This window comes from Manis javanica, chromosome 1, assembly GCF_040802235.1.
Source record: "Manis javanica isolate MJ-LG chromosome 1, MJ_LKY, whole genome shotgun sequence".
Classification (NCBI taxonomy): Eukaryota; Metazoa; Chordata; class Mammalia; order Pholidota; family Manidae; genus Manis; species Manis javanica.
The window spans coordinates 165,090,652-165,233,708 of NC_133156.1; the positions used below are offsets into that span (position 1 = coordinate 165,090,652).

Sequence of the window (143,057 nt, forward strand, 5' to 3'; positions counted from 1 at the left end):
TCACAGTCATGCTCTTTAGTAGCCTGCCTAAGTCTACTTTCTTTGTCTCTAGGAAGTTCGCAGAACATAATCTCACTCCATCCAGTGCTCTGCAGCTCCCCCAAATCCTGGGGTGGTAGGAACTCAGTTCCTGTGCCATGTAGATCTAAGTGGACACTGGACACCAGGTGACAATGGCTTAAGGTGTTAGCAGGGGATGTGCCCCATGCCAAATAGCAGTTCAATGAACTTCCTTTATACTGTCATTTCTTAACACTCTTGTTTTAATAAATTCCTTCCTCACCTTGTATTCTGACTTCCCTGAATCTCTAAACAGACTTCCACATTTTTATGGTGTGAGTCCCACCTCAGAAATGTAGACCACTTAGGAATTTGACATTCATTGTGCTCTTTCTCTTGGACTTCTGAGCATCATGGTTCTGGCATTTCAACATGTTATCTAGTTACTGACATGTGGGAGCCTTGTTCCGCAGCTCCTCCTTCACTTGTGTCTTATGTAAAACTTGGAGGTTAAGTTTTTCTCAGAAGCAGAGGTGGAAGAGTGAGGGTGGTGGTGCAGCAGAGCTCAGCAGCTGTCCAACCTTTCTGCTGGCTAAGTGGGAATGGCAGCCCCACCAACTTTCTGTCCCAGGCTCTACTGCATATTTTTTCCCCATCTACTACATTTTCATCTCAGAGCTCCCTAGCATTGCTCATTCTTATCTGTGAAGAGTTGATTCATGAGGTTATCTGTTAATTTGTGTGGTATTTAATTCTCTCCTAAAACTGAGATAAAGCTTTAAGCACCAGCAAGATTATTTAAGACTACTTTTAAAGTCTTAGTCTAAAGTCCTACAAACACTAACAGGTCGTTAGCCTTATGTCTTAAGAATGCTGGCTACTTCCAATTCGACCAATTTGTGATTCCAAGATTTGATCCTATTAAAGATGAAGCTAAAAGCTCAACATTTAAGGATTCCACTACTACATGTCCTACTGGGAGATGTTGAAAAGTAAAATGGTGCTTTCCTCAGAATTTCTAGCAGGAGATCGAACAGTACTTCACATTAAAAAAAAAATGCTCTGCAGACACCAAATTTAGAAGGGGAACAAAGGGAGAACTATCCAGTTTATGTCCCCACTCTGTTTCAATTATCAGTGTACTAAAAAATCCATTAGAATTCTGAATTCATTCTAGTTTCAGCATGCTTACAATGGCAGAGTATCTTAAAGAAATACTTGGCCCTCAAGTTACTTTTAACAAAGCAGTAAATTAAAGACTCAGAACTCTCAGAGACAATCATCAGCCAAAAGTTTGTCAATGGTCCCTTTTATTTTCTACTTGACATTATTAAACAGTATGATAGGTTTTACATGCCATGAAGTTGCTTCAAAGTTCCACATGTGAAAAGTCTTCCCTGTTGCTTGTCTGCTCTAAGAAAGGTGGATCAACAGAGTTAGTAGGGTGGAAGGAATCTGTTTGAAATTCCAACTTCTTGAATCTGACTGTAACTCCCAGGAGAAATGCATCTTGGTCCTCTGGGATTCATGCATGGTGAGCTAAGTTACAGACAGCCTTTCAGAATCAAGTCCTCTTCTGGGCTTCACCTTAAGCAAATAGAAAGGGGATGCAGATTCCTAGAGTCAGTTGTCTAGAACCTGACCTTTAATGAAATAAAAATATGGCCTGGGTTCAGGGAGTAGAAAACTTTTGGGAGTTGAAACTTAAAGTTCAGCAATGTAGAATTACATTAGGACCGACCTTAAATATTTAGAGAAGATTTCATTAAATAGAGAGCTATTTTAGGTCTTGAGTAAAGCAACTATGGGTAGGAAGGGGTCATTTGCAAAGACTGGCCTAACAGTAATATGCAAAATGTAACTGGTGACTGAGGCTGTTGATGTTAACCAAATATTGGGGTGCTTATTTCCTTTCCTAGCCTTCTGTTGCTGAGTTCTGATTTAAGAGATAAGGGCAGAAGTGATGGCCTTTAAAAATATCCCAAAGTACTTCCCAGCTTTCCTTTCCATGATGACCTTGGAAACAACATGTTCTAAGTAATGAGGATGAAGACAGACTGACTCACATCAGATTTTATAAGAGAAATTAATCTTTATTTAGGAGTTTATTATAGCACCATGGCTTAGCATCCCCCTCCCCCTTCAAAAATGAGGAGGGAAGAATTCAAATTAAGAAGTGACTACTGCAGTACCCTGAGATGATAAGGGTATGGACTAGACTGTGCAAATTCAGAGAAAGGATGTGAATCCAGGAGGTGTTCTTAAATAGAACTTGGTAAGCAGGACAGCTGTTAATTCAGATAAATATTTATTGAGCATCTATTATTTATTTGCAAGGCACTGTGTAAAATACAAAGATATGTCACTCCTCCATGTGCTTACAATCTAGTTGAGATAATACAGGCACATAAATTATAAAACAAACCTTGTAACATAATGGTAAAGGGAATGGACTTTGAAGGTAGACCTGTATTCAGGACTTGGCTTCACCTTTTACTAGTGTGTCACCTTGAGCAAATTATTTAACACCTCTAAAATTCAGTTTACTCCTCTGTAAAATGAGGACAGCAACAGTACTTACTTCACAGGGTTGGTGAAAGAACAAAATAATATCCTTGCAAAACTCTCAAGTGCTTACCCCATAATAAGCACTCATTAAGTGCTGGCTAGTAGTGGGAGTGGTAAGAGACCTAACAGCTGGGACACAAAGTCAGTGCCAAATGAGCTCCAAGAGAGGACTAACAGCTATAAAAAGAACTATTCTGGAAAAAAAGGTGCTCCTCTCATATAATTTTGCTTTCTCCTCCTATTGTAGCCTCCAGTTATTTAAAGTGCAGTGTTACCTGGGGCCTCAGACAAGGGGTGTGTCTGAGGATAACCTCCTAACATTTATCCTATTGTCTGACAAGCTTCAGCAAAATGTTGACTCTTTAAGAGTCAAATCCTAATTTCCAGCATCCTATATATTCAAAAACTGGGTGGCAGAGATGGGAAAGGTCACTAGCCAGAATAGGTAGCATGACCAAATGATGGATTTAAGATTGGGAAGACCTACCTTGAGTTTCTATGGAGGTCCTTTGACTAAAGCTTTCACCCAGCTCAGTCTATTCCCTGTTTGGCATAACGCCGTTGATGTTGAATAACTGATGACTTAGAACTGAACACTTTCCCACACACACTGCATTCAAAGGGTTTCTCTCCTGTATGAACTCTCTGATGTCGTGTAAGCCGGCACCTCTGGCTAAAGGCTTTCCCACATTCACTGCATTCATATGGCTTGTCTCCAGTATGAATCTTCTGATGTTGTGTAAGGGAAGAGCGGTCAAAGAAAGCTTTCCCACACTCATTGCACTGGTAACGAGGGTCTCCAGTGTGGGCTTTCTGATGTCTATTCAGTGAGGAGACACCATAGAATGCCTTCCCACACTCACTACATTCATAAGGCTTCCTACCAGTATGGATTAGCTGATGTCGAGTTAGAATACTTTTCTGGCTAAAGGCTTTCCCACATTGATTACATTCATAAGGACTTTCTCCAGTATGAATTCTCTGGTGTCGAGTAAGGGATGAACGGTCAAAGAAAGCTTTTCCACACTCACTGCATTTAAAGGGCTTCTCTCCAGTATGAATCCGCTGATGTACAGTTAAGGAGGACCGGTCAAAAAAGGCTTTCCCACATGCACTGCATTCGTAGGGGCTATCGCCAGTGTGAGACATCAGATGTCTACTGAGACTGCTTCTGTGACTGAAGGCTTTCCCACACTCGTGACAGTCATAAGGCTTCTCTCCAGTGTGAGTCCTCTGATGGCGAGTAAGGGATGAATGGTCAAAAAAAGTCTTTCCACAGTCACTACATTCCTGGTCTCTCTCTTTAACGAGAACTTTCTTGGGAGGGGTTGACCCTTGCTGTAAGCTCTCCTGCTGGGATTTCTTGCAGGTCTCCACTGCAGGGCTTTCCTTCTCTGTTTCTAATTCATCCTCCAATGCATGAACTCCCAATTTAGGATGCAGAGCAGCTTTTCCTCCAAGCCTTTCCCTCAATGTTCTTTCTGATTTTTCTTTTTCTGAAGCAATTTGAATCTCAGATTTAGTCTCCCAGTCTGCAAATGGACAGAAAACATAGATGTAGTCTCCTCCCTGGGCTAGGAGATATTACAGCAGAAGAAAGAGATATGATGATAAATTAGAAAAGTGAGGTACAGTCACTGCATGGCTTGCTCCCACAAATAGTCCTACGTTCTAGGGAAAGACTGAGACTTAAGAATGAAGAAAAAGGCAGGGAACAGAACTGATGGTGGACATCTCACAAAGAGAGTTCCCACTGAGAGCATGGCCACGATAGTTAGAAGAACATGTTATGTGGAGGTTGTGGTGAGGAACAGTGATATCAAAGTGTGAATGGGTAATGTGACAGATCTAAGGGGATAATTCTAGGTGAATAAAGATGGATTCATACTTTAAGGTATAGGAAAAAAAGGCAAACTGATGGGTGATAGAGAATTAACATTAATGCAAAATATTTGAATTTGAGAAAAAGGTGAGACCCAATACTCCTTCCCCCCCACACCCAAATGACCATAAAACAAAGCTCTGCTGTGCCCTGTTCAGACTCAATTACCTAGAGAGACACTCCTTGCACATTCTTTCTCCTCACTTCCATGAAAATCAGCTATCCAAGGCTCATCCCCTTTCTTCAAATGAAAAATCACATCAGGTCGAGGAACTGGAAGTCCTGCTCATGGAAAAGAAATAAGCCAGGTAGGTGATGAAAATATACAACTATTCCAAATCTTAATTCTGGCCTCTATGCCTTTCATATAGAAAAAGCAAAACACACAAAGTGCATGCCAGTAATGTACAGTAATGGAGTAATGCAGAAGCAGGAACCTCTGAATGGAGGTCAAGGCTGAGGTTCTAAAAAGGAACAAGCAGAACTTAGTCACAAAGTTGATAAAATGCATTTGAATGAATGTGTTTCTTCCTGCCCCTGAAGTGACTGGGACACTCCTATTGTTAGCACTGGTAGGATGGGGGATAGTCCTTGGATCAAGGAAGAGAATGAAAAAAGACCATCTTGAGAAAACGTGTAATAAAGGTAACCATTTTTGTTTGTTTACCCTTCAGTATTAAGCTGTTACTTCATTATGTTCACTGTAGGAAAATGAGAGGTATGTGTGAATCAAAGAAAAATCACCTTTTATACTTTGCATTAGTTTTTTCTGTCTTTATATCCATTCTGATACCAAAAGATACCTATACATTCTGTTTAAAACTGAATAATGAAATAATGCTGACTTGTAAACCTTATTTTTTCAAATAATAAATTTAAAGTACTATTTTATTTCAATTAGCACAGATCTACATCTCCATTTTAATGGCTACATGATATTACACTGTATGAAATAATCTCATTTATTTAATTTCCTGCTGGCAGACATTTCAGACTGTTTTTAATGTTTTTGTTACCAAACACTGGTATGATGAACATTTGTGTATACCTTGGGTTGCTAATCCTATTATTTCCTTGGGACAGTTTCTAGAAGTGAATCTATCCATTTTTGGTGATATAAAAAAATAGATTCCCTCCTAGAAATATTCTTGAGGAAACCTCCCTGACACTGGGACCCCTGACTTGGGAAGAGAGGCACTTTCCTACTGGGCCCAAGGATCATACAACTGTTGCATGCTGGTTCTCTACCATCCATCAAAATGCCACGTCGCCACCTCCTTTTGGAGGAGTGGAATTCTATTTTCCCCAATATTTCATCCCACCAAAGCCTGTGACAAGGGCTCAGAAGTCTCCCTTAATGCTTCTTGAACGTTCTATTCTTTTCACATATTTGGCCTGTTAAGCTAATCCAGGAGGTGTTCCAGTTGTGTTTTTGACCTGCTTCGTATGAAATCAGCAATGTGACTGTTTTTACTGCCATTTGCTGCCCGTTTCTGAATCTGCACACTTTCTCAGCCTCTTAATTATGGAAGCTCCTGAGATGCTTTCTTACGTGCAGAAGACCAACTTGACTTCACACGAATAACTGATATGAACAGTAATTCTTAATTTTCCCTTTGTCACACATGTCTCTACAATTGCAAAGTGCTGTCTGTGAGCATCTAAGACTGTATTTAAAACAAGTATTCAAATCAAACCCATTTCTAGTGACCTGCTCTGAGGCACAACCTTGTATTCCCACCCTCATACAGTCGTCTTTCTAAAGGGAAGCATTTCTTTCCCCTCCTCTGCTTCTCTGAAGAGAAATAGCCCCTCAACAGTATGGTCCCTGGTCCCACTGCTAGTCCTCTGAATGGAGATGAGTAAAGCACCTGATAAGGTAGGGAAAGAGCAGGACATATATAACAGCCTCTTTTGTCTGCCCCCTTCGCAAGTGTCAGCTCCCCACAGCAGGCACACATTCTGCTTTGCTCCTCCAGGGCCTTCAAGTTGCAGGGGAGCCCATGGTTGTTCAGCCTGCTATGGCTTAGGGAGCAAGCCAGTCTGTGCAATGCTGGGGTTCAGGGTTAAGAAGCTCGCTGTTGCAGTACACCTAAGCTACATCATTATCCTCTTCTACTTGTCTCTCAGTGGTTCCGAAGGTGGGAATATCAATTTATTAGTCCCTCAGCCCCACCACGTTTACACAGTACAGAGGCTAACTTATTATGGAAAACTCCCCTTACCCAATGTGACAATGCTTTTATAGTTCTCCAGCATCACCTCCTTATAGAGGTCCCTCTGAACAGGGACCAGATGCTTCCACTCTTCGTCTGTGAAAATCACGGCCACATCCTCGAAGGTCACTGATTCCTGGAAACACAATCACATTCTCCCTTACTCATAATTGTTCTCTTTATGTGGGCCAGACAAAACTGTCATAAAGATGACAGCCCCAAAGATGTGGAGGGAGAGGAAGGGAAATGGTTCCAACAAAGTAGGGCTTTAAGCACTTGGGCAAAGCGGCACAGTCCTCTAAGGCTCGAAGTTCTTGGTCAAAATCCCATACCTCTATATTCACAGCTGAGCCCCTGAATAAAAGGGGCTCTTTTTTCAGACTTACAGAAAACGTGTATGAACAGAACAAGGAATTCCCACGTACCCTTCATCCAGCTTCCCCAAATATTAACATTTTCCACATTTGCTTTACCTTTCTCTCTCTCAGTATATACACATTTTCCTACCTTCTTCCTGGACTTCTTGGGAGTAATTTGCAAACATGAAGTCCCTTTACTCATAAATATTTTAATGTGAATTTGGTAATCACAAGGATGCTCTCTTGTGTAATTGCAGTATAACTATAAAAATCAAAGAGAATAGCATAGACATTATACTATCATCTAATCTACAACCTTATTCAAATTTTACCAATTGCCTATCTTTTTACAAATCCTTGATGTTGACTAGACTGTCTCTAGGATCCCTCTGATTTTATCCTAATGCTTTGTGATTCTATAAAATTGCCTCTTTACCCCCAATGCTGAAACCCCCACATGAATCTCTGGTGTGTGCAAAAGTTCTAATCGAGAACATGGAATTCAAGTCTCTGCATTGGGCAAAAATGCATCAAGCCACATGTCTACCCACACCAAACCCTCCAAGGACTCCTACAACCTCGCTGAGGTGCTTTAAGCATATGCCACATTCCCTAATCTGACCTAACATTCCCTGGAATACTTGGGGCCTGCTCTCAGCACACACATGATACACTACAGAAAGTCAGGACTAGAACCAGTTTGCTCTTCCCCAAATGTTCTAATCAGACCCCTTTTAGGCAAAATTTCTCAGAGTGAAGGCCATAGTAGCTGTGTGCCTAGTGATGGGCTAACGGGTACCTGTTCAAGGCAAGAAAAGGTCACTGAAGGATATAAAAGTTAAATAGGAAGGAAGCACTCTGTAGGGAGTCCTTTATCCACCTGGTTAGGTTTGATCAAAGAAGCTCCAGGATAGAGAAAGAAAAGTGGTTACATTCTGGAGACTAAAAGTATTTCAGAGACATAAAATTCCACCTTACCTGATATCTGGCAGTTGGAGACACAGAAGCCATTCCCTCCTGCTCTCCTTTTAGAAAGGGGCAGAGTCCTAATGAGGCAGAGGTATGGGAGGAGAAATAAGGTATGAAAAAGACTAGTCTCGTTTTGTAGTTTTCTGACTCATGAAGCAATAGGTCTCTCCTTATATCAATGAGATATATACCCACTCACATTCTCAATACCTTACAAAAAGGGGAGGCAAAGTAAATCAAGGCCAGGAGCAGTCCCACCCCATCCTAGAATCACAGCAAACTTAGAATTAGCCATGGACACTGCTATTCAGAACAGTGTGGTGTTTGCTTTAGCAAAGTTCTGTTCCTGGGAGTCGAGAACATAGTAAGGCTTATACTGTATTTATAAATTCACATTCAACATTGACCTGAATTGTCAGTAGATAAGAAGCATAAGACATTTTATAAGTGACTTTGCGGATAAGACATGTCAAGTAAATACCCATAGCCTCTTCAAAGGAAAAATACCCCATTCCCAAACCTGTGCTAAAGGGGAAGCCCTTGGGCAGCCCCGTTTTGTTCCACGTGACCCTGAGTCTCCTTCTTGGAGTCACACTGATTAGGCTGCAGGTGGGCAATGCACAGGCTGACCAGTAGACTGAGATGTGATCTGGCTTGAAAAGATGACATCCTTCCTCAGGAATGTGAACTAAGAAAGGTCAGGACAACAAGTGGGTAAAGAGTTGGGAGGATGTCATGAGAGACGGGAGTAGCCACAAGAATCAAGGGAGCCAAAGTCACTGTGAAGCAGAGCCCCTGAGTATGCGGGAGGTCTCAGGTAGAGAACAGGGTGTACCAGACAGTGGGGCTGAATGCCAGCAGGGGAGCAACAGCCAGGACATCACTGGGAAAGCACTGAAGCAGAAACTCAATAATTTCTGGCTCTGAAGTCCCTCAATTCACCCGGTACCACTCCTGGACTGGCTACTCTCCTTCAATCAAGGGAATATGTTCACTGATCCTGGTTATTCATTCATCCATGTATCCAACCAACATTCATTCAGCTCCAACTATTTATACCAAGCACAAAAACTACATAACACTGTACTTGCCCTACAAAGGACAAACAAGTAACCAAAATAATACTTCACTACAGGATGGATGAGTGCTCCAAAGAGATACACCCAGCAAACTATGAGAGCACATCAGAGGCTTGCCTAACCCTGATGGGAGGGAGGCAGGGGCATTGCAGGTTTCATGGCAGCAGCGGGATCCAAGATAAGTTTTGATTTTAGGGAGGCAGAACATTGTAGGCAAGAAAAATACCATTTTTTTCAAAAACAAGGCGGCAGGTCTTTACATGGAGAGGATTAACAACTAAGTAGTTTAGAATGGCAGATGTCTAGGCTGTGAGCAGTGCTGTGCGAAAAGATGAGTTTGGAGAAGTAGGCAGAGGCCAGCTAGATCAAGGGGAGTTTTCTTGGCATGGGTATCACTGAAGGATTTAAGCGTTGGTAAGTGTCATCCTATTTGTGTTCCTGTTCTAGAATATCATTTCAATTTGTATCAACGGCCTTGAAATATACATACTTTGAAATATACATACTCTTTGACCCACTAATTCTCTCCTAAAGTTCATTCTAAAGAAATATGAAAGAATATGTGCAAAACTTGCACATAGTTTTATTTTATTTAGTGCTATGTGTGGCAACCTAAGCATTCTACATGCATTATCTAATTTAATCCTTATAATAATACAGGGACATTTTGAAATATCTCGAGTTTCTAAAATAGGAGATTTGATCAATTTATGGCCCAGGCAATCTATACAATGGAATATCGCTAAACATCATACTAATAACTGGCATTTATTGGGCATCTGCTATTCAACAAGCAGGCACTATGATAAGTATTCCTTAGAAGGATAAATTAATTCCAGCCTCATAAATCAATAAAGAAGGTACAGTTTTACAATTTGGGAAATTTAGTCTTCATAAGAGGCTGAGGGAGAATTTGAATCCAGGTCTGTCTAGTAGTTTTTAAGCTCTATGCTGTAATGATTTATTTTCATGAAAAAATAGTCACATAGTTGATAGACCAATAGACTAGAAAATCCCCAAACATATCCACACATGTAGGGAAGCTTGATATATGACTCAGGTGACACTAAAAGTTCCTGGGGAAAAGATCCCTTGTGATAAATTACAAATGACTTAAATATTGATAATTATGAATGTGTGTGTGTATAGAAAGATTACACATTGAGATGAATAAACTAGAGCCTGATGTTAATAATAAATAGCAAAAATATAATTACTGAGCAAAAAATAATGTTATAGAATCACCTGTGTAGTATTTAATATAAAATTTAAAACAGGTAATATTTACAAAAATCTGTATGGGACAATAAGCACCAAATTGTATCTCTGGCAAGGGTGGGAAATGGGATTGGGGAGAGATAACTAAGAGACTTCAATTTTGTTTGTAATTTTTTTTGTTAAATAAATTTTTAAAAAATTCACTAAATATTAAGTGGAGAATGCACTTTTTAAATTGCATATTTGTGCATGCACATATGTACAGAAAAGACTTAGTACACTAAAATGTAAATAGAATTTGAGTGGTGGCATTACAAGTGATTTTTTTACAATTCTTTATATATATTTTTTAATAAGAGTGTGTATCTACTTTGGTATAAGGAAAAAAACAGGAATGAAGGAAAGGTGGTGTGAAGAAAAGTTAGAGAAGACCTAAGAACTGCTATTCTTAGAAGGGTCTTCTTGCAAGGTTGGCCCCTAGCTGGGATCTCAGAACTTCGAGAAGAGGGCTCCCCATGAGATAAGGTCCCTTATACCTAAAGCATTTGTGCAAACAATGTCATTTATGCTGAACACTTGCTTTCTTGCTTGAGGGTCTGAAATTTTGGTAGGTGCTAGGCAGAGGATGCTTCTGTGACCAGCCCTCAATAAAAAGATGGGCTCTGAGTCTCCAGTGAGCTTCTTTGGGCTGAAACATCACACATGTTGCATTTTCATTGCTGGAAGAGATGTGCTCTGTGTAACCCCTCGTTGGAAGGGGTAGAGCATGAGGAAGCTTACACATGGATTCCTCCAGGCTCTGCCTGTCTCTTCCTCTTATGACCTAGCTATGCATCCTTGCAAGATCACTGTCAAAACCTAAGCCATGAGTGCAACTGTAGGCTGAATTGAGTCCTTCCAGCAAATCCATGTATGCGGGGTGACCTCAGGGCTGACACAAGCAGCCATGCCACTCTGGATAGCTGTGGCAGAATGGAATTGGAGGAAGGCAAGAATGGAGGTGAATAGATCAGTGAGGAATCTGTTACAATTAAGAAAGAAATGATGAACTGAAGGAAAATAGTAGCAGCAGAAATGGAGAGCAGAGGAACTACTACTATTAAGATATTAAAAATAGACAAGACTGACTGGAGGTGATAGGAGAGGCCAGGATGACCCCCAGGTCAATGATCTGAGCACTGGCGTGGATAATGGTACCATTCATGGAGATGAGCAACAGAGAGGTAGCAGGTTTTGGGCATTTAGAGTTTGAGAATCTCAGATAGGAAAAATCAGATGACTCTGGCTCCCACTGTCCAAGTTGTAAAAATTATTATTGCTAAATGAAGTAATTTGAATTTTGAAAGACCATGAATTTCATACTCAAAATAGGAAAGTTAATATATTTTCTAAATGGTTGTAATATAAAGAAGGCAAGGTTTAAGCCTTTAATCATATAGCTTTTTTTCTACTAACTGTGACTAAACTATTCATAAAGTGTAGATTTATCTTTATGATACATACTTGTATCTATTCATATAAGCATAAAAAAAGAAACCCAGGGAATGGGGACAAGCCAAGTAATCCAGAAAGAGGAACTAGGTACCCCAAACAGAAGACTAATCAGTATTGGGGTCAGGTAGACAGAGGAACATGCATTCCTAATAAGGAACCAACTGCAGATTCTAAAGAGGCGAGGTTAACCATGCAGACTTAATCCTTCCTCCCTTGGGAGACGAGCCCTCCAGCTGGCCTTATTAATCATGAGACACTAATAAGGTAAGTTTTCAAAAACACCAAAAGACCGTATCAATATACATTTACTAGACAATGGGTTAAGAGCAGCCAAACATATCTTTAAAAGATTATCACCGTGAGGGTAAACACCAGTTTGCAAAAACATTTGAAACTTTGTGAAAGGTAAAAACTTAAAAAAAAAAAACGCTTACTGGAAAAACAAGTTCAGTCTATCTATAAAAAGGAGCTTAACCTAAGGAAGAGACTAGAGTTTGAATCTTGCTAGAAGGAGGCAGAGTGATATATACACAAATAGAAACAAAAATATATCATCAGGACCCTGTAACTTGTATTAAGACCATATTCTTTTCTTGCTGGTCTGTTAAGATTCCTCCATCCCCAGGAGGGTCTCAAAATATTACACTTGGGCCCTAGGGAGTTATCAAAATTAGTATTTAGAGATATAGGTGAGTTCAATACTTCAGAGTACAGGTCTGGCAGACTGCCTGAAATAAAATTCCAGCACTGCCTCTTTCTACCTGTACCACCTTAGGCACATTAGTTAACTTGTGTCTCACTTTACCCATCTATAAAACTGGAATAATGAAAAGTACCTATCTTATACAGTTATTGTGATGCTTAAACAGGATAATATGTAGAAAGCGTTTAGAATAATGAGCTTAGTGTTAGCCTTAGCTAGGAGTCTTGTTATAATCCTAGGAAGGCAGAAACAGTGAAAATATTAAGTACATTGTGTTGCTGCTGTTTTACAGTAGCAAGTATAAGTGTAGCAATAACACTGGAATCAAATTATTTGTATATGTTATCTGGTGTTTAGGTTTTTCAAAGTAGTCGAACTGCATTTGAAATCGTAGTTGAAACTGCTCAATGTTTAAATGCTTAAAGACAATTTTCAAAGTTTCGTTTATTAGATTATGACTTTAATAAGCTGATTATTGAACAAATTACAGATGGTGGTGAGCATAAAAGCTCCCCAGCCATTAAACAACCAGTTGATCTTCCCAAGGTGCTCATCATCGGTGGGCTCCCTGCCAGGCAGACTTCAGTCCCCATTAGGTTTAGTCTCCCCAGACAGTCGCTTCAGTAAGCTCTCAATGACACTTGAGACTCCCCAAATCCACCAAATTTACTTGGAGTCACTGCCAGCAACAGGTCACCTTCACTTGTTTTCTCTTTCCTGTTCTTGGATCTCAGAATATTTCTGGTGAAAATGCTCTTCAAATTCTTATTATAGTTCTTCAAATGAGCCCTTGCCTAGGAAGCTTTTACTGTTCCCATCCTAGCTACATAGTTATTCCAAATATCTATGGCTATCATTCAATTTCAGCAGAACCTTTTCAGCCTTTTACTACAGCGAGCTCCACAAGAGTGAGTTCAAAGGCGACTGCATGGTAAAAAACATTCCAAAGGCCTGGAATTATTAACTGTGAAGGCTTGGGCAGATTACTTAAGCTAACAGTTGATCCCCAGTTGTTTAATAGCTACTTCACAGAGTAGTCATAAATGAGACAATTAATATTAAGCATTTCTCTTACAGCCTGTTCAACAAATGAACGTTCCTTTCTCTTCTACTGCCCTACACCAATCTGTTCATCTTACCATTCAATATTTCCAGGTACCTGTTATGTGCCAGGCAGCCTGGGGTGTAAGGTCAACAATACCACAATCTGTCAGTTTCCAGGACTTCACCTTAGCTTCCCCCATCTGTGTCCTACTTTCTTTCCCTCTCAGATCTGCTCCCTGCATTACCCAGTCTCTCTTTCTCCAGCAGCGCCCATCTCTCCAGTAGCTTCTTCTCATATCTTCAGATACAATCCTCCTCTACCTGAAACCATCTCACTGAATCCTATGGCCTCCTTCTAGCAAAAAGGTATCACTGATGTCTTCCTTTCATGATCAAACTCTTGGATGAGAGTTTGATCCATACCTCACTGACCCCATGTTATCAGCATCTACTCTTCCTGAATCTGCTATTCTGCTCTTGACACCTTTCACAACCTCAAACTGCACGCTCGAAAATCACCAATGTATTTCTGATCTACTTCCAATAGTCCTTTTCTCATCTTTATTTCTCTGCAGCTTTTGACTGTTTTGACAAGTTTCTCCTTCTTTCAGTAGTCACTGTAGCTGCTGACATTGCACTAGCCCGACTGTCCTCCTACTGCTAAAACTGCCATCTGTGACTTTTTTTCCCAATCTTGCCCTGGAAATATGGATGCTCTCCAAGGTCCAGTCTTTGTACAGTGTTCTTGTTATCCCTCAGAAAGTCCATGCACACCTGGCACTCCATTTTCTAACTCTACAGAGATGGTTCGCCAGTCTAGTCCCAGTCCTTCTTCCAAACTCATTTTGCATCTCCAAATGACTGCAAATTTTGAATTAGGCATTCTACCAGCACCTCAAGACCATTTTCATCTATGCACCTCCCCACCTCAACTGCTCTCTCTGGCTTTACATTTCTGTCAGGTGTTCTATTATTTTCCCAGGTGCTCCAAATTCAGTCTCTTACCTTGCTCTCTTTCCTCCCAAATCTAGTTGGTCATCAGGTCCTTGACTCTTTTTCATGTCATGCATACCCTTCCCTACCAATGACATCATCATAACTCAGGCCCACAACAGGACTACTACCACTACCACACAGCCCTAACTGGCTCCTTGCCACTAGTACCTTCTTCTCTCCAGTGCTGGATGGGGCCGTTTTATTCTCTTCAGTCCCTAGATCGACTCGTGCAATCCACCTACTGCGGATTCCAACCCTGCTGACTGTGTCACATCCTCATCTTCGATGCCCTGGCTCATTATACTTCTTTTCATCCTCGTCTCCCACTGCTCCTGGACACTTCACTCCAGTAAGAATCATCTCCCTCTTAAATCTGCCCAGCGCTTTGCTACATTTTTCGTGGTTTTTTTTTTTTTCCACATTAACTCCTACCTCCAACATGAAGGTCTTGTGATCACTCGTGCAGAAACCCAAGGCAGGGAGCTAAACGAGAAACTCTAAGGCGCTTTCTGGGAAAGAGGGAAGGACTGGAGTGGGCAGCACCCTAGATCTAGTATCAGTTCCACCCACGTTTATTAAAAGCTCTTTCTTAAGAGAAGAAGGGGTGGGACGGGCGGGAAAGGGCTCCAAACTTCCAACCTGAAAGTTGGGATCTGACACACAGTGGGTGCACTCTGAAAGACCACTCGTTAACAGTGCCTACACCCCACGGAACACGCGCACACACGAGTATAGGGGGAGGGGCAACTTTCCGTCCGTGCCTCTTCCAGCCGGGACGTCGCCACACAGACACACACTGCAGACTGGCTCCGCCCGCGTCACTACGTTCTACTGCCACAGCACCTCCCCCCCAGTTCTCAGTGTCCCCTTCTCTTGGCCGCTGCGCTCACTCTGCATCTCCAAGTCACACACCCACAGCCCTCACCTCCGGCGCACAGGGTTCTGGACCCGGGAAGACTGGGCCTCTTCAGATCGGGAAAGCAATACGCCTGCGCAAAGGGGTCTGACGTCCGCACTCCCAGTCAACTTTCGACCTTCGTACAGACTCCATTCCCCAGAAGGCTCAGCGGTCGGTGCTTTTTAATATGACGTCTGAAAAATCCGCTCTAGCGTACTCCTCTACATAATAGGCCGGTGGCGGTGAAGCGGACGGTCGCGGTAGCCGGAAAGGAACTGCTGTGGATGCATAGGAGGCTTATGGTCACTCTGGAAATTCTGCCTACGTGTGCTCTCACGCCCCTCCTGACTTACGATGGAAGGGCCGTCCGAAAGAAATGTGTCTCTTTGATCCTTGGGACCCGTCCCTACCCCTGGTTTACCCCGCAGGTGGATACCCGCAAGGTCGGGTCTTCTGGCTCTCGGAAGGGGCTTGTTCTGCTTCATCGTGTCCACTTTCAGGAATTTAATTCTGAATTTGGGCCACAGAGACGCAGAATTTGGTTCTGAGAACGGAACAGGGCCTGAGGCAAGATACGTGCACATTTTTGCGCCGAAAGAAAAGAGCCCAGGATATTTGTGTATGTAACTTGGCAGCCGGCCCTACGCTCCCGAGTTTGAGCGCACACCAGCCTGTCTTCCTTGACTCGCTTCCTGCTGCCCTCGGTTGGAGACTCCTCAGGGATAATCAACCTTGACTGTACGCTGGAGTCACCTGAAACTCCTTTGGACATGTAGATGCTTGGGCCCTATGACGAGCGAGAGTTCGCAAAGATATGTAGGTGATTTTAATGTGCAGCTAAAGCTAAGAATTACCACCGAGTACCACTGAACCAGTGAGCTTCAGGGAAGACAGGATTACACAAAGAATATAAAATCCTAAAACAGTTACTGCCCCAAACTCACGGTGCAATGCAAAACAAAAACCAGAACCTGAAATTATTAAAACAATGTAGAATACTCTATAATTATCTCACATCCAAGACACTGGGAGTACAACGGAAGAAGCAGTGAACTATGGGAAACAGGCTTCCTATAACTGGTGCACTTGAAGAAGAGTAATTACTTTCTTAACTATTACAGAAAATACTGGAAAACCTGGACTGGATCACTGACGGAAGAACCAAGCGGCACTGGGAGGTTTTGGAGTGTTGAGGTTTTATTTTACACCGGCAGGCTCAGAGGGGAATAATCTCCCAAGGTCTGAACCCTGAGCACAAGCAAGGGGAGCAGTTTATATTATTTTGATATGTGACATTTCGGCATGCGCAGGGCAAAAGAGGAGCCTGGAGAAGGGGAGGAGGGAGCTGGGAGTGCTTTGCCAACTGGAGGAAAAAAGCGGTTTGCTGACCTTGACGGCTGTGTTGAATATTTTCCTTATCGTAAGAAGAAAAAAGTGTAGTCTAAGCAGAGAGGACAGCACTTGCAAAGGTATAGACTAGAGGATAAACGGGCAAACAACTGGTAGCAAGGTGAGTGGCTCGTGGGTATGATTTAGGGGCTGTAACTTGAGGTTGAACTCATGGTGACTTAAGGCAAGATTGAGGGTGAATTTGTGCTGTGGTAAGTAAGGGGTTTGGATATTTCTATAAAATCAGGACTTGATCAGAGGCATATATGTTTTGCTGTTCCCTTCTGTGTGGTGGCTTTTATTATTCAGCATTTTTCTGAGTGGAAATTTTGGGGTCCTAGATGAGTTTCCTTCTAGCATTCTCCAGGCTCTGGCAGGCCCTAGGATTTATCTATCTTTACTGCTTCAGGTAGCTGTCAAAGCTCAAGTTTTCCAGGGATTAATAGTATAAAAGTCAGGTTTGCTGCTCATTGACCTGTCAGGGTTCTAGCTCTCTCTTTTTCTCTCTCTTTTTTTTTAATTCTTTGCAAATTTATCACCTGGTCACCAGTGTGTTTTCAAAGATGTTTTACAACTTTTTAGCATTTCTAGTGTTTTCAATTAGGACGATTGTTCAAGGTATCCAATCTGCCAAGTTGCTGGAAAGATTAAGAGATTTTTAACTGATTTTATCAAAAGAGTTAGGAATGCCATATGGACACTGAGTAGCCAAGAAACAATAGAAATCCATCTTATTTAAAATAAAACAGATGCCTCCTAGGCCTGCCAGCTGTGGCCTCTGACAAATTACAGGATGTTTTGTCTATCTGCTGCAATGTAACAAACCACTCCAAATTTAGCGGCAAAACGACAAGTCAATTAGGCTAATAGATTCCATGGGTCAGATTCTGTGGGTCAGGAATTTGGACCAGCAATGTGGAGATGGCTTGTTTCTGCTTCATTGCTTCACAATTTCTGGACCCTCAGTTGGGGAGACTCAGATGGTTTCTCCATTCTTGTGTCTGGTACCTGGACTGGCACCTATGGCTGGGCTCACCTGGCACTGAGGGCCAGAATCCCCACATGTAATTTCTTTGTTCTTGGACTCCCTCACAACATGGTGTTCTCACGGCAATCCGGCTTCTTCTTTTTTTTTTATTAAGGTATTATTGATATACACTCTTACGAAAGTTTCACATGAAAAACAATGTGTTCCTCCATGCCCCAGTGCAGTCACTGCCCATCAGTGTAGTAAGATGCCAGAGTCACTATTTGCCTTCTCTGTGCTACACTGTCTTCCCCATGATCTCCCCACACTATGTGTGCCAATCATGATACCCCTGAATCCCCTTCTCCCTCCCTCCCCACTCATCCTCCCATAACCCTCTCCTTTTGTAACCACTAGTCCCCTCTTGGGTTCTGTGAGTCTGCTGCTGTTTTGTTCCTTCAGTTTTGCTTCATTGTTATATTCCACAAATGAGGAAAATCATTTTGTACTTGTCTTTCTCTGCCTGGCTTATTTCACTGAGCATAATATCCTCCAACACCATGTTGTTGCAAATGGTAGGATTTGTTTCATTCTTATGGCTGAATAGTATTCCCCTGTGTATATGTACCACATCTTCTTTACCATTCATCTACTGATGGACACTTAGGTTGCTTCCATATCTTGGCTATTGTAAATAGTGCTGCAATAAACATAGGGGTGCATACGTCTTTTTGAATCTGAGAAGTTGTTTTCTTTGGGTAAATACCTAGGAGTGGAACTCTGGGTCAAATGGTGTTTTTATTTTTAGTTTTTTGAGGAACCTCCATATTGCTTTCCACAATGGTTGAACTAGCTACATTCCCACTAGCAATGTAGGAGGGCTCCCCTTTCTCCACATCCTCAACAGCATTTCTTGTTCTTAATATTTTCAATGCTGGCAATCTTAACTGGTGTGAGGTGATATTTCATTGTGATTTTTATTTGCATTTCCCTAATAATTAGTGATGTGGAGCATATTTTCATGTGCCTGTTGCCCATCCGAACTTCTTCTTTGGAGAATTGTATGTACATATCCTCTGCCCATTTTATAATCGGGTTATTTGCTTTTTGGGTTGTTGAGGCGTCTGAGTTCTTTATATATTTTGGATGTTAACCTCTTGTCAGATATGTCATTTACAAATATATTCTCCCATACTGTAGGATGCCTTTTTGTTCTGTTGATGGTGTCCTTTGCTGTACAGAAGGTTTTAGTTTGATGTAGTCCCATGTGTATATTTTTGCTATTGTTTCCCATGCTCGAGGAGATGCATTCAGAAAAAACTTGCTCATGTTTATATTCAGGAGATTTATGCCTATGTTATCTTCTAAGAATTTTATGGTTTCATAACTTACAGTCAGGTCTTTGATCCATTTTGAAGTTACTTTTGTGTATGGGGACAGACAATAATCCACTTTCATTCTCTTGCATATAGCTGTCCAGTTTTGCCAACACCAGTTGTTGAAGAGGCTGTCATTTCCCCATTGTATGTCCATAGCTCCTTTATTGTATGTTAATTGACCATATATGCTTGGGTTTTTATCAGGGCTCTCTAGTCTGTTCCATTGGTCTGTGGGTCTGTTCTTGTGCCAGTACCAAATTGTCTTGATTACTTTGGCTTTGTAGTAGAGCTTGAAACTGGGGAGCATAATCCCCCCTGCTTTATTCTTTCTTCTCAGAATTGCTTTGGCTATTTGGGGTCTTTTGTGGTTCCATACGAATTTTAGAACTATTTGCTCTAGTTCGTTGAAGAATGCTATTGGTATTTTGATAGGAATTGCACTGAATCTGTAGATTGCTTTAGGCAGGATGGCCATTTTGACAATATTAATTCTTCCTATCCATGAGCATGGGATGTGTTTCCATTTATTGGTATCTTCTTTAATTTCTCTCATGAGTGTCTCGTAGTTTTCAGAGTATAGGTCTTTCATCTCCTTGGTTAGGTTTATTCCTAGGTATTTTATTATTTTTGATGCAACTGTGAATGGAATTGTTTTCCTGATTTCTCTTTTTGCTAGTTCATTGTTAGTGTGTAGGAATGCCACAGATTACTGCATATTAATTTTGTTCTCCTGCAACTTTGCTGAATTCAGATATTACATCTAGTAGTTTTGGAGTGGATTCTTTAGGGTTTTTTATGTACAGAATCATGTCATCTGCAAACAGGGACAGTTTAACTTCTTCATTGCCAATCTGGATGCCTTTTATTTCTTTGTGTTGTCTGATTGCCATGGCTAGGACCTCCAGTGCTATGTTGAATAGAAATGGGGAGAGTGGGTATCCTTGTCTTGTTCCCGATCTTAAAGGAAAAGCTTTCAGCTTCTCATTGTTAAATATGATGATGGCTGTGGGTTTGTCATATATGGCCTTTATTATGTTGAGGTACTTGCCCTCTACTCCCATTTTGTTGAGAGTTTTTATCATGAATGGATGTTGAATTTCATCAAATGCTTTTTGAGCATCTATGGAGATGATTATGTGGTTTTTGTTCTTCTTTTTGTTGATGTGGTGGATGATGTTGATGGATTTTCGAATGTTGTACCATCCTTGCATCCCTGGAATAAATCCTACTTGATCATGATAGATGATCTTTTTGATGTATTTTTGAATTTGGTTTGCTAATATTTTGTTGAATATTTTTGCATCTATGTTCATAGGGATATTGGTCTATTTTTGTGGTGTCTTTCCCTGGTTTTGATATTAGAGTGATGCTGGCCTCATAGAATGAGTTTGGAAGTATTCCCTCTTCTTCTATATTTTGGAAGACTTTAAGGAGAATGGGTATTAGGTCTTCACTAAATGTTTGATAAAAGTCAGCAGTGAAGCCATTTGGTCCAGCGGTTTTGTTCTTAGGTAGATTTTTGATTACCAGTTCAATTTTGTTGCTGGTAATTGGTCTGTTCAGATTTTCTGTTTCTTCCTTGGTCAGCCTTGGAAGGTTGTATTTTTCTAAAAAGTTTTCCATTTCTTCTAGGTTATCCCATTTGTTAGCATATAATTTTTGATAGTATTCTCTAATAATTCTTTGTATTTCTGTGGTGTCCTTAGTGATTTTTCCTTTCTCATTTCTGATTTTGTTTATGTGAGTAGACTCTCTTTTTTTCTTGATAAGTCTGGCTAGGGGTTTATCTGTTTTGTTTATTTTCTTGAAGAACCAGCTCTTGCTTTCATTGATTCTTTCTATCGTTCTATTCTTCTTAATTTTATTTATTTCTGCTCTAATCTTTATTATGTCCCTCCTCCTACTGACTCTGGGCCTCATTTGTTGTTCTTTTTCTAGTTTCATTAATTGTGAGTTTACACTGCTTATATGGGATTGTTCTTCTTTCCTAAGGTAGGCCTGTATTGCAATATACTTTCTTCTTAGCACAGCCTTGGCTGTGTCCCACAGATTTTGTGGTGTGAATTATTGTTTTCATTTGTCTCCATATATTGCTTGATCTCTGTTTTTATTTGATCATTGATCCATTGGTTATTTAGGAGCATGTTGTGAAGCCTCCATGTGTTTGTGGTATTTTTCATTTTCTTTGTGTAATTTATTTCTAGTTTCATAACTTTGTGGTCTGAGAAACTGGTTGGTACAATTTCAATCTTTTTGAATTTACTGAGGCTCTTTTTGTGGCCTAGTATGTGATCTATTCTTAAAAATGTTCCATGTGCACTTGAGAAGAATGTGTATTCTGCTGCTTTTGGGTATAGAGTTCTGTAGATGTCTGTTAGGTCCATCTGTTCTAATGTGTTGTTCAATGCCCTGTCTCCTTACTTATTTTCTGTCTGGTCAATCTGTCCTTTGGAATGAGTAGAGTGTTGAAGTCTCCTAGAATGAATGCATTGCATTTTGTTTCCCCTTTTAATTCTGTTAGTATTTGTTTCACATATGTAGGTATTCCTGTGTTTGGTGCAGAGATATTTATAATGGTTATATCATCTTGTTGGATTGACCCCTTTATCATTATGTAATGTCCTTCTTTGTCTCTCGTGACTTCCTTTGTTTTGAAGTCTATTTTGTCTTATACAAGTACTGCAACTCCTGCTTTTTTCTCCCTATTTCATGAAAAATCTTTTCCCATCCCTTCAATTTCAGTCTGTGTGTGACTTTGGATTTTAAGTGAGTGTCTTGTGGGCAGCATATAGTTGGGTCTTGCTTTTTTATCCATTCAGTGACTCTATGTCTTTTGATTGGTACATTCAGACCATTTACATTTAGAATGATTATCAATAGGTATGTACTTACTGCCATTGCAGGCTTTAGATTTGTGGTTACCAAAGGTTCAAGGGTAACTTCCTTAATATCTAAGAGTCTAACTTAAGTCACTTAATATTCTGTTACAAATACAATCTAAAGGTTCTTTTTTTTCTCCTCCTTTTTCTTCCTCCTCCATTCTTTATATATTAAGTATCATATTCTGTACTCTTTGTCTATGCCTTTTTATTACCCCTGGTGATAGCTATTTAATCTTAGGAACACTTCCATCTATAGCAGTCCCTCCAAAATACACTGTAGAGATGGTTTCTGGGAGGTAAATTCTCTCAGCTTTTGCTTATCTGGAAATTGTTTAATCCCCCCTTCAAATTTAAATGTTAATCTTGCCAGATAGAGTATTCTTGGTTCGAGGCCCTTCTGCTTCATTGTATTAAATATATCATGCCACTCCCTTCTGGCCTGTAAGGTTTCTACTGAGAAGTCTGATGATAGCCTGATGGGTTTTCCTTTGTATGTGATCTTATTTCTCTCTCTGGCTTATCCTTGACGTTTGCCATTTTAATTATTATATGTCTTGGTGTTGTCTCCCTTGGGTCCCTTGTGTTGGGAGATCTGTGCACCTCCATGGCCTGAAAGACTATCCCCTTCCCCAGATTGGGGAAGTGTTCAGCAATTACCTCTTCAAAGACGCTTTCTATCCCTGTTTCTTTCTTCTTCTTCTGGTACCCCTATAATGCAAATATTTTTCCATGGATTGGTCACACAGTTCTCTCAATATTCTTTCATTCCCAGAGATCCTTTTTTCTCTCTGTGCCTCAGCTTCTTTGTATTCCTCTTCTCTAATTTCTATATCATTTATCATCTCCTCCACTGTATCTAATCTGCTTTTAAATCCCTCCATTGTAGTCCATAATGATTGGGTCTCCATCCTGAATTCATTTTTTAGTTTTTTGAGTTTTTGAATATTTTTCTGTGCCTCCATGACCATGTTTATTATTTTCATTTTGAAATCTCTTTCAGGTAGATTGATGAGTTCAGTTTTACTTGACCCTTTTCCTGGTATTTGTGGGATTTTGGTTTGAACTAGGTTCCTTTGATGTTTGATATTTGTATGTTGCACCATCTAGTGTCCAGAAGCTCTACTGCCTGGAGCTGCTAAGCTCCTGGAGCGATGTTGTGGGTGGCATGGGAGTGGTGCTGGTGCCTGGGGGTAGAAAAGAGCAGTTTTCTACTTCCCAGCTGCTATGTCTGTCTCCACTTCCAGAACCAGTGGGCTGAACACACAGGTGTAAGCCTCTATGCTTTGTATATGTAGCTGCCATTGGTGGGGCTTCCCTCTTGCTGGCCTGACACCAGGGCAGGTGCTGCCTATTTGCTAGTCCAGTGTGGGCTAGCCAGGAGGAAAGTGCAGGAGGCTGCATATCACTGTTGGGGGCCTTGGAGCTGTGTAGCCAGCCAGGGGGATGGAGCGCCTTAAAATTGTTTAAGTTCCCAACCTGCTGGGCAGAGTGCACCTGGACAATTTTGTCTACCTGTCCTTTCTCCTGAGCAGTAAGCTCTGTACAATTGCTGCTTTAGCAGCCCTGTTGTTTTTAGAAAGTCTCTCAGACTGCCCACCCAGATCAGCCAGATATAATTCTTTGTTTTCCACAAGCCACTGAATTCTCATTCTCTCCAGGTATTCCACCTGTCTTAGCTTTTCCAAACCCACTAATCATCAGAGCAGCATGCAATGTAGGTTTGTGCTCCCAGAGCAGATCTCCAGAGCTAGGTTTTCAGCAGTCCCATGCCTCCACTCCCTCCCTGCTCTGGTTCTCTTCCTCCTGCCTGTGAGCTGGAGTGGGGAAGGGCTTGGATACCGCTGGGTCCCCGCTTTGGTACTTACCCTGTTCTGTGAGGTCTGTTCTTTCCTCCAGGTGTATGCAGTTTGGCGCAGCCTTCTTTCCTGGTGCTCTTTCAGGATTAGTTGTATTCATTATATTTTCATATTGTATGTGGTTTTAGGAGGAGGTCTCTGTCTCACCTCTCACTGCCGGAGTCCAGCTCCAGCCTAGGGGTGGGATGCCTGAAGGTGCAGGATGGAGTCAGCCTATGGAGAGACAGGACACAGAGTCAGATGGAGGTGGTCTCTCGACAAAGTGTTGATGACAGCTTTATTTATACCATTTTGCACAAAGATATGATTATTTTTTATTGTTCTGATGATTCATTAGTATAGGCAGTTGGTTAATAAGTATAGGCAAGCTTTTTTCTTTCTTTTCCTTTCTAATCTATTCATGGTTGGTCAAGCATTAGACAGGTGATTGTTTTTCTGTTCTTTGACTGAAACTTTTCTTATTAACATGTACTCTATTGTGTTTTACGTTTCTATGCAATGCAGTTTCTAAGTAGTGCATGTGACTGTAGGAGCGTGCAGTATGTAACAGCGACTATGGAGTCTATCAGCTCAGGGTGAAATACAGGTCACCTAGTGCCACAGTTAGCTAGGATTCTTTCCCACAAAAATATTCTTAGAGGCTTTAATAAATTTATAATCAATTTAAAATCATAAACTTATATTTTTACTTTATACCCCTTTATAGGGCACAGTAGGCAGCAAACTAAATTTCCCCTTCTTATCTACATTTCTTTTTCTTCTGTGTGGATACCAAAATCTTTCTTACATATGCTACACAGGTTTCTATGACTCCACTACTGCAGGGACTAAAGTTCTTACGTGGTGAACAATGCAAGGGCATTCATATCATAGAAACTGTTTCTGTTTTAACTACAAACCTTAAACTATAAACAATTAAGTCAAATATAATGTATGATTATTCATTTGGTTTTTATACTTTATATGTGAATCTAATAAAATGTTAATGTAGTAGGTAAATGCAAGTATAAATAGAAAGCATGATTTAGAACTGTAAGAAGGCAGGTGTAGATGATCAGGTTTGTGCCTACAGACCAGGTCTTAATCCAAGCAAAACAAGGGCAACAAAACATCTACAGCTGTAGATTTCTCTCAAAACTGGGGGGGGTGAGGTTCTAAGCCTCACCTCTGTTGGCCCCCTTTTTCTCACCTGACAGCCCCCCTGCGACTGTGCCTGTCTTAGGTTGTTCCTCCCTTGAGGAATCTTACCCGTCCCTGGCTACCCAGCCATCTTACGGGGACATACAGGGAGATGTAAAGCTGGTAAGTGAGAGAGAGGTAATATTCTTTGAAAAGGTTAGTTTTTCACTTCTTTGCAGATTTATGCTCTGTGGCTTCTATGCCCAGCACTTGTTTTGAGGTATCTTTACTTCCTGGAAAATTATGGTACTTGGTAATTTCACGTATGAGGCACAAATTCTAGTAAAGGGCTGTGATTAGGAAAGAAGAAAAACAAACTATAGAAGTAGTAGAGGGAAGAAAACATGAAATGATTAAGTGTCAATAGGGTTATTCTATTCAATATTTTCTCATGACTCTATTTCTATAAAACTTTCCATCACTAGTTTCACTAGCAAAACCAGGGGGGCATTCTCAGTGGAAATGGGGTAGTCAATGTTTGACTAACAGCAGGTTTCGGTACTTTATGCTAAGATCGCCATTTGGCCCCTGTGTGTTCTATTCTTCAGGAGCACTGTCCTGAAAAGCTTTTGGGAAGTTTATGTTCTCATCTTTTCCATGCTGCTTAGCAAAGGTTAGTTTAGTCTTTGGCAACAATGCAAGTAAAAACAAAGCCAATAGTATAATGGAAAATAACAAAATCAAGGTGGGTAATAGAGAGAGTCAGCTGTGAAGGCCCCTGCCTTTTGGGGTTCTTCTTCCAGCCTGAGCTTTGCTACACAGCTTGAGTAGCATGGCTCCCAGCATCTCACACTGCCATCTTTAATCCCTTTTCTCCCTCAGTAAAGTATTATTATTATTTTTTTTTTCACCATAATGAAATGGGATTTATTCTGAGGATGCAAGTATAGTTCAATATCTGCAAATCAATGTGACTCAGCAAATTAACAAAAGGATAAAAAGCATCTCAATAGATGCAGAAAAAGCATTTGATAAAAACTCTCAACAAAGTGGATACAGAGGGAAAATACTGTCACATGATAGAGGCTATATAATAGAAGCTCACAGCTATCATTACATGCGATGGTGAAAAGCTTAAAGTTTGTCCTATAAGAACAGGAAAAAGACAAGGATGCCCACTCTCCCCACTTTTTTTTTTTTGAGAGGGCATCTCTCATATTTATTGATCAAATGGTTGTTAACAACAATAAAATTCTGTATAGGGGAGTCAATGCTCAATGCACAATCATTAATCCATCTCAAGCCTAATTCTCGTCAGTCTCCAATCTTCTGAAGCATAACGAACAAGTTCTTACATGGTGAACAAATTCTTACATAGTGAATAAGTTCTTACATGGTGAACAGTACAAGGGCAGTTATCACAGAAACTTTCGGTTTTGATCATGCATTATGAACTATAAACAATCAGGTCAAATATGAATATTCGTTTGATTTTTATACTTGATTTATATGTGGACCCCACATTTCTCCCTTTATTATTATTATTTTTATTTTTAATAAAATGCTGAAGTGGTAGGTAGACGCAAGATAAAGGTAGAATACATAGTTTAGTGTTGTAAGAGAGCAATTGTAGATGATCGGGTGTGTGCCTGTAGACTATGTGTTAATCCAAGCTAGACAAGGGCATTAAAACATCCACGGACGCAGAAGATTTCTCTCAAAACACGGGGGGTGAGCTTCTAAGCTTCACCACTGTTCATCCCCAATTTCTCACCTGATGGCCCCCCTGCGACTGTGCCTGTCTTAGATTGTTCCTCCCTTGAGGAATCTTACCCGTCTCTGGCTAACCAGTCATCTTCCGGGGCCATACAGGGAAATGTAAAGTTGGTAAGTGAGAGAGAAGCCATATTGTTTGAAAAGCTTAGCTTTTTACTTCTTTGCAGATTTATGCCCTGTGGCTTCTATGCCCAGCATTTGTCTTGAGGTATCTTTACCACTTGGAGGAATTATGATACTCGGTAGGGTATTATTATTTATTATTTATTATTTATCAGCTTGCACACTGTATTCTGCTTTGTATAAGATATTAAAGAAGACACAATCTCGGCAGTGCATTTACAGCCAAGGAGAGCAGAGTCCTGGATTCAGATATCACAGGAGTGAGCTGAGGAAGGGATCGACTGTCCCAGTTCAACGGCAGTCTCTGCAGACAGGTGGGGTCAATCAGGCTTCTTATGTGGTAGCTCACTCCAGGAGTGTACCAGTGAAAAAGAAGTTGCGTGGCCTCATGACCTAGGCTTAGAAATCAGTGGTGTCACTTCTGCTGTACACTATCGGTTGAACTGGCCACAAGCCTGCCCAGATTTAAGGAGAGGAACCATACAGCCACCTTCTTAAAAAGAGGCATGCCAGTGAACCTGTGGCCTTTAAAAAAAAAGAAGCCTCCCATGTAGGATTTTAACCTTCCCCTTCTATGGCTGTTTTTCTATAAGAAGTGGGCTTGGGGGTCGAGGGTTACAAGAAGACAAGAGTGACTTGTATTCAGGGACTCTGGCTGGTAGCTTTGCAATGTGCCTGTTGAGCTGACACTTTTGCTGTGCCTTGCTGTGACTCTGCTTACCTGTGTTGTTGCCTCCTGAACTGCTACAGACAGCAAACTGCACCATCTAGGCCACCTCTTGCTGTTCCAGGACCCCTCTTCTTGGACACTCTTTGACCTTGAATCTCTGAGCATTTCTTCTCTTTGCTGCAGTCACCTTGTACATTTCTCTCTGAAGAAAGTATTATCCGTGTATATCATGGCCTTTTTAGAGCTGTTACATGAGCAGAATTGTATGGGCTCTTCATGATAAGTGTTTTCAGTTTTACCAGTCCATGGGAAATGGATTTTGTTACTTAGAAGTAATATTCATCATTTTCCACTACCAACTCTTTTTCCTGGGGTGCACATGTACCATCAGAAACTGAGTGGATGGGGTGGAAGAGACCTATTCAGGCTGAATTTCATAGTATATCTGAAAGCCATTGTTGCTTCTGATACCTAGGTCTGATTCCAGGTCAGATTGGCTTTTTAATTCTGTCTTTTGTTTGCTTAATACCTTTTATTCGAAAATGCTACCATTGAGGCATCTTTAACCCCCTAAATGACTATAGATGTGTGGATAAAATGAAGGTTCCTATGGCCAGGATTCTCACCTGGCCCTGGTTGGCTACCTCACTACACATGTGTGGGCAATATGTTACTATTGACTCTATATAAAGAGCTCTGCCCAATTCTCTGGGCAACATGGTGGCATGACTACAAGGCTGCAGGAGAGCAGAGACTGGAGTGGTGGCAGTGCCAAGGACAGAGACTGAGATGGCTGCGGGGGCAGAGAGGCCCAGAGGCAGAGACTGGCTTGCCGCATGCAGACTTGCTCTGAGTGGACGGGATTCTAGTGATTGACCTGCCACCGTGGAAATAAAGTTGGGTATAACCCTTTCACCCCAAGAACGTTCCATTGTCATTCTCCGGTCTCACTGAATCCATAGCAAACTTGCCTGGGGCTGAAACCCATTCTCAAGACAGATGCCTGAGCCTTAATGGTGAACAGGATTCTGGTTTTGCCACGTGTAAGTCAGAGGATGTGGGTCATGGTGGTGCTCTAACATCCCCTAACACACAGAGCTCCTTTTGAAAACTCTGTGTTTCAGTCCTGCTTTGCAAAAGCACCATTCATTTTTGTTTCTTATAATTAGTTCTTAAAATTCCTTTAGCTCTTTAGAGAGCCGTCTTCTTCAGGCTAATTTGATATACAGAGATGCTTGTTATCTACTCTTCCTCAGGATAAATTAGTTTATCAATATTATTCCTAAAATCGGAGATCTCCCATTGTTCTTTCTTTCCATCTTCCATGGTAATAGAATTTTTGCTGGCACAAGGATAAAAACTACATTTCCCTGCAGCTAGGTGTAGTCATGTGTTCCAGTAAATAGGATATAAAAGAATGTGTTGAATGGCATTTTTGGACAACCTTCCTTAAAGGACAGCTGGACTCGGAATAAAAAGGAATGGACGATTGATACACATGATGGCATGGATGGCTCTCAAGGGCAATATGCTGAGTGAAAGCAGCTACTCTCAAAAGGTTGCCCACTATATGTAACCTGATTATGTGACATTCTGAAAAAGACAAAATTACAGGACAGAACAGATCAGTGATCACAAGAGGGTGGGGTAGGAGAAATGTTTGACTACAAAGGAGCAGCAAAAGGGAATGTTGGGTGTAATAGGGAAACTTACCAGACTAATGGGGACCAGAGCTCTCCTAACAGTACTTGACATCAAATTGCACACCAGAGCACTGAGTGGGGGAGGGGACATCCCTGTTAAGCTACTGATTGACTCTTGTGGGTAACAAATATGCATCGTGACATGTGGGAGTGGGAAATTTCAGACACTGGAGCAGGCTAATGCTAAAACTAAAGATAATGGGGACAGGCAGTGCTCCCTGTTTATCTGAAGCAATTTCATTTCTATCTAGTTATGTTGAGCCACCAATGAGATAAAAATCTTTCCGCACTTGTCCATTCCCTCCTTTTTCATTCCAAAGCACTGAAGAGAACAGAAACTCTTGTGCCACCCCTGGTTCCCAGGCAGTCCCCTGGCCCCTACCTTGGGAGGTAGAGGGCTTGCTTTCTGGGCACTTGCTGTGCCGTCCTGGTCATCTGTGCCACCGTGAGTGCTGGCAAAAAGTGAAGCTAGACTGCAAAAGCAAGACAGCAGAGTGGCCTTTTGGTCCAGATTTAATGGGATTATATGTCTCTCAACCTCTAAATAGGGTCTATACTACAAATCTCTCAGTCCTCCTAAGTCCCCTCTCTGGCTGAGGACTGCCTCCAGAAAGTTAAGGTTTTAATATTAAAATTGATATTCCATTTCTTTTAAGGTCCTAAATGATACTTGTTTCTGGAGCAGGAGGGAGTCCAAAGTCCTGCTTTCTTAGTTCACCTTTCGGGGGGACTCAAAACCAGGGGCAGTGGGAGAAAGGCAGAGAGGCACTGGACAGCCCGTAGAATAGCACTTAGTAAATAGCAATGAGCCATCAATATCTCCTGGGCATCGTATAAGAAATACACACGCCTGGGGGTCCTCCTGGCAATCCTTGACTGATTCAGTGTGGGGCCCAGCCTTCTGTTTTTAACAAATTTCCAGTGGCTTGTGTTGGACAGCCCCAAACCGGGCTACTGGGCCCAAGGTGGGAGCTGCTCCCAGTTCTCAGCCCCTTTGGGGGAGCCGGGTAACTGACCGCAGGACCCCTCCCCGTGGACGCCCGGGCGCAGGCGCCGCTGCCCCCCCACCGCAGACCCTCCGGAGACCCTCACCGGCGGATTCCGCGCGCGGCCAGTCTGCGCAGGTCAGGACCGGTCTCCTGAGGTGGGGCTGGGTAGGGGCGGGGTTTGCTCTTTGTGGGCTCGGAGACCTGGGGCGCGGTTTTACCTTGTTCTCCGCCCTGTGAGCCTGTGGCAGCGTCAGGAGTGTCCGTCTGCTTGTCTGCGAGGGGCTGCGGAGGCCTGGTGCAGGGGGACGCAGTTACACGGCCGGACCGTGTCCCTGTGAGGCTGCGAAGGAGCGCTGGGTACCAGGGTCGCAGGTGTGGCTACGGCTGTACCTCCTGGTGGTGCGGTGGCCCCGCGGGTGTTGGTCTCCGTGGGAACTGGGTCCCAGAGCCTGGTGCCCTGGAGGAGGGCGGTGGAGCGGAGCTCGCGGGCTAAGGCCCGGCCCTGAGGGGTCTGAGAGTGCCCCTGGGCAGCCGCGCTGCGCCTTTGGGCAGGGGTCGGGTTTGACAGATCCGATCTGGGCCGTGCAGGTTGGCTGGGCGGCACCGCACGGAGTGGGACTGCCTGGTGTCACCTAGCTTGACCCCTGCTCCATGAATCCTCGGGAGGTCCGCAGAGCTGCAGCCAAAGGACAGAGATTTGGACCTAGTGAAAAGACGTGGCCCCTTGGTGCCAGCAGTGGACTCTACAACATCATGTTTGGTTCTCTAGGGTCTATAAGCCCTCCTGGGGAGTTAGAACCAGGCCTAGTAGAAGGAGAACCCTAGGATAGGGCCGGGGAACCCCACTGAATGGGCAGAGCCTGCCCCCACCTTCCCTGTGGCGGTTCCTAACATTCCAGGCCCTGCATGAAGTTGCAGCATCTAGAGAGCATAGAGGTGGAGAGTATGGCCATGGAAGATTTGTCCCAAAGGCCAGAGAGAGGGGAGGGCAGGGAAGGATCTTTTCCTGCTGTGGAAGGGAGAGGGTAAACAAACCTGTGAGGAGTGGCCCTTGGCGGGAGATCAGAGGGCAGGGGAGCCATGTGGAGGCTTGCCACCCACTTTATCACTCCATTAAGTAATAATGATTCTTCCAGTTCTAGCTCAGCTGTGTACAAGGTAAGCAGTGTACACGGTGGGCACCTCCTGTGACCCACCAGGATCCCCCCAGTAGTGTTAGGGACTAGGCCATCCAGGTGACCCAGAGGCTTTATGCCATTACTTTTTAAATTTTGTTTTATCAAATGTACATCACAGTGGTTCAACAGTCGCCCTCCCCGCCCTTTCCCTGCCGCCTTGGAACCACTAGTCACTTCTCAGTGTCTATGTGCCTAATGCTGTTCTGTTCCATCTGTTTTGCTTTGTTTTTATACTCCACAAATGAGGGAAATCATTTGGTACTTGTCTTTCTCTGCCTGGCTTATTTCACTGAGCATAATACCCTCTAGATCCAACTGTCCTGTTGCAAATGTATGCCATTACTTTTAAAGTTTAGAATTTCCTGTCCTTCACCAAGTAGTCATTTTAATTTACTTTTTATTCTTCAGCACACATGATCAAGGTCACAAAACTGTCCAATGGCAGAACAAGGCCAAGTCTTTGGACTCCCATGCCGTATAGACCAGCAGCACAGGCATCACCTGGAAGCTTCTGAGAAGTGCAGACTGTCAGGCCCTAACCTATAACCACTGAACCAGATTCTATCTAACAAGATCCTCAGGAGCTCAAATGTATGTTAAGGTTTGAGAAGCACTGATCTTTACTGTACTATGACCTGCACCATACTGTGACCTGTACTATGAACTGCATTGTACTATAACTTGTACTTTACTATGACCTGCACTGTACTATGATCTGTACTGTAGTATGACCTTCACAGTACTATGACCTGCACTGTACTATGCTGCAGGCCCACTTCCATGCTTCTGGTGGTGGTGGTGTTACCCATAACCACTTCTTTGGGGTAGGGTTAGATTTTTGTTTGCTTTAAGGCTCTAAAAACAGTATGATATAAAGCCTTATAACAGAGGGAATCAGAATATGCTGCAGAGATCCAATGCTGCTTGGAACTTCTCAGGAAGAGCTATTTCTAAGCTGGTTTCCAAAGGATGACAGAAAGAATTCTAAGCTTTCTTCCCCTTCAGGGCCCTCCATGGCCTTGCCCTGAGCCTTGTTTTGTACTGTTAACCTGTCTCATACCAACAGGCTAGACTTAAGTTCCTTGAAGGTCTTCTCCATGTTGATGTTTTCAAAAGGCCTAGTAGAGGACTTACATATTGGAGGTCCTGTAAATAACTCAGCAATGGCCAGACTGGTCACATTCAACTACCTGCAGCCTGCTGTGGGCTCTAGACAGGTGGGGGCCTTACACAGCAGTACAAGAGCACCTCTCATGGGGCATAGCTGTCCCTCCACTTCCTCTGACTGATCTCTTTCCCCAGAACCATAGAGTTGACACGATGACCATGTAAAGCTCTCCCATTGGGGAGTCTAGGAGCTGTAAAGGCCCCAAGGGTTAACCTTCCTTCGGGCTCCTTTGACCTTCCTGGCTCTCTGGGTCCAGGACCGTGCTATTCCTCCGAAAACATACCCAGAGAAAAAGGGAACAACCTGTTTATTCCTGAGAACCAGGCCCTAGGTAAGTTGGGGTTCTCCTAGTTTTTCTTCAAATGTCTGAACTATGAATATCTTGGCCTCCTTTTCTGTGGAGCCTCTTTGTTCACCAAGGCACATTCACCCGAATTCCTGCTCTGTGGAGGCCAAGCCCACGAGGGAGATACTGGCATCCCTGTCCCTTGCCTAGGGCCCTCCCCTCTCACTTGGTGTGCACTCACTCAGATCATCTGGTTCATTTCTGTGATGGGCACTGTGGCAAGTGGCAAGTAATGTGAGAGCCCTGGGCTTGAAGGAGCCTCACAACCACAGAGGGGAGAGGGGAGAAGAATCTGGAACCCAGTCACAGTAAGGATGTGTATGGTTTGATGGCAGATGGAGGGGCATAGACAGGCCTCTACATTGAGGTTTGGGAAAAGGAGAACCAGTCTGTGCTGGAGAGGTTGGGGAAGGCTCCGTGGAGAAAAAGAGACAAAGAGGCTCTGAGGGCCTGGACAGGTGAGGAGGTCATTTGAGGCTGGGTCCCTATTCAAGTGTTATCTTCCTGGGCTAGCGAGGAGGCTAACTCAACTTCACTGCTTTGTGGCTGGGTCACCTGACTTTGGAAGGGTCATGTGATCTCTTTAGGCATTGGTTTGACAAGTGTAAAATGGGGATGATAATCATGTTAATGATGGAAAGAGTAATAGCTATTGTTTACTGAGAAGCAAATATGTATTAGGAACTGAATCAGTTTACTTATATTAACTCATTTCATTTTTAAAATGTTCCCATTTTGAAGAGTGGCAACTGAAGCACAGAGAGGTAAACTGATGAAACCAAGGGACAGAGAATGGTACTTGTTTGTGGTTATCTAGCTAGTAAGAAAGGGAGCCTTGTTTCAAATCCAGGTTGTCTGGCCCCAAGATCTTTACCACTCAATGCAACAACCTTATATGATTGTTGGAGTCTTCTGGCAAGTGGTAATTGCTTAGTCCTTGTCAGTTTCAGCTGTGAAGGGGATGCTGGGGAAAATGGTAACTGAATCCAGAGGTGGATTCAGGTTGGTTTGCTGTAGTGGGCTGGATGTGGAGGGAGAACCAAATGGAGGCTGTGAAAGCCAGCTGGCATTGTTTCCTAGCATCCAGGTGGTAGTGTAGTGGTATTCTAGCTTGGTAATAGACATTTATATTTCATTTTTTCGCTGATGGGAAACCCCCACCAATAAGAAATTTCCCCACGTAGTCACCAGAATAATACATAGAGCTTAAACCTCTTTGGCCTTGATATACACCATTCAGTGGTATATCAGAGGGCTTAGTCTAGTTAGGCTGTAGTAACAATAGTGCCAGATCTCAATGGCTCATAGTAACAAAGATGTGTTTCTTCTTTACATTACATATCGCTGGTGGGCTGGCTGGGACTCTGCTCCACACCCTCTTTGCTCTGGCATCGAGGCAGAAGGACCAACCCTGCCCTGGGACAGGCTGTTTTTGTGGCAGGGGGAAAGTGCAACGTCAGACAGAACATGGCTCTTCAGGCTTCTGCTCGGAAGTGGCACATGTTACTTCTGCTCATAGCCCGCTTATTAAAGCAGGTCATGTGGTCAAGTCTAATGGCAATGAGGTAGGAAGTGTAAGCCTCCTATAGTAAGGGGCCCAAAGGTGGGGGCAGTGAATATTTTGAACAAATAATTAGTCTACCACTCTCTGTTCTCTGACTCACAGATACTCACTTCTCTCCCTTCCACACACAAAATCTCTCCCCAGGACAGAGAAACCAGAAGCCATCCAGTTAGAGCATCAGGATTAAAGTCCTAGGTGGCGTAATGGTCTGGATGTCAGGTCTGGACGTTTCTCTGCCAGATCTGGAGACCTACGAGCTGACATGACAAATTGTCTGACTCTGTATATCCGGCATGCAGTGGGGCAATAGGGACAGGATGACCACAATAAACAGCCCTATTTAGAAGGGGGAGGGAGAGGAGCCAGCAGTCCCAGGTTCTTAATGGTTATGAAATTTCACTGGGCAGACTTGGGGAGAGCCTGGTAAGAACCCCTGACGTTGGGAGAGGGGGGGTCTTGGTTACACCTTGGTTCTGCTCCCTGGGTGGGTGGAGCTCTCGAGTCCATTGCTAACCTTGATCTTGCCTCTGCCCTGTGGAAGTTCATGATTACATTGTTCATCTTAACAGTTATTGCAGGCAACCGTTTTACCACACAGTTCACCACCAAATTATATGGGTTGCCATCTTGCTAATAAGCTTCCTCACTGCCTGGCCTGGAAGCCAAAGGCACATCTTTTAGGCTTTCTGTTATGGCAGAACCCTACTTTGAATGCCAGTTTTTTAATGAGTCAGCTTAGGCTGGTTCTGCTGCAATAACAATAGCAAACCCTCAGACTTAGACCAACAAAGGTTTATTTCTTGCCCATGTTTTATGGAAGCTGTGGGCAAGAAGATGTGGGGCTAACTTCCTCACTCTGGGATCATTTGCCATTTTCAGAGAGAGAGGAGCAATTGGGGAACCCTCACAGGCTCTGAAAGCTTTTGATAGTATGCAGTTCCCATCACTTCCTTCATATTCTATTTGTGAAAGATCATTTGACTACACCTGAATCAGCGGGGTGGGAAGCTCGATCCTGTAGGGAGGGCCCAGGATTATTTTGAACAAATGTAATCTCTCACAAGAGGATAGTATAGTAGTGAGTTTTTCACATTTGATTATTTTGGACTTTTATGTTAATGTAAAATTGTTACTTTGACCTACTCTATGGAATGATTAGTGTGTAAATGGGATTTGATTTTTAAACATTTCTTTTGGGAAAGTAGCAGAAGTTTATATTACTTTCACTTACCTGCTTCTTAGTTCATAGTATATGTATTATTGTATAATACAAACCAAATGGGTGGTGTTCTAATTGCTTTTATGAAGGGTGACAGGGTAGTTCTGGCTGGAACTCACAGAGTGGTTGTAGCTTGGGGGGACTTAGGATTCAGGACCTCACTCTCAACTTTGCACATTCAGCAATTGGAGAATGATTAGGTTTTGGGGGAGAGAATTCATGCTAATGAAACTCACAAATGACTATTGATTTATTATAAGGCCACTTGATGTATTTTCACTGAGCTCTGTGCTGGCAGGCAGGTATGGGGATAAATTGCTTGCTGTAAACTTCAAATTATTTGACATGGTCTTAAATATTGTCATTACAATCATAGGTCACAAGTTTCAAAAAATACTTAGATAATTGACACTGGTGCATTTGGAAATGCAAACCACATTATTGTTTTACTTCTAACTGATTCTCATTAAATGCAACTAATTGAGAGTAAAATCTCTTGAAAACTGAGGGAAGGGACTGTACTTATCTCTCCTGCCTAAGCAGATGTCTCTGTAGGCCTCATTTTCCTGACCCCCTGGTTAGAGTGCTAAGCAGCTGATGTTGACATAAGTGGGCACTGGGTGGGATACCAAGTAGTAAGAACAATACATTCCCTGGAGCAGCTTAAAATATTTTTGAGTGACAAAACCTGAAACTGGGTATTGGGATAGCTAGAAACTCTTGGAATCTTTAATTGCCTATACTAAGATTCTTCTCAGAAAACCATCCACTCTTCTCCCCAGGGCCATGAGCATGTTCCCCAAGGATGCCAGTGTGTCTCCTGTGTTTCAGGACCTGATGACATTTGAAGATGTGTGTGTGGAATTCACCCCATGGGAGTGGGGGCAGCTGGACCCTTCTCCGAAGGACCTGTAGAGGGAGGTGATGCTGGAGAACTTCAAGAACCTGGCCTTTCTGGGTGAGCTCAGCTCCCCCAAAGGCCAAAGTCTGCCCTTCAAGCCATCTTTGTTTCCTTGGTGTTTAAAAGCTTGGGCTGTCTGGAGCTGTGCGCTGAGTTTTTCCCTGGAGTTCTGGAATCAGACATTAACACTCTCTTTGGGGTCCAGAGATGCAGTACTTCTGCTCCTTCTTCCTCAGATAAGTCCTGTTCCATAAGAAAATGTAGTAAGTTTTATGATTCTGCTCCTGATGTTTCACAATACTTATTTGGAGGCTATCCACATCTACAGTATGTCTTCCCCTTTTAAGACCAAAGGTCAAAGCCTTTGGCATCTGACACACATGTAGTCACAATCCTTTTCTTTCTCTATCTTTAGAGCTTCCAGTGTCCAAGCCATATGTAATTTGCCAGTTGGAGGAAGGGAATGAGCCCTGTGTACTGGAGAGAGAAATCTCAACAGATGCCCACTCAGGTGAGGGAGACCCAATCAGCATCACACATAAGGACCATTGGTGGGTAGGCAGTTTAAGGTGAGGCCACTTGTCAGGAGCCCTCAACTCTAGTATTTTGAACATTCATAGGCTTTTGTAGTTATCTCTGGTGTCAAAAGAAGAGATGTTCATTTTCTTCTCTAGTATTTATCTTTTCTTTCCTTTGGTATCCATCCCTATCAACTCCTTTTGGGTGCTTGGTACCATGCAGCATCATTAGATGCCACAGGGTCAGTGTAGATGTAATCTAAGGATCAACAATTGTAAATGGCCAGACACCCTATATTAGCAGGGCTATGGGAGTTAGCAAGAGATCAAACAGAACAGTTTAGTAGCTTAGAAATTTAAGGGTTACAGGCAAGGAAAGACATGATGTCAGAAGACTAAAATGAGAACACTTTTAGCTTAAGTTAAACTGCAACAGAAGGTTTTCTAGGTGCATCTGACCAAGTTCACACTTTTGTACTAGATGAAAAGCTTTCCTCCTAGAAAAGCTTACCAATATTTAATTACCAGTTGTTACTGATTATAATTAACAATTAAATATTTTCTTAGAAAAATGTAATGTTGCTTCCTGTAATTATTTTTCAAATTCAAATACAGATTAGCATTTTTCCATCTTTTTCAGGTGGTTTGGTTTGGTGTACATAAAAATTTATTGCTATTTTATTCTATAGCACTACAATGACTTCTCATGCCAATTACACAGAATTAGGACAAACTTCACACTGTTGAGGATACAGTACCCCACAAGACTTCTGACTTCAGACACCAGCTACAAATTGGGGGTTCCTAGGATACCTTTCTTACCAGCTGGGTACAAATTTAGGAGTTCTACTACTATCTCAGGTTTGAAAATTCTCTAGAACAACTCTCAGAACTCAAGAAAGTGAAATATTTATGACAGTGATTTTATTACAGCAAAAGAATGAAAATCAAAGCCAGAATAAGGAAGAGACAAAGGGTAAGGTACGGGAGCATCCCAAATGAGGCTTCCATCTTCTCCAAGAACACACATTTCCTTACTGGCACATTAATGTGTAACAACAATGTAGAGTACTGCCAACCAGGTAAGCTAACCCACACTTTGACATCCAGAGTTTTTATTGGTGTTTCATTATGCTGGTATGATAGATTGATCACAGTTAAGCTCAATCTCCAGTGCCCTTCTCCCTGGAGGTTGGGCTGGTAACATATGGCTCAAAGCCTCAACCCTTTAATCACAAGGCTTATCTTTTCTGGTATCACCTGCATCATCTCATTAGCATAAACTACTTAGACTAGGGACCAACCATGAGTCACCTAATTAGCATAAACTCATGTGGTTCTAGACAACCACTATGCATAGCAACTACACTCCAATCAGGAAATTCCAAGTATTTAGAAGTTACCCCTTAGGAACCAGGGACAAAAGCCAGCCAAGTTCTTTATTATAAACACACACACTCAAATCAATGTGAAAATGCTTCATTATTATTCAAATATACAAGTTGTAAACATTAAGACTGTATTTTAGACATTTCAGCAAATAATTGCAACATACAGTTTACAGACCATTGATAAGTTAAACATAGGCCCACAGCTGATGGAAAGGGAGGCTGGAAATTGTTCATCTTTGTCCTGGGCAGCAGTAGGCCCAGCTAAAATTTGGGGGCTCTATTACTAAGGAAGAAAAGGAGGGTGGATGTTGACAGATGACAAGGAATCTGTGCCTCAAGACCCAAACACTCCAAAATTATTTGGGAGCAAAGTCACATCCATGATATTCTGGATCTCAAGTCTTCTCTTCTGCAAGGTGAAGGGCTTTGCACCTGTGGAAATAAATGAGGACCACACAAGTGAGATTAAACAGACTATTTATTCACAGCTTGCTATAGCAAAGGATCAGCCACTATCACCTGCATTTGGCAGAGACCTAAGGGCAGCAGGGAGGAAGAAAACTTTAAAATTAGAAGAAAAAGAAGGCATCAGGCCTGTCCCAGTTGGAAGTTGCTGGCATGGGAAAGCTGGAGATAGGTCAATTTGGAGCAGGACATGCTATGTGACTGGTTTGGGGAATGTATTTGGCTTTCTATGGTTGGTCCTAAGTTGGAAGTGGGGGCAAAAAATAGGGGAACTAGCAGTCATTGACCAAGTCTGGCTGTTCTAAGTTGACTGCCACAGAGGCTGTGGTTTGGCTTCCAGGCTGGTTGCTGCAGAGGTATAGGTCAGAGTTCTACTGTCATACACAGTGTGTCCATTTTCCATTGGTATATTAATCCCTCAGTTATCCTTTTTGGTCATTCTTTTGCTTGAGAGAGGTTGACCATTTCAGAGTTGCTAGAGATATGGATCTTGGGGGATTGTTTGGTTGTCTCCATTGTAAACTGTATCATGAGATCTTTTGGATTTTGTTATTGTTTTATGATGGCAATCATCTGATGAGAGAACAGGTGTGCAGAAGCATTGAGCCAAAAAGTATTTTCTTTAAGGCAATATATTGCCTGCTCTATACTGCCTGTTTCATTGATCCAAGCACATCAGGAAGTAATAGCAATTGCCCATAACTACTTGTGGTCCTGGGTTAAGGTGATCTACAGATCTTCCACCTAGGGGAGAGGTGTTGTCATTAATAACTTTTGCCAGTTAGTGATAGTCTTTTCCACCTCCCCCTTTTGGAACTACTGCTCTGATTGTTCACATAAACAATGAGACAGCAGTTCCCCAAGTTAGATGCCTGAAAAATCAAGGGTGGTCTCATTTTGGAGCTCCTGCCTGAGTCGGAATTTCTAGCATTGGTGATTTGTAGAGCTAGGACTTCTGTATGCAGACAAGTCTTGGAATACTATTCATAATTGGCATGACATTTTAGTCTGAGGAAAACAAGACAGTTGTCCTGGCTACAAAGGAAGTAGAATCTGGTGGGTGCACAGAGACCAAGGAAAAAAGGTGTTCATAACATGAGACTGGAACAAAGACTGAACTTAAGTTAGCTGTGTTGCATGTTTGGATACCCTTAGTTTCTGCCAGGTGATAAATGACCCACTACCCTCAGAAGGTTGTTGGGTTGAAGTTAGTATTACCTGGGGTCTGATCAATTAACAATTGGGTCTTCTGGGAAATAGGGACACTAGCAAAATCACATGTTGATTTAAAGTCATTCCTGTACATGCAAGAGAAAAAACCACTGGCTATACTTCCACAATCATCTCTTTGATGAGACCAGAATTGTTCACATATATTTATTGTGGTGGTCTGGTGATGAATGGCATATACACCAGCTGGTAAGACAGAATAGTGGCTACTGTTTGGGATAATCTAAGATTGGCATTGGAATATGTAAGTTCTGACCTAACAGTTATAATAAAGAGGAAAGAAAAGAGAAAAGGGGCCATTATGGGTAGATGACAATCAGGGATATATGGAAAAGAGAATAACTATAAGCAAACATGAAAAACAAAACAGGACTTTGATACGGGTGTTGATCTGACATCTTGGGCAGAAGCCATGCATTATCTGAGGTCACCTATTTATTCCAGAGGTCTTTGTTCAGCTATATACTTCTGAAGAGCAGCTGCTTCTACACCATCTTGAAGAATCCCCAGTTTGAGGTCCTCTGCTGGAGTAGGCTTCCAGTTTATCAATTAGGAATTTTTTCTTTCACTGTGAAATATGTACTGAAGAATTGATTCCCTGGAGTCTCACTGTTGTATTTGTTAACAGTACCTTATAAAAGTCCCACACAATGAGGTTTAATTAAGAGCAGTTTTTCTCTGATATATCTTCCAATAGATAAAATCTCGTGGTTGAAGATCATAAAGAACTAGGAAGATGCTGTGAGAAGGTGGCTTTAACCTATTGGTGACAGGACTGGGTTTAGTACCTGAATCCCTTGTAATATTTTGTCATGTCTGTGTACAGCAGGACAGAATCTAGTACTGGAAATGAAATCTCTAGAAATGGGCCTTCTGGTTATCAGTTCTTAGAGGGATAACTGAAATATCCTCAAGAGAGTGAGTGAACCATACAGCTATAAGGGCTTCTGGGAGTGACTGTGGCCAGGGAACTAAAGGGTTTCTGAAAGTCTTGCTAATTTTAAGTTAAGGATACCATTGATCTTTCAGTCTTCCTGGAATATTGTGGATGGTAAGGGCAATAGAGTTTTTGAGTAAGAGGTAATGCCTTATGGAGTTCTGTTACAATGATCCCTGTAAATGTGTACCTTGATCGACTTAATATAAAAAACGCAGTGCCCCAGGTTAGAAACAAAAACAGCTTTTAGTGATTTTAAGGGCTATAGTGACTTTTAGTGACTGTCAGGGCTATAGATTCTCAGCAAAGAAATGCTTCAACCCACCTGGAAAATAGATACACAGTAATTCATGCATAGGGTGGAAACTGGATAAAATCCATCTGAAGGTGTCCAAGGACCCTTGAGGCTTTGGTCATGTCCCATCTTTACAGTTTCCCAGGATTATGTGGATAGGTCACATATGACTTGAAAATAACCTGTTAAAAAACTGTCTTTTTAAGGCTTGTGTACCACTGTTAATTTAAGGTAACCAACTTGTATCATGATGGGTAGTTACATGGAAAATTTAGCTAATATCCACTGGACATCACTTGGCGCCGCCAAATGGCCATCTTGGGAGCACCAGAAATTATCTGGGTGAAGGGTGTTTAATTTTTAATATTCTTTTTCAGAAGCAGGGGCTAAACTTTGACATTTTATAATGGCCTCTTTCTTTGAATTCGTCTAGAGATGTATCCTTTGAGGATTTAGTTAGGAGCCTCACCTTGGCTAAGGCTACTCGTGTGGCATAATGATCAGCTAGAGAACTGCCTTTCACTTCCATATTACCTCTTTTGCATGAGCCTCAGCCCTTTATAGCAGCCACCTCTCTGTGAAGCAGGAGTGGGCCCGTATGTTCCTTAGCCTGTAGTCCATGTTTGATGGGGATTCTGCCAGAGGTTAGGAAACCTGTTTTCAAAGCATCTCAAAGTCATGTACTGCTCTCAAGCATATCTGTTATTTTTGTGTGTGTTTATTCTCTGGTCTTTGGCTAGTTGACAAACTATATAGTAAGTGCAGTAAGTTCTGCCATCTGGGCTGACTTTACCTCTGACAGAGGACTGTATTCTAAGAGAGCTTAAATTAGTGACAGCATATCCTATTTGATAGCCTCCAGTTTTTGAGAGAAATGATTCATCAACAAAAAAATATTAGCCCAGAGTTTTTAATTGGACTCCGAAATAAATCTGAGCAAGGTAGATTTAATTTGCCTAATTAAGGTAAGACAGTTATGATGTTCTCCTGTCAGGAACAGAAGTGGCAGGATTCAGGATGCTGCAATAGTGAGCAGAAATGTGAGGAGAGAATAAGACTATCTTAAGATTTAATTAGTTGGCTGCAAGTGTAGGACTACCTCTATTCACAGATGACATGATCCTTTAGACAAAGAATCCTAAGAAATACACTAGAAACCTATTATAATGTGTGAGTTCAGCAACGTTTCTAGATACAGTCAGATCAATATATAAAAATAAGTGATATTTGATCATTAATGGATCTGTAAAGGAAAAAAACTGATAAATGGGGCTTCATCAAAACTTAAAACTTCTGCTTGGCAAAAGATACTATTAAAAGAATGAGAAGACAAACTGTAGGCTGGAGGTAGATATTTTCAAACAACCTCTTTGAAAATGTACCTAGAATACATAAAGAACTCTTACAACTCCACAAACAATCCAACTAGAGAGTGAGTAAACACTCCAGCAAAGAGTACATGCAGATGGCAAACAGGCACATGAAAGGAAGCAACATCATTAGCTGCTAGGAAAGTGTAAGTTAAAACCATGATGAGGTTTTACTACACAACTATTAGAACAGCTAAAAAAAAATTTTTTTAAGTGACACTACTAAATGCTAGTGAGGCTGCAGAGGAACCAAATCTCTTACAGTCTCCGGTGGGACTATAAAATGGCATGGCCACTTTGAAAAGGAGTTTGGGAGTTTCTTAAAAGACTAAACATACACTTATCACCCACTTTAGCAATCTCACTGCTTGGCATTCATCTCAGAGAAATGAAAGCTTGTGTCCACACAGAAATGTGTACATGATGAGTGTATACCCCAAAGTATTTAAAGCAGGGACTCAAAAGATACGTGTAGCCCCATGTCCATAGTAGCATTATTACAACAGCCAAAAGGTGGAAGGAATCCAGCCGTGCGTTGGCAGATGAACACATGAACAAAATGTGGTCTTCATAAACAATGGAATATTAGCCTTAAAAAAGGAAATTCTGACACATATTGCACAGATGAACCTCCAGGATATCATGCTAAGTGAAATAAACCAGTCACAGAAGGACAAATACCATGTTATCGCTCTTAAATGAGATACCCAGAGTAATTGAAATCATAAGAGATATATTTATACTTGTTCATGGGCTGTGGCTAATGGCTTGGCAAGTCAGTTTCCTTGAAAGGAACATAATTAGAAAACCCAAGGTCTGGGGCAGAGGTGTGTGGACAGACTTCTCTAATCTGGCACAGAAATGTGAAGATAATTGTGTCTTGTATGCATGTTTACCAAAGGGTGACCTCCACTGAGGATTTTAATGAGGTGGACAGAAGAGCCATTCTATGGACGGTAGCCAGCCTTCTTTCCCAGCCCAATGTATACATGAACAAAGCATCGGGGATGGAGGTTATGTATGGGCTCCACAGTATGGACTTCCATTCACCAGGGCCAATCTGGTTATAGCCCCTGCAGAGCGCTCAATATTCCAATAGCAGAGACTAATATTGAGCCCCAGTATGCCACCATTTCCTGGGAGATCAGTCAGCTGATTCCAGATTGATTATATTGGGCCAGTTCTATCAGAAGGGGACAGAACTTGTCTTATTGGAATAGACACTTACTCGGGGGCAGGGGATTTGCCTTGTTCACAATGCTTCTGCCAAAACAACTATCCATGCACTTAGAGAATGCCTTATTCACCATCATGGTATTCCACACAGCACTGCTTCCATGGGGGAACTCACTTCAAAGCAAATAAATCACAGCAGCAGCTCCTGCTCATGGAGGTACCCAGTATTACCAGGATCTCAAATTATCCTGAAACACATGGCTTGACTGATTGGTGGAATGGCTTTTTGAAGACTTGGTTATATTGCTAGATAGATGTATATTTATGTTACTATGTAAATGACAAAATCTTGTGTGCTGGGCAATGTCCTCTAGGATATGGTGTTTATGCTACCTTAGCATCCACTATATGGTGCTGTTTCTTCCATAGCTAGGATTTATTAGGTCCAGTTACCAAGGGCTGGAAATGGGAGCAGCTCCTCTATCATCCCTGGTAATCTACTCAGTTTTTGCTTCCCATCCCTATGGCGTTAGGTTCTGCTTGTCTACAGATCTTAGTTCCAAAGGAAGGAATGCTTTTACCAGATGACACACAATGATTCCATTCAACTGGAAGTTGATACTGCCACTTGGCCACTTTTGACTCCTCATGCACCTGAAACAATACTGGCTGGGCTGACTGGTTCTGACTATCAAGGGGAAGTTGAGCTGGCTGCTACACAATGAGAATAAGGATGATTATGTATGAAATGCAAGAGATTATGCCAATTAGCACTCCCAAATCCTGTAATTAAAGTGGATAGAAAACTACAAAAACTAATCCAGGCAGGATTTAAATGATCCAGACCCTTCAGGATGAAGGTTTGGGTCAACCCAATAGCAAGGAACCATGATCAGTTGAGGTGCTTGCTCAAGGAAAAGGGAATGTACAATGGGTAGTAAAAGAAGGTAGTCATAAACACTAGCTTTGACCATGTGACCAGTTGCAGAAATGAGTTATAAGTATTTCTTCCTTATTGATGTTTGCATAAATATTAACAAAATGTTTGCTATTTCTTCCTTATTGGTTTGCATAAATATTAACAAAGTGTTTACTTTTCCTCTTATCCCCTTAAATAACATAAGATATATTTATGATAGTTAATTTAGTATTTCAGTATTTAAATTACAGAATATAAAAGGGGAGTATGAATCAGCTAGAGGAAGATCTAAACATCACCCATGGACAAAAAAAGTCTTTGTGTCCTCTTTTGGGAAAAGGTTACTGTGTTGTTTTCCACAGACAGTTGTACCACATTAGGCAGAGCATGACTTTTTTCTTCATTTTGAGATTAAGTATGGTTTAAGGAGGTGTATGTGGGTGCCAGGTTGACATGGGGTGGACTGTGATGTCTTTAAAGTATGTGAAATTGGCCAGAGTGAATGACATTTCTTTACATGGTAGCTGGATACCAAGGGGATGAAAGTAGAAGCTGCCAGTCCTCTTTAGGCCTTGTTAGAAGTCCCAGAACACCATTTCTTTCCAATGAAGCCTTCGAATATTTTTCTGCTCCTTTTTCTCTCTCTCCACCTTCTGAGACTCCCATTACGTGTATGTTGACACTGTCCTACAGGATTATGAGGCTTTGTTAATTTTCCTTCAGTCTTTTTTTGTGTTTGGACTGGATAATTCCTATTGATCTATCTTCCAGTTCACTGGTTCTCACTTGCTACTCAAATCTGATGAGGCCTTCTGCCACTTTCTGTTGATCAAAGCGAGTGATAAGGCTGGCCCAGATTCAAGAGAGGGGAAATAAACTTCACTTCTTGAGGGGAGTGATAAGTAGAGAAAGAGAAGGAATTGTTGGGGGCCACCTTTGCAGGCATTCCACCATATATGAATTATTTAATTAGGCATCAATTATCCCTCTTCAACCCACCAATGAGTGCTTCTCACCCAAACCCCTGCCACTACTGAGTGTGATGAATCTCTTTTCTTTTAACTTAGCCAATTTGATATCTTAGAAGTCTACCAAAAACGGGATGCATCATACATTAGGTAGGAGTGAAATAGTTTATCTATTTCAACAAAGAAAAAGGAAAAATAGGAACAGGAGAAGCAACTGTGTCCTTCTTAATCTTTGACTCTAGCTTGCCACTATTTTTGTTTCATATAAGTTTTAAAGCTTTTATACTAATTTGAAAATCGGAGGTCCGGCTGAGCAGGGTCCTAGAAATGCGTGTCTTTCCTTCCCCCGTCCCCGCGCACTCGTGTCACGTGGCCAGGCCCTGCAGGTGAGGCCTACGCTTCAGGGGGGTGGCCACGCCCGCGGTGTTGGAGTAAAATCACGTAGGTCAGGAGTGTGACCGCACGCTATAATCAGAGCGTACACATAAATGCGTGTTAGGTCCAAGGTAACTGACGTGCTCAATACATCTGATAACTTCAGAGCTTTAGCTGGGCTGGTATGAACTTACCTATCGTGGTCTGTCCTCTTCACCTGTTAGTTGGCACCCTCCACGGATCACCACCCCTGACCGTCATTTAGACCCTTTCCGTGCTCGCCCGTCCCGCACACTTCCGGCGGACTGGCCCGCGTGGGTGTTGACACGGCGAGGACCTAGCAGCGTAGCGCCCGCAGCCCGGAGCTCTGGCGCTCCCTGCACCATCCCCAGTGGGAACTCTGGCCGCCAGCCCCGCCCACACCGGCAGCGCACCGCCCCCAAGTACCGCCCCCACGTCCTGCAGCGAGGACCCCCACGGGGCTGTCCGCGGCCGCGCCGGACTCCTTCTACCCTGTTTCGGGTCTCCACAATCCCCCAGCTCAGCCTCAAGTGCTGCTTGGTCCTCGGGCTTTGAGTTTGCTGTCGCGGGCCGAGGCCCGCCGGTCGGCAAGAAATAGCGCGCAGGCGGTGGAGAAGGCTGCCCGGACGAGGCGCTCGCGTGGCTCCACAATGGCGGCGGCAGTTCGTGCTGCAGGCAAACTATCTGGGCTTTGCGGCTTGCCGGCGGGTGAGAGCTAAAACGCTGCGAGCGGGATGGGAGCGGGGGCTCGCCCGGGCCTTGCAGACACCTGGGAGGAAAAGCGAGAAGTCGCGGCCTCTGGGCCCATCACTCCAGCCACCGTACTACCCGGACCCGCTGTGTGACCTTGGCGCGTCTGCACCCTCTCTGAGCCGCAGGGCCGGGTCTGTAAAGTGAGGGTGGACTGGACGCAGTCCAAGGGCCCGTCCAGGTGGCCAGACTGCTCGTGCGTGCTCGGCTGAGAGGGGCAGGGACCTGGGAAGGAAGCATCACCTTTCCCGCGGGCGCGACGCCAGTTATTTGGTGATGCCTGTGTGGGGTTGGGGACAGGTGTGGTCAGCGAAGCTCGGAAGGGAAGGAGGCCGTCTTCCAGCTGTAATCGGATAGATGTAGTGTCAGTCATTTTAGGTTCCACGTTGAGCAGTGTCCTTACTGAAAAGGATGTTCCGAATGTCAGTAATTTGGCAGTTATTTTCCTGCCTCGCCGCTGGTTGGTTTGCAGGCTGAGAAAGGGCAGTCTGATGTCCTCCAGAATAACGTTTACTCCTAGGTACTGCTTCATGATGACTCGTTCTTCTCTATTCACTCTATTTTACTGTAAATCTACAATCCACTATTCATACTTCCAAAATCCAAAGACCTCTAAAAACCGAAAAGTTATTTTTTGTAACTCATTTTGTTGGGAAGCTTGACCTGAAATCATTTGGCAAAAAAACCTGAACATTCGTCCCTTGTGTCCATGTTGTGACACCTTCCTTTTTGAATGCCTCATTCAAACTGCACCTAGCTTCTGTAGTTTAACTTCATGTGCCCTTAATGTCTGCAGGCAACTTTCTTAAGCTCTTTATGCTTTTTTCCTCACTTCCTTTTCACAATGTATTTATGAGATAGATAGCTTTATTACCATTGTACAAATGAGGGAATTAAGGCATACAGAGATTGAGAAACTGTTTCAAGGTTAGACTGGGAGGATGTCAGGTTTTTGCACCACCACCATCTGGCACCAGAACTTCCTACTTTCTTTTTCTGTTGTATAAACCTTTAGTAGCAGCTTTATTAAGATGTAATTAACGTACCACAAGTCACCCTCTTAAAGTGTACAATTCAGTGGTTTTTAGTATATTCACAGAACTGTGCAACCATCACCACTATCAATTTTAGGACATTTTCATCACTCCAGAAAGAAACCCTGAATCCTTTAGCTATAATCCCCTTGCTCCCCGTTGCCCCCAGCCCTGGGCAACCACTAATCTACTTTCTGTAGTTCGCAAGTTCTGGATAGTTCATATAAGTGGGATCATAATACGTGGCCTTTTGTTCTTGTGTTCTTTCACTTAGCATGTTTCCAAGATTCATTCATGTTTTAGCATTTATAAGTACCTTCATTCCTTTTTATAGCTGAGTAATACTCTATTGTATGTATTTACCATATTTTACTTATCCATTCATTACTGAAGGAACATTTGGGTAGTTTCCACCTTTTGGCTGTTAGATTTAATGTCGCTATAAATGTGTGTGCTTTGTTTTTGTGTGTACATCTATTTTTATTTCTGTATATACTTGGGAGTGGAATTAGTGTCTCAAATAATATCTCCACGTTTAACTTCTTGAGGAACTGCTAGACTATTTTCTAAAGTACCTGTGGTGGGTTTACCCAGCAGCAGTGCATGATGGTTTATTTCTCCACATCCTTGTCAACACTTGTTATTATGTGTCTTTTTTATTATAGCCGTCTTAGTGGATGTGAGTAGTATCAGGTTGTGGTTTTGATTTGCATTTCTCTGGTGGGTAATGGACATCTTTTGTGCATGCTTATTGGCCATTTGTAAATGTTATTTGCAGAAATGTCTGTTTAAATCTTTACCCATTTTTAAATTGGATTTTTTTTATTAGTAAATTTTAAGCATTTCTTATGTATTCTAGATACAAGTCCCTTGTTGATACATAGTTTGTAAAAAATTTTATCCCAATCTGTGTGTTACCGTTTCACTTTTTGATCATGTCCTTTGAAGCTTGGAAGTTTTACATTTGGATGAAGTCTTCTTTATCTACTTTTTTATTGTTGCTTATGTTTTTAGTAGCATATTTAAGAAGCCATTGTGAAATCCAAGATGGTGATAATTTACTCTTATGTTCTTTTTCTAAGAGTTTTATAGTTATTGCTCTTACTTTGGGTCTTTGATCCATTTTGAGTTAATTTTTATATATGGTATAAAGTAGGGCTCCAACATCATTCTTTTGCATGCTCATATTTAGTTGTCCCAGCACCTGTTGCAAAGATGATTCTTTCCCCATTGATTTGTGTTGGTACCCTTTTCAAAAATCAGTTGCCGGCAAGTGCTGTCAGAGCCTGTTCTGAAGCACTGTGCTGTATGAAGTGGTCCACAGTGTGGCTGCAGCCTGGTGCTGGCCAGGGCTCCAGAGGAGCAACAGGAGCAGAGTGCTGTGGGAGCACTGTGGGAATCAGGGAGCCTTCACCAAGAGTGGACCAGGACAACATGTCAGGGACATCTAGAAGGACTCTAGAGCAAAGTGTGTTCAAGACTGACTACAAGTCTGTTGTGGCCAGAAGGAGGGGGGTGAAGGGGAGGGTGATGGGAGATGAGACTGATGTGGGAGGCTGGGGCCTAGTTGCAGCCCTGAAGGCTGTGCCAAGCGGTTTTGACTTTGTAAGTATATAATATATATCAGGGCCATGAAATGACCAGACCTGTTATTTTAGAACAGGCTGTCTCTTCAGCAGATGGCTAATTACATGGGGAGAGACTGGAAGCAGTGAGACATATAGGAGACTGTTGTTACCATGTAGCTGAGAGATGAGGACATAGGATAAGGTGCAGCTGACAGGTGGGTTGACTTTGGAGAAGAATTTATAGATAGGGTCTGGTAGGTAACTAGTTAGATGTGAGAGTGGAAGAGTTGTGTGATGTCACCCGCTTGAGTAAACAGCCATGGACCCAGAGATTACTCATCTACTTGTCTTGCGTCTGTTATTCTATAGATATTAATATATTTTGGGTGTTAAAAATGTACCTTTTCATGTAGAAATGTCTATTTTTTTCTTTAATTTACAGGTCATTTATGGTCTAGGCAGCTTCACCTAAACACCTTTCCAACAGCTTCCTTTTTGGCATTCAAGACTGTTCCTAGCAAAGGTGAGGTTCATTTATCTAGCTGCCTTTCTTCTATGACCTAATATTAGAGTATTTCATGTAGATGTAAATGAAGGAAGCACATTCTTTGTAATGGAAATGTATGAAGTCTGTTTCAATTTCTTTATGATTGCAATTGTTATAGTTTAAGGCTTTAAAAATAATAGTTACAATTTGTTAAGTAATTACTGTGTGTCAGGCTTGTAACATGTTATCTTGGTTAATCCTCACACCAGATTTTATGAGGGAGTTGTTTCTATTTTACAGTTGATGAAGTGAATCTCTTAAGAGGCTAAGTGACTTGCTCAAGATCACGCAGCCAGTGTCAGGACTGTGGTGTCTCTTGGTAACACAGTCTTGTAGACGTCCTTTGCTCCTTCATCAGAGTGCAGGGCCCTCTCTTCAATCATTCTATAGAAAGGAAGAAAGCCAGCCCTTGCTGAGCCCATGTTGTGCTTGTGGTCAGTTAAGTCCTGTCTTTTCCACGTGGACTATGGTTAGGGCAGAATTGAAATTTCACTGTGCCCTTGAGTTTCTGGAATTCTGCGTGCTGGGCTGTACTTTAAGTCTTTCTCCCTTTCATCTTGTTAACTCCACCTGTCGAGATGCCTCCTACTTTGCTTGAATGGTCTAGGAGGCTGTGGTGGACCTGAGCGCTTCCCTCCTTTTGTTGGTTGGGTGATTAATGCATTCATAAACTGCTTACTGTGCCGTGTGCTGTGATTCAGGTGCGCCTACCTGAGCTGATGTGGGGCCTGGAGAAGGCTTCTGTGAGGAAGGCCAGAGGCTGCGAGTACCTAGCTGAGGGGATAGACCCCCGTGGGCCCTGGGGAAGAGCTGATGCTCCACCTCTTCCTACCTTTGCACATGAGCAGGTGATAGCCCTAGGGCCCTCAGTGTTCTCATCTATAAAATGGGGGTACTACTTTGAAGATTGTAGGGACAAACCCATAAAACCCCCTTGTGTGGACCTCTTCAGAGACACAGAGTCAGCCTTCAAGATTTCAGTGTTTAACAGTTTTAACCATGAAGAACTTCTTTCTTCAAATTTGTCTCTTATTAACTCAAATTGGTTAATTAGTGATGTATTTGCTATGTTTCTGACCAATCTGTTGCAGCACTTGGAAAAATATAGCAATAGGTACTCAGAAAACAAAACATTTTTTAAAAACAAGGCAATTATTAATTCTAATTAGTAAAACAGTATTATGTTTAAAATACCATACTCCCAAAGAGTACTAAAAGGTTTATATCTTAAAACCAGTTCTCTTTCCTATTACTTTCCATGTTCCAGTGACACCTTCAATTCTTTTACCTTCTGGTTATATTTCTTAATAGATTGTGTATGTTGTTTTTTCTCTGTTAATATTATTATGCTAATTGAAGAGCTAACTCTTACACCACTGTCCTTATTTTTTCCCAGTATAGTTGTAAGCACAATTGTGATCGAACCTATGGACAGTGTTTTCATTATTAAAGTTATGTATGTATTATTACAGCTGAGCAAGGCAGTATTCTGTCATTACATTTCCTTTCTTACACAAAATTTTCTTTTTCCTAGAATTAATAATTGCCTTGTTTTTAAAAAATGTTTTGTTTTCTGAGTACCTATTGCTATATTTTTCCAAGTGCTGCAACAGATTGGTCAGAAACATAGCAAATACATCACTAATTAACCAATTTGAGTTAATAAGAGACAAATTTGAAGAAAGAAATTCTTCATGGTTAAAACTGTTAAATACTGAAATCTTGAAGGCTGACTCTGTGTCTTTGAAGAGGTCCACACAAGGGGGTTTTATGGGTTTGTCCCTCTACGGATTCCTTGGCGATTGTTTCCTGCGATGTAGACCTCATGATCTGAAATCAGTATGAAGGCAAAGGGTCAGTTCAAAATTGATAATTGATTATTGATGGGTAATAATCTGTAACTGAACTTGAGAATGTGACTTAGCACAAGCCGCTGCCATCTCCTATTTTAAAAATCACAACACAATTTAAGCAAAATCAGGGATAGCAACAGTATATTAAAAGAGATTATTTTTAAACTCTAAGTCAGTTTTCTGCTTTTGACAATTGGACCTTTTTAAACTAAATACATTATTAGCTGTGAATAGTATTTCAGTCTTTTGAAAAAGATTGATTTTTAAACTCTTAAAGTATATCAAAGATTGCCATACTACACAGTGTAAGATTAAACTTATGTGTGCAGTTGATATTTTGTTGAAGAGTGAAAAGCCAAGATGTATCTAGTTTAATGGGGTTTGGAATGATCTTGAAGTCCTGACTATATTTAAAATGAAAAGCCAGTATTTTCTGCTTACTTTTTATTGAGTAATGCACTAAGTGAGCTCATGGGTCCAGAGAGACCTCGCTGTGTCATCCATGCCAGCTTCCCTCTCCGTGTGGTTGAGTAATTCATCTGGGGTTGGAACTGGGGTTTAAATCTCATTACTAACTAGTTATTCATTTATTTCTTTATTTTTATTTTTGTATCATTAATCTACAGTTACATGAAGAACATTATGTTTACTAGGCTCCCCCCTTCACCAAGTCCCCCCCACATACCCCTTCACAGTCACTGTCCATCAGCGTAGTAAGATGCTGTAAAATCACTACTTGTCTTCTCTGTGTTGCACAGCCCTCTCTGTACTGCCCCCACATTATACATGCTAATTGTAATGCCCCCTTTCTTTTTCCCACCCTTATCTCTCCTGTCCCACCCATCCTCCCCAGTCCCTTTCCCTTTGGTAACTGTTAGTGCATTCGTATGTTCTGTGATTCTGCTGCTGTTTTGTTCCTTTAGTTTTTCTTTGCTCTTATACTCTACATATGAGTGAAATCATTTGGTACTTGTCTTTCTCCAGCTGGCTTATTTCACTGAGCATAATACCCTCTAGCTCCATCCATGTTGTTGCAAATGGTAGGATTTATTTTCTTCTTATGGCTGAATAATATTCCATCGTGTACATGTACCACATCTTCTTTATCCATTCATCTACTGATGGACATTTAGGTTGCTTCCATATCTTGGCTATTGTAAATAGTGCTGCGATAAACATAGGGGTGCATCTGTCTTTTTCAAACTGAAGTGCTGCATTCTTAGGGTAAATTCCTAGAAGTCCTGGAATTCCTGGGTCAAATGGTATTTCTATTTTGAGCATTTTGAGGAACCTCCATACTGCTTTCCACAATGGTTGAACTAATTTACATTCCCACCAGCAGTGTAGGAGGGTTTCCCTTTCTCCACAACCTCACCAACATTTGTTGTTGTTTGTCTTTTGGATGGTAGCCATCCTAATGGGTGTGAGGTGATATCTCATTGTGGTTTTAATTTGCATTTCTCTGATGATTAGCGATGTGGATCATCTTTTCATGTGTCTGTTGGCCATCTGAATTTCTTCTTTAGAGAACTGTCTATTCAGCTTCTCTGTCCATTTTTTAATTGGATTATTTGCTTTTTGTTTGTTGAGGTGTGTGAGCTCTTTATATATTTGGGATGTCAACCCTTTATCGGATCTGTCAGTTTCGAATGTATTCTCCCATACTGTAGGGTACCTTTTTGTTCTATTGATGGTGTCCTTTGCTGTACAGAAGCTTTTCAGCTTGATTTAGTCCCATTTGTTCATTTTTGCGTTTGTTTCCCTTGCGCAGGGAGATATGTTCCGGAAGAGGTCACTCATGTTTATGTCTAAGAGATTTTTGCCTATGTTTTTTTCTAAGAGTTTTATGGTTTCATGACTTATATTCAAGTCTTTGATCCATTTCGAATTTACTTTTGTGTATGGGGTTAGACAGTGATCCAGTTTCATTCTCTTACATGTAGCTGTCCAGTTTTGCCAGCACCATCTGTTGAAGAGACTGTCATTTCCCCATTGTATGTCCATGGCCCCTTTATCGAATATTAGTTGACCATATATGTTTGGGTTAATATTTGGAGTCTCTATTCTGTTCCACTGGTCTGTGGCTCTGTTCTTGTGCCAGTACCAAATTTTCTTGATTACTGTGGCTTTGTAGTAGAGCTTGAAATTGGGGAGTGAGATCCCCCCACTTTATTCTTCCTTCTCAGGATTTCTTTAGCTATTCGGGGTCTTTGGTGTTTCCATATGAATTTTTAAACTATTTGTTCCAGTTCATTGAAGAAAGCTCTTGGTAATTTGATAGGGATTGCATCAAATCTGTATATTGCTTTGGGCAGGATGGCCATTTTGATGATATTAATTCTTCCTAGCCAAGAGCATAGGATGAGTTTCCATTCGTTAGTGACCTCTTTAATTTCTCTTAAGAGTGTCTTGTAGTTTTCAGGGTATAGGTGTTTCACTTCCTTGGTTAGGTTTATTCCTAGGTATTTTATTCTTTTTGATGCTATTGTGAATGGAATTGTTTTCCTGATTTCTCTTTCTATTAGTTCATTGTTAGTGTGTAGGAAAGCCACAGATTTCTGTGTGTTAATTTTGTATCCTGCAACTTTGCTGAATTCCAATATTAGTTCTAGTAGTTTTGGAGTGGAGTCTTTAGGGTTTTTTATGTACAATATCATGTCGTCTGCAAATAGTGACAGTTTGACTTCTTCTTTACCAATCTGGATTCCTTGTATTTCTTTGTTTTGTTTGATTGCTGTGGCTAGGACCTCCAGTACTATGTTGAATAACAGTGGGGAGAGTGGGCATCCCTGTCTTGTTCCCGTTCTCAGAGGAAAAGCTTTCAGCCTCTCACTGTTCAGTATGATGTTGGCTGTGGTTTTATCATATATGGCCTTTATTATGTTAAGGTACTTGCCGTCTATGCCCATTTTATTGAGAGTTTTTATCATGAATGGATGTTGAATTTTGTCGAATGCTTTTTCAGCATCTATGGAGATGATCATGTGGTTTTTGTCCTTCTTTTTGTTGATGTGGTGGATGATGTTGATGGATTTTCAAATGCTGTACCATCCTTGCATCCCTGAGATGAATCCCACCTGGTCATGGGGTATGATCCTTTTGATGTATTTTTGAATTCGGTTTGCTAATATTTTGTTGAGTATTTTTGCATCTACGTTCATCAGGGATATTGGTCTGTAGTTTTCTTTTTTTGGTGGGGTCTTTGCCTGGTTTTGATATTAGGATGATGTTGGCTTCATAGAATGAGTTTGGGATTATTCCCTCCTCTTCTATTTTTTGGAAAACTTTAAGGAGAATGGGTATTGTGTCTTCTCTGTATGTCTGATAAAATTCTGAGGTAAATCCATCTGGCCTGGGGGTTTTGTTCTTGGGTAGTTTTTTGATTACTGCTTCAATTTTGTTGCTGGTAATTGGTCTGTTTTAGATTTTCTGTTTCTTTCTGGGTCAGTCTTAGAAGGTTCTATTTTTCTAGGAAGTTGTCCATTTCTTCTAGGTTTTCCAGCTTGTTAGCATATAGGTTTTCATAGTATTCTCTAATAATTCTTTGTATTTCTGTGGGGTCTGTCGTGATTTTTCCTTTCTCGTTTCTGATTCTGTTGATGTGTGTTGATACTCTTTTTCTCTTAGTAAGTCTGGCTAGAGGCTTATCTATTTTGTTTATTTTCTTGAAGAACCAGTTCTTGGTTTCATTCATTTTTTCTATTGTTTTATTCTTCTCAATTTTATTTATTTCTTCTCTCATCTTTATCATGTCCCTCCTTCTGCTGACCTTAGGCCTCATTTGTTCTTCTTTTTCCAATTTCTATAAGTGTGACATTAGACTATTCATTTGGGATTGTTCTTCCTTCTTTAAATATGCCTGGATTGTATATACTTTCCTACTAACTAGTTTTATGACTTTGGGCAAGTTCTTAATTTTGCAGGCCTAAATTTCTTACTTAGTAAATGAAGAGGTAGGGGTAAATCATGTATAGTGATTAAAGGAGACTACTTCTTTACTTCTCAGTGTCTGTGTACAGTGGAGATACTGTGTTAGCATATTACAGTCAGCTAGTATTAATTTTCCCCTATGCTTAACCAAATTCTTACTGCCTTTAAAATTCATTTCTGGAGTTTGGCCTTCTGTGGTAAGAGGCCTCTTCATAACTTCCCAGAGACTTGAAAATAGCTGCTGTCACCTTGGCTTTGTGCTTTTCAAGTTCAGTCAGTGCCCTTATATCAAATTTTTTCTCTCAAGGGCCATTTTAGTCCTCCTGTCACTTCTCTTGTGTCAGTAGAAATACAAAGCCCGAGTGTGTATGCTGGGTTTGTAGTCAATGCTCCCATTTCCTTTGGTTCATTGATCCTCTCACACCTGCTGTCTTCCTTGCAGGATACCACCATCCACAGGATTGATGAAATGGCTGCCTCTAGATGTGGCTATTTAGAAGCATTTGTTAAGGGAAATGTGTGTATGGTTTAAAAAATTCCACAAAAGCAACCTCTCATATCCAACCTCAAATGCAGCAGTTTTCTTCCCCAGTGGCAACCACTGTTAACAGTTTCTTGTATATACTTCTGGAGTTTGTCTGGAAAATGCTTCAAGTCCCTCTTCTTGTTTTTTAAATGGGAAGGGTAGGATGCTGTACTTTTGTACTTCCTGTACCTTGCTCTTCTAGCCAGGTCATCACAGGTCTTTCCCCATGGATAAATTGGCTGCATGCAGCAGAGGGCACTGTTTGCCCAGTAGACAGCACCAGTCATGAAGGGGGTTGTTCATGCAGTACAGCATCCCTGATGTGGACAGATCTACTTACATTTTTAGGCAGCTCATCCACTGTGGAGATGAACTGTAACTTCTCTAATAAGGATGGGCATTTAGATTATTAGTTCAAAGTTTTTTTTTATTTTTTAAGCAAAGTCCACCCTCAAAATATGATTCTTAAAAATTGAAGATTTTAGTAGCTTATTTTTATTAGCAATGATTAATTATCTGGCGTTGGCAATGTTTCTTCACAGGCATGAAGCGTCTAACTCAAAGTTTTATTCCATTTACCTACAGGTCCTTTTTCATCTCCAAGAACCAGAGACGACTGTCGTTTCACCAGCTTGGCCCGTGCACTACAGACCCAGTGCTGTATTTCTCTTCCCAGTAACTTGATGGGCCAACAGCACAGACCCTATAGTTTCTTCACAAAATGTACGTAGACTGGCCACAAACTTTCCCATTTCATGAAACAGGAAAATAAAGGGTGATTTTGTATCTTAATTTTTCTTCCTTTAATGAATTAACTCTTCAGAGATTAGTATATGATATACTGTTAAAATAAAAATGTCCTTTTGTGTACCTCCTAGAATTATCACACATGCTACCAGTTAATTTGTACTATACTTCAGTAACACTAGTTTACTTTAATCCCCTTGTTTGGGTCACATGAGGCCTAAAAGGTATTGAATTGTGGCCCAAATCCCTGCTGATTTAGATTCATACCAGGGATATACTTAAAGTCCATTATCAGTTACACTTTAGTTGAAGTGATAGAAAAAATCAGGAGAAGTTAATTTTAAGTTGACATTGTTTTGCTAAATAACACTAGTTCTACTTGCCGTAGTATTTGAAAGAGTACAATCTGAACTATAGTTAGCTTGTAATAAATGGAGATTGATTTCACAACTCAGCATTAGGCACATTAAAAGAAATTAGGATTATAAAGCCAATCCATTTTAGACTGGTAACAGAATCAAACAGAAGAGAATCACCTGTAATTCTACTCCCCTGAAATAGCCAGTTTGCCACTTTTTTCATGCAGCAATATTTCATACATTTCTCCATGTCAGTACGTGGACTACTACAGGGCAGTGTTAGGATAGTAGAATATTTGATCGTGTGGGTACAGATCACTTTTATTTGGAAGTCTCGTGGGTGCTAGGTTATTTGTGTAGGAATGCAGAAAAGAGGACCAAGTTGTAAGGGGATTAGAAGGAATGTAGTTTCAATTGTACCTGTGGATTTTAGTGCAAATAGAGGAGAGTGAGATAGAGTGGGAGTCCCTAATACCTCTCCCCTTGCCCCATTTTCTGAGAACTGAGTTTGTACTTCAGGGGATATGTCAGACTTACAGGCCTGGGACTTTTTAAAATACAGATCTTCTTCAGCTTATGATGGGGTTACATCCTGATAAGCCCATGATAACTTGAAAATACGTAAGTCAAAATGCATTTAATGTACCTGACTTACGAAACGTCAGTTCAGCTCAGCCTACCTTACACGTGCTCAGAACAGTTACATTTGTGTACAGTTGAGCAAAATCATCTTGCAGAAAGCCTATTTTATAATGAAGTGTTGAATAGTCCATGTAATTGATTAAATATTGAAAGTGAAAAACAGATTGGTTGGATGCAGAATGGTAGTCTGGGTACAGAATGGTGGTAGGCATGTGTGGTGGTTACTCTTATGATCCCATGGCTGACTGAGAGCTTTCGCTCACTGCCGCTGCCCAGCATCTCAAGAGAGTATTGCACTGAATATCACTAGCCCTGGAAAAGGTCCAAATTCACAATTTGAAGTTGGTTTCTACTGAATGAGTATTACTTTGGCACCATGGAAAAATCAAAAAATCCTAAATTGAACCATTATAAATTGGGGACTGTCTATGGTCTTTTCCCTGCCCTAAAAGGCCTTTTCTCCAGCTCTTCTTCTCAAGGTGCCCCTTGCCCTCTGAGACCCCTCTCCCTGCACTCTAACCCCAAACCTACCTCTGACTCCCCGTTAGCCTGCATTCTTCCTAGTTGCAGGACCCCGTGCTCCTGTGAGCCCCCTGTTCGGGATCATGCCAATAGGAGCACCAAGGGGCCACCAAGCGTGGGGCTAGTTCCTGCTGTTTCAGTAGGATACAATCTTTGGTTTTCTAAGGCTCTTCCAAGAAGTAAGAGAACTTAGTTTAAAAAAACGCCTTAAGATTTCCTAAGAATATTTAACACTGTACTTGTAAACCTAGCCCTCTGTGATAAACAGTCCAGTTTAAAGCCTTTTGATCCAAATTAGCAAGCGGTGTTACTTAGCACAATTAAGAGAGAAATAGCTTAGTGTATCAAATTCGATGTAACTGGATTTTGTATCTTTGTGTGTATGTGTGTGTATAAATAAATGAACTTTATTTTACATAAATATGGTGTTTAAAAAGTATATATATTAACCTATCTATACCCTTCCAGAAAATGACAGAAAGTTGAAATAACAGTCAGTCTCTTCTATATAGCATTTTAGGTTATTTGGAATCTTAGCCCAGTATGTTCTGATGTTAAAACAGTAAAATCTCGTCAAATAACTTAATTCAACTTGAAGCCACTATAAAATTTTGTTTGTGAATAATACTAAGAATATGAGGTAAGGTTTACAATGTAATATAGTAGGTGAAAAAAGATACAAAATTACACGTATGGTATAATATCAGTTTTATCTAAAAAATATGTGCCTTTGTATACATGAATAAAGAAACTGATAGAATATAAATTCTGACTTAACAGTGGTGATGGAATTATTTTTATGATCCTCATACTGTTTTCCAGATTTAAAAAAATCTTTCATAATCTGAAAAAAGATTAAAAGTATTTTTAATATCAAAATGGCATTCAGAGGTTAACATATGACTTGCTGTCTTTTTCAAATGTAGTTAGAAATTTTATTTTCCTCTTATGTAAAAAATGAACTAAATTCTTATTAGTTTTTGACTTCTTGTCTCAATATCAAGCTCCTTTTAAAATCAAATCCTTGTTATCCTTATTCTGATTCTAAGTGAAAAACTGTAGCTGACCTCTTAATATGCTCCCGTTAAAAGTGCTTTCATTTTGAACTTTCAAGTTTTTTATGGCATTTCATAGGTGTCATCATTTTTAAGTGGTTAGAAAACAAAATCAAATCTTCAGCAAGAGTGTAATTTGAGGCTGGTAGTTTTATTTTGAACCTGTGGTCTTTTAAGTGAATCAGGGTCAGCCTACAGTCTGAGCCCAGCCTAGACCTTTGGCTGTGATGAGGGATACACAGAGCAGCAGGTGACAGGGAGTCGTGCTTACTTTCCTGAGCTTCAGTTAGGAAGATCAGCTATAATACTGCACACGTATTTTGAAAAATGGGGTACTGTACAGATGTAAAACATTTAAAAATATTATAAATCCAAGAGTTTACCCTTTCCATTGTTACCTACCCAGAAGATCAAGGTGTGAGGCCTTTTAGGAATCAAGCAGGTTAATAAATGCTAAAAGCTTGTAAGAAGGAGAATGAAGATGCTCATTTATCTTGAATATGTTTAGTATTTCAAGGATAGAGACGTTTGTATCTTAGAGGTTTGACTAGTACATTTGTGTGGCTCTGATTCTTTATTAAATAAAATGTAAAAGAAAATTTGTGGTTATAAAATCAATTGGTGATACTTTGAAAGGCTGTAAGTCCTTGGGAAGACAATTTAAATCTAATAAATGATTTATTTCCACCAATAAAATTCAGTAGTAGCAAAGAATAAAGAATCTGAATATTCCATAAATACAAAAGGGAAAGTACTGATTGAAATGTATGTTAGGAAAAAAAAATACAAAAGGGAAAGTACTGATTGAAATGTATGTTAGGAAAAGATTTGGGAATCCTGGAAATTGACGAGTGGAACTGATTCCAATCAACAGTGTCAAGGCCTATACAGAAAAGTAAAAGACAAGCATGATTTAAGAAATACACATTCAAGTATTAACTGTCAGAGTTCACCATGTTCATTCTTTCCTATGTATTGGTTAGACATTAATTAGAATTGAAGATGAGTTTAGGCTTCTCATTTTAAAGGATACCCAGGGATGTTTAGGGCATTCACAGAAGACTAGAACAAACAATTCAAATTAGTAAAGTTTGTGGGTTCAGACTGAAATGTCGATTCTTGTTTGGGCTAAGAAACCTTGATTTAAGGATAGGTGGTTATAATCTCAATAGCCATAAGGAGGCAGAAGGGCAGGAAAGAGACCTATAAGATAGTTGATAAAGTGTCTGGCAAACAAACCTACTAGTAAGTGGGATTTAAATGTTGGCCGTGTTTTGTGGGGAGAAGGCCATATTCTTTTAAAGTAGTAGAAATGTCTTCTCTTGGGCTTTCTCAAGTAACCATGTGATATGTGCAAATAATGATTTAATTCTGTTTTCCTTGCCATAATGATATAAGTGAAGCTGGCCTCTTCTGGCTTTTTATTCAAAAAGTCCATAGATCATTGCTTAAAAATGAAAAAAACAAAGGAGTTCTGTTTAATTTCAGTGACAGCAGATGAGCTCTGGAAAGGAGCTCTAGCAGAGACTGGCGCTGGGGCAAGAAAAGGAAGAGGCAAGAGAACTAAGAAAAAGAGAAGAAAGGATTTGAACAGGGGTCAGATCATTGGTGAAGGTAAACTTATCTATAAAAACAGCTAATGTGCTTGATAAGTTCTTTACCCCAAATTTTATATATATTTTTGCAGTCTGCAAGCATCAGAACATTTCTCACAAAAGGCACTAGGATCTGTGGTTTTATTGTCCAGCCAAATGACTGACTTATTGCCTCATGACTCAAGGGGAGAAAAATCCCACAGGAAGGGATTCATCATTCAGTTGTTAATTCAACAAACCTTTAGTGTCCTTGTGCGGCATCAATAAACCTTATGTATTGTGACAGTCCCTGCCTTCAAAGAGCTTATAGTTCAGTGATAGAAGATAGAATAGATACATGTAGAGTTGGCAGACTCTCTCTGCAAAGGGCCAAACAGTAAATATTTTCAGCTTTGTGAGCCACGTGGACTCTGTTACAACTATTCAGCTCTGCTGTTGGAGCAAAAAACAGTCATAGTACATAATCAGATTGGCATACCTGTGTTCCAGTAAAACTTCATTTACCTAAAGAAGCGCTGGGCAGTATCTGGCCTGCAGGCTTTAGTTTGCCGCCCCCATGGGACACATGATTGTTTATACTTGTGTTTTTGAAGAATAAAAATAGTATAATGGACATGAATCAACATTTGTACCATGGTTGCTGATTAACTTTGAAGTAATATCTTTCTGGCATAAAGAAAACACCTTTCACTGCATATGTCTAGTTTGTTGCATGTCTACTTGGATGTTTTCCTGACTCACCTTGTATCTTATTTTTATTTTTTAACATTAAAACATTTTTTAAATTATGTTACAAAATCATACATGGTATACCTCACTGATCTCATTTCAGTGTGTTTCCTTCTGACAATTTTTAATGCTTTTTTTTATATACATAAAATACCATAATAGAAATAGATATTTTCATATGGTACATACTGTCTTATAATTTACTTTTTTCTCTCAATAGTAGGTCTTGGAAATTATTGCACATCAGAACTGATAGAGCTACCTCGCTTTTTCAATTTAGTGCAGAATAGTTCATTTAACCACTCCAATACTGCTGGATATTTAGATTGTTTCCACTTTTTGCCTTTACAAACAACACTTAAGTGGATATCCTTGGACAAGCACAAACATATGCCTTATACCTATATGGGAGTGTTTCTCTAAGCGATACCATGAAGTGGAATGTCTAGCTGTTAGGGTAGGTACATTTAAATCTTAATAGTGCCAAGTGGCCTACCATGTGATTATGTTTAAGCTCACACCAGCAGTGTCATTATCTGTACACCCATTGTCTGGCACTGTGACATGCAAGAAATGAATGATTTTAAAAAATTCTTATTTATGTGTATTTTTAAACTTACAGGGCGTCATGGCTTCCTATGGCCTGGTCTGAATGTCCCTCTTATGAAAGATGGAACTGTGCAGATGATTGCCCAGAGAAGCAGTGAAGAGCAGAAGAAGGTGGAAGCTGATCTGGCTCAGCAGAGAGAAGAGTGGGACCAGAAGAGGAAGATGAAGGTTAAACGGGAACGAGGATGGAGTGGAAACACGTGGGGAGGCGTCAGTCTTGGCCCCCCCGACCCTGGTCCCAATGGAGGTAGCAGAGTCCTGGTTTTGCTTACGTTTGTGATAGAGAGAGTACTTTTAGTTCTGGAGTTCCTTACTATAACTTATTTACTTGTCTGTTTAGATTGCCTTTCTCCAAGAAAGGATTTGGGCATCACCGAAAGAACTTCACATTATTATCTAAATGTATTTTATGGAACACTAGAGGCCCATAACAAGAAATATTCCACAAACAGGATGCAAAGCACTGGATTCTGGTGTCTTTATTGTGTGGCTTCTTAGAGCCTTAAACATGGTGGTGTGCACTGTGGATCTATACAAGCCACCTATAGGGTGCAGTTTCCCAAACATAACGGGTTGTGGGGTACCTATGGAGCAGCATAGTGTGGGAGTGTTGTTTTGGTAACAAAATAAACCAGATAGTTGTTAAGTCTCATAAAAGCATACATGAAATAAAAATCTATAGTACTTATCAGGCCAAATTAGAAAAACTCAGGTCCTTTCTACCCCCACCCTCCACCCACCCAAGTATATAAAGAGGTAAAAATGATCTGAAAAATTTATTCTCTTCAATGAATGAGAGATGAAGAGACAGACAAGAATTTGGCTGCTCTCTTAAGCTTGGCTTAAAGAGGAGAGGAGAGGAGAGGTTGAAATGGAGAGACTCAGGTGAACATTCTTAGAACTGAGCAAAATGCTTCGGTTGGGAGGATGAAGATATGGGAGGGAGAGAAAAAAACCATAAACTGAGTCCCTAATGAGGGCAGGTCCAGAGTGTAGATAAATGGATTAACTTGTGACAGAGGTAGGGCAGATTACAGATTCTGGTGAGCCTCTGTTGTTGGTAGTGGAAATGGGTGTGTGTTTGGAGTGGAGTCTGGTGGCTTCATTTTATCTGAGGAAGGGGTGGGGTTATCTGAAAGTAGGATGGGGCATTGATAAGCATGGCCACCTGAATATTTTGATGAAAAGGTAGGGTATCTAGGACTGGTTTCAGAATTATCCAGTGGAGTGGGAATTGGACAGTGTTTAGGGGAAAGGAGATTGGCCATGAGATTGTTGAAACTGGTTGATGGGGACGTAAGTTTTCATTTTGTTTTTCTCTTATTTTTTGTATAACACTGAAATTTTCTGTGGTAAAAAGTTAATAAGTAAAAACCCCCAGAGAGTGTTTTAAATGGCTGCTGTGGTGCGTGGAGAGAGACCTAACTGAAAGGACATGCAGACCAGCAGGCAGCAGACGCTGAGTTTTTAGTGGTCCACTTGTGAACTACACTTCGACTTCTCTTCAGCAACACCCAGCAGGCCAAGCCTGGCAGGAGCTGCACTGATCCAGGCCTGGCTAGCGTGGTGGAGAGAGGAAGGGGTGAGGGAGCCAAGGGCATCTGCAAGATTCCTGTGGAAATGATGCATTGTGATATCTTGGCTGAGTGGGGAGGCTCTGAAGACCAGATGGGTTGAGAGGAAGGGCAAACAGTGGCCAGGAGTCTGGAGGTGCTGTGGGTGCTCTAAGCACCATCGCCTTGAGAGTCATTGAGTGAGGGAGCTAGGTGGGAGGAGGGTACAGTCATGGAGATGGTGAATTTAGTGGCAAGCTGTCTGGTGGTAGAGGACTAGGGCGTGGCCTTGGGACCAGTACCAGAAGATCTGAGATTCTTTTTAAAAGTCAGTGATGTACCTGTGTTGAAAATGCTTTTGGACATTAATTGTATGGACACATTATCTGTATGTCTGCTTTTCTCTCTACAGAAACATATGATGACTTTGATACCAGGATACTTGAGGTAGGCATGCTAAATTAAATACCCAGTTAAGCTTTTGAAGAAGTGGGGGTTGTGGAGGCGAGATAGGGCAACAGGATATGAGGAATCTGAGATTCTTCCTCATTTAAAAGCCAGTGATGGTACCTGTGTTGAAAATGCTTTCAAAATGAGGAAAAAAAGCCTTTGGTGCATGACTCTTTCTGAAACACAGAACTGATTTGAATAAGCAAATAATGAAATTTTAATTTTAGTTACTTGATACTGATTCTCCTGACTGTTGCCATTTTTGGGGGCTGCCAGTTGAGGTCTCATGACAAGGCAACTTCTGTGGTATTGTCAATAACCTAATTTAGAGGTGATGGATTTTAAACATAAAACCTGAAGTAGCATTAGCAATCTGTCCTTGAATTATAAACCAGCTGTATCTGGCACTCAGTTCAGGGAGCACAGACTGAGAGGGGCCTCAGGGCAGGGATAGAAGAGTTACTGTGAATGTCCAGCTCTTGATGGGAAATAATCTCTGGGGCTGTTTTCAGGCCCTTGAAAGTGAAGCCTGTGCCAAGTAAATTTCAGTCACTCTTTCCAGTGCATTTCCTAAAATAGTCAACTTCCCTTTGAGCTAGTGCTGCACACTTAGTGCTCAGTAGCATACGGAGTAGTTGTTACTGAGTTTGCGAATATTGTGGTACCTTAGTGCGATTGTGAGTCTTGTTCCAGACCACCATAGTGAACTGAGTCAGATGAATCATTTGGTTCCCAGTGCTTATACAAGTTATGTTTACACTACACTGTAGTCAATTAAGCTTGCATTAATAGCACTAAGAAAACAATATACACACCTTAATTAAAAAGTACTTCATTGCTAAAAAATACCATCATCTGAGCTTTCAGCAAGTTGTAATCACTGATCACAAATCACTATAATGAACAAAGTAATAATGAAAAAGTTTGAAATACTGCGAAAAGTACTAAAATGTAACACCAGTAGGCTTGCTTTGATGCAGGTTTGCTGGAGACCTTCCATTTATAAAAAAGGAGTATCTGTGAAGTGCAGTAAAGCATGGTGTGCCTGTTAGATGTATTGTTTCTTCAGTATCAGTTGCATTATAGAATTTAAAATATGCTTACAAGCATTTTATGTCTTTGGGTCCCTGTTTATACCTTTTAGAAGTTAATCCCTTAGAATACTTGCATATGTGGGTGATTTCCTGTAAGATCATCCACAGGACAGGATTCAAGCTCCCTTTTTCTTTAACCTCCTTTTATGGGAAAGGACCTGTCATGTAAGCAGTTTAGTTAACAGTTTCATAGTTCCTGGCCTTTTAAATATGCTGAAAAAGAATGACGATTTTCTTGTAATTCATAATAAGCAGGTATTTCCAAATTTTCTATTCTCAAGTCAGCCTGAAATCCAGTGCTGTGCTAATTCTTTCTATATACTACATTTTATCATTTCTAAGATGCACGTTTTTCATACTTTAACATCTCTGATATTAGGGTATGTTGTATAATCAGTCATAAACTATTTCAAGGTTTAATCAGTGACTTTTTTCCTTTGTGGTACATTCATTACAATAGGGTGTACTGAGGTGTGCAGTTTCAAACCCCTTTAAAAGTTACCTCAGTCAAACTTCCCAACAGCCCTGTGAAATAGGAAGAGAACATTTTATTTCCATCGACTCCTGAAGAAACAGTTCGGAGAGCTTTGCTGTCAAAAAAGTTTGCCATGTATGCTCGTGGACTTGGAGGGTGGTGTGCCTGTTCCCCACCTGTGTGTGTGTGTGTAAGGAGCTCACACCCGCTTCCCTACTTCACCATCTTCTTAAGGTGTAATATTTATGGAACATTTTGTCTTTTAGGTAAGAAATGTTTTCAATATGACAGCAAAAGAGGGAAGAAAGAAGTCAGTCCGTGTCCTGGTTGTGGTGGGGAATGGCAGGGGAGCTGCAGGTGACTGGGGTGGGACACTGTTCACTGTGCTGGCAGTGCAGACGGAGGACACATGTGGCCTGGGCTTGGCTCTGTGTAGACCTTGGGTTCATGCTGCTGGCCAGATTTCGTCTGCTGATGTGGGCTCACAAATGTGTTAAACCTATAAAATCCCTTAGAGGAAAAAGAAAGAATAGATCTTCCTACTCTGCCTTTTCCTGTGAGGTCAATGGATTCTTTAAAAGGCTTAAGACACTATTGTATTATGTGTAATAGTGAAAAAATAGAGAGAAGAAAACCACTGAATGTTCAACAATAGGGACAAAATCATATAGCTGTACATTGTAATATTCTGTAGCCATTAAAGAGTTTTGAGAAATTACAGAGTAATGCTAAGTAAAAAAACAACTTCATATAAGACTGCATAATCCCAATTTTTGTTTTTATAAAAAATTACTTACATGCAAAGACTGGAAAGATATACACTGAAAAGGTTAATAGCATTTACTCTGATTTGTAGGTTTGCCAATTATTTAAATTTTCTTCTTTTTATGTTTCTGTTAAGTTTCCATGGTGAACATCTATTTTTGAAATGCATACATGAATGTATAAGGGAAAGAAAACTGGAAAACTGCCTGTCTAACCCATACTGACACTTTTAAAACAAGTAATGTGTTACCAGAGGAAACTACTCTTGACAGTTACTTTTATATCTTTTCCAGAAATTCTGCATTCATATATCACCATGGGGATCATATTATATCCATAATTTTGCACCTTGATTTTCTTGCTTCATATCATACCCAGAGATCTTCCTGTATTAGCATAAACAAATTCCCCCTTATTCTTTGTCTTGATTGCATAGTGTTCCATTGTGTGGATAAACACCTTTTGTAACCTTTTCCCTATTGCTGAATATTTGTATCCAATTTTCTACTATTTATAAAGAACAGTGAGCCTTTTATACATATAATTTGTTGTACTTTTGTGAGTATATCAATAGAGAAGATTTCTTTGCAGTGAAATTGCTGCCTCAAAGTTATACATGTTTTAAATGTTGACAAGTGTTGCTGGATTGCCCTCCCAAAAGGCTGTATCAATTTGTGTTTTGTAGCATTACACCCTTGCCAGCTCTGGATATTATCAAACTTTACTGATTGTCATATGATATGTGAAACAGTATCTCTTAATTTTGATTTGTGTTGCTTTAATTATGAGAGTTTGGACACCATTTTATATTTATTAGCCATTATTATTTCCTTTTTTGAGATCTGATCATTTTTACCCACTTTTCTATTGGGTGATTGTTCTTCTCTTATGGACTAGTATAAGCTCTTTGTAAGTTAAGGACATTAGCCCTCTGTCTACCATGTAGACAGGTAAACCTTACCTAACAAGCTTATCAGTCTTTTATCACCTCTGGCTTTGTGTCTTGCTTAGAAAGCCCATATTCGAAGATCACCTATGTTTTCCTGTGTGACTTAGGTGGTTTAATTTGTACTGTTTAGGAATTAGAATCCATAGTTCCTTTTGTCCCAGGTTCTCAGATGTTGCGCATATCTCATAGAGCAGTATTGTCTTACATTGCTTTACTGTGTAAAATGTAGAAATAAAATACGTTCTGCAAAATAAATAGTTAATGGTACCAGCAAATGATAGAAATGTTTCTGTTAATTTGTGATAAACCTCATTTCATGGGGTTAAGCATTCACAAACTCAAGAATCATTCAGAATTGCATTTGAAAGTTCCAATGAAACTTAGGGTTTTACTCTATAGCAAAGTAAATTTTTTCCCAACCTTTCTGGTTATTTTAATATATTTTCAAAAATGTTTAAATCCATTTATGCTATTAATTAACTTAGAGCATGGTAGGTTTTTTAAATTGAATCTATTTAGTTTTATCTGGAGATTTATAAAAGATAATGTAATTCAGGAGCTGAAATTTGAAATATGAAAGATGTGCCAAATTTATACCCCTTTTTATATTTTTGCTTTTTCTTTTACAGGTTTTGCCATTGGGAAAGCCACTGAGCGGGTAGATGCTTTCAGAAAAGTATGTACATTTTTCCTTTGTTGAAGTAAAATATCAATAAACTATGTGCTAGACACCATTGAAACTGCAAAAATGAAAATAAATAAAAAGAAGAACCCTCCCCTGAGGCTTACTGTCAAGGTTATTTATCTCATAAAATGCAGTTTCAGAAGTACCTGTATTCTTCTGCATCATTTTAATCAGACTTATAATTATTTACCAAAGTTGTGAGACATCTGGGAATTTGAAGACTGACAATGTTCACAGATACTAAGGAGTTACTGTTTATTTTTTTGATGTGATAGTGATAATTGTGGTTATGATTTTCTTAAGTCCTTAGCTTTTAGAAGTATATATTGAAATTTTTATGTAAGCTTGAAATTTTCTGTAATAAAATATTTTATAAAACATATTTTTTGAAATCTCTGAGAAAATTTAAATTCCAACAGTAGATTTAAGAAAAATATTTTCTTCTTTTTCTCAGGCAAAGAACAGAGCAGTTCACTATTTACATTTTATAGAACGATATGAAGACCATACAAGTGAGTCTTAATTTTTTCTTGAAAAATTTTCAGGATTACTTTTTTCAGTATGTGTGGTTCTCTGCTTATCACGTTCTAGAACAAGTAAATACATAAAATGTTGAAACAAACTTTCTCTCTTGCAAAGGTTAGAAATGAGTGAAATCAGAATTTGTCACGCATTCTTGGCCATTGTGTGATGGCTGCTTGGGGTAGTCTTAGTAGCTTTGCATTATTTGCAAGGGCATTACAGTCATACACCTAATTTCTCGTTTATGTTTTTACCCTCCAGTATTCCATGATATTTCTTTAACATTTAAAAGGACACATATCAAGATGAAGAAACAACCCAGAGGTAACTAAAAAATTCTTATAATTTGTTCATGAGAAAGGGAAAGTGTAACAATTCTATCCTGTTCTCCATTTTTGCTCACATTTAGTGAACTCATTTTGAAAACGCGAAGGTGGAAAGGCCTACTTTAGATATAAGAAGGCTGATGCTCTTGGAGAAATAGAAAACAGTCAACCCACTCAGGCTCTTGGGAGCCCGAGCATGTTCCAGGGGTGACTGTAGGCGGGAAGAGCGCATAAGGGATAGTGAGGAGTTGGGTTTGGAGGAGTGGAACATTAGTTCCTCCTCTACAGTTCATCGATGCCATTAGATGGTCTCTCTTCTCACAGTTCACTCAGCTTCAGTCACATACTTGCATCGTCACGTACAGATTGAGCATCTTCTGTGAGCTGGGTGCTGTGCTGAGCTCTGGGGATAAGAGATGGACCTTCCTGTCTTGTGGGCAAGCTGGCAGGCAGGCAGAGTTCAGGCTCTTGGACTGTGGCTGTCATGCCCAGTGGACTCCAGGTGTAGAATTCTTGAGCACTTTGGTTTGTGTTTAGCCTGTAGTTCTATAGTAAAAATGATTTCAGAAGATAAAAGATTCCATTCAAATTTTTCATGTCCAAGCTTCTAGTACAGCTCTGTTAGAGCTATGGCCTGGAAATAAATCAAGAAGAAAGTCTCAAGTCCTTGAGGTGGGAAAGCCAGCATGAGGAAGGCGGTGCCCCTGCATGAGGTCAGTGGAATGGAATGCAGGTCAGGAAGGGCTTTGTCAGTTGTGAAGTTCTTTATTATTTAATTTTAACTCAGAACAACAGGAAGTGAAGGGTTTTGAGTGGGGAGTGATGTGTTTGGTTTGTTTTTAAAGCTGTTCTGGAGAAGGGATTACATGTACACAGAGCAGGGCAGGAGGCTGGTGGGGAGACCATCCAGGATGTAGAGGCATGAAAGTTGTTGAGAAAGACAGGCCAGTAGCTAGGAGGGAATCCAGGAGGGGGTGCGTTACTGGCACCAAGAGAGGAGTTTTTCCAGGAGGAGGAAGTGGACATCTTTGCTCAGCGCAGGAGTCAAGGAGCAAGATCACAGATGTGTCCTTCCATCCTTAGGTCTCATGGGTCTGGGGTGCCAATAACTTTCGTGCATCTCTGTTAATCTTCCTAACAACCCTGTTTTGTTGCCTGTGTGTTCAAGAGATTTATATATATATAATTTCTTTAATCCTTATAACATCTCATGTAAGTAAGTGAACCATAGACGTTGAGTACGTTGTCATGGGTCCCCCAGCTGGGAAGTGATGAAGCCACAATGAGAACCAGGGTCTCCTAGACCCAGAGCCTGAGGCTGTATGAAAGCCAGCAGGCGAGTGATTCCGTGTTTCTGCTTTTCTAGGCTATGGCCTCCACTGCCACCGGGCCATTATCACCATCTGCCGGCTCATTGGCATCAAAGACATGTATGCCAAGGTCTCTGGGTCCACCAACATGCTCAACCTCACCCGGGGCGTCTTCCATGGGCTCTCCCACCAGGTAACCCTTCCCTGGGGTCTGAAACAGAAGCTGTAGTTCGTGTGTGTACACTGAGACCGCAATGTCCTGGGGGCTGCCTCGGTCATGGCTTGCTGTCTGTGGCGGCATTAGGTCAGTTAATCCAACTGAAGAGCCAGTTCATGAAAGCTGACCTTTAAAAAATATTCATGGGGCTGGAGGGCATTATGCTCAGTGAAATAGGCCAGGCGGAGAAAGACAAGTACCAAATGATTTCCCTCATTTGTGGAGTGTAACAGCGAAGCAAAACTGAAGGAACAAAACAGAAGCAGACTCACAGACTCCAAGAAGGGATTAGTGGTTACCAGAGGGGAGGGGTGGGGGAGGACGGGTGGGGAGGGTGGGAGAAGGGGATTGAGGGGTATTATGATGGGCACACATGGTGTGGGGGAATCATGGGGAAGACAGTGTAGCACAGAGAAGGCAAATAGTGACTGTGGCATCTTACTATCCTGATGGACAGTGACTGCAATGGGGTATAGGGGGGACACAGTAATATGAGTGAATGTAGTAACCACATTGTTTTTTCATGTGAAACCTTCGTAAGAGTGTGTATCAATAATACCTTAATAAAAAAAAATACTTCATGGGTATTTGGAACTTCCAAAATTGAGTATTTTTGAAAGCCAGTAATTATAATGTTTTATTAAGAAAAGAATTCCCACTTGTTCTACAGCCCCAACAATGTAGAAATGTAAAGTAAAAAGAGAAAGGCCGTTTCCCATTTAGTCCTTACAGTTGGACTAGAGTGAAGCCTCTATGACACCTCTCTCAGGAGAGCTGTCTTCCCAAGAGAGTAGAAGCAGTTTTTGTATTACTTGCAGGGGACCCGTGAGTGAGAAGGAGCTAATGGACATTTATATGCCAGGTCATTTCTGCACATAGGTGGGAGCCCTGGGCAGCTGCCCAGCTTACATCTGCAGCCTGGGCTACGCTCATAGCTGCTCCCTCTGCAGCAAAGAGGAAAGGCTGCAAGTACGTGGGCTCTGCCTGGGCTGTTCCCCTACCTTCACGGCAGGACCCGCCTGCCCCTTGGAAGGGTGCCTAGACTGCAGAGCTCAATGAGCAGAAAAGACAGCCAGGCTCAAGAGACCATTTGCTGGCCTCCATTGGTTGAGGACTTTGACAAGTTTCCTGACACTTAAAATGGTGATCCATGGGATAATTGTGCATGTCTCTGTTTAAAATAGGAAAATTGATTAAAAGGAAAACCTTTGTTAAAAGAACTTTTTTGAACAGTGTGTGTGTGTGTGTGTGTGTGTGTGTGTGCTTACGTGTGTGTGTTGGTACTATTTTAAACATCCTTCAAAAGTACTTCTAAATTCAAACTTATTGGTTTAATTGTTTGATATAACTTTTAGCTAGGTCATATTTATGATCAAGTAGACTTGTTCTCTTATGTAATATTTTTGTTTTGTGTTAGTATTTTGGATCTTCTCATGTGCTTACCAGTATTGCCCCTTCTAAAATGCCATCAGCTATAAAAATGTTGCATTATTTAATGTGCCATCCCTAAATGAGAAAGCCTCCACCTCATTGATTGGTATGACACACCAATTTGTTATTGTTTTTTTTTAATGAAATAGTTCATGTCTTTTCTAATTTCAAGCATATATGGAATTAGAATGAATAGTGCAAGATGGCCATAAAATCTGGAAACACAAAATTGAATATATCAAATATTTTAATGTACTATCAGTAACTTATCTACTAAACTGATTTGCCTGTTACCAGATTTTGATAGGCAGCTGCTGTATGAGTCCCTGTGGCCCTCTCACCCCAGTCCACACTTAGCAGCTTGTGACCAGTCTTACTTCTCAATACCATCCCCACCCAGCCCAGTTACTGAATGAAATCTCAGGTGTTATTTTATTTCATCCATAAATATTTCAATATGTACTGCCAAAAGATGGAATTAAAAAATAACCCACAATACTATTATCATACCTAAGGAATTCCCAGTACTTCAGTGTCATCAAATACCTAGTCAGTCAGTGCTCATAGGATTGTACCCATTTTTCAGATTAAAGAAATGTGTTTTACAGAATTTGAATGAATCATATTGCAGAAAAGGTCACATTGTTAGTTTCTGCTGTTTGTTTCAAGTCATTTTGAAGCTGTAGGTTCCCCTCTTTTTTTCCTTGCAGTTTTCGTGTGGAGGAAACCAGGTTGTTTGTCCAGTAGTTTCCCAGTCTGGTGCTGACTAAGTACCTCTGGGCCCTTAACGTCTTCTCTCCCTACAAATCCTGTAAATTGGTAGCTAGAGCTGTGAGCTTGATGAGATTCCAGTTCAGTTTGGGCACCACATGGCACATAGTTGGGAAGGTTTGGAAGGCAAGAGACCAGGTCCCCTGGCCCTTCCTCCCTTCCAGTCAGGTGCACAGGTCATCAGAGTGTGCATAAGACCAAATCCGTAAACCAGAATCAGCTGAAATGTTACCAAAGTCCCCCAAGCATACAGTGTTTTCACTGACTTCCATCTGGCTGTGGAAGCTCCTGTTTACCTTAACACATGCACCTCCTAGACCTAACCTGGTGTTCTCAATTTGGTCTTGTCCAGGAAACCCATCAACAGCTGGCTGATAAGAAGAGTCTCCATGTTGTGGAATTCCGGGAGGAATGTGGCCCTTTGCCTATTGTAGTTGCCTCCCCCCAGGGGGTCTTGAGGAAGGATCCGGAGCCAGAAGATGAGGTTTCCAACATCAAACTGGATTGGGAAGAAGTGCGGGTTGCACAGGGAATGAAGCGCTCTGTGTGGTCAGGTTTAAAGAGAGCCGCCACCTGAGCTTCCCTCTTGGCCTTGTACAGCCACAGTACCTGGTACTCTCCTCCCCTTGGAAGAGACAACCCCTTGCACATTTTTTTATAAGGAAAGGCAAACTTTAACTTCTTTATTTACAATTAATAAATAATTATAGCTTTAACTTATTGAGCATGGGATATATATCTGGCGCTGTGATAGGAACTTCACATATATATTTTAAGTTCAAGACTACTTTAAAAATTCATTTAAATTAGCAAAAGTGGGTGAATTCAGGAGACAGGCTTATGGTCTGACCCATTCAAAAATAATATGCAAAATAATAATTGCCATAATAATTACAGCCAATACATATTAACTCTTACTTGTCCACAATGAATGTTATGACTTCATTTTACAAAGAAGGTGAGTTCTTGACTCTTGTCACATCTAGAAAGTAGAGGAAAACAAGCTTTTTTTGCCTGGATGTCCTCTTTTATGAGCCCTCTGCGTGGGTGCTCTGGAGGCTGCTCTAGGTATGGACTCGCACACACATCACTTATCAGAGTTCACTGTGTGCACGTGTTACCAGTTTGAAGTGTAGAAACCTTCCCTCCCTTTAAGCCCTTTACCCTTCCCTATTTCTGTAATTGCTTTAAATTTTCCTCTGCCTACATTGGGAATCACATTAGACAACATCATACTTTTTGTTTCATCCATCAAACATAATACAGAATACTCAAGAAGGAAAAGGCCTGTATTCACCCATCTTCTTACTCTTTCCATTGTTCTTTTTTTTTTTTTTTCATGATATTCCAAGAATCCTTCTTTTACCATTTTCAGTAGGGGAAAAACCCAGTTCTCCTTTTTTAGTTTTACACAAGTATAAACCACATTCATACACTTCTGCTACCACGTGTGGGGGGTTTTCTTCCACCAAGTAATTCAGTACAATACTAGCTGGGTGTTGTACAGTTTAACAGTTCTGACACTTTACCTAAAGATAGTGTCAGACCCTACAAGTTAAGGGCTCAGTCCACAGGATTGCCCTCACCCCACTTTACATGCCCATTGCAATTCCTGTTGTCACTTGTGCTTCTGACTGATTGGCTATAAATTGAGGCTCTCATGAGTCCCTCACCGGTTGAATTAATTTGCTAGAGCAGCTCACAGAACTCAGGAAAACAATTTACTTACATTTACCAGTTTCTTATAAAAGGATTTGATCAAGGCTGCAGGTGAATATCCAGATGGAAGAGAGGTGCAGGGCTGGGTGGGTGGGAAGGGGCACGGAGCTTCCATGCCTTCTCTGGGCATGCCACTCTGCCAGCACTTCCACATGTTCACCAGCCTGGAAGCTCTCCAAACCCTGTACTTTGAGGATTTAATGGAAGCTTCATTTTATGGATGGATCGTTAACTCCATATCCAGCTTCTCTACCCTCTCAGGAGAATGGGAGGTGGGGCTGGCAATTCCAAGCTTCTAATCGTGTCTTGGTCTTTCCAGTGATGCCCCCATCTAGGAGCCCACCCAGAGTCACCTCATAGAACAAAAGGCACTGCTGACACCCAGGAAATTCCAAGGGATTTAAGAACTCTGTCAGGAACTGGGGTCAAAGACCAATAATTTGAACAAAAGATGCTCCTAGTGCCGTTAGCACTTAGGAAATTACAAAGTTTTTAGGAGTTCTGTGTCAAGAACCGGGGGCAATCTATTTTTCAATATATAGTTTTCACATTTCCTTTCTGCTTCAAGAACTTCCTGTTAACCATTCTTTTAGGATATGTCTACTGACAACTAATTCTCTTAGTTTTCCTTCATCTGAGAATGTTTTTATTTTCCTTTCATGGCTAAAGAGTAATCTCACCAGATGGAGAATTCAAGGTTAACAACTCTTCTTTCAGCACTTCCTTCAGGCCTCCAGGGTTTCTGATGACAGATCTGCTTTCATTTGTTTTCTTGTATAGACACGGTATTGTTTTTCTCTCTGCTTTCAAGAATGTTTCTTTATCTTTAGTTTTCTGAAGTCTGATTGTATGTCTTGGTATGCATTTCTTTTTTTTTTTTTTTTGCATTATTTGGACCTTTTATTTTGAAGTATAATATACCTACAGAAAAGCACACTGAATTCACATGTAACCACCCCAGATCAGGAAATAGGCTGTTGCCACCACCCCCTGGATCCCCTCTCTTGTCCCTTCACGTCACTCCCCATCCTACCGTCCCTACACAAGACCTGTTTTGGTATGGATTTCTTTTCGCTTACTCTGTCTGGGCTTAGCTCAGCTTCCTGAATCTGAGAGGTTTTTTTTTACATCCTTGTCACCATTTGTTCTGTCTTTCAGTAATAGCCATCCCAGTGGGTATGAAGTGGTATCTCAATTGTGGTTTTGATGTGCCTTTCCCTGATGGTTAATGATGTTGAACACCTTTTCATGTGCTTATTGGCCATTTTGTGTTCTTTGGAGGAATGTCTATTCAGATTTTTTGCCCATTTAAAAAATTGGGTGTCTTGCCAATGGGTTTCAGCCCTAGGCAAGTTCTCTATGGATTCAATTTGACCAAAGAAAATGACGGCAAAATGTTCTTGGGGTGAAAGGGTTATACCCAACTTTATTTCCAGGTGGCAGGTCAGTCACTAGAATCCCATTCACTCAGAGCGAGTCTGTATGCAGCAAGCCAGTGTCTGCCTCTGGGCCTCTCTGCACAGCCATCCCACACAGCTGTCCTCTGGGCCTGTCTGCACAGTCGTCCCACACAGCTGTCCTCTGGGCCTCTGTCCTTTGCACTACCACCATTGCAGCCTCTGCTCTGGTCTCCTGCAGCCATGCAGCCCAGACCACTGGGTGGAGCTCTTTATATAGAGTCAACAGCCATGTATTGCCCACAGGTGTGCAGTGAGCTAGTCAACCAGGGCCAGGTGAGAATCCTTGCCACAGGAACTCTCATTTTATCCACGTTGGGTTAATTGTGTTTTTATCGAGTATAATAGTTCTTTATAGATTCTAAATACAAGCCCCCTATCAGATATAACTTGCAAAAGTTTTCTCCCATTCTGTGGGATATTGTGGGGAAGCTGGGGTTCCTATGGCCAGGATCCTCACTGAACTTAAACCACTTGAGGATGTAACTGGCCTGTTGGGCTGCCGCTTCCACACCTGTAGGCAATAAGCTCTTATTGCGATATATAGAGAGCTGGGCCCAGTGCTCTGGGCGGAGGCAGAGATGCTAGTGCTCAACCTGTCGCCGGGAGAACAAGCCAGGTAATAAACTTTCACCTCAAGAATTTTCTACTGTAATTTCTTTGGTCGCACTGGATCCATAGCAAACTTGCCCAGGGCTGAAACCCATTGGCAAGAGAGTTATATTATCATTTTCTTATTTCTTTGAGTATTTTTCCAACCCCACCTACATCTTCCTGGGATGTTGATAATAAAAATGTTGGTGTTTTGTTAAAGTCCTACATGTCCCTAAGGCTGAATTTTTTTTTTTTCTGGTCTGTTTAATATCTGTTTAGATAGGGTAATTTCTATTGCTTTATCTTCAGGGTCACTGATTATTTCCTCTTTCCTGTCCATTGTGCTCTTGAGCCCATTAATTCAATATTTTTATTTTGGCTGTTGTATGTTACAGTTATAGTTTCCATTTGCTTCTTTTCTATTTTTTGGCTGAGCTTTTTTATAGTTTCAGGTGTGTTTGTAATTTTCACTGAAGCATTTTATGATGGCTTTTTTTGTCCTGGATATTTTCTGTATTATACTATGAAACTCTGGGTATTATTTAAATCTCTTTTAACAGGCCTTCTCTTGACTGCAGGGCTGGTGTAATGAGGTGCTGCCTCATTACTGTCAAATGGGGGCAGAAGTCCAGGTTCCCTGCTCAGGCTTCCCTCTTGCCTGGAGGGAGGAGGAGCCACCCCAGTGACACTGTGGGGAGCAGGGAAAGCCGTGTTGGACTGGATGGTGGTCGTGGGGAAAATGGAAGTTCCTGTGGCCAGGATCCTCGCCTGAACCCAAATTACTTGATGATGTAACTGGCCTGCTGCTAGGCTACTGCTTCCACACCTGTAGGCAAGAAGCTATTAATGACCAAGTCACTATGTAAAGAGCTCTGGGAGGAGGCAGAGAGGAGGATTACAGACCTGCAGACTGTTGGATGCAGACATGAGTCCAGTGTTCGTGAACAAGCCAGGTAGTAAACCCTTTCACCACAAGAACGTTCCATTGTCATTTTTCAGTCTCATGGAATCCATAGTGAACTTGCCCCAGGGCTAAAACCCATTGGTAAGACACAGGGTTTATACCCAACTATATTCAGCCCAGGTAAGTTCACTATGGATTCAGTGAGACCGAAAAATGACAATGGAACATTCTTGGGGTGAAAGGGTTTATATCCAACTTTATTCCTATGGTAGGCGATCAATTACTAGAATCCCATCCACTCAGAGTAAGTCTGCATGCAGCAAGCTGGTCTGTGCCTCTGGTCCTCTCTGCCCCTGCAGCTGTCTAAGTCTCTGTACTCGGCGCTGCCACCACTCCAGTCTCTATTCTTGCAGCCCTGCAGCTGTGCAGCAGCCCAGAGCACTATGAGCTCTTTATATAAAGTCAGTAACAATGTATTCCCCACATGTGTGTAGTTAGCAAGCCGACCAGGGTCAGGTGAGAATCCTCACCATAGGAACCTTCACTTTCTACACAGCAAGACAGTGGTGAAAGTTCTCAGCCTGATATCAAATGATACAGCTGCATTTTTCTGTGGTAATTGGCTTGAGTAAGGAAGGTAGTTACTGTCTAAAAATTTTCAGTTTTGATATGTTACCTTCCCTCCTTAAATATCAGGTAATACCAAGACATTGAACTTAAGGCAACAAAAGACAATGATCCCTTAGAGACTGGAAACAGAAATATCCCCATTTGCTATTTGGAGAAAGTCCAAGGCTCCAGGAAGGGCCCTCCCCTCAGGACATGGTGGTCTCTGGGTTGAGGAGATGGGGTTGTTAGTAAAGGACAGTCAAGATGGCTAGAGTTTACTGGGGAGAATTCCCTAGAGAGGAGAGAGAGCTGTACAGCAAGAGAACTGAGATCTGCAGAGGGTTCCCGTTGTGTACTTGAGTTGTGTACTAAACAGTGAATGCCTGTGAGGAAACTACCCAAGACCAGAGAAAGATGCACCCAAAGGATTATAGGATACAGTAGAACTGAAAATAGTGGCTGTTTTCAACCACCATAAAGGAAAACTTTATAATTCATGTGGCATTGAAAGAGTATTGACAGTGGAAGAATTAACTCTTCTAAATGTAGCTCTGTTCACAGATTACAAACCATTTAAAGTAAGGCCCAACTGGAACGCAACTGTGCCTGAGTAATTTAGTTGTGTTCCTGGGCAAGGCTCTAGAATATAAGAATACAAAAAATATCCAACACCCAGTCAGGTAAAATTAACAATGCCTGGCATCTAATAAAAAAAATCACAAAGCATGAAAATAAAACCCATAATGAGGGGCAAACTGACTAAGAAATAACATGATATTGAATGAGATTGAAACTGACTGAGAAATAACATGATGATGGAATTAGTAGATAAGGACATTAAAACAAATTGGTAGGAGTGTATTCCGTATGTTCAAAAACTAGAAAGGTTAAGCATGTAAAAAAATATTTCTCCTTGAAATTTATCAAAATTTTGCCTCAAGTATTTTAATGCTTTGTTATAAGGCACATACAGATTAAGGGTTGTTGTTATGTCTTGGAGAACTGAACCTTTTATTCCTGATATTTTCTTTGTTCTGAAGTCTGTTCTGTATGAAATTAATATATCCCCACTTTCTTTGGATTGGTGGTATTAACATGGTGTAACTTTCTCTATCCATTTACTTTTAATCTATATGTATCTTTATATTTAAAGTGGGTTTCTTGTAGATAAATGGTATTGGATCTTTTTAGGTCCACTTTGACAATCTTGTGTTTTTTAATTGGTGTATTTAAACCATTGACACTTAAAGTGATTATTAATATAGTTGGATTGCCATATTTGTTTTCTGTACATTGCTGTAGATCTTTTTTTAATTAAAAAAATTGAGATTAAAATATAACATAAAATTTACTGTCTTAAACATTTTAAAGTATTCAGTTCAGTGGTATTAAATATATTCATAACATTGTGCAACCATCACCACCATCTTTCTCCAAAACTCTTTTCATCTTTGTAGGGAAAATGAAAATTCCAATGGCCAGGATCATCACCTGACCCTAAACTGCTTGCTGATGTAATTGGCCTACTGTGCTAATGCTTACACATGTGTTGGCAATGAGCCATTATTGATGGTGTTACTATATAAAGAGCTTTTCTCAGTGTTCTGCTCAGAGGCAGAGACCAAGACAGGTTGTGAACATTCCAGAGGCAGATGTGATTCCAGCAGTCAATTTGCCACCATGAGAAGAAAGCTTGATATAAACCCTTTTACCCTTAACTTTCTGTTGTTACTTGGTCTCACTGAATCCAGAGTGAAATTTCCCAGGGCAATCTTCTTCAGGCTAGACAATCTTGCAAAACTGAAACTCTACTAATTAACAACACTCCATTCCCACCTCCCCTCAGCCCTTGGCAACCACCATTCTACTATTTGCTCTATGATTCTGATTACTATACCCCACATAAGTGGAATCATACATTATGTATCTTTTTATGACTGACTTATCTTACCTAACATAATGTCCTCAGGGTTCATCCACATTATGGCATGTCTCAGAATTCCATTCCTTTTAAAGGCTGAATAATATTCCATTGTATGTATAGACCATGTTTTTGCTTATCCATTTAGCCACTGATGGACACGTGGGTGCTTCCATGTTCTAATCATTGTGAATAGTGCTACTGTGAACATGGGTGTACAAATAATCTCTTTGAGAACCTACTTTTAATTCTTTTGGGTATTTACCCAGAAATAGTTGTTAAATCATATGGTAGTTCAATTTTGAGTTTTTCCTCAACACTTATACCATTTACATTCTCATCAACAGTAGGCACGGGTTCCAGTTTCTCTACATCCCCTCTAACACTTGTCATTTTTTTTCTTTTTTTAAAAAATAATAGCCATCCTAATGGGTGTGAGATTACCACCCATAGTTTTTGCAGTTTTGATTTGCATTTCCGTAATAACTAGTGATGTTAAGGATCTTTTCATGTGCTTATTGGCAGTTTGCGTATCTTCGGTGGAAAGAAGTCTACCCAAGGCCTTTCCCTGTTATTTATTTAGGTTGTTTGCTTTTTTGTTGAGTTTTAGGAGTTCTCTATCTATTCTGGATTTTAATCCCTTATCAGATAGATGATTAGCAAATATTTTCTTTCATTCTGTGGGTTGCCTTTTTACTCTGTTGATAGTGTCTTCTGATGCACAAAACTTAAATTTTCATGAAGTCCAATTTGCCTATTTTTTCTTTTGTCACCTGTGCCTTTGGTGTTCTATCCAAGAAGTCATTGCCAAATCCAATGTTGTGAAGTTTTTGTCCCATGTTTTCTTGTAAGAGATTTATAGTTTTGGGGCTTACATTTTGGACATAGATTTGAGTTAATTTTTATATATGGTGTTAGATAAGAGATGAACTTCATTATTTTATATTGGGTATCCAGTTTTCCCAGCACTCTTTGTTGAAAAGACTGTCCTTTCCCATTGAATGGTCTTGGCATCCTTATCAAATCATTTGACTATATATGCAAGGTTTATTTCTGGGCTTGCTAGTCCATTGGTCTACATGTCTGTTTTTATGCCAGTATCATATTGTTTTGATGAGCATAGCTTTGTAGTAAGTTTAAAATTCAGGAAGTGTCAATATTCTAGTTTTGTTCTTATTTTCACAGTTGTTTTGGCTATTTGGGGGTCCAAGATTGCACATGAGTTTTAGGATGGGTTTTTCTATTTCTGCAGATAAGTCACTGGGATTTTGGGAGGGATTGTGTTGAATCTTTAGATCACTTTCACATTTTAAGAGTATTAAATCTTCCAATCCATAAACTTGTAATTGTGTCCATTTATTTATGTCTTCTTTAATTTTCAGTAATGTTTTGTAGTTTTCATTGTACAAGTCTTTCATTTCCATGGTTAAATTAATTCTTAATTATTTTATTCTTTTGATGCTATTTTAAGTAGAATTGTTTTCTTAATTTCCATTTGTTTTCTCATGTGTAGAATGTAAATGATTATCTGTTGGCTTTGTTTCCTTCTTTGCTGAATTCGTTATTCTTTCAGTGTTGTGTATGTGTGTGTGTGATCTTTAGAATTTTGTACATACAGAATCATGTTTACAAACAGATAATTTTTCTTCTTCCTTTCTAATTTGGATGCTTTCATTTCTTTTTCTTGCCTAATTGCTCTGGCTAGATCTTGCAGTACTATGTTGAACAGAAGTAGTGAAGGAGATACCCTTACTTTTTCCTGATCTTAGAAGAAAAACTTCCAGTTGGTCACCTTTGAGAATGATGTTTTCTGTGGCTTTTTCATGTTTGGTTTTTATTATGTTTAGGTAGTTTCCTTTTATTCCTAGTTTGTTGAGTGTTTTACAAAAACGTATTGAATTTTATCAAATGGTTTTTCTGAAATTGAGATTATGTTTTTTTTCCCTTCATTCTGTTGATGTGGTCTATTGTGTTGATTAATTTTTGTATGTTGAACTATCCTTGCATTTTAGGAATAAATGCCATTTGGCCATGGTATATAATCTTTTTAATATGCTGCTGAATTCTGTTTGTTAAGTGTTTTGTTGAGGTTGTTGCATCAATACTCATAAGCGCTGTTGGTCTGTCGTTTTCTTGTATGTGTTTGCCTCTTTTATCAGAGTAATGCTGGAAGAGTGAAGCCATCAGTTCTGGGATTTTCTTTGTACAGACAGTTTTGATTACTGATTCAATCTTCTTATTAGTTATGGGTCTATTCAGATTTTCTATTTCTTCGTGATTTAGTCTTGGTAGGTTTTATGTTTAGAGGAATTTGTTCATTTCATCTAGGTTATCCAATTTGTTGGTGTACAATTGTTTGTAGTAATTATAATCCTTTTTATTTCTGTCCTTTTTATTTCTGTAGAATCAGCATTAATGTCCTCACTTTCATTTCTGATTTTAGTAATTTGAGTCTTCTTTTTTTTTTTCTTAATCCATCTAGCTAAAGGTCTGTCAGTTTTATTGCTTTTCAGAGAAAACTCTTGCTTTCATTTATTTTCTCAATTATTTTTCTAGTCTCTATAGTTTGTATATCTGCTCTCATCTTCAGTACTTTTTTTCCTTCTACCTTTGGGTTCAGTTTATTATTCTTTTTCTAGTCCCTTAATTTATAAATCAGGTTGTTGATCTGAGGTCTTTCATTTTTTAACATAAGCATTTATAGTTCAACAATTTCTCCCTTTGCAGTGCTTTTGCTGTACTTAGAAGTTTTAGTATGTTTTCTTTTCCATTCATCTTTAAGTATTTTCTAATTTTCCTTGTGATGTCTCCGTTGATTCATTGGTTGGTTAAAATCCATGTGTTGTTTAATTTCCACAAATTTGTGAGTTTTCCTCTTTTCTTTGTTATTGATTTCTAACTTCATCTTGTGATTGGAGGAGATATTTTTTATGGTATTTATCTTTAAAAAATCTGTTAAGACAGTTTTTGACCTACCAAATGGTCTATCCAAAGTTTTTTTATGAGAAATATGTTGATAATCTTATTGAGAATCTGTTGTAAATGAATATTCACTTCTTACCTCTTTCAAGATTATCTCTGTCTTTTGAACATTTGATTAATGAATCTTGGTGTGGGTCCCTTTGAGTTCATCTTACTTGGAGTTGGTCTTTCAGATGTTTATATTCATTCATTCATGTCTTTCACCAAATTTGGGACTTTATTTTTCAGTCCATTCAAATTTTCGGCCATTATTTCTTCAAATATTCTTTCTGCCCCATTCTCTTCTTTTGGGACTCCCACAACATGTATGTTGATCTCCTTGGTGTCTCACAGGTTCCTTGGACTCTGTTCACTCTTTTTCTTTCCATTCCTCAGACTCAATTTCTGCTGTCCTATCTCCTATTTCTGATTTTTCTTCTGCCTGTTCAAACCTGCCTTTCAATCCATCTAATGGATTTTTATTTTGGTTATTGTACTTTAGTTCCAGAATTTCTTTTTGGTTTCTTTTTCGGTTTTTATCTCTCTACTGATGTTTCCATTTTGTTAGCACATCATTTCTCCACATCTCCTCTTAGGTCTTTGAGCATTTTTAAGACTGTTATTTTAAAGTCTTTGTCTCGTATCTCTGCTATCAGATCTTTGTAAGGGACAGATTCAAAACTGGTCATTTGAATCTAATAATGTGGCAACTATGGAAATCAGGTTCTCTCCCTTCCCTGGGGCTTGATGTTTTTGTTATTGCTTTTATATTTTGACGGGTTCGGGCTGTTGCTGTAACAAGAATCTGCTGAAGTGTAAACTTAAGGTCTCCTCAGGTCTCTTCTGAACCTGTGCCTTTCCCTGGCCATGTATGGTCACTTTCTAATGTTCCCTGTGTCTGCAGTTGCTTTTGAATCTCCCAGTCTTTAATGTCTGACTCCTAAAAGGGGGAAAAAAAGAAAACGAAGAGAGAGGGCATTAGTCCCTCTTGGAAGTCAGCTGGTCGGGGAAGGGCTTGAAACAATTGTGGGAGGTCCAACAATAGCCACCCGCATCTTTTTCTGCATCTCTCTGATCAGAGGCAGCAATCAGTGATCAGAACAGAGATCCCTGATATTGGGATGATGTGGTTGTTTTTGCCCACCCTCACTTTGACACATAACACACTAGCTGTGTGCAGGTTGCTCCAGGAATACATGCACAGCTGCCCGCCAGGGGCTGAGAGTCAGGGAAGGGCAGCTGCACTGTGCTAAGAGCTGGACTTGACCAAAATTAACCACAATTTGCCATCCATGCCTTCCCCTGGAAGTTGGAAGCCTTCAGTACTCTCCAAACTTGTTAAATAGTTACATCAGACGGATTCTGCCAGTGTAGTTATTGTCCAGGTAGGGGGACAAATTCCTGGTGCTTCCTACTCTACCATCCTCCCAGGATCCTTTCTCATTGCCCTTCTTCTTTGTTCCTCTTTTTTTGTTTTCCACTTATTTTCTGCCTTTTGTGGTTTTTAATTGAGCATTTTATGTGATTCCATTTTCTCTCCTTTCTCAGCATATCTCATACTTTTAATTTTCTTTAGTGGTTACCCTAGAGTTCCCAGTACACACTTAGAAGTAATCCAAGTCCACTTTCAGGTGACACTATACCACTTCACTGGTAGTGTAAGTACTTCACTTGCAAGGCAGGCCTACTGGTGACAGATTCCCTTGTTTGAGAAGGTCTGTATTCCTTTTCACTTTTGAAAGAAGTTCACTGTGAACTTCACACACACTGTTCGATTTTTCTCCCCTTTTGGATGGAATCTGCAATTGAATATTCCCATCCCCCAAGGTTGTTAGGCTCTGATAAAACACGAATAGTTTAGGCTCTGGTAAGATAGTTTTTCTTGGGAGTAGACCTCCTTAAGAAGAACTGAATCCTCTGGCTTCTTTCAAACCCTTCTTACCAGAAGCAGGAGATTTTTCTCCAGTATTGACTGTGGGAACCAGGAGGGAACCTGGAGGTAAACTCACAAAAGTGGGAGGGCACCCCTGGTGGTTTTAACCTGCAGACTTCGACACTGAGCCTCTAGCAACTCCTTAATATAGTTTATTGAGGTTTTCCTACCCTGTACTGGTTCCAGGGGGTTTCTCCAAATGGGTTTCTGTTCTTCAAATTTGTGATTCTCTGTATTTGCCTGTCAAGTTTTGGCACAGCAGTTTGCCCTGTGACCTCACTGCTCTGCTGCATCTTAGAAGAATTGATTTTTCGGTTTGTTCAGCTTTTTACGTACTCAGATGAAGTGATAGCCTCCAAGCTCCTTACATAATAGACCAGAAACCTAAAGTCTAAACATGTCAGTTAAACAGTAGAAATTGCCAGGTCTGACTAAAACAAAACAAACACAGGATTCAACTGTATGCTGCCCATAAGAAACTGATTTTAAATACAAAGACTAGTAGGGTAAAAGGAGAGGGATGGAAGGAGACACCATGGTAACACTCCTCAATAGAAAGCTGGACTGTGTATGTCTGCAACAGACCAAGTAGATTTCAGAGCAAGGAATTTTACTAAGGATAAAGAGGACCATTTTATAATAATAAAGAGCTCACCAAGACTACATAGCAGTCCTAGATGTTTGTCCCAACCCGCAGGACTATCAACGGGGGTCGACGACCTGGAGGAGAGAATGAAGGGGCAAGAGACACAAAGAACGGACAGCAAGACAGGATGTCTGATCAAGCTGACCAGTTTTATTTTTTTCAGGCTCAATTTATATAGGTTGTGACGAAAGTATATGTAAAGAGGTGATTGGTCTTCAGTTGGCGCCGGCGGGAACGTGTAGAGAGGTGATTGGGCTTCAGGTGGCGCCGGCGGGAACCGAGGACCCGGAAGAGAAGCAGGAGGTTTGCCATCTTGTGGGTGGGGGCCCTTGGGAGGGAGGTTTAAGGGTGGGGCTTTCCCCTGGGGCAGCGGGTGTTCTTGAGAAGCAGGAGTTTGGCAGGGTTAGAAGGCCAGTGGAAAGAATAGAGGAGGAAACATTGCTTAGCAATCTGACTGCAAGATCTATATTGATTTGGCTAGGAGAGCAACTCTGCCTTACTGCAGAAATGATTGCTGTTGTCTTAAGACTTACATAACTAGTATTGCTTAAAAGTCCATAGGCTCGCTTCCAGCAGATGTTTAGGCCCCTAAAAACAGCTTCAAATTCATGAAGTAAAACCAAACAAAAATGCAATAAAAAAATAGACATTCGTAATTACAGCCAGAGATTTTTAACACCCCTCTCAAGAACTGACATGAGTAGACACAAATTGTTAAGGGTCTTGAAGACATGAACACAATTAACCAGCCTGACATAACTGAGCTTTGTAAAATACTCCACCCAAAAAAGGCAAAATACATACTATTTTCAAGGTCATACAGGACATTTACCATGATGGACTATGTTCTGGGCCATAACAAGCTTCAATCAATGTAAAGGGATTTAAGTCATAATGAAATATATTATCTGATCAACAGTGTTTTAAATTACAAATCAGTATATCTGGGAAAGCCAAATACTGTAAACTAAGTGACATACTTCTAAATAACCATGAGAAAGTAGAAAATTAAATGGGGAAAAGTAGAAAGTATTTGAAACTGAATATACAGCTGCAGTAATTGAGACCGTGTCATACTGGCATCCAGATAGACATGTAGGTCAATGGAAGAAAACAGTGTATCATAATCATCCACCAAAAATGATCAGTGGAGTTTTCAGCAAAGATGCAAAGGTGAAGAAAAGATACAACAAATAGTGTTGAAATAGTTGGATGTCTATATTGCAAAAAATGACACCAAATACAAAAACTAACTGAAAATTCTTCCTAGACCTACATGTAAAACCCCAAACTAGAATTTCTAGATGAAAACATAGGAGCAACCCTGTGACCTTGAGTTTGGCAAAGATTTCTTAGATACAATATCAAAGACATGATCCATAAAATACTGATAAATTGGGCTTCATCAAAATTAAGAATTTCTGCTCTTCAAAAGACCTTAAGTATGTGGAAAAGATAAGCCAGACTAGAGAAAATATTTGTAAATCACATTCATAATGAACATATTCAGAATACACATAGAATTCTCAAAACTCAAACAGCCCAATAAAAATGGTCAAAAGATTTGGACATGCAAATTTAAGTATGAAAAGATGCTTATCAATTATTAAGGAAATGCAAATTAAACCAACTAAGATATAGCACTACACACCTATTAGAATGTCCAAAATTAAAAATAATACCAACTGTTGGTGACTATATGGGACAACTGGAACTTTCACATGTTGCTAGTGGAAATGTAAAATGGTACTTTTTTGAAAATAGTTTGGCAGTTTCTTGAAAGGTTAAAGATACACCTCCCAGATATGCATTCCAGAGAAATGAAAGCATCTGCCTTTACCAATACTTGTATATAAATGTTCATGTCAGCTTTAAGACAAAAACTGGAAATAATGCAATTTTATATTAACAGATGAATGTATACACAAATGGTGGCATATACATACAAGGATCACTACGCAGCAAACAAGGGAATGAACTATCAATACACACGACATGGATGCATCTCAAAATCATTACGTTAAGTGAAAGAAGCCAGACAAAAATGATTCTGTTTATACAAAATTCTAGAAAGTGCAAATTAATCTATAGTAACAGAAAGCAGATCAATGGTTGCCTGAAGCCTGGAGAGGGTGGGCCAGGGTGGGTGCGAAGGGAACTGAAGGGCATCAGGAAGCTTTGGAGGGTAATAGATTGATCGCTGTCTTGGTGGTGGTGATGGTCTCACAGTGTGTATGTATGGCAAAACTGATGGAAGTGTGCAGTTATTTAAGCCTCATTAAAACTGTTGAAGCGTTGTAACCACCAGGGGGCAGGAAGATCTCCCCCAAATAATCCCTGGTCTGTTTATTGAATGAGGAATGTAGAGATTGATTATTCTGGTTGAAACCCGTCGTTCCTCTCAAATATTTTGTAATTAGAAATGCTCACTTACTACATGCGTAAACTATTTCAATTTGAAATGCTTGATGTGGGGAACCCCAGGGTCTATAAGCACCTATTAGCTCAGTTCAAGTTAAGCTTTCACATATGCGTGGCAAAGAGTACCTTGAAAGAACCACATCTGCTTCTCTTCCTCTCTTGAGGAATATTCAAACTTGTTTCAGCTGCAGACCACTGCATTCAAACTGAGGTTTTCAGAACCCAAAGTGTAAGTCAGGGTTGTGGGACAGCTGGAGGAAGCTCCTAGGATCTGAGGACTATAGCTTGAAAATCCATCAACTTTCTGTGTGACTTCAATCCAGTAGTTTAATCACTCAATCCACCCTCAGTCCCTGTCTCAGCTTTCTAAAAATGAGGAATGAGCTCTCCATGACATGAGTCATGAAGATGTTCATAAAATCCATACTGCCTAACAGTGCGACCAGGGCCCATATCAGAAAGAGGGCACGTATGAGCCAGGTACGGAGGGGAGAGCTGCGGCTGGTGGGCATCAGGGGATGGATGGCAGTCCAGAGAGTAGAGTCTTCTGAGTCAGGCATTCCTGGGACCTGTGACATGTAAAGTGGAGCCAGCTTCTCTCACCAGTCTAGTTCTGCTGTCTCTAAGAGACTCACCTTTTCAGAAAAAGACAATGCTTGTGGGCAAATGAGCACCAGGCACTGGGCAGAAGGTGCTTTACTCTGAGCACACTTGGGAGCAATTAGCTGCCTGTATGCCGTGACCTGTACCACACAGGAGCACCCCTTTTTCTTAGCACTAACCCCAGGATTCCAGACCCTCAGAAACTTGCTCATTACTCTTTTATTGAGACCCTCATTCTTACCAAGAATATTGTTTGGCATGTATTTATGTCCTGTGACTTTAAAACTTTTCCTATAATGAGCATGATAAAGATTGACGTTTATTGAGCACTTCACTAGCACTTAAAGTACTAGACAGAGTTGTAATCCACTTACCCATTTAAACTAAAGACTCTTGAGCCCTGTGATTCCCAGATTAAATAACTTGTTCAAGGTGACACAGCTAGTAAGTGGCAAGGGCAGGGTTGGTGCCCAGGTAGACTTGCTCCAGTGCCCAACCCTGAGGCCAGGCTGCCCCAATAAAGCTGGACATTTTCCTTTATGCAGGAATCCTTTGAGGCCCAGAGGGTATCAGCCCAGCTCAGAAGGACGAAGGGAGGTCACCGCATTTCAGAGGCCTTTGGAAAGAAGGCTCTGGAGACCTGAGAAGTGAATGGATTTTTGCGTAGGGTTTTAAGGGATGAGTAGGAGTTGTGTAGATGTGGGGCAGGTGGCCCCCAAGCCGAGGGCCTGGACGCCAGCCCCGGGACCTAGCAGTGTTAGTGCAGGCTCTGCGGGGCCGGGCGGGCCTGAACCATCCTGAGCCACGCGGCTGTGGAGGCTTGGGGAGCAGCGGGAAGCGGTGCGGGCGTGCAGGCGTGGCGCGTGGGGTGTAGTCGTGTGGCCCGGGCCCTCTGCCAGCCTGGCCTTGGCCTGCCTACCGGTGCTTGGCCGGCGGGCCGCCACCATCCCTGAGGTCTGAGCCCGTGCTCTGCCCAGGGCTCTCCGGGAAATCCTAGGGAGAAGAGAGTTCCTCTCTGGAGGCAGCAGTGGCCTTTTAAGTTAACAAGCAGCTGGGTGGCCACTGCCCTGGACACTATGCAGTTCCCCAGCAACCCTTACCCCACGTGGGTGACCATCTGGCCTGGGTGCTGTCCAGGACTTGAGTCATTCCTGTCTGTGACAGTGAGGGTTCCACTAGAAAGTAGGCTTGGGCCCAGGGATGGAATGGGTCATGTGACCACGGGGCAGTGTGTATGGGGTGAAGTCACCATGGCTGCCATCTAGAGGGGCCCTGCCCCCTCCTCTTCAGGCCTCTCCGGGCCCTGGGCGGACATGCAGTTCCCCCCTGCGTTGGGCTCTCCGTGGATGCCCCGCCTGGGAGTGCCCCGGCCTGGCCCGCCGCGGGCCTGCACACAGCTCTGCTGGCAGCGGGAAGCGGCGCGGGATCAGGAGACTGCGCTTTGCTTGCTTTGCTCCTTTCCTGCCGCGAACCTGAGTTTCCAGAGCCGATCTGGCACAAGGCGGAGAACGGCAAGCGGGCAGCACTAGAGAAGCTTCAGAGGGTCTTTCTTTGATGTGTTATGCAAAGAGAAACCTTACAGAATAAAGGGCAGAAAGAAGAAACTTTCTTTTTTCACATGATGGGAAACTGGGTCCAACCTCTGATATGTATTCAGTGAATGTGTAATATACACAGCTGTGTGGCCATGCTCTCTCTTCCTTGGGCCTCAGTTTCCCCATCTGTAAAACAAGGGATGGACTAAGTGAACACTGTGGGCTGAACCCACAGCCTCAGGCTCACGGGGACAGATCTTGATACTCACTGAGCACAGGGTGGTGAGTCCCAGCCCCCAAGTGCAGGGAATGAATGCATCCACAGGACAGTGTGCAGTCCTCTCAGCAGGGCGCCACATGGGACATTCAGCCGCTGTCTGATTGAAGCCTGTGGATCAAACACAGGTCACCTGATCCACAGCTTGCTCACACCTAGGGAAGGGCCATGAGGTTTGTTAGATAATGAAGCTTATTCCTGGTGTCTTCGTGGGCTTTACAGAAGCATTTGAGGCCATTAACACATAGACTTTTTCTACTCAGATTTGGCAGGTTGAGAAGTCTCCTAAGAACCTAAGAGTCAGCCTGAAGAGGAGGGGGCAGGGCCCCTCTATATGGCAGCCATGGTGACTCCACCCCATACACACTGCCCCGTGGTCACATGACCCATTCCATCCCTGGGCCCCAAGCCTACTTTCTAGTGGAGCCCTCACTGTCACAGACAGGAATGACTCAAGTCCTGGACAGCACCCAGGCCAGATGGTCACCCACGTGGGGTAAGGGTTGCTGGGGAACTGCATAGTGTCCAGGGCAGTGGCCACCCAGCTGCTTGTTAACTTACAAGGCCACTGCTGCCTCCAGAGAGGAACTCTCTTCTCCCTAGGATTTCCCAGTCTTTCCATGGATGAAGGTCTCTATTTAAAAATTTAAAAATAAAAGATAAAAATCACAAATTGGCCCTCTGCCCAAGACACATACAATAATAGCTGCACTTCCAGTAACAGTTGATAGAGAAAAATGAAACCCCTAAAAGGCTGCTCTGAGTTCAGCAGTGCTGTTAAATGATGTTGTATCGTATGCATTGCAAACATCTATACATATTTGAAAAAGAGCACTAAAGACTATATAGGTGCTGGGAGCATAGATAGACACTCAGATCCACTCCCCAGGGCCCTTGTTGGTAGGGGGTGGCATAGGTTTATGAAACCAGAGAGCACCCCCACTCCCCAGCAGGTCTGGCCTCAGCAGTGTGCACACAGGCACACACAGTCCTGCTTCACTTTGGCTAGAACTGGCACTAGGGGGATCGGGCTGTAAGGTCGTGGTGTCTATGTGATTTCTAAGATCCATGAGCCCCTAGATCTCAATGGTGATGAGGCTGCTCACCCTCAACCATCTTTCTACCAAGGGTGCAATTTCTCTGGAGCCTGAAAGTACTGGGCTCTGGAGCTAGTAGCTTACTTGGTTCCAGAGGTGGACACAAAGAGGGTCTGGCTGCAATCTATAACCAGACCCTGGGGACATGACCGTGGGGGTGTGGGGTGTTCTGATTGCTTGCTTATGGGCCTTAAAGCAGAAATCACAGGCTGACTTGGCACCTTCCTCCTTCAGGGCCTGAAATGTACAACTCTTCACTAAATAATAAGCAAGCCCAACCTCCAAAGACTGATCAGAGAAGGGAAGTGTGCGGACCTACACAATGTTGCTAGGTGAGGTTATCTTCCAGGAAAGTAGCTCGCAGGTACTGGTGAAACTTCCTGGGAGTATGGGCCCTGGTTCTTTCTCTATGTGCTTCCCTAAGAAGGAGAAATTGTCACATGATGGGCGTAGGGTGTCCAGAATGCTGCCAGAACAGTGGTTCCATGATTGCTTCATCCCTAGTCTGTCAAAGTAATTTAGTAGAGTAATAGCTTAAGAGGGGAAAATCTAAGAGACCCCAGAAAAACTGATCAAAGTTGTACCCACTCTTGATAAATTTCCTGGCAAACTAAGAGTAGAAGGGAACTTCCTTAATGAGATAAATGGTACTGATTGGAGTAAACCTGGAACTTAATGGTGAAACCTTACAAACATTCCTTCCATTCAGTGATGGAACAGGGCACGCATGACTGCTCTTCAGTCATTCGGTTCTGTCCTGGGGGTTGACATGGCACAGCAAGACAAGAGGAGGGACAGAAAGGAACAGAGCAGCCATCATTTATAGGGGACATGATTGTCCTCCTAGATAAGCCAAGGAGATCAATAGACAGATTTTAAAGCAAATTATAAAAGAGGTTTGAGGTGGCCAGATATAGGTGATCACATAATAAATCATTGGGTGGCCTGTGCCCCAGAATGGCAAGTGAAAAAAAAGTAACATAAGAGATCCCAGCCATGAGAGTAATGCAAATTATAAAAAGCACAGGAACACAGGTAACAAAAAATGTGCAAGAATTTTCAGGGGAAAACAGTGTATCTCTACTGAAGGACATAATCATCTTAGTCAAATGAACACACATGACCTTCATGCATGGGAATACTCCGTAGGCAGTAGTGTACACGGATCTGGAGCTTGGAGAGAGAGAAATGATAAATGGATGTGGGAGTTGTTGGCACAGGTCTGAGTGATTTCTTCAAGGAAGCATATGGACATGGCAAGAAGAGATCGCCCCAGATGGTGCTGAAGCCACCAAGCCAGAGAAATAGGCGGGAGGCCAGGACGGCAGGAGGTCACAGAAGCCCAGGAAAAAGGCAGTGTCAAGGCGGGAGGCCCAACAGTATCAGATACTGGGAGAGGGAGAGGTTGGGGAAGATAAGGGCCGATTGGGGTCCATTGTGTTCGGTAAGAAGGAGTTAATGAGTGACCTGGGAAGAAGCAGACTTTCATGGAATGGTGGGATCAGAAGCCAGATTGCAGCGATTTGAAAAAGAAAAGGAGTTTTTCAGAGGGTAAATATGGGAGATTAAACATAGCTATCTACTTTAGTGTTTTCTTAAAACCACATTGAAATGACAGTAAAGGTGTTTTTTAAAGGTTATTTTTTAAAGGCATAAACCTACAAGGATAGGAATAATGGGAGAAAAAAGCAACAAGGTGTTTGAAGTTGGAAATCAGATGAAGGATTGTAACTGGTTTTTAAGACCAAAAAAGTCCCCTGAATCCTGAGGAGGCAGTAGGGAAAGCCTAGAACCAAACCCGGCTATAACCCAGAATCCCCCAAAGACTCAGGGATTGACCCCACGGAGTTCTAGAGATGGGGCTGAAGGAATCTAAAACAAGAACGGTTGTAAGATCTGTTTGACAGGGAGAAAGATCTCCTCAATTCCCTCTTCCACTCTGGATAGGTGGGGGATTTCTCTGGAAAGAGTGAAATCGAATCCCTCCCCCAGTTCCCAGCCCCAGTGCTCTGAACCTGAGCCTGGACCTGGTGAGGAGGGGAGGGACTTGCCACCAAACACATAGGTGTCCAGGGGTGCTGACTGCTGGATGCTCTCTCCCTAGGCTCCCACAAGCCCACAAGGCAGGCTGTCCGCCTTTCTTCTTCAAGCTGGAGAGTGGAAGAGGCTGCTCTGGGGAATCTGGGCAAGAAGACCTACGGATAGTGGTATCAGAGACTCCTTCACTGAACAGCCCTTTCAGATCACCCTACAGTGATGCCAGGAAAGCCCACTTTTGCACTCAGAACTTCCAAGCAGCCTTTAGACCCTACTTTATTTATTTTATTAAGGTGCCATTGATATACACTCTTATGAAGGTTTCACAAGAAAAACAATGTGTTTATTACATTCACCCTTATTATCGAGTCCCCCCCATGCCCCATTGCAGTTACTGTCCGTCAGTGTAGTAAGATGCCACAGAGTCACTATTTGTCTTCTCTGAGCTACACTGTCTTCCCTGTGACCCCACACACACCATGTGCACCAATCATGATACCCACAATTCCCTTCTCCCTTCCTCCTTCTCCATCCGCCCACCTCCACCCCTCCCCTTTGGTAACCTCTAATCCCTTCTTGGAGTCTGTGAGTCTGCTGCTATTTTGTTCCTTCAGTTTTGCTTCATTGTTATACTACACAAATGAGGGAAATCATTTGGCACTTGTCTTTCTCCACCTGACTTATTTCACTGAGCATAATACCCTCTAGCTCCATCCATGTTGTTGCAAATGGTAGGATTTGTTTCTTCCTTACTGTTGAATAGTATTCAGTTGTGTATATGTACCACATCTTCTTTATCCATTCATCTACTGATGGACACTTAGGTTGCTTCCATTTCTTGGCTATTGTAAATAGTGCTGCAATAAACATAAGGGTGCATATGTCTTTTTGAATGTGAGAAGTTGTTTTCTTTGGGTAAATTCCTAGGAGTAGAATTCCCAGGTCAAATGGTATTTCTATTTTTAGTTTTTTGAGGAACCTCCATATTGCTTTCCACAATGGTGAACTAGTTTACATTCCCACCAGCAGTGTAGGAGGGTTCCCCTTTCTCCACATCCTCGCCAGCATTTGTTGTTCCTAGTCTTTTCTATGTTAGCCATCCTAACTGGTATGAGGTGATATCTCAATGTGGTTTTAATTTGCATTTCCCTGATAATTAGCGATGTGGAGTATCTTTTCATGTTCCTGTTGGCCATCTGCATTTCTTCTTTGGAGAAGTGTCTCTTCATATCCTCCACCCATTTCTTAATCAGGTTATTTCCTTTTTGGGTGTTGAGGTGTGTGAGTTCTTTATATATTTTGGATGTTAACCCCTTGTCATATATGTCATTTACAAATATATTCTCCCATTCTGTAGGCTGCCTTTTTGTTCTGCTGATGGTATCCTTTGCTGCACAGAAGTTTTTTAGCTTGATGTAGTCCAATTTGTTCATTTTTTATTTTGTTTCCCTTGCCTGAGGAGATGCGTTCAGGAAAAAGTTGCTCATGTTTATATTCAGGAGATTTTTTGCCTATGTTATCTTCTGAATTTTATGGTTTCATGACTTACATTCAGGTCTTTGATCCATTTCAAGTTTACTTTTGTGTATGGGGTTAAACAATAATCAAGTTTCATTCTTTTGCATGTGGCTGTCCAGTATTGCCAACACCAGGTGCTGAAGAGGCTGTTATTTCCCCATTGTATGTCTATGGCTCCTTTTAATTGACTGTATATGCTTGGGTTTCTATCTGGGCTCTCTCTTCTGTTCTACTGGTCTATGGGTCTGTTCTTGTGCCTGTACCAAACTGTCTTTATTACCGTGGCTTTGTAGTAGAGCTTGAACTTGGGAAATGTAATCCCCCCAACTTTATTCTTTCTTCTCAGGATTGCTTTGGCTATTCAGGGATTTTTGGGTTCCATATGAATTTTAGAACTATTTTCTCTAGTTCATTGAAGAATGCTGTTGGTCTTTTGATAGGCATTGCATTGAATCTGTAGATCGATTTAGGCAGGATGGTCATTTTGACAATATTAATTCTTCCTATCCATGAGCACAGGATGTAATTCCATTTATTGATATCTTCTTTAATTTCTCTCATGAGCGTCTTGTAGTTTTCAGAGTACAGGTCTTCACTTCCTTTGTTAGGTCTATTCATAGGTATTTTATTCTTTTTGATGCAACTGTAAATGGAATTGTTTTTCTGATTTCTCATTCTGCTAGTTCATCATTAGTGTATAGGAATGCAACAGATTTCTGTGTGTTAATTTTGTATCCTGCAACTTTGCTGAATTCAGCTATTAGATCTAGTAGTTTTGGAGTGGATTCTTTAGGGTTTAGACCCTACTTTAAATAGGAGTTGTCACTCAAAGAAGACTTCTGGTTCAGATTAATTCAACCAAATATTTTAAGAATAAAATAATACCAGTCCTACATAAATTCATAAATAGAGGAGGGGAAATTTCCCAACTCATTCTATGAGGCCAGCATTACCCTAATACCAAAATTAAACAAATACATTACATGACAAGAAAACTGAAGACCAGTAAGTCTTAGGAACAAAGACACAAAAATTGTTGCAAAATATTAGAAGGTTGAATGGAGCAAAATGTATTTTTATATAAAACATTAAAAATACACCATGACCAAGTGGAATTCATCCTAGGAATGCAAAGTTGGTTACATTAGAAAATCAATTGATGTAATTCACCGTAGTAACAGAATTTTAAAAAACCTATATGATCATTTTGACAGAACAGATTAAACATTTGACAAAATTGGCAGTGTTCAACAATGGTTCATGATAAAATCTCTCAGAAAATTAGAAATAGGAGGACTTTTTTTCAACCTGATAAAGACCATCTTGAAAAATCTGCAACAAAAGCATATTTAATGATGAAAGACCAGATGCTTTCTCTCTAAGGTTGGAAATGGAGCAAGAATGTTCACTCTTACTACATCTGTTCCACACTGGGCCTGGGGTCCTAGCCAGCATATAAGGCAAAGGAAAGAAAGAAAAGGTGACCAGATCGAAAAGGAAAACAGTGAAATGGTCTTTATTCATAGATGACAGGATTGGATATGTATAAAATCCTAAGAAATCTATAAAAAACTACTACGACTAAGAAGTGAGCTTAGCAAGATCATACAAGATCAATATACAAAAATTATATTTCCATATATATAGCACCAAACATTTAAAAATTAAAATTAAAAACTATCATTTGTTATAGCATAGAAAAGGAAGAAAACCAAAAGCACGGATAAGATATGTATCTAGAAAACAAACTGGTTAAGAGAAATTAAAGAGAGGAAATAGATATACCACAGTTAAAGATTAGAAGATTCAATATTGTTAACGGTCAGTTCTCTTCAAATTGATCTATAGATGCAATGCAATCCCAATCATAGACCCATCAGCTGGTTTGCTGAAGTTGATAAAAAATTTATATAGAAATAGAAAGAACCTAGAAATGTCAGAACAATTTTGAAAAAGAAGAAAAATGGAGTCTTACAATATCTGACTTCAAGACTTATTATAAAGGTGCAATAATCAAAGTAGTGTGGTGTTGGCAAAAGAATAGACACCTGGATCAATAGTACACAAAAAAGAATCCAGAAGTAGACCTACACACATATGGGCAACTGATTTTTATTTTTTATTTTGGTATCATTAATGTACAATCACATGATCAAAATTATGGTTACTAGACTCCTCCATTATCAAGTCCCCACCACATACCTTGTTACAGTCACTGCCCATCAGTGTAGTAAGATGCTGTAGAATCACTACTTGTCTTCTCTGTGCTATACTGCCTTCCCTGTGCCTGCCCCCATGTTATGTATGCTAATCATAATGCCCCTTTTTCCCCCTTATCCCTCCCTTCCCACCCATCCTCCCCAGTCCCTTTCCCTATGGTAACTGTTAGTCCATTCTTGGGTGCTGTGAGTCTGCTGCTGTTTTGTTCCTTCAGTTTTTCCTTTGTTCTTAAATTCCACATATGAGTGAAATCATTTAGTACTTGTCTTTCTCTGCCTGGCTTATTTCACTGAGCATAATACCCTCTAGCTCCATCCATGTTGTTGCAAATGGTAGGATTTGTTTCCTTCTTATGGCTGAATAATATCCATTGTATATATGTACCACATCTTCTTTATCTATTCATCTACTGATAGACAGGTTGCTTCCATTTCTTGACTATTGTAAATAGTGTAGTCAACTGATTTTTGACAAAGTCTCCAAGATAATTCAACGAGGAAAAGGACAGACTTATTGACATGTAGTGCTGGAAACTTTGGATATCCATATGGAAAAAAAAATCTTGACCTTACTTTAGGCTACACACAGAAGTTAACTCAAAATTGATCATAAACCTAAATATAAAAGTTAGATCAGTAACATTTCTAGAAGGTAACATAGAAAATAATCTTCAAGACCTTGGGGTAAGCAAAGGCTGATGTGTCCGAGAAACATGGAAACCACAGATCATAAAAAGAAACATTGGTAAACAGTTTTCATAAAAATAAAATCTGTTTTCAAAAGATAGCATTAAGAAAATAAAAAGATAAGTCACAGACTGGGAGAAAATACAACACCTGCTTCTAACAAAGGTCTTGTATCCAACTTGGGACATGTATTCTTCTGAATATATAGTATGTACAGTTGCTTCTCATTGTGGATTCCCTATTCCAAATTCATCTACTCACTAAAATCTATTTGTAACTCAAAATTCAATACTCATGGCACTTTTGCAGTCATTTGTGGACATGTGCAGATTAATTAAGAGTTTGAGTTGCCTGATAGGCATGTTCTGGTTGAGGTTGACCAAGGTGACGCCTTCATGTTTCACCCCTCATACTGAAACCAAATGTCCTTTCTGTGGTCTATGTGGTGCCATGTGTTTTGAATTTTTCTGCTTTTTGTTAGTGATTTTGCTTTTAAAAATGGTGCTTAAGCATAGTGCTGGGTAGTGTTACTAAGAAGAAAGCTGTGATGTGCCTTTTGGAGAAAACACGTGTTAGATAAGCTTCAGGAATGAATTCTATTGCTGTAGGCCATGAGTTCAATGTTAATGAATCAAAAAATATATTAAATAGGTGCCTTTAAACAGAAAAACAGATATGTATTTGTCAACTGATGAAAATGTTGTAATTATAGACTCATATAATCTCATCCTGTTTTTAGGAGCAGCAGTTTAGTATTTGCTAAGTCAGTGTTTGTGGTGACTTTATACTACATAAAGTCACCACTACAGAACATAACTACTGTAAATAATGAGAATCAAATATATACCCAATACACACATGCACAAATACACACACATATATGTAGAGAGAGAGCCCAACAGGAAATGTACAAAAGATTTCAAGAGAAGAAATACAAATGGCCAACAAGCATATGAGAAGTCTGACATCATTAGTTCTTAGGGAAATGCGTATTAAAATCTCAATGGGATACTGTTACACACCCATAAGAATGGCTAAAATTCAAAAAAACTGACAATATCAAATATTGGGGAGGATATAGAGGAACTGAAAGTCTTATGCATTTCTGTGGGAGTGTAAAATGGTACAGCTATTTTGGAAAACAAAATGGTTTTCTATAAACTTAAATATTCACTGACCACATGACTCCGCCATTCAACAACTAGGTTTTTACTCAAGACTAAAGAAAACATATGTTTACACAAAGACAAAGCTTCATTCATAATATCTCAACCAACCTAAATGTCATCAACATAAGAATGGGTAAATAAATTGTGAATATTCATTCAATGGAACAGTAGGAAAAACAACAATAAAAAGGAAATGAATTGCTGAAAACTCAACAACATGGATGAATTTCAGACACATCATGCTGAGCAAAAGAAGCCAGGCACAAAAGAGTACATTATATAAAATTTCATTTATCTGAAACTCTAGATATGACAAATCAAATCTGTAGTGACAGAAAGCAGGTTAGTGGTTACCTGGAATCAATGGCTAGGAGAGATGGAGATTGATTGGAAGGGGCACAAGGAAACTTTTTTATGTGATGAAAATGTTCTGTGTTTTGATTGTGGTGATTGTTACATAGGTGTATATATTGGTCAAACTTATCAAAGTGTATGTGTAAAATGTGTGCATTTATTATATACAAATTATGCCTTAATAAAGTTGGTTTAAAATATGAGCTAACAAACATCTCAAGTTCCTCTAATATGAAACAGAGAGGCCAAACAAACAGAAAAGACAATTTGAAAGAAAAAGATTATAGAGGGAGAAGAAAGTACACATGAAATTATTAACATCCTCTGAAGAATAAAAGAAGATAATAGTTCCACGAGGCAAAAGAAAGATGCCTTTAAAAGGAAAATCAGAACATAGAAATCTTTTTTTAAAAAAGTGATAGTAAAAATGAAAAACTCGGTAGAAAGAAGTGTTGGAAGATAAATGAAAGGGACCTCCCAGAAAGTAGAGCAAAATGACAGAGATGGGAAATAGGAGAGCAAAGATCCTTTAGAGAACCAGTGTAGAAACTCTAACACCCAAATAATAGAAGTGCTAAAAAAAAAAAAAAAAAAAGCACAGAGGAGAGGAAACCATCAAAGAAATAGCAACTTTGAAATCTTGAATGCAATAGAGCATTGCACACATAATAATTGCCACATATAGAAGGAAAATTACTTTTGGTCCAGTTCTATACCCAGCTCAACTATGAGTTGAATGTGAAGGTAGAATAAAAACATTTTCAAAGAGGAGCAGGCTACAAACCAATCACCTCAATTCCCATTAAACTATTTTCTAGGAAATTAGTAAAGCATGTGTTTCCCTAAATGAAGAAGCAAACCAAACAAGGGACAAGGACTGAACAGACTGCAGGAAACCAGAGAGCTGAGCTACACAGGATAGAGACAGGAACATGTAGGGTGATGATGAGGGGACAGCTGGGCACCCGATGCTGAAGCCCCCAACGTGGATCAAAAGGCTCCGTGAGAGAAAAGTTCAGGAAGAGGACACTGGATAGAACACTAGGCGTGTCTGACAGTCTGGAGAAACTGCCATGGTGTTCCAGTGAATTAATGATAAGTGAATAGAGACAATAAGCCCCTTCCCCCTAAAACTAAACACAAGGCAAAAAGCCACAGACAATTATTATCACTATGGAAAATAAAAATGGAAAGAGAGGAAAAGAAGTTGCACCATGTTGAGTGGCTCATCTCTGGATGCATGTGGGGGCACCCCTCGGAAATCTGTGAAGTGTGATAGAAAGATTTGGGTTTGGTTTGGTTTGGTTTGATTTGGGTTGTTCATTTCTTGTAATTTGGTTTTGGCTTGTTTCTATGTTGCTCTGTTTTGGTTCTTGCTGACATTGTCTTAAAAGAGGCAGCAACCTGGACGTGTGCTGAGTAGGAAGTACCAGCAAGGGGCAGGGCAGCCGCTGATCGCTGGGGGCTGGGAGGAGCGTTGGAAGGGGGCGTGAGGTCAGGGGTGTGGCAGAGCACGGCCGGGCAGGTGCAGGGCTCCAGGTCACCTGGAGGAAGGGGGCAGGCTACGGAGTGGGAGGGGAGAGGCAGCAGGGAGGTGCCCAAGAAGGACAGGGGTGGGGCAGTCCCTCTGATGGGCGGCTGCTGCTGCTTTCCCCTTCCTCCTCTTTCTGAAATTTTTAGAACTAGGTGGTAGGAGGTGAGGTCACTCCCGTGCTGGCAGGAGGTGACCAATAAGGGCTTGAGGAAAGCTGCAACTTCCAAATTGCATTTCAGGCCATGCTGAGCCTCCATTGCTGGCTGAGGCACCAGCTCTGAGCCCCAGAGTGTTTGTAACAGCCCAAGTAGGAGGACAGAAAGAGCCATTTCTCCTTGAGCAGGGGAGAAGGAAGGGCCCACAGTGCCCACCCTCCAGGCAGATGGCAGAAGAGGGGTCCCGCATGTGGTCTCACCCTAGTGCTGCTGATGTGGAGACTCCAAGGGAAACAGGCCACGTAGAAATCAGGACACCAAGCCCACATCTGCTGGTGTGGTCGTACCCAAGACAGGAAGAGATCAGTTTATCTATGCTTGTCAGTGCGCCTCTCCCAGCTGCCCGACAACTTGCAGACCCTGATGGCTTCAGCAGCCACATCTGTTCTTCCTCACAGCTGTCTGGGAAATAACTCACCTGGACCCAAACTGCCCAAATGGATGAAGCTTGCTTAAGCAGCCTGGGGCTTCTTACTTACTGCTCCTCAAGATTGGGTGGGGGGGTTTGTTTTCTCACCCCAGTAGGAACAACATTCTCACTGAGAGAAAAATTTTGTAACAGGAAAGAGTGAGATTATTAATCTGAAACACCTCCATTGAAGGCTTCCTCGCAGATTCGCTAGGGTCTTCTGTTACAATGCAGGCAGCTTCCAGAACATTAGCCCTTTTATGCCTTGAAGGTGAGTGAAGGCAGCTAAGAACCTGTATCCATCCAGGTGTGGGGGCTGGGGGCAGTGGGGGAGACAAGCGCTCAAGGTGCACAGGGGCCCATGAGGACCGCCTGGTCTATGTGGCACTCCTGCATGGATGGCTGCATCCCTGCGTGGATTCCAAGCCAGCCGGACCTGCTTCAAGGCCTGGATCAGCCACTTAGCAGTGGCCTCAGATGGGCAATATTCAGTGTCAGAGAACCTGCTAACCCATCCGCACAGTAGTTACAACATCTACTTAGCAGGATTGTCATGAGGTGACAGCAAAGACTATGCGGGGAGGCCTTAGCTTCGTCACACTGAGAATGCCTACCAGCCACGGGGACCCTCATGTGTAACAAAGCAGGGAACAAAGCTGAGCAGATGGGGAGGGGTGGGAGGGGTGTGCACAGCTTTCTCTACCCCTCTGTCACCCCTTGCCCCCTACCCCACTGCTGGCGAGGCCAGAAGCCCCTTCTCCTTCCATTACAGGGCAAAGAGGGTACTTTTGGGGAGACCCCGAAAGGGTTGAGCATCCTTCGCCTGTTAGCACCAGGGCCAGAAAGCTGCCCAACTCAGTGAGTGGGGTGAAGGGCAGGGCTGCCCTATCGGAGCATCTGGCTGACAAGGCAGCTCCCTGGGCGGGCTGTCTCAGCACGCATTCCTGTCATTGTTTGCCCAAGGCAGGGACCAGGCTGAGACTGGAGGCCTCAGCCCTGCTTTTGGAAGTGAGGTCTGTGGAAATATGCTGTCTGTCCACCTGCACTTTCCCTGCTGGTCACCCCTTTCTGGCCTGGGTGATAGGACTGAGTCATAGGATGGCGCCACGGGCCAGTTCACCTCCTCCTCCCTCTGTACTTCCCATCCTGGGGGTTCCTCCATCCTTCTGGCCTCACTGTCCTGGTGGGTGTGTGGGTGAGCATCTGCAGAAAACTGGTCACCTCATCTGTCGGGGAGGTGGTGGGGTGTGGGGGTGCTTGCAGGCTTAAGGAGCAGAGGCTGGGGGTGTGGAGAGCAGGGATACCCAGGAGCAAGAGCCGGCTGGGTTTGGGGACAGTGCCCTGGAGGACGGGGCGTGCTGGCTGGGCAGCGTTTAGGCTGGTGGATGACATGGTCACTGTCATCGTCATCACCATCACCGTCACTGACATGCATAGTACAATTACGAAGCATGTGCTGGGTAGTTTGTGCTGATGCTTGGGGACAGCAGGGACCCTCCCTCTGGTCACAGCTGGATGTGCATCCTTTTTGATCCGCAAGATTGTCATCGGTTCTAACCCCAGAAACAGAAGACTTCAGGGTCCCCACACTCATGGGTAGGGCACTTTTGCCCCTGGCCGTTTCATCAGTGCAAGTTGCTAATTCAGCCCCTCTGTCTGCACTGCCTCAATGCAAGCATCAGAAAACAGTGGAGTATCTTAAAAGAGGATGGTTATAATGCCCCCTAGGCCATCCATGTTGTCACAAATGGCAGGATGTCCTTTTTTATGGCTGATTAGTATTCCATTGCACACATACACACTGCATTTTCTTTATCCATTCATCAGTGGACACTTAGTTGTTTCCATGTCTTGGCTATTGTCAGTAATTCTGCAGTGAATGTGGGGGTGCAGGTATCTCTTTGGGACAGTGATTTCCTTATGCTAAGTGAAATAAGTCACAGAAAGACAAATACTGTGTGATCTCACTTATGTGTGGAATCTAAAAAACAAAACACAATCTCATGGAAACATTGCCTGCCAGTTGCCGTGGGCTGGGGGAAGGGGTTTGGATGCAGGCGGTCAAAAACTACAAGTTTCCAGTTATAAGATGAATAAGTCTGGGGATCTAATGCAGGGTGTGATGACTATAGCTAACCATACAGTTCTGTATATCTGAAAGTTACTAAGAGACTAAATCTTAAAAGTTCTCATCACAAGAAAAAAAATAACTCTATGAGGTCGTAGATGTTAGCTAAACTTACTGTGGTCATCACTTCACAATATATACATATATCAAATCATTATGCTATATACACCTTAAGCATCTACAATGTTATGTGACAATTACATTTCAATAAACTAGAGGGTAAAAAAGGTGGGCAGCAGGGGCAGGAATGTGAGGGGGTGCTGGCAGGGGAGGGTGCTGCCAGGAGAGCCACAGCCTGGGTGCCAGCTCCAGCACTAAGTTGCCCTGTGCTCTGGGGGAGTCTCTTGGCCTCTTGGGCCTCCTGCTCTCCATTTGCAACTTCCCAGACCTGGCTGTCTCCATTGCTGCTGAATCCTGGCTCCTCATGCCCCAGGGAACCAGGGGCCCCATGGGTCTGGTCAGGGGACCTGACGCTCTGAGGCACTTCACTTGGTGGTCAGAGGCCTCTGGCACAGACGTCCTCCTTCCCAAGGGACTGAAGTTTAGTTTACTTGGTGAGGCTATTTTAAACTGTGTCATGGCTGATTAAATGTTCAGTTCTGTGGTGAAAAGCAAAGCACCATCCCAGTCTCTGACAACGCAGGGACGTGGTTAAAGAATAAAGACATGGGAGTACCTATCATCTGCTGGGGTTGGAACTTCAGGGTCATTCTAGACCTCCCCCTGCTTCTTTCCCACAGTGGTGACAGAGGCAGGCACCTCCTCAGTCTTCCAGCCTGAGCCAAGTCCTAGAACCCTCCCAACAACCCGTGAGGCAGGAAGAACTTTCCCATTGCACAGGCAAGGACTGGGGCTGGGCGAGAGCACACGGGTCGGCTCAGCCTCGGTGCCCTCGGTCACTCTCTTCCATCTGTTCACCCCTGTCTGGCCAAGTCTTTCCTCCTGCCCAGCCCGCTGCTGCCGCCTAGATCTGCAGCGCCTCGCACCTGGACAGCTGCCACTGCCCACAGGTATTCCCGGCAGGTGCCCTTGGTAAGGCCGGGCTGCAGCCTCCTGGCCCCGAGGGGCTTCTGGCTGGGTGTCCCTGACACTCATGTGCTGTTTGGAACCTTCAGGATCGTCTGTCAGTGTTGTGGGTGTGAAGGGTTTGCATGGCATGTCTGTGGCCCCTGCTTCCAGGGGAACAGGGAACCTGTCGCTGTGAGTGGTGCCACATGACAGGTGACTTCAGGACTCTGCAGCCAGACCTCTGGAACTGGAATCATGCTGACTTGCTATGTGACTGTGGGGAAATCATTTTATTTATAAGGGATCTCTGGGCCTCAGATTCCTCCAATTGGAATCGACCACAATACAGCCGTAGCAAGGATTACGTGAAGTAAAGTGCTTCGAGCAGCACCAGGCCCACCGCCAACCCCCACTACTCCCCACTCCCCCTCCCTCCCCCGCCTCCCTGTCCTTGGTGAGTCTTTCCCCTCGTGTCCCTAGAGGTCCTCCTGGCAGGCTTTGGAAGTCCTGGAAGCTGAGCTCCCTGCATGCATCAACCCCAGGTACCATCTATAGAGCCTGGTGCTGTGACTGTGCCCATGTTACCCAGGAGGGAAGAAAGAGGTTACTGCTTGCAACCCAGAGTCTGCCTCCAGTGCCTCAGCCTTAGGGCTGCCCCATGGGTATGATGGAGTGAGGACAAAGGCCTTTGCATCTTTCAGAAAGTAGGGAAATCACTTTGTTTTTCCAAATTGTGTTACTTTAAATGCTCTGGGTGGATGCCCATGTGTGCAAGGGACACTTGGCTAGGCCAGTGGCACATTGTTCCCTGAAAGGCCCCATTGTGACCCTGAACTGGCCAGAGTGACTCTTGGAACAACAGGCCCCTGTGTGCACCCAGGGCTGGCAGTGTAAATGCTTTGCTGTCTCTTTAAGGTCAGCATAGGGATGCCTTAAATCCCCCATTTGGGCTGCTGGGGCTCTGATTGGAGGTGCTTTTAAGGGTTTGGGTCTAGAATTTCTGTGAAGCTCAGTTCATATAAACAGTGTCCTCTCCAGAAGGACAGATTCAGTGAGGACCGACTGTGAGCAGCTCAGGGGTTCAGGGGCTGGTTCCCAGAGGACATATGCAGATGAGGCCCTTCCCACGCCATTCCTCCCGCAGAGGGAAGGCCGCCAGGACAGTGCCCCTGGAGCCCTGATAAAGTCCCGGGGCCACAGCCACTGGAGTCACAGATGAGAGCCTTCCAAATGTCCTGGCAGGATTCGATTCACGCTGCCTTTCGCTGTTGGCCTCTGTGATGTGCATCCCGACAATGTATCTGTGGTGGCTGCGCTTTGTTCTGCCTGCGAGCTTTGGCTCTTGGTCACATCATAGACATCAGCTTCTTAATCTTTTCTCAGGCCCATGGAGGGATTTAGCTCTTTGTTCCATTAGCTTAAAAACACCCAGTCATTTGTCTTCTTTACAAGTGTCAGCTGGACTGTGGGAACCTTTGGCAAAGCAGGGTGCAAAGCAGGACATGGTAACTGCCAGTAACTTGTCATCAGTGTGCAGCTCAGAGCAGACTTTCAATAAGACTACTGAGTCCAGCACCTGGATGCAGACACATGGCCTCCTGCAGACCTTGCTCATGGTCTGGAGTTGTCCCACGTCCCAGGCTTCACCCCCCACGGAAGGTCCCATCCACTGGCATCAGGTCCACTGCAAGGTCTCTGTCACTGCTTGAGAGGCGGGAGGGCAGAGACACATGAGCACAGGTCTGGGCACCCTCGGGTGGTAAGCGAGCTCACAGGAGCTGGCCCTAAATCCAGCTCCAGATCTCACCGGCTGAGTTTGTTTCCTACCAGTAAAACGGCAGTAGTGGCCTCGTCCCACAGCCTCTGGATGTGATGACAAAGGCTGTATATAGGTAAGGTGCCTATGCAGGGCTGGGCCTAAGGCAAGGGTGCTGCAAATGGCAGGCAGGGTGGTCACACAGGTGTGGACGTGGGGCCTTTGGACAGCTGTGTTTGGGTGTGGGCACTACCGACCTTGGGACCAAGTCAAGGACACGAAGAAGGCAATATAATGTCCCACTTGCCCTTGGAGTGGAACCCAAGGTTATGTCCCAGAGGAGGTCTCTTCTTGCCCAAGGTGCAGGGGCAGACAGGCGAGGCATGCAGCTGCAAGAAGCTTTGGGGACAGACACCACTCCACCCCAGGGGACCAATGGCCCCTGCAGACAGTAGGTGCTCAGTGGTTGCCCATTCTCTGTGGTCTGAGCGTCTTTCGGCGACTGCCCAGAAGGCTTAAATGCCGCTCCCCAGGCATTGTGTGTTCCCAGAGGAGTGGTGCCCTTAGCAGTGGGGCCTGTGCGTCAGCCTGCACTCCTACCTGCAGGCGCTTCTTACACAGCTGATGCAGGCAGAGCTGAGCAGTGAGATGCAAGCACAAGGAAACAGGACCAGAGGTAGGTTGGGGGGTGGGCATGGTCTGCGTGAAAGAAAAAGCAAGACCAGGAGGGGTCATTTTAAAACACTGAGAAACCCTTGGGAAATTCAACCTAGCCTCTGCTTGCTTTTATTGATGGGGTTCAAAAATGTTCCTGCTAGCATCAGGTTCCTGCTAGCTTACCAGAATGCAATCACCCAGTTTTGTTGAAAAAAGAAGAATCTTGCTTCAATCAACATTTGATCACAAAGTTTGTTAAATATGTGACACACTTCCTATCATTCTCAGTTTGTACTTTAAGTTTTCAGGATAAAGCCCCAATCAAACCTTTGGCTCCTAATTTGCTATGAAATTTTTACTTCAATTTTATTTTAAGTGGATTCACTAAAAGCAGCCTTTTTTTCTGGTACAATTATCCTGAGATAACAAAGGACCTCCTGGAGATATCACTGAGACTCGATTTGGTCACAGGCTCCCCAAGTTGGAAGAGGAATGAAAATGTCCACTAGTCAAACCTTTGCCTGAAGCTTGAATCTTTGCTCTACACGGCTGCTGGTAAGGGGTCAGCCAGTCTCCATTCGCACCTCCACATGGGGAGCTGGCCAGTTTTGGAGGCACCTGCTCTGATGTCCCAGCTCTGGGATATCATTAACCTCTTTGAGCAAAGGGGTAAAGAAGGATTTCGTAATAGGAGCGGGGCTTTCAGGATTCCAAACGAAGCACCCTCCTTCCTAATTTTTCCCTCTCTTTTCAACCCAGACACCTCATAACCAAAGCGTGGCACTCACCACCTGTCACTGGACTTCCTCTCTCTGTAGTCAGGTCCCCTTGCACTTCTGTGGAGTGGTCCAGGGAAATCCTAAAATCAGTTTATTCTTCACATCCCTCATTGGAACTGAACACAGATCACACTGCCCAGCATTTTGGGATCAGTTTCACAACAAATGAGAAGAAACTTCTGCCCCTTATTTCCTTTTGGCTAAAAGATTTTCTAATTGAGCACAGACCCCTGTGATTTGCAAGAAGATGAAGGCATCCTCCAGGCTGGCACCTGGCAAGTTTCCAGAGAGGGTGAAGCTGGAGGGTGCCATGTGAGCTGGGAAGGGTGGGCACCCAGCAGGGCTCCCTGCCAGCACAGTGCCCGAGCACACAGCTGTCATCTGAACTGCCATGTGCTGCTGCCTCTAGAGTCAGTTTAAGCCAAGGGGTCGCTCAGAAAGAGAGCTGAAATGATGGCATCCCTGATACTGGGGAATTACAACCAAAACCAAAAAAAAAAAAAAAAATCCACCAGAGTCTTGAACATAAAGGCACTTTATAAAGTATTTCAAAGGTTTAGCATCTTCCACTGGGGATACCTGCAAATATTTGCTGGGTGAGTTTTAACTTGCCCGTGACAGGTAGATAGATATCCATGAAGACTTAGAACACGCATGCCCAAGATGGGTGCTCAAAAGAGCCGGTGGAAAATTCCAATAGACAGTTCTCAAGATGTGGGCTGGGGATCAGCAAGGGATCTTTGTTTTCACTGTGTTTTCCCAGATCACAATGCCCACTTGCCACCACCCCCCGTCACAAATAGAAAACGACCCTAGAAAGACAGGTCAGTAGTTGGAGGTTAAACATAACAAGCCCCCGCCACTGACGTGAAGATGTGCGGGCGGGTAAACAGAACACCTACGAGAAACAGAGCCTTGCTTTTTTTGGCCGCCTTTTTTCCACCACCGAGAGCATTTCTGTGTTCCCAAATGTTATGCTGGAAGGTGGGCTGATCTGTTAACACCGTCTGGGTTTTCAGCTGCCATTTTATGAAGATTTCCATCTGATTAAAGAAAACGCGGCGTGGACCACGTACAGCAGAGTGGCTACGTAGGAGAACACCTGAAACCAAGATAGGTAACCGTTAATGGGTGTGCACAGCAGCGGGCAAGGTAGAAGCAGCCCACACTGGGCTGGCTGCTCGGTCCTGCTGGTCGCATGGCTCCAGGGATGACAGACCCGCCACTGCTTCCCATTGCTCTGCAGGCACCCTTTACCACTGAGCCCTGGCGTGGCCCCAGAATGCCTGCAGCACAGAGCTCCAGGTGACCCTAATGATCCACTGGACTTGGCATGCAAGGCCAACTATCTACCATCGCACATCATGTGGGTGCCACCCAAGCCGGAAAGGCAGGCCTTAAGGCACCCCTCAAATGACAGCTGCAGGTGAGCACCCACTGCTCCCTGTGGAAAACTTCCCTCCACACCAGTAACGTTGGAGTCCACTGATCTGTGATCCCAGTGGCCTCAGCTAAGAGAATGTGAACATGTGGGTTTGCTGGCTCTGGCTGAGGTCTTGATGCTGCCCCTACCAATATTTTATTCTAGGTTTCTTAATTGCATAAGCAAGGGAGCCAGTCTCACAGGAAATGAGGGACTGGGATTGGGGGGGAGGGATTCTGAGCTTCAGCTGAAAGGCTGGGGCTTACTGAGAGAGCTGCTGGGAAGACCTAGTCAGCTGTTACGGCCTGGAACAAAGACCCTGGAAATGTGGCAGATGGTCCCTCTGTGCCCTGTAAAGGCCCTGATATGCTGTGTTTGCTTGTGCACCATCTATTCCTACCCCCTACTCTGGGGGGCTGGCCTCCCTGAAGGCTTGCCTGCCCCAATGTCAAATATCTGCACCTGGTTTTGTGACCTTGGATGTGGGGCCAAGAGTTTCCAATCCAGGCACAACATTAGGGCAGCTACGCTTCCGTGACTCTTGGAAATGCCCATAAACACTGGGGCTCACCGTGCCTGTTCTCTCCCTGCCTCCACACATGGGTGAGCCCTTCACCCTCATCAGCCAGTGGCATTGAGGAAGCTGAGTTACTTAGTAACAAATGTAACAGAATTCATCCAGGGGAACTTATACACTGTCTGAAAGGAGCCCTCACACTTGAGAAGCCCCCAAAACCACTTGCCCCCATCAGTGGGAGCAGTTTGCTGTCTGTCTAATTCCAGACCCAATGGCAGCTGTTGGCAGAAGCATCTCTGAAGTCCCCAGTAGGGACAAGAAATGAGACTTACTTTCCCAATGAGGTCAGGAAAGGGCACCCCATGGGGACACAGAGCCAGGGACATGGAAGGACATACTCAGGTCTGCAGAAACTCCTCTCCCTAAATGGCTGTCTTTAGTGCCCACCATAGTTAAGGTCCAGGAACCTCCAGATTTCTGCAGAAATTTCCAGCTACCCTGAGTCAATGCCCAGAAATCCAGGGATCCCTTTGATGCAGACTCCCTGCTGCCAGTAAAGGAAGGAGAGGGAAGCTTGGCGTTTGAGGTGGATCCCAAGTAGGAATCACAGAGAGGTTTGAAAGGCAGGCCGGAAGCTTCCAAGGTCTAGGGAGAAGGAGACGCCTCTCCAAATCCCCAGACTGGCCACCCCTGAGACCATCAGAAGGGCAAATCGTGGTTGGGCAGAGGCTGTGGTTAAATCCTGAATAATCCTTCTCCCTGCACACTGATACCATTGATGTTTTGCATAGGAAGGCATGACTTTACATGGAACTGGGCTCCTATTTCAGCTCGGTGTTTTCAGCCCAGTGCGTTCACCTGCTGGCAACATTTCAATCCTGACTCCAGCATGCCTGGGAGCGCCTGGGTCTGTTCATGTTTCTCCAACTTAACTAACAAAAATGTGGGGACCTGACCACTTGGGGCATGGATGAATAGATTTTGTTAAATCCTCAGTAGAATACTATACAGCAGTGAGAATAAACACTCTACATCTCCACCCAGCAATGTGGATAAGCCTCACAAACCTGCAGTTGAGAGAAATAGGACAGGCATAAAAGATGTGTCAATCCATTTCTGTGAAGGTCAAAAGCAGGCTGAACGGAGTAGGGCAGCTAGAGTTCAGGGCTGTGGGTATGCCTCCTTTGGGTGCAATAGGACGAGGGGACTCCTGGGAGCTGTTTATTATGTTCTGTTTCGTAATTTGGATGCTGGTTGCACAGGGAGTTCACTTGATGGAAATTCACCAAGCTTTACACGTGCATTCTGCTCACTTGTCTGGCTGTATGCTGTATTTTGATAAAAAGTAAAAAAGGAGAGTCGGGACATGGTGGAGCCCAGGTGTTCTCTACTAGAGATCAGTCTAGCAGGCAGGGGCATTAATGCACCCCATCCGGGCTGCTCCGTCACATGCTGACCCCCTAGCCACATTCCATGTACATTTCACTGTTGCTGCCTGCAATAATTTCATGGAAACCATGGTCGAATGCTTGCTGATATCTGTTCTGAGAAAAGGCTCCTGGGCTTGGGATCCAGGGCAGTCTGAGGTGCTCCAAGGTGAGGGGAGGTGAAGCCCTCTGAAGGATGATGGGGGGGTGGGTTACCACCTCACAGGGGAAGGAGGAATGGCCAGGCTGCTCCCGCTTGGAGACCAGCCATTCTGGGAGGACGTTCCTGCCCCATGGGAAGCTTGAAGGGGTGTCAGGGGCCATGTGGCGGCTGTGTTTATGGAACTATGGAGTAGGCTGGAGGTCAAGGGCAGGGCAGGGGATGGGCCCGTAAGGACCAGCAGACAAGGCTTTGAGGAACTGTCCCTCAGACCCTTCCCTCTGGGAGCAGGGAGGGCACCCCTGCCCTTCCCAGAGCCCAACAAAGCCCACCCCTGTGGGTTTTCTCCCAGCCTTTGCTCTGTGCTTGCTGGAAGGGGCATCACCCAGCTTTGGCACCTGGAGCTGCCACCTGGTGATCTATCATCACATTGCATAATTCACGGGGCAACCTCTAGAAATCTGAAGAGTGCTATTTCTGAAATCTTTTCTTCTTTTTAAAACAATACCCATGGTTGGAAATTCATTTGATATCATGAGTTAGCTTACTGGCACAAGCCCACACAGGCACCACTCTGGAAAAAAGTTTTATGAAACAAAACATTCTCTTACTCCCTGTCATTCTGATTCACTCCATTAAAAAGACAATTCAGGCCATGACCTCGCAGTCCACCGACACCAGCGGGTCTGGCCCCAGGGCAGAAGGCTCCTTTAAGAGCACAAGACCTGCGTGCGCTCTGGGCACACACAGCGGCACCCCACTGTTCTGCTGGTGGGGTGGATGAGGCTGCAGCACCTGATCCACCCATTGCTCACTGTTTAACATCTCTGTTGTCCAGGGAAGTGGACAGGAATTCCCATCTCATTTCATAGATGAACAAGCAGAGGCTCCGAGAACGGAGGGACGTGCACAGGGGAGCCCTGGTGATGTGAACTCCGGCCCCCTCTCACAGGCTCTCAGCTGCCAGGCAGGAGACACGGTCATGAAGAGCTGACATGGGCCTGCCCAGAGCCTCTGCCCCAGAGCCAGGGTTTGGTGAGACATGGTCTCCCATCCCTGGCCTCCCCCACCCCTAACTGTGTTCCCATGAAGACTGCTCAGGAAGAGCCAGATGACCCATGCAGCCAGGCTAACTGCTCCAAACCAGAGCTGGGGGTGTGAGGACAGAGCACCCGCCCTGATACCCAGCCCAGCAACGCCAGGTGACCTGGGAGAAGCCGTCTGAGCTCTTGGTGCCCTGGCTCTCCATCTGTGAAATGGGTATAAGTGTGCCACATCCTAGGGCTGCTCTGAGGGTGAAATAAGAGCTCATGGACAGCTAAGGTGCCAGCCCTTACAGCCATGTCTCCTACATCTGCCTTCCCCAAAGCCCATGTGGGTGTGGACCCCTGGGCTCACCCAGGTCTGTGCAGGATGGTGCTGACTGGAGGGATAAGGGGGGTCCTCCCTTCTCTGGGGCTTTGTTTCTTCAGAAATGATAAGAAGGTTTACTTTGTTCAACAGCTAGTGAACTAACATGAGGGCAGTGGGGCAGCCTGTGCTCCTGCCCCCGTCAGTGGGCAGTGGTGGCTGTGAACACGGGCAGGCGGGCTGGGGGACTCACCACAGCAGAGATGTTTTCGTGGTAGTATTTGTAGGTGTAGCCCTCTTGCATCCCGATGGTGGCCAAAGCCTCCAGGACGGAGGCACTGAGGTAAAACATGGCAGCAACACAGTGGTAAGCTGCGTCCTGCAGGGTCAGAAAGAATCGTCAGGTGGGTGAGGGCCCGACGTGGGGGCAGGGCAGCTGTGGCCACAGCAGGGCCCATTCCCCCTACATGGCTCGGGCCCCTCCAGCACCCGCTACTTCCTTCCCTCCCCGGCCCCCTGCCCCCTCGGCCTCCCTCCAGCCCCTTCCCCAGGGAGATCATGCAGTGAGCACTGTGTGGCTGAGTTCCATCTCCCTGGTTTGGGGCCAGACTAGAGGCTTCGGTGGAAGGACACTGCTTTCCCCAGAGGTGGGATCCACATGAGGTGAGGCCAGGAGGGGCAGCTTGGGATTTCATAGGGAGAAACTGGTTCTGGACCTGAGACACCTCATACACAGTCACAGTCCCGTCCCCATGTGGCCTCAGTGACAGGTGCAGGGTGAGACAGGCCCAGGCCATTTCTGGTGTTCTTGTGCTGTTCATTTCTGGGGAGATGAGGTGGGAGGGTCCAGGTAGGTTTAAAAGCAAAAAAAGCCCTAGAATGGGGTTTTGAGTAGTTGAAATTTGGAGGTGATTTCTAAACTATAAGTAGGAGGCCTTTTGATGGGGGGAGGCCTGCCAAATGGTTTGCCTCCCCTTTCTCAGTAGGTAAAAGTCAGGTGTCCCATGGTGAGTTTTATGGACCTCAAGGCAGAATTATGCAGAATAGAGACCACAGGCCATCCCTGTCCTGCCTCCAAGTCTCTCTCTGGAGACCCTGCTTTCGAAGGCCATCACCAGGAGTTGGACAGTAAACATGCATCCCCAGGACCCCCACACAGATGGAACCCAGCCTTGCTGGGCAAAAGGAGGTGCCAGAAGGCACCCGGCAGGTGCAGGTGGTATGGGGAGGGGTTGGGGGCTGCTGTGTATCCATGAGAAAGTCACGCAGAGAAGCAGAGCAGGTCCAGCCAGAAGCCGGCAGTGACTGTCAATGCCGCCTTCACCTCCTCCTGACCTCCTCACTGCAGGGAGCTGAAGGCCTGGGCAGCTCGGCCTCAGAACATGGCTGGGAGATGCTTATGGGGGGGCAGCCTCCCCCGGCACTGGAAATGCCAGCCTCCCGGGGGAGAAGAGCTAATACCACACCTTCACCCCCAGACATCCCGGGCTGGGACTCACCAGGGTGATCCAGGAAGACTCCCCACCGTGGGCACCAATCAGGTACAGGATGAGCAGGACTGTGGTGGCCACAAAGCAGAACACAGACACGAACATCACCCAGCCCTGGACCAGGGGCATGGGCACCCGCGATGAGGCAACCAGGATCCACACCAGGCCCCCAAAGACCTGCAGAGGGAGGGAGGCAGAGGTGACTGTAGGGCCAGGACAGCCCATGCCAGGCAGGGCCAGAAAAACAAGAAGAGGCGAGCGCTTCTCTCCCCAAAAAATGTCTCTTTCATGCCACTCAAGGATCTAGCCTGGATCTCCAATCTGTCTTTCCAATCCCCCACTTGCTTGCCTTTATTCATATTTTAAAATAGAGTTTTAATTTTTTACTTAACAAAACCTTAAATCACACTTATATGATTAAATCCTACCCAGCGTTTTGATATTAAAATACCCTTCCTTTTATGAAACAGCAGTGGCCCGCAATTCTTTTGGTCTTTACTTGGCAAAATAAATTAGCCACCCACTGCCATTAGGACAATTTTTTTGAGATTGGAACCCTTCAATCTCCAAGTCCAGGGGTCAGGCGGGAAGGAAGAGGTCAGCCTGGCCTCCTGGGACAGCCTAGGACCGGCAGGAGAGAAGCACTTCCCTGTCGTTATTCAAAAGACACCCCAGTTGCTGTCTACAGGGTCAGTGAGCCCCATGTTTTCAAAGAGAAGCATAAGGACAGTGTAGGGGTTGTAACGCCACTCAGTGCCGCTGTCCCACGCCCCCTCTGGACAAAGGTGCGCTGACCCAACTGGGATTCTCTCTACTTCTCTTACCTTCAACTTGTCCTCATCTGAGTGAAATCAGCTCGACCTCACCGCCCGCCCCCACCCAGGTGAGGATGCTGCTGGGAGCAGACTGGGACATGGGGTGGGGGGCGGCTTTGCAGTCAAAGGTCTCCTAGGTACCCTGAGTGACTGGGGGCTGAGGACAGGCTGCCCTCCCAGTCCTATGTTCCCTGTGATGTGAACTCAAGGGGTACCCTGACCCCGTCTCCTGTACCAGCTGCCCACCTGCTGGGTAAGAGATACCACCGTCCTCACGGGTGTTCTCTGAGCCTCAGGAGAGAATGAGAAGTATCAGGAGAGAATCATATTTTGGTACAAAAACCAGTGCCATGAAGAATCTGGAGTTATCAAAACTGAGCTGGGCCTAATGAATCAGATATGGGCCTCTCTGACCAGAAAACTTTTCCTGTCGATGAATCTGAGATTGCCTGAAGGCCCATGACAGAGCCAGAGGAACATACTTCACATCTTAACAATAATTGGAGCAAGATCAATGAAATAAAAATCCTTAGGTTGCTGACGAATAACGTGTGTGTAGATTTCATCCATAGTTGCCTTTATGGTCAAATTATGTGGCCTTTTTCATAACAGGCACTGACAGAGGGAGGCAAGCACGCCCACGGCTGAGCAGGGCTTGGATTTGGGAGCCTTGAGTGTGGCAAGGAGAGAGGGAGGACAGAGTGTGTCCGTCTGGAGGGCAGAGGCAAGGGCATGGGACACTCCTCTCCTTGGCCTGGTCACCATCCAAAGAAGACGGATCTGTCAGGTCCCCCTTTCATAGGCTCTCAGGGAGCCTGTACTTCTTTACACAACTTAGCACAAACCAGGAGTACTTGATTAGTTACAAAACAGCACTTTCCCTGACTGGGTGATGGAGCGGTGAGGTCCACCTTGCTCACAGCTAACCCTGGGTGTGGGACACCTGTCCAGTCATGCATCACTGTCTTAGTTAAACTGGCCTCAAGGTCTCCTGTTTGACGTGGAGAAACAAGTGATTCATGAACCAAATCCCAAAGGGCCACCTTGTGCTGCAAGGGGAGGGGGGAGCTCTCTGTTATGGAGCCCCACGTAGGACCAGTGGGTGGGAAGTACTTGTAGGTGGCCAGTGGAGTGGCACTGAGGACCACTGAATGCCATTTTCCTCTCTCCCTCTCCCTCTCTCTCTCTTGCACACACACACACACACACACACACACACACACACACACACACACACACACACACACACAGACTCATGCAGACTCATGCAGATTCCTGATGTCTATGCCTGTCCATAGGAGCAAAGCCCACCCTGTGTTCCAGCCCACCTCTTGCCCCTGACTCCTGGTAGATCTCAGCACCCCACCCTGCCTTTGGGTGGGTGACCATCTTGCAAAGATCCTTTTAAAAATAATGTTGACTTTTTTTTATCGCATGGTTTATCCACAGCAGGAAGTTTCATAGTAAGATGGGGAGAATTCTCTTTTAGACAGCTTTCATGAGATAACTCACATACTCACAACTTAACCACCCACTTGAAGTGTACAATTTTTTATGGTTTTTAGGATATTCCCAGATATGTGCCACCATCATCCCCAGAGTCAATCACCTCACGAGAAACCTGGTACCCTCCGGCTGTGGTTCTGCCCCTCCCATCCCTGAGGGACCGCTGCTCCGCTTTCTGTCTGTCTGTATTTCCCTGTTCTGAACTTCCATATGAGTCGAATCATATAAGTAGAGGTGGGCTTTTGTGACAGCTGCCTTCATTTAGCATAATGTCTTTCAAGATGAGAAATTCTCTCTCAAGGGGATTGTTATAAACTACCCGTACCATCAAGGGTACCCCACTGGCCCATTCCGACGCCCACCATGTGGGGAACACTGAGTGAATGTGTCTCATCTCTCTGAAGCCTCTAAGGTGGAAAAAGCTGAGGAAGCACTGGTTCCCAGGAGAACATGGCACCATGCAGCATCTGCCCCAGAAATATATTTTAAGTTACACATCACGTGAAGTAATGTCCTCAGCATAGATGAGATGATTAAACCCGGGGGGTCTGCTCCCCGGAGGCAGGCAGCACCCAACAGTTGCTCCGGGAGAAATGCAAGGTGGCGGCTGCAGGAAGGAGCCACAGGGGACCGTCTGGGAGGGGTGCTGAGTGGGGTACAGAATAACCTTGAGTGGACAGGAGTGGGGAAAGAAAGAAGAGGTGAGCTGAGAGATTGCAGTCCTGCCTGGGTGTCTGTGGGCGGCGCCCTGGAAACAGGCAGGCTGCTGTGGGGCAGATGCGGGTGGAAGCGGTACGAGCCAGCCGGGCATGTGTGCAGCTGCGCCCCTCTCAGCACTAGCTCCTGCAGTGCCCCCGCCCCGAGACCCACCGAGGCGTTGGCTTGAGGAGGTTGTAGCATAGATTCAGCCTTTGGGCCTCTGCTTGCTCAGCTGTAGATTGGCAATTTGCAGCTGTCTCCCCACACTGCAGGCCGGTACAAACTGGCTGAAACCACGGATGTGAGTATGAAGCTTCTGGCCCTATGCCCAGCACCATCCAGCAACTAGGGTAAGACATTGCTCACTCAGGAGCCCAACGGCCCGGTGGAGACAGGCAGTTACATTGCAGGATGAAAACCGGCCCCGACGGGGCAAAGCAGTCTGGACTGGGGCATGGCTCTGGTCAAGTCTTCAAGGGACAGGTGGACCTAACCAGTTAACTGGGCCAAAAGGTCAAGAAGTGGGTTTCACTGGGGAGGAAAAGGTACATTACATGCCAATCCAGGGGATGCTGAAGCAGCAGTGAGGGCATCACAAGGCCAGGGAGCCAGGCATGAGCGTGGGGGTGGGGGAGGCGTGGAGGGGCAGATGAGGCTCCAGCGGTGACGAACGCCAAGACAGAGCTGACGGCTGGGCTGCTGTGCAGGCATCCAAGGCCCTGCTCATTGGAGAGCTGGGATTTAGCATGAATTATGGGACAAAGCCAGGGCCCACCTGACTCCACCTATTAGGTGTGCAAAGAGCAAACAGAGAGAGCAAACGTCCACACCCAGGCAGATAAGGCGTCCGGGCTGGGAGCAGTCCCATCCATCCTGGCCTCAGGACCCCACTGACCAAATATTTGTCAAGAGAAAGGGGGTAGGTGAGGGTTCAAACATTTCCCTTTGTAAAGAGAACTCCAAGCGCTCCAGGTGATAAGTACTCAGAGGTAATCATTTTGAAACTGGTCACACAAGACACAGGACTCCAGTTTCTGTTCATCTCTGTCAACAGGCTGGACTTCCCATGACCTGCCTGCCTGCACTGGGGTCACTCTCCTCCACGGTGGGTTGGATGGTCTCAGACACAGGTCTCTTAGTCGGGGGGCCCAAGAGCTCTTTGGACCCCGTACTCCCCAGCTGGAAAGTGGGGGTAGGCTGACCCTCACTCTAGTTAAGAGTTTTCTGAGGCTCCTGAACAACCCCAAAGCTCAGGGTCTGACTCGACTGGCGGGAAGTCAAGTTAGAGGACAAGGAACAGACATCCCAGGCTCTTCGCCAAAGACCTTAGAATGTGTTTCCATAACACAAACCTGTGGATTATGTTCTGTTAAGTCCTGTCAAACAGAAGCAACAGCTCCTGTCTCCAGCGCTCTGCCCGGCTCGAGCCACACCAGCCAAGATGCCACTCCAGTTCCTCACTGGGCTGTGGGGGCCAAGTTCCCTCTCAGTCCTCTCCTCTCCTTAAGCTTCAATCCCTGCCTTGCCTTGGTTGTGCGGCTAGCTTGTCCTGAGGTGTCCCCTAGACATGGGGACTCAGCCCCAGTGTCCGTGATTGGGGGTGATTTGAGCTGGTGATCTGAGTTCTCTACCCACCCAGGACCAGAAACCACCTCTCCTTAATTCAGTCCAGTTTTGGGTACTGAGCAGGGCTGAGGTTTTCTCTAAGATTCAGGGAAAACAGACAAAACCAGACAAAAAACTTGTAAAGACTTAAAAGAGTTTACATTCGGGGTCTCCTGGATTGAATTATTTTTGTGGAAAAGAATTTCCTCAGGAGACAGTCTTCAGGGAAGCCCTGGTGTAAACTCAGAGAGGGTTCTCACTTTTTCTCTCTGAATTAACCCATGGAAGGCAGGTGAGCATGGTGAAGACTGTCGAATTTAGAGCCAGTTAACTGAGTTTGAATTCTAGCTCATCACTTACGAGCTGGGGGTGGGGCTGGGGGCTGTTGTCCCTCGGCAAGTTACTGAACCTCTCTGTTCCCTATCTCAAAAACAGTGATACCATTAGTGCCCATGGGGCTGAGTGGAATAGGTTTATGTCTGTGGAGCACCCAGCACCCAGTGAGGGCTCTAAGTATTTGCTGATTCAACCGTCAGGTGATGGACCCAAATGAAGTCCCGGTAGGTCCAAGGTCTCTACACACACAATTACCCACTCCAACCCTATGGGGACCTAGAAATTAAAAATTACTTCAAAAGCATCAGAGAAAAAAAAGCCTCTTATCTCTTAGAAACCGAAAGTTGGAAAATGTGCTTGCCTCAGTGCAAGGACACACAAAGGACATGAAAATATGAGAAAAATCTTCGTCCAACAATGAACCATGGTTACAAAGAGGGGAAAAGGAATCCTCCAGCACATTCTTGAGCTTCATAGGGTGCGCCCACTGCTTGTGCAGGGCCCAGAGGGCTCTGCGTCCACAATTGCCCAGTGTTTCTGCTGCAAGCCTTGGGAAACTGAGGTCACTGCAGAGGGATTGCTCAAATTCTCGAGATAGTTCCTGGGGCTCCATTCCACTCTGCCAGGGTCTCCACACATAGACACTCTTGAATAAGCCAAGACTTGAATAAAGAGGACTTCCCTTGCAGGGCTCTCCATGCACACTTGGTAGTGTGCCTTTTGGCGCCCAGTGCCAATTCCCAGTGACCCCAAGGGCGTGGTGTGTGCCTGGAAGGCACATGTGAACAGAACTTTGTGCCCTGACCTCTGGAGAAGTAAAGGAAACCCTTCACAGAATAGGCTATGCACCCAACTCTAAGCCAGCCTGCCACGTTGGTTGAGCGGCAAAAATCCTCTCCCAGGGAAGGGAAAGACAGCCATGCCAGGTGCGACCTGTCCAGCTGCCATTAGCTCCAGCCCTTTGATGCTCTTCCAAGGCCACCAAGAACAGAGCCCCAGTTTGTGCTGCTGGAAATGTCTGCTGCTGAATGATTTTAGCAGCCAGGGGTTACTGCAGTCCTGGGAGGGTGTGTCGTGTAGGTGACGTGAACAGCATGGTGACTGTGCTCGAGAAGCTCAACTACTGGTAAGAGCTGGTTGACTAAAATAATGAATCATTCTCTAAGTTTGAGTAGAGGGCCTTTTCCTCTGTGTGGAGTGTGTGCAGAGGCTGGTTAAGGAGGAGCTTCTGCAAAGGGACACGGCACCAAGTGAAGCCAAGAGGACATGAGCACCAGGTAGTAGGAGAAGGCGCAGGAAGGGTCAGAGGGGAAAGACTGAGACCCCAAACAGGGAAGCCTTCCCCCACGGCCCCCAGCTTTTCCCTTTAGAAACCAGGTCTGACAGAGAGAGGCAGAGACACAGGAAGCAAAGACCTGGGGCTCACACCAGCTTCTCTGGTCCTTGTACCAGCCCACTCCCCTCACATGGAGGAGCCCAGCTCCCAGCAAGTCAGAGAGGCTTCCTACACTCGCTCACTCCCTCACTCATTCCTTTGCTCACTCACCTGTGTAATAGATGCTGGGTGTGGCCATGACTGTGGGCAGCACCGAGGGCAGCAGGCACACCCAGGGAGACAGACCTTATCCAAAGTCACACACCCATGAACATAGCCCATTGCTCCTGTCTTGTTTTCTCTCTTCCAATCTTACCACCAGGCCCCACTGGAGCAGCTCTGGACCCACCAAGGGCAGAGTCAGGTCCCAGTGAAAGTATCTGGGCCCCAGTGAGGCTGGCCAGCTAAACAGTTCTGCCCAGGACAGGGACAGAGCCCAGAAACCTGCCCAGAATCCCCTACCCTGAGCCCTGGGGAGGTGCCTGGTGGGGTGGTCAGAAGATTCCCTGTGTGTGGACTCCCTCCCCTCTGCCAACTGACAAGGCAGCTTTACGGAGAGTCTGACCTCTGAGGCTACTTCCAAAATGAACACTAGGAGGGGCTGAGGCTGCCTGACTCAGTTTACCTACACCAGTGCTCTGCCCTCCTGGCCCCTTCGTTGGCAGGCTCTTCATTCTAGGAGGCTCCATCATGCCCTTATCCCTCCCAAGGCACACCTAGATAGTGTCCTTTTATCTACTCTCGGGAGCCTTGAGTCTGTTTGTGAAGAGGGGGATGGAGATCTGGAATTCAAAGCCATAGGAAGGGAGTTCAGGCCTGGAGTTTATTAACAGGGCGAGTGTGGGCTGGAAGAGGCCCCTGTCCAGACCTGCAATCCACGTTCCTCGAGTCCCAGGGAAACCTCCTCTTCCAGGGAACCCACCCCACCTCTGCTCCAAAGCCCTGACCACGAGCATGGCGAACAGCCCCTGGTCAGTCCCTCACTGGGCGGAGGAAAGTCCCCGGCCCTGGAATCAATGACAACCACTCTCAGGTCCACAAAGCTGGGGCCTTTTAGACAGGCATGTCCTCATGCGGATGGAAAAATTTCCCTACTGTGCCTATACCCACTGGCTTTACCCAGCAGGATGAACAGAAACAAGGAGGTTCTGTGAAAAACATCGGTAAGGCCCCCATAAAAGGCAAAATCCATGGAAATGCTAGAGCAGAAGGGAGTGGCTCAGGGCAAGAAAAACTGAAGGTACAAATGGGAGCCACCAACTAGGTTAGTAATGGGGTGAGCACATAAACAAGAGGTGTGTACCTGCAAACAGAAGAAACCACCCATGTGGGGCCTAGCTCTCCTCTTGGGGGTCCCAGGGGTTCTCTCTTAGGAATTGCTGGAGATAGCCAGTTTCACCTTCTGTGTGCCTGTGGGGTCAAGGACTCATCTTGTGATTTATAAATGTTAGCCAGGTGGGAGACGAAACGCCAGCCCCTGTCCTCCCAATACCAGGTGAGAACAAACATTTGGAGCGCATAGTCTTTGCCAGGGACACCGGCTGACTCACGGTCCACCTGGAAACAAGCAAGGGCCTGTGTTACAGGCACTGACTGCTAGAAAGGGGTGCTGTCATGGTGGGCTTCCAGGTGGAGGTGTTGGGGAAGCCCAGGCATAAAGCATAGAGGGCTTAGCCCCACCGTGCCACCTGCACCTAAGGAGCTCATGAATGGAGACCAGTGAGGACTATAGGGCTGGTTCTGGAAAGAGTCCCAGGACACAACAGTTGGGTGGTTCCTTCCCTGCCAGGCCCCTCAGTCCAACTGGGGCTGGTGGAACTCCAAGCAGCAGGGCAAGATGGAGGCTGGGGGAGGGAGCCTCTTGTGCTAGAGGCTGTCCTACTCCCGAACCCAGGGCCTCCCTGGGCAGATGCAGCAACTTGTGCTGGACTTAGAATTCACATAGCTTTCCCTACCCGTCCTGGCCCCAGGCTGGCAGGATAGCACCGCCACAGCCCTCTCTTCCCCTGGCCACCCCACCAGGTGGACCCAGCACAGCTCGAAGCACAGGCGCCACTGGGAGCCTACAGAGGGTGGCACCTGGTGACCCCAGGGGCAAGTCAAGTGTGCCCTCAACAGCCCTGCCCACTTCCAAATCTCACTCACCCTTGCCTCACACACTCTGCCTGAGAAGGGCATTGAAGGCAAAAGATGCTTCTGGATTGATCTTCTGGACTTCCCCAGCCCCCTGCAGTTGCCCCCATGGATAGGCCAGCTGATCTTGGAGCAGGTGTTTGAGTTATTAGCACATTAATAATAATTGCATATAATAGCTACTGAGCAGTGCATCGTGTGGTTTTAAGAGCTTTGGGTTTATTACACTCACTCCTCACAGCGATCCTTGAGTGTGGCCCCCTTGCACTCCCGCAGCCGTGGAGTGCCAGCTCCGGCAGGCTAGACTGGAGCCTTGCAGTCACACACGTGGCCCACAGGCAGTCCCCTATGAAGTCTCCCATGTCTAGGCTCGGCTTCAGAAGTGGCCATGACAGCAGTATCACCCAGGGATAGGAGACCAGCCTGTCAGCGTCCCCAGCTGCCCTGGGTCGGGAGAAAAGAGGCCAGTGAGGAGGTGGCCGGAGGCAGACCTCCCCCCAGCCCACCTCTGCACTCAACAAGCTCTGTTCTTTCAGAGGAAGAGGAGGACACCAAGGCTTGTGTTTAAGACCAAAAAACAAGCAAAAGATCAGAACACTGAAGAAAATCATTCCCTCTTGGGCAGGCACAGGCGGCTGCTGTCAGATGCCCCCATGGCTCTGGTCCACCAGCAGGACACCTGACATGACCTGCACCCCCACCCCCAGAATAACAGGTGCAGGGATGTCGCTTCACCTCCTGCCCTTCCCCATCTGCTCTTTCCCCGGAGGACCCCCCACCCGCTGCCCTAGCCTTAAAGCCTGTACCCTTGGCCCTCTAAGGGCCTCCTTCAAAGCTGGACCCAGGAGTTTAAGGGGCCCCCTCCCCCTGTGTGCCCCCTTCTGCACTCTGACAGGGATGGGGCTGTGGTGAGCAAGCTACACTCAGCTGAGTCTGGCTGCGAGGCTGCAGGCCTTCCTCTTCCCACCACCCGTGCAAAGCAGTGTGTGATGGCCAGTGACAAGGCTTTACTTTTAGTTCATACATATTTTTCTCAGGCCCTTGGGCCTTGGTGCATTAAAGTGACTCAACACAGGGGTTGTTGTGCTCCAGTGTGAGCAGAAAATTAGCTATTAATGAGGTGGGAGGGGTAGAGCGCCTGGAACTCAGGCTTGCAGAGAATCACTGCCAGTCCCTTACCATAAGAAATAACTTGAGTTCTGCAGATGGTGCCCAGCAGGGGTGAACCATGAACCAAACGTTTCCATCCAAATGTAGCAGGCCAGTCCGGGGCCTCATGATGGAGAGAATACCAGAGACCTGCTCCATGTCCATGGGAACAATCTGAAACCTGTGCAGAGCTGGCCTACACTTCCCCATGCCATTATGATGCGGGGCGCCATTCACCCACTGTCCTCCCCTCCAGCAGCACCCGAGAGAGCACCAGCCTCCTGCTGGGGTGTCTGTCAGTGACTGTCCATGGTGGCCTCTGGTCTAAAACAGTGTCTGGGACTTATACTAGAGAGCCCAGGAAGAAGCCAGGCAGGCCTGTATTAGGGTTGAATCTATCAGGAGGCAGCCCTGCCTCACCCAGCTGGTCGCTGACCAGTCCCAGGTGGCCAGGACCTGCCCCAGCCTCCATCACAGAATGTGTCTGAGCCCACAGCAAAGCTAAGCCATTCCTAAGGCTGTGTGGAACGGCCTGGCAGGCAGCACAATGCCATCTCCCACTCCCCATGGTGGGGAAGGTGTAGGTGCAGAGTCAGCCTTTGTCCCTGGTCTGACCTGGGTTCCCCACATGGCATCTGAGACTCTCATGCTCCATCCTAGTGCCTCCACCACTCCTGGTGTTACTCCATCTGCGTCAAGTCGGGGAGTGACTTATAGAAAGCGTAAAAGCGGCCCTTCTCACTGGAGCTCATTTGGGATGACGTATGTGTGACCCTCCGGGAGCTGAGGTCCATCCACACTGAGCAGTTTCCAGAGAACAGCTGAAGGTCACTGATTCCTGACCCCAACAGGCCTCTGCTTCCTGAAAAACCAGAAAAGTCACTTCTAAGTCCAAGAACAAACCCCTGACAGACCTCTAATTCTTCCCCTCCTTTCAGAGAGGAGGGAAGACGAAACCCCAGGCAGCATCTGTACCCCTTTCCAAACAGAAAGGGGCCCGTGATACAAGGTGGGGACACGGGCCAGGAGTCAGCGGGTGCAGCCAGGCAAGGCTCAGCCACCACCCTGCACTGACCAGCAGGGCCAGCCCCACCCCTGGTGACCGTCGAAGAGGTCCTGGCTGAGGCGGCAGGGACATGTCACCAGGAACAGAGAGCGGGCCTGCCCCAAATCGGGGAGAACCTCAGGGCCCCTGGCTCCCTGCCTCAGTCTCTCACTGATTCCTGTCCCACAGAAACATCGAGGGGGTGGGATGGCCTACCAATGACCTCTCTAAGCTTTGCTGAATTGGTGGGGGGCTGTGCAGTGTTTATCAAATGCAGATTCTTGGGCTGGCCCTGGTTCAAGGGACTCAGACTTTCCAGCATGTTTTTGATAAGCAGGCTTAGGGGGTGCAAGCTCCCCAGTGGCTCTGAGCTGTCCTTTCACTCTCTGGGGGCAGAGAAGGGAAGCTGGCCTTACCCAGGGCGGCCAGGTGGGCAGTGCCACCTATTCATGATCTCTTCTGCTGCGGGCAAAACTTCCTCTTGGGCATTCAGGTGAATGCAGAAACCTGGACCCGACCGGTTGTCACAGTGAGAACTGCTGCCCAGAGATCCACACCTGGGCAAGCTGATCGGTTGGGTGAGCCGCTGTTTCCTCCCAGCTCTGAGCAAGTGAGGCTTTGTGATTCTCTCTCTCTCATCTCCTAGGAGTCCTCCTGGAGCCAGAATGTGGACCACCCACCAGAACTCAGCTTTATCAGCTGCCCACCCCACCCCCACTTCTCAATCCTGGTGCTGTGGGGCCCTTGTTCCCCAGACACATGGAAATCTAGGGTAGGCCCCAGCACGTGTCTGGTCACTCTCAAATAATAAAAAGTCCCCAGTTACTTTGGGTCACAGAAACGGTCTCATTTTAGTAACTACTAGGTGACAGGAAAAAATAAAAACTGCAAACAGATCCCACACTACTGGAAAGCTTGAAGGTGCTCCGTCCCACCTTAAGGCAGGCTCCAGGTAGCGTCCCCAGCCCCTGCCTGGCCCTCAGAGAATGTGCCTGAGCCAGAACAAAGCCAGCCCATCCCCAAGGCTGTGCAGAACATTCCCCCAAGTGCACCCTATGGGTGTTGGCTCTCAGCAGCTCACCCGACTCCTCTGTGCCCCCCAAGCTCCTGGGGTGTGCATGTAGGAAGGGGGCGGCCGTCCCCTGGAGAGGTGGGTGGCACTCTGAGCAACCTCTTCAAAGAAAAGAGTTCTCTCTGAATTCCCGGGCGTTTTGTCAGGCTCCAACTCTTTTATAGGCTGGGGAGGAGGGAGCTGAGTTCATGGTTTCATAACTTGCTTTCAGGCATTTCCTTCACAAGTTCTGAAAGGTGGGGTGAGGGGTTCTCTCCTGGCACTTGTGAGAGAAATTTCCTCTTGAGGCCCTGGCCAGAATGGCACAAAAAGCATCTCACGTTAACACCCTGTTCTGGGGATGGTGCCCAAGTGTCATGACACCCCTAGCTTGTGATTCTGTATCTGAAGGGATGAGGGAAGAGGGAAAAAGAGACTGTGGCTCCAAAGGGAAAAGTCCCCCTTGGGTGGGGATGGGGGAGAAGACCAGAAGCAGAGCCCTGAGCTGAGTTGTTGGGGGACACACTGGAAGTGCCATCCTGTGGGGGCTCGTCTGGTGATCCCCTGATGCAATAGTGGCCTGGCCCTTGTGGCTCTGGCGGTGGTCCAAAGCAGGATCACACCGTCTGGGTGGGCCTGGCAGCTTTCCGAGGTCAGGAGCTCTGGGGTAAGGTGCTGGGCCGTGCCCCCCTGAGGTGCTGCCCTTCCCTGCCCTGCAGGAAGTTTCCCTGCATGACAGGGCCGTGGAGCTCCACCTGTTGGCCCTGGGGCCTGAAGGTTTGACATGGGCAACTCCCAGGCTATAGGGAGGTCAGGCATGGGGATATGCACTGTGAGTTAACAACAACTCACCTACTTGAAAAACAATCAGGCATTTCACACCCATCGGACTAGTAGAAAATTTTAAAGCCTACAAAATGACCAAGATACTACCAAGTGTAACAAGGATGACAGGCAATGGAGGCTTTCATACTGCTGGTGGGACATGAGAAGGCCCAGGTCTGGCCTGAAGCTTAGACAATTTGAGAACCTTCTTTATAAAATATGAATGAAGGAAAGCAGGGTCTTGGAAGGGGCGTGAGCAAGTGGGGTCCTGAGCTTGATTAAGCCTCATTAGCTTCCCAGTAACTGCTCCTGGAGTGTGTAAACTGGAATAACCCTTGTGGATAACAATGAGGGAACATCTGGAAAATGAAGATATGCATTCCTATGAGCCAGCAAGTCAAGCCCTCCCTGGGTTCTTGGAAGGAATTCCCAACATACAACTGAAGAGGCAAGTATGAGACTTTTTGGCAATGCTATCTGCAATAGCAAAAAACAACAAACTGGAAATGGCCAAAATGTCCACCAACAGAAGAACAGATAAAATGGTGTCAACACGTGTAAACTCAAAACAAGGTTGTATGAAAAATGTGTTGCAAAAGGATATGTAAAGGATGACACTATTTTCATAAAGTGTGAAAACATATAAAACAATGCCATGTGCAGTTCCTAGATAGTTCACAGATAGTTAGGTGTGCGGCAAAGGTCTAAACCCTGGTTGGGAATAATGAACACCAGTTAGCCTGGGGTCATCATGAAGAGGGAGAGAAGAGGATCAGGTAATAGTGGAATATCCAGAAACCTTAGATGCCATCTGAAAAGCTTTATATCCTTCATACTAAAAGCAAACAAGGCGAAATATGAAAATTTGATAAAGTTGAGTGACAATAAGTGTGTGTCTCTTAAAGTATTATATATCCTTCTCCATATTTAAATATTTCTTTTTTTATTTTAAAAGTTGAAGTTCACATAACATAAAAGTAACCATTTAAAATTGACTAGGTCACTGGCACATAATCCATTCACAATGTTGTGCAACCACCATCTCTAGCTAATTCCACATTTTCATTCCCCAGAAGGAAGGCCCAAGTCCATTAAACAGTGTGCCCCAATTCTCCTCCTCTCAGCCCCTGGCAAGCCACCAGTCTGTGTTCCATCTCTGTGGATGTACCTATTCTGGGCATTTTATAAAAATGGAATGCTGCAATATGTGACTTTTTGTGGCTGGTTTCTTTTACTTAGCATAGTGTTTTCAAGGTTTCTCAACTTCGGAGTAAGAATCATTCGGTCCTTTCTATGGCTGAATGATACTCCACTGCATGGATATATCACAATTTGTCATACATTCATCTACTGATGGACATTTGGACTGTTGCTACCTGTTGGACTGTGAACAGTGCTCCTATGAACACACATGTCCATGTACCTGTTCCAGTCACTGCTTTCAGTTCTTCTGGTTATAAACCCAGGTGTAGACTTGCTGGGTCATATGGTCATGTTTTGAGGAACCACCAAACTGTTTTCCACAGCACCATTTTACATTCCTACCAGCATTGTAGGAGGTTTCCAATTTCTCCACATCCTGGCCACTACTTGCTATTTTTCAGTTTTTTGATAAAAATCATCCTAATTTCATGTGAAATGGTAATGTCATTGTGGCTTTGATTTGCATTTCCATGACTAATGATGTCGAGCATCTTTCATGTGCTTCCTAGACATTTGTGTATCTTCTTTGGAGAAATGTCTATCCAAGTCCTTTGCCCATTTTCTAACTGGGTTGTGTGTCTTCTTGTTGTTAAGTTTTATTGTCCATAATTTAAAAAAAAAAAGCAAACCAGGACCTTTTAATTCTCACTCTTTCCATACATCAAGACACATAAAGCTTCGTATATACAATCTTACATAGTCTTGCAGAGGAAAACTTAAAGGACTGCTACTTGCTTTATTTTCTGCTCTCCCAAGCACCCTGTGAGTCCATCCCCAATCTAGAGAGGAAGAAAGAGATTCAGAAAGGAGAAGTGAGACATCCAAGGCATCTAGGGGTGAGGGCAGGGGTGGTGTTAGGGGGAGCAGGGGCTGAGGTGGAGGAGAAAAAATCACTTCTAAGGCAGATGAAAGGGAAGCAAGGGAGAATTATTTCTTCCAGAAGCCCCTACTATCCCGTACTACAGCAGGTCACAAAACCGCCCCGGAGGAGTAAATTTCTACTGATTCATGGTTCCGAGATTTCCTACACCCGACATTCTATTTTTTCTTGGTGGATTTGGGGATCCTCCTGTCCTGTCCAGGGCAGACTGCCCTGCCAGACTGGGCCGTTCTACCCTCGGGGCACTCCCTCCCCTCCCCTCAGCTGTGACACCGAGAGGAGGCAGAGGCGCTGGGAGGCCATCCCTTCTGTGAAACCAGGTCCCCACTGCCACCACCTGCCACCACCTGAACATGCTGTCAGGGCAAGAGGAAGAGGGTGCACCAGAGCCTTCTGCATGAAGCCCAGCTAACACACACTCTCATGATTCTTGTTAGAGGGTCCCCAAACATCTACAAAGGCAGAGTGAGCCACTCATCAGGACAATTTAAGAGACACTAGAAGAACTTTTACTTAAAATCTCTGTCCCATCACAACATCAGCCATCATCTCTTGGTCCTGAAACTCTGCCTTTGTAAATAACAGCTGCCCCTGTAGGAATGAGCCACCCATTACTTATTTCCTCCAGCGTGGGGCAAGAACAGGCTAAGTGCTGAACAGAAGCACTGAGATGAACCACTTGGGGAAAGAATGTTCCAGTAGATGCAAGCGCCTCCCCACTTGGCCTGGGTGTCCCTATGTATAAATGGTAGGGCTGGGCTTAGGGCTTAGGGGTGTCAGGGTTTCATCTAGGTGTTACCTCCTTGATTCTAACTAGTTTCAGGATTTAAAGGCACTCTGGATACACCCACGTTGGGCTCAACTCAACTCTCACAAGTCCAGTGATAATGGTGCCAACCAGGCAAACTCAGCACCCTTCGCACTTTTTCCCCGAAACCCTCGATGGATAACAGAGCCTTCCTTTTGCTGTACACACCCTCTCACCTCCAAGCAGACAGTAAGGAGCTGGAGTCTGTTTTTCAACAGGCAGGTCTGGACATTTTCTTTTCCAACCAACTCTCCAGGCAGCCACGTCTGGCAGGGGTGCAGGAAGTCTCCGTGGCTGTAGCACCCGCAACCACAGGATAAATACAGCGGCTCCCTCCCAGGTAAGGACCTGTGGCTCCCGAAGGGTTGAGGCTGAGGGCCGTCTGAAGCCCCTCCACGTGAGCCCTTTACCAGGAGCCCAGGGCAGGCAGAGCTTTCCCGCAGCGGGGGCTGTGCGGCTCCAGTGTAAGGAGGACCCACGGCCAGTGCAAGGGGGGGTCCGACCGCTCAAGGTCAGCCGGGGCTCGGGACCCTCGTCCCCACCAGTCCCTCTCCCTTCCTCCTGCCCCACAGACGGGGCGCAATGACTGCGGCGAGAAAATGATGGCTTGTGTTACTATTTCCAGATCAAGGTTGTCGCAAATACTCCCCAGAAACTTTGAACAGCCAGAAGAGAATAATCCGGATTCAGTGCCTCCTACCTCACCAACCCAACCTCCCAACCACGCTTGGTGATAGTACTCAGGTTTCTTTTACTGATTTGTCTTTTTAAATCCTAATTCTAACCCTGGAACAAGCTGGGCATCTCTACAGGGACGTCGCTCTCCAGCAAGGGCGTCCTCCGCGCGCTGCGTTGGAGCCAGCGCGCAGCGAAGAGACCCTGACGCGCTTGTAGGTATCTGACCCATGTTGCGCACTTGGCTTTTACACTTAAGTCCTGGAGACCAGAAGTCGCCAAACGATTGGGGGTCGGAGGAGAGAGGCTTTCCCGCTCTGGCGCCGCTACCCCGGCACTCGGGGGACCCGTGCAGCTTGCGAGTCTCAGCGGCGGCCGACTGAGCCCCCGCGAGCGCAGCACCACCCATCCCGGGCACCGCGCGGGGCACGCGAACCACTCACAAACTCCAAAATGAAGAGCAGGTCCGGGAAGGTGGTGAAGACCGAGAAGCCGCTGGGCAGGCTGCTGCCACCCGATGCCGCTGCGGGGGCCATGCCGGCTGCTGGCGTCGCCTCGGGACGGGACGCACGCGGCTCCCCGCTGACCGCTCGCTCGCTCGCTTGGCGGAGCCTAGTGGCTGGGGCACCAGCGCGCGGGTTAAGAGTCGGGCAGCTAAGGCTGGGGAAGGAGGAGCCGGGGCCGCCCCGCGCCCCGCCCAGCCCGCGCCCGGCCAGCAGAGCTCGCAGGGGACCCCGCACCGGCACCGCCCCAACTCACCTGGGGACGTGCTGGGCTGGGGCTGGGGAGAGGGCTTGACTCCCGGGTCCTACCTCCTGGTTCCACCTTCTGCAGGGAGCAGGACAAAGCCACCTCGGTGTGACAGCGTCACACGCTTTGTACTCTTCGTGGGCGATCACCTTTCCGTGAGAATGATAACCATCAATCACTAGGTCCCCAAACTCCCCACCGTGGACTCCTCGGGTCACCACTGCTGTAACCGTTCATAAGCTGGAGCTTCTCCTTTGCGCTGGGTGATCTACCGTGCGCGTCCTCCCCGTCCAGACTCTCGGTGAGACCAGCTCCCAGTTCTGCCCGCGGCTGCGCCGAGACCAGCTCTCGCCATCGCGCCCTTCTGGCGCCTTCGGAACCCCGGCCGGGACCCACGCGCCCGCGCCCTTTTCCTCTCTTGGAGCTGCGTCTGTGGGTCTGAGGGTAGGAGGCTGTCCTCAGGGCTGCCCGCCCCGAAGGAGGGCTGCTTTGAATCTAAGTGACAGGAAGGGGCACTTCTGGAGTAGACCTTCCCCTTTCATTCAGAGGGTAGCCGGGCGCCTCTGCTGATGGCATGACCTCTCCTCCCCGTGTCCTTAGACTGCCTGTTGACTGCCAGGGTTTTTTTCTAGACCACAGTTTCTTTACTCTTTTTTGCCTTTAAGTCAAGTATCAGACTCCAGAAGTTACCCCTTTATTTTGATGTAGAAACTAGTGCTGAGTTTTCATCTACAAATCCTAAAGCCTAAAATCTGTCCCCAGCCCAGACTCTGCAGCGCTTCTGTGGCCTCACCCGCAGCTGGCAGCAAGGCTCAGAGCTGCCCTCTCTCCAGTGGGACCCTCACTCTTTCCCCTCTGCACAGCTCCTTTTCCTTCCCAGTCACTATGAAGAGAAGTAACTGCCTGGACACATTTTCCAAAGCAAAAATCTGTGCCCAAGAACTGTACGTTCTGACCATGTATGGAGAGGGCCCAGGCATTTGCAATAAGAAAATCCCACTGCACTTCTGTGAACCGCCTTGGGCTGCTTGCTGGCCTTGGTGGCTGGAGACCTAGGGTGAGATTGTGCCAGGGCCCGTTGACCCCTGCCAGGTGTCCAACACAGGACCTGCCTAAATGAGCCTTCATGGGCACAATGGATTGTGTCAGGGGCCCTCACCCCATGGCCCCACCCACCAAGGCCATCTTACATGGTATCAGTTAGGCCTGCTGGCTCTGGAAGGACATCTTCCTCTCCGAGAGACTCTAGTGGGAACAAGCCTGAAAGCAAGGTGGCCACAGAGCCATAGCTGGCCTAAGGTAAGATGGACTCTCAAGCAAATCCAGCCAAAGCACTTGGCAATTTCTCTATCATATTCACAAATTTAAAAACACAGAGGTCTTCAGGGAAACACAAATTAAAACCACAATGAGATATCACCTCACACCAGTTAGGATGGCAACATCCAAAAGACAAGAAACAACAAATGCTGGCAAGGGTGTGGAGAAAGGGGAACCCTCCCACACTTCAACCATTGTGGAAAGCATATGGAGGTTCCTCAAAACACTAAAAATAGAAATACCATTCTACTCCTAGGAATTTACCTGAAGCAAACAAGATCCCAGATTAAAAAAGACATATGTACCCCTATGTTTATCGCAGCACTATTTACAATAGCCAAGATATGGAAGCAACCTAAGTGTCCATCAGTAGATGAATAGATAAAGAAGATGTGGCACATATACACAATGGAATATTAGTCATAAAAAGAAAAGAAATCTCACAACATGGATGGAGCTAGAGGGTATTATGCTCAGTGAAATAAGCCAGGCGGAGAAAGACAAGTACCAAATGATTTCACTCATTTGTGGAGTATAACAACAAAGCAAAACTGAAGGAACAAAACAGCAGCAGACTCAGACTTCAAGAAGGGACTAGCGGTTGCCAAAGGGAAGGGGTTGGGGTGGAGAGGGCAGGAGAAGGGGATTAAGGGGCAGTATGATTAACACACATAATGTAGTGGGGGGCATGGGAAAGGCAGTATAGCACAGAGAAGACAAGTAGTGACTCTGTGGCATCTTACTACACTAATGGACAGTGACTGCAATGGGGTGTAGAGGGGGGAGACTATAACATGGGTGAATGTAGTAACCACAAACCTTCATAAGAGTGTATATCAATGATACCTTAATAAAAAAAAAGATTGTGTATCAATGATACTTTAATTTTAAAAAAAAACAGACATCTGAGCAACTCTGAATAATCTCTTTGCCTGTGGAGGTTTTTGTCTTTTGGTTTGATTTTTTGCTAGATATTTCAAACCTTTTCTGCTAAGTCCTTCAAGCTTGGGCCTGCGACTTTGGGGAAAAGGCTCCCTGGTGTATCACAGTGAAGCTGATCAGCTCCAACCTTCACTTGATAAGGCCTAAGAAGAAAGGCAGCCTGGCCAAGGTCAAGTGGGGCTTGCCCCTTGCTCTGTGACCCTGTAGTCCTTTGTGTGATGTTCACCTTCCTGACCATACTCTACTTTCTGCAGGGTGTCCCTACCCCCACCCCACCATTGGCCTGTCTCCTTCCCAGTTATACCCTCAACTCCTAACCAAGAACCCAGCCCATGGTAGGTGCTCAATAAGTGTTTGTGCAATGCCAACTCTGTGCTGACTGCCGGAGGAAGTAGAGATAGGTCGTCTTTATTTCATAGCAGAGTTCCACATGGTGCTCTGAGCCACTTGCTGATGACTTAGGTGGTTCATACTTACAAGAAGCCCAGGATTATAGTTTGGTTTCCAGCAGGAAATAAGAAAACCACCTTAGACAATAACACCTTACAGTGTCCCCAGTCTTCCTAGCAGCTTCGTTGGTGTGAATGTGGGGGTCTGTCTGGGTGGATCTGGTGCTTCTCTCAAAATAATAACATGGCCTAGGATGGCTGTGTACAAAGGAGAAACTAGACCGTGGGGAATGCTATGCCAGCCTGAGGGTGAAGACGTCACCTCCAGCTTGTGTGAGGAGAGGGAACTGGGAAGGAGGAGAAGAGATTGGGGGAGAGGGATGTGTTCAGGGAAAGACTTGTGGTCAGGAATTGCCTAGAGGAGGTGTGATTTGCTTTTGAGGCCTCTGGAATGACTCCCATTTTACTGATGTGGTGGTGGAGGCTCAGAAATGTTAGCAGCTTCCCAGGTCCATGGAGTGGGTGAGTGGTGGAGCTCAGCCTTGAACCTGAGACCTGCTGTGCCTGCGCAGCTGCAAGTGCATGTCAGTCAGCTCCCAGGATGGGCATTGCAAATAAAGTGCCATGCTCTGTGCAGACCATCAGTAGCCCCCCAGAGCCAGGCTCAGTGGTCCGGTCAAGCATGCCACTGAGCACTTGTTCTTGAGGCATCTCTGCCCAGCGGACAGGGCTCTGGACCATCCCTGACTGGGAACATGAGTTAGAGGTCATTATCCCCACTTAAGATGGGAAGCTGGATGAAGGCCCAAGTTCCGTGAGCTCCCCTGGGCCAGCACTTACCTCCAGGGACTTTTTTTGTTCCAGTCACCCACAGTCCCAGATTTCACCCATGGCATGAAGCAGTGAGGGCACCAGCTGGGCAGATGGATTAATGGCAGTCACAGGAGGGGGGAAGGGAGCCAGCATAGCTGAAGGCCTACTACGTGCCAGCATAGCTGAGGGCCTACTATGCGCCTAGCACCGGCATGGTCATTTTGCCCACATGACCTCAATTTAATCCCACAGAGCCTTTCCAGTAGGTGTCACCCCACCATACAGGCTCAGGGTGGAGAGGGGATGTGTCCAGACCACATGGGAGGCTCTGGGCCTCTTGACTCTGGAAGGCAGGCATCCCCACTGCCTCTGTGCCTACTGCATAACGTCCACATACTTGAAAACTAGAGGTGGTGGGTGCTCACCAGAGAGCTGGCCTGTGATGGACCGATGGGCACCTGAGTCCTGCTGCCTCCAGTGACAATGAGCTACTGCGCATGATCTTTCCCCTTGTTCCCAGTCTCATCTGGGCTCCTGTTTCCTAGTGCCAGGGAGCCTCAGCACTCCCCCTGCACCTGAGAGTCATCACCAGGCTCCGAGGTTGCCAGCACCAAGCAAAGGCTGGCATTGCCTGGGTGTCATGGGGACAGGGACAGAGGGTGGTGGGGCTGTAAGGAGGGAAGACAGAGTCCCTGCTCCCTACGTGAGTTCCACCCAAAAGGGACACTGAAGTCACAGTCTGTAGACACCTGGTCTAGGCGCTTGCTCTCACTGCAGGCCAAATGCTGAGGTAGCTCAGGGGCCAGTAATTCTCAACCACACTGGGCTGGGGCAACTCCCATTTCTGAGCACCTTTCCGATGCTCTGAAGATTTAACAGTAAACTGAGTGGAGGCCCCTGCGCTCCGGCTTCCCATCAGTGCCAGTTCAGTAGGAGCTGCACACCAGGGACAGCATGTTAGTAGGGCAACCATGATCTACCATTTGGAGGCTTATCATGGGGCTCAGGAGGCAGAGCTCAAACACCTTCATAGTCAAGTGTGTGATGAGGTTAGGTGCTGGAAGGACAGTGCAGGAAAGCCGGAGGAGAGCATCTACCAGCCCAGCCGGGCTTGGCCTCCAGATGGTAGCTTGCAGGAAGAAGAGACCCCTGAGTGAGTGGTTAACTAGGAGGTGAGGGAGAGAGAGGCTTCCCTACAGAGGAAGAGAAGCCCAGGCGCCAGCCCCTGGCCATATCCTGGGAGAGTGACAGGTTCTGCTCTGTGCCTTATGAGGGCTGCAATTATACATAAGGAAATCCATAATAAAAGTCAGAAGCACAGGGGCAGGGGCGGGAGGCAGACCGTGAACAACTGTAGGAATCCAGCCAAAGGAAATGGGCAGAGGCAGCCAGTGCTGGAAGAGCTGTGGCAGAGGACTGATGCTGCTGGAGGTCTGCTGAGGGGGTCTGAGCAGAGGGGAGGGAGCAGGGGTGAGCCAAGCCAAGAGAGCAGCGTGGGTGAGCCCTGGAGGCCCGAGAGCGTGTGCTCTCTGTGGGGAGCAGGGTCAGAGCTGGTAAGGCAAGAGCAGGCTGGGCCCAGGAGGAAAGAGGCAAACTGCAAAGGGCAGACAGCCTACACCAAGCTTAGTCATCTCCCCCAGTCCTGCCCGGAGACTAATCAGGCTCATTCTTTCTGCCAGAGAGGGGCTGGACCCTGCACCTCCACATGAGAGCTCATGACCTGCCCAGCGAGCTGCATGGGGAATTTGGCCCAAGTTGCCTGAAACAGCAGGAAAAAACATCAGATGCGCAGAGCAGGGCTAGGCCAGTGGGTCCTCGGAATGCAGTCTCAGCAGGTTTGGGGCCGGGCTGGGCTGCTCCCATGCTAAGTGCTTTCCTTTGAGGTGACTCATGATGCCCCTCTTTGATGGCCTTTGCCACATCGCATAGACTCGGAAGCACTTCCTGTGCTCGGCAGACACTTCCTGGAACAACTGTGGTCCCCAGGCCTTTCACTCTCAAACTCTTACCCCCACTTGGGGCTCCCTCCAAAGCCTCCCCATGGAACTGGCCCACTGTGGATGATCAGGAACCCACCTTTTGTGGAAACCACTTGCCCTCCAGTTACTGAGAGAATGAGGAGAACTTTTCGCCTCCCACCTACTGTGCCAGTGGGCCCTGTCTTGCTATCTCTTTTTCATAGCATTTCTGTTTTCTGTTGGAAAGAAATATACTTACACCTAGAAAACATTGAAAAGAATATTATACTAATGCCCCCTGGTTCTTCTAAATCAAGATGACTATTTTCATTTCTGCATGTTCTCTTTTAGAACTCAGGAAAAGGCAGCCATTACCTCTCCGAGCTTCTCCACATAGTGAGTTGTCCCTTCATTCAGCCTCAAATGCACCCCCCAAGAGTGATGCACTCATGCTGTCTGAGCACAGGGAACCAGGCTGGCAAGGACAGTATATGTGGGCACCCCGGTGGTGAAGGTGAGGTCGTTGGATCTGCAAGCATTCCAGGTGGGGGCCATCAAGGCCCTTGCCAAGGCCAGCATGAGTTCCCTCTGGGGGACGGGAGGGCAGTCCAGCAGGTGCCCATGTTTCTTCAGTCCTTGGAACAGTCAGTGCCAAGTGCTTGGAGCAGAGCCAAAGGAACAGGGGTGCAGGGACCAGCCCCTAGGTTTCTGACTTGGCCTGGGGTCCCTGGAGATCTGGAACAGCATGAGGTCAGAACACTCAATAACTGCAACCAAGTGGAATATGAAACCTGGTGCAGGAGAAGAATGGGATGTTCTTCTGGGGAGTAGTAGGAAATTGCTAATTCATCTCTTGGTGCCCCATGCTTAGCACAGTGCCTGGTACATGGGAGACCCAGCGAGTGCTCACTGAAAGACAGGGAGAGAGGGCTGGAGAAGGGGAGAGAAGGGAAGAGGCATGGAGGTCAAGCATGCAGGCAGGCTTCTGGAAAGCCGAGGAGCCCTTAGACTCTACTGACCTTTTTGCTTGTTCCCAGCCTCTTCTAGTTTCCATTGGTGTCCCGCTGCTTTCCTGAACTTACCAACCATGACATAAAGTGCATCCTTCAGGTGAACTGATTTCTTATCATGACAAACAGACCTGTTTTTTCCAGCTGTGGGGCATAAAGGAAGACGAAGGAAAAGATTTGGCTGCCCTGGGTCTTGGTCTGTGACTCAGAGCAGCCAAGCCCTTGGAAGAGAAGGGAGGGGAGCTGCCACTGCCTCACCCAGGAGGAGGTTCCTGAGAGGTGTGCCCAGAGGAAACAGTCCAGCTAAAGAGGATGGAGGCAACCGCAGCCTGTGGGGAGGTGGGCTGGGCCCTCACCTGGCCAGCCCAGCTGGTCTGGGGGCCAGTCCTGACTCTGTAGGGCTGCCCATGGCCTTCTGGGGGACAATTCAGACCCCATCATCTCTGCACCACCTGCCAGACCCATCTTCTCATAAACGCCTTGTCTCAAAGACCAGAGAACTCCCAGACCCCACTGTTTCCCTAAACCACCATTTCTCAGACCTTAGCATCTCTCAGATTCTAATCCCCTAAATATCAGGGGAGCCAGAATCTTGGCATTACCAGCTTCTCTGAGACATGACAGCCTCGCTCCACCCCCCGCACCTCTGATGCATTGCTCTGTGGGAAGGAACAGCCCATTCTCAAGACAGCCTGTGACCACATCTACTCAGCATAGGACAAGTCACCCAAACACATGAGCTCTGTGTCCATACTGTGGGATGCCATGGCCGCACTGGAAAAGGGGCAATAGAGATACATGTGCTGGAGGCGCAGGAGGATGGCCAGAGAGCATCTTTGGGGGAGAAGAGAAGATGCAGATCAATGAAAAAGCATAATCTATGTTTTTCTCTTTTAAGAGAATGTAAGTTTGTGAAAACGGGTAGATAAATAAATCCCTGGAAGGACAGAAGACACTCTTTTCACAGGGGTTCCCTCTGGGGACAGGACTGGCAGGTAAGGGAAAGGTAGGGCTGAGGGTAAGAGAGATGTCACATTTTCTTCAGCTGGTGGACACAGAATATAGAATTTGTAATTGGAAAACCCTTTGCAGGAAAGGACATCCTGGCTCCTGCCTGCTGACCTGTGGAGTTCTCGTCATTCTGTCACGCCAGGGACTCTTGTGCACAAGGCCAGCTAGCCGGGGGCTTGGATCTCAGAGCTCCCCACTTCTGGAAACGTCATTTTATTTCTCCCTACCCCCACATGGCCCCAACTGCTAACAGGCTAGAGGTGCAGCTGGACAGAGATAGTTGTGCATGAGGCCAGGGACGAGGAGGCACGTCTCCCAGCTGCTGGAGGTGACTTCAAATTACTTGACTTCTGTGCTGTGATTTCCATGTCTATAAAATGGCAACAGCAATCTCTCTCCCACAGGGCTTTTTGTAGAAAACGTGTGCCTGGGGTGCTTTACAGTGCCTGACAGGAGGAAAATGTCAAGCCTTGGAAGCTGGTACTAATAGATGCTCACAAAATTCTCCCGATTTACCACCGTCTTGTGTGCACACCCCTTCCCAGACCTGCACTCACAGAAGAAAGGTGTTCTCCCCAGCTTGGATGCAAATCCCATTAGACAGCATTCTGGTTCTCACACACCTGCCTCTCTGTCTCATTTCCTCGCAGTCACCTCCTGGGCCTGAGGCTGTTTCTGTCCCTTCCTCTTTCAGCAAGTGGAAGTTTCTGTTCTGGTCACTGTAAAAGTCCCCAACCACGAATTCCTGTAACTTGGAAGATGGTACGAATGAAACCAAAGGGTGACACTGGGCAAATGTCATTTGCTGCCTAACTTTGAGCTCTTAAGAGGGGTCCCCATGGCCTTGCAATGCTGGGGAAGAATGACAAATTCAAAAAGGCCCAGAGTTTTTATCAGCAAATAAAACCTCTCATTCTCAGTAGAAACCCAGCTGTTGGTGGACTCACTTCCTGCGTGGTTCAACCCTACTGCTCCCACAGCAATAACATGGGCCAGGTGCCACCTAGGGTGGCAGGGGAATGCCTTCTCCCCTGGCTCATCCGGTCTTAGTCACCTGGCCAGCCTGCTCTGCACGTCTCACCCTTGGGTGGTGGCCTCTCAGGCCTGTGGGGGTGGGCGGGGGCCAGCCCAGCTCTAAAGTGGGTCCCAAAGCAGAACTGCTACTGGCAGCCCATCGGGCTCTGCCCTGGGTCAGGCCTTGTTCACTGGGGACCTGAGCAGCTGCCTTCAGCCCAGAAGGCTCCATTTTGTCTTTGTGGAAACCAGGACCTCCTGGGTCCTATTCTGCTGGGCTAGATTCTGAGTCCCCACCCTGGGAGGCAGAGGGGTGCAGGTGTGATTACCTTCGCTGCTCCCATCCCCCAGCCTGCTGGCATTTCTCCTGCTACCCCTACCCCCTTTATCTGTAGGACCCCGTCCCAGTCACCCACCAGCTGAGCCACAGATTCTCTTTCCTTAGAGAGAGAGCTCCTGTGGCTCATGTGGGCCACCGCTCCCCTGGTGGGGTGCCTGCTGCTGCTGCTAACATAATCACCCCTTTGCTCAGGTGGTTCCCTGTGCTCACTGTTTTACATATGTTGTTTAATTAATTGTTCAATAACTCTACTTCAAAAAATTTTTTTATTGTGGTCAAATACATTTAACATAAAATTTATCATCTTAACCATTTTTAAATGTATGGTGCAGTGGCGTTAAGTACATGCGTGTTGTGCAGCCCTCCCCACCATCCACGGCCAGAGCCTTTCTTATCTTGTAAAGTTGAAACGGTCCACTTCAAACTCTACCTCCCCGTTATCCCCTCCCCCAGCCCTGGCAACTGCCATTCAACTTACTGTCCTTATGTTGACTATTCTGAGTACCACGTGTAAATGGAATCACACAGTGTGTATCTTTTTGTGACTGGCTTATTTCATTTAGCCTAATGTCCTCAAAGTTCATCCATGTTGTACCATAAGTCAGAATTTCCTTCCTTTTTAGGGCTGAATAAAGTCCATTGTACGTATAGACCACTTTTTGTTTATCCATTCATCCTTCAATGGACACGTGGGTTGCCTCCACATTTTAGCTATTGTGAATGATACTGCTATGAACATGGGTGTACAAATAATGCTGCTATGAACATGGGTGTACAATCTGAGACACTCCTTTCAATTTGTTTAGGTATATACACAGAAGTGGTTGGGTCATATGGCAGTTCTAATTTTAATTTTTTTAGGAATCCACCATACTCTTTTCTATAGCAGTTGAACTATTTTACATTGTCACCTACATTGCATAAGAGTTCCAATTTCTCCACATCTTGTTAACACTTGTTATTTTCTGTTTTTGTTTTTCATAGTAACCATCCTAATGGGTATGAGTTGGTATCTAATTGTAGTTTTGATTTACATTTTCCTAATGATTAGTGTGATGTTGAGCATCTTTTTTTGTACATCTTCTTTGGAGAAATGTACGTCTAAGTCCTTTGCCCATTTTTAAATTAGGTTATTTGTTTTTTGGTTACTGAGTTTTAGGAGTTCTTTATATATTCTGGATATTAATTCCTTATCAGATACATGATTAGCAAATATTTTCCCTCATTCTGTGGGTTACCTTTTTACTCTATGGACAGTCTCTCTTGATGTACAAAATTTCTAAATTTTCATGAAGTCCAATTTGTCTATTTTTTCTTCTATTGCCTGTGCCTTTGGTGTTCTACCCAAGAAATCACTGCCAAATCCAATGTTGTGAAGCTCTTCTATGTTTTCTTTTCAGAGTTTTGTCTTACATTTAGATCCTTGACCCATTCTGAGTTAATTTTTGTATATGGTATAAGGCAAGTGTCCAACTTCTTTATTTTGCATGTGGATATCCAGTTTTCCTAACATTATTTGTCAAAAAGATTTCCCTTTCCCACTGAATGGTCTTGACACCCTTGTCAAAAATCATCTAACCATATATGGAAAGATTTAATTCTGGGCTCTATATTTTATCCCTTTGGTCTACATGTCTACCTTTTTTTCTAATACCCATACTACTTGATTACTGTAACTGTGCAGTAATATTGAAACCAGAAAATGTGAATCTTCCAGTCTTGTTCCTCTTTTTCAATATTGTTTTGGCTATTCAGAGTCCCTTGATATTCCATACGAATTTTAGGATAGGTTTTTCTGTATTTGTAAAAAATGTCATTAGCATTTTGATAAGAATTGCATGGAATCTGTAGATTGCTTTGAATAGTATTGACATTTTAACAATGTCAAGTCTCCCAATACATGAACATAGGATGTGTTTCCTCTTATACATGTCTTTAATTTCTTTCAGCAACGTTTTGTAATTTTCATTGTTTTAAGTTTTTCACCTCCTTGGTTAAATTCATTCCTAAGTATTTTATTCTTTTTTTATGGAAGTATAGTTGATATACAATATTATATTAGTTTCAAGTATACAACATAGTGGTTGACAGTTATCTATGTTATTAAATGCTCACCCCAACCAGTGTAGTTACTATCTGTCAACATAAAAATATATTCTCCATGCTGTACTTTCATAAAAATATGGAACACTTCACAAATTTGTGTGTCATACTTGCACAGGGGCCATGCTAATCTCTGTATTGTTCCAATTTTATGTGCTGCTGAAGTGAGCACCTACGTATTTTATCCTGTTTGAAAAAAGTGAATGGAATTGTCTTTGTAACTTCCTTTTCGGATTGTTTATGGTTCATGTGTAGAAATGCAACTGATTTTTGTGTGCTGACTTTGTATCCTGCTATTTTTCTGAATTCATTTATTAGTTCTAAGAGTATTTTGGTGTAATCTTTGGGGTTTTCTACATAAAAAGTCATATTGTCTATAAAGATAATTTTATCTTTTTCCTTTCCAATTTGAATGTCTTTTATTTATATTTCTTGCTCTGGCTAGAACTTCCAG

The 143,057-nt window shown here is 44.1% G+C and overlaps 3 protein-coding genes, 2 long non-coding RNA genes and 1 pseudogene across 12 annotated transcripts; 2 read left to right on the top strand and 4 right to left on the bottom strand.

Moving 5' to 3' along the window:
* Positions 1–1,292: 1,292 nt before the first annotated feature.
* ZNF2 (zinc finger protein 2) lies at positions 1,293–28,753 on the bottom strand. 5 transcript variants are annotated; one of them, XM_073240621.1, is made up of 6 exons: positions 27,639–28,753; positions 23,909–24,112; positions 8,004–8,071; positions 6,676–6,802; positions 4,619–4,732; positions 1,293–4,100 (listed from the first exon to the last, which is right to left on the bottom strand). In XM_073240621.1, exons 2-6 carry the CDS (start codon positions 23,997–23,999, stop codon positions 3,100–3,102), a joined length of 1,401 nt encoding a protein of 466 aa, XP_073096722.1. In that variant the 5' UTR covers positions 24,000–24,112; positions 27,639–28,753; the 3' UTR covers positions 1,293–3,099. The 5 variants fall into 5 exon arrangements, with proteins under 5 accessions (XP_073096722.1, XP_073096723.1, XP_073096720.1 ...); XM_073240622.1 differs by lacking the exon at positions 27,639–28,753 and having other exon boundaries at positions 1,293–1,587; positions 3,056–4,100; positions 23,909–24,151; XM_073240619.1 differs by lacking the exon at positions 27,639–28,753 and having other exon boundaries at positions 23,909–24,150.
* On the top strand, positions 16,281–74,050 carry MRPS5 (mitochondrial ribosomal protein S5). 4 transcript variants are annotated; one of them, XM_017665752.3, is made up of 12 exons: positions 16,281–16,936; positions 50,115–50,195; positions 57,114–57,251; positions 61,342–61,467; positions 62,800–63,033; positions 64,752–64,786; positions 66,625–66,715; positions 68,702–68,748; positions 69,212–69,269; positions 69,541–69,603; positions 70,972–71,108; positions 73,687–74,050. In XM_017665752.3, exons 3-12 carry the CDS (start codon positions 57,212–57,214, stop codon positions 73,909–73,911), a joined length of 1,056 nt encoding a protein of 351 aa, XP_017521241.1. In that variant the 5' UTR covers positions 16,281–16,936; positions 50,115–50,195; positions 57,114–57,211; the 3' UTR covers positions 73,912–74,050. The 4 variants fall into 4 exon arrangements, with proteins under 4 accessions (XP_017521241.1, XP_017521239.1, XP_036858053.1 ...); XM_017665750.3 differs by lacking the exon at positions 16,281–16,936 and adding an exon at positions 46,811–47,028; XM_017665751.3 differs by lacking the exon at positions 16,281–16,936 and adding an exon at positions 47,071–47,204.
* Positions 38,637–46,707, bottom strand: LOC108400402 (uncharacterized). Its single transcript, XR_001853875.3, has 2 exons — positions 46,494–46,707; positions 38,637–38,996 (listed from the first exon to the last, which is right to left on the bottom strand). It is a non-coding gene; the product is annotated as an uncharacterized lncRNA (long non-coding RNA).
* A 9,540-nt stretch (positions 74,051–83,590) lies between the features above and the next one.
* Positions 83,591–100,773, top strand: LOC118969070 (uncharacterized). Its single transcript, XR_005056956.2, has 3 exons — positions 83,591–86,381; positions 92,246–92,343; positions 94,116–100,773. It is a non-coding gene; the product is annotated as an uncharacterized lncRNA (long non-coding RNA).
* An 8,227-nt stretch (positions 100,774–109,000) lies between these two features.
* MAL (mal, T cell differentiation protein (MAL blood group)) lies at positions 109,001–132,028 on the bottom strand. The gene is made up of 5 exons (XM_017665756.3): positions 131,713–132,028; positions 131,397–131,572; positions 114,858–115,025; positions 113,612–113,737; positions 109,001–109,583 (listed from the first exon to the last, which is right to left on the bottom strand). The coding sequence occupies exons 2-5, from the start codon at positions 131,487–131,489 to the stop codon at positions 109,509–109,511; spliced, it is 462 nt and encodes a 153-aa protein (XP_017521245.1). The 5' UTR covers positions 131,490–131,572; positions 131,713–132,028; the 3' UTR covers positions 109,001–109,508.
* A 10,648-nt stretch (positions 132,029–142,676) lies between these two features.
* On the bottom strand, positions 142,677–142,775 carry LOC118969078 (U6 spliceosomal RNA; annotated as a pseudogene).
* Positions 142,776–143,057: the final 282 nt, after the last annotated feature.

Excerpts from the sequence above, each read along its gene's own strand:
- MRPS5 (XM_017665750.3), top strand. The coding sequence starts at position 46,971 with ATGGCGGCGGCAGTTCGTGCTGCAGGCAAACTATCTGGGCTTTGCGGC. Across the intron at positions 64,787-66,624 it reads TTGATACCAGGATACTTGAG|GTAAGAAATGTTTTCAATAT; the intron begins GTAGGCATGCTA and ends TTTGTCTTTTAG. Across the intron at positions 69,604-70,971 it reads GATGAAGAAACAACCCAGAG|GCTATGGCCTCCACTGCCAC; the intron begins GTAACTAAAAAA and ends CTGCTTTTCTAG.
- MAL (XM_017665756.3), bottom strand. The coding sequence starts at position 131,489 with ATGGCCCCCGCAGCGGCATCGGGTGGCAGCAGCCTGCCCAGCGGCTTC. Across the intron at positions 113,738-114,857 it reads AGTCTTCCTGGATCACCCTG|GACGCAGCTTACCACTGTGT; the intron begins GTGAGTCCCAGC and ends CTGACCCTGCAG. Across the intron at positions 109,584-113,611 it reads ACGAAAACATCTCTGCTGTG|GTGTTCTCCTACGTAGCCAC; the intron begins GTGAGTCCCCCA and ends TCTTGGTTTCAG.
- ZNF2 (XM_073240621.1), bottom strand. The coding sequence starts at position 23,999 with ATGAATACAACTAATCCTGAAAGAGCACCAGGAAAGAAGGCTGCGCCA. Across the intron at positions 8,072-23,908 it reads AACAGACCTCACAGAACAGG|GACTCTGCCCCTTTCTAAAA; the intron begins GTAAGTACCAAA and ends CTGCCTCATTAG. Across the intron at positions 6,803-8,003 it reads CTCCAACTGCCAGATATCAG|GAATCAGTGACCTTCGAGGA; the intron begins GTAAGGTGGAAT and ends TTGTGTTTCCAG.